Source organism: Oreochromis niloticus, linkage group LG17, assembly GCF_001858045.2.
Source record: "Oreochromis niloticus isolate F11D_XX linkage group LG17, O_niloticus_UMD_NMBU, whole genome shotgun sequence".
In the NCBI taxonomy this organism is placed as follows: domain Eukaryota; kingdom Metazoa; phylum Chordata; class Actinopteri; order Cichliformes; family Cichlidae; genus Oreochromis; species Oreochromis niloticus.
In genome coordinates, this window is record NC_031981.2 from 37,925,110 (window position 1) to 38,068,967 (window position 143,858).

The window sequence follows — 143,858 nt, forward strand, 5'->3', positions numbered from 1 at the left end:
CTGCCTTTCGTCTTCATAGCTGCGTTCGTCCTTCATCCTTACTAATCCTCTAAACTTTCTTATTCACTAACCTTCCTCGCTCTTTTGTTTTCTTCATTCATCAGATCCTGATGAATGTTAACTGTATGAGACGGGATCAGTCAGGGCCCAGGTTAGCAAGCGTGATTAGAATTGATGGGTTTATGATGGCACACATTAGCAGCGGCTGTGTAACGTCTGAATGGTGAAATGCAGCAAACATCCTCGACCGAGGAGTAAAAACCTACCTGTGATGACCACTAGCTTAAAGTGGCTAAATGTCTTCCTTCTCTCATGATCGGTCAGTAAATGATTCTACTTATAAAATAATGTCACATATAAAGCTAGTGACTCCATGTACTGATGTGCTATTATTCTGTAATCAAATTGTGATGCCACTGTGGGGATTGTACAGCAAAAATGACAAATTAGGCAAACCTAAAACATAATTCCTGCTAGTTTATTCGATTTAATGTTCACTGCAAAGGGCACTCAGACATTTTTATATCGAGTTATCTTACAGTTTTATGGAGAACAGCTATAAAAGTTTTACTATGACACAGCTTGATGACAATGAGTTTTAGTGTCTGTGTTATCAGGATGATGAGGCCCATCTCATCTGATACATGTGGTTGCTTAAAAAGTAACAACCTTAAAGAGTAAGGATGTTTTCGTTTAAAACATATTTGTGAATAATCATAAACTATATTCTGAGACGACACATCACTGAGTTCAGAAGAATGAGAATTACAGAGCGGGTTTCATGACGATCACTTTCATGGCCCTTTGTAAGATCTCTGGAGTTAAAGTCTTTAGGATGTGTGTGTCCAAGTCTCTAATTATTCAGTTATGAACTTTTTGTTTGTTTGTTTTTCATCTGTTGAGTCAAAGTCCCAGATTATCAAATTAAAAAAAAGTGGACTGGCCCTTCACAACCTGGATTTCCCTGGAATGATTCACGGGACACACCTGAGGAGAAAAACCATACAGAAAGAGTGTTTGTATGAAAGGGTGTGAGTGGGTGAATGAGGCATGTTGTAGAAAAGGCTTTGAGTGCTCAAGCAGAGAACATAAGCACTGTATAAGATCCAGTCCATTTAATACCTACTGTAGTAAATGCATGGAATATTTTTCCTGTTTATAGTCGTTCATCCTCGATGTTATGGGTAAAAACACTTAGTTACAACTGAGCAAGCAGCAGTTTAGTGTACATACAATATTTTGCCACATTACCTTTGTGTATGCAGAGCTCAAATTACAGCAGTGACAGACATGAGACTGTGTGTGTGTGTGTGTGTGTGTGTGTGTGTGTGTGTGTGTGTGTGTGTGTGTGTGTGTGTGTGTGTGCTGGATTTAACATTCACTGGAACTGTAACAGTGTCATACTAAAACATCCCTCATTAGAATTCAACTAAAGAGTTCAGCACCTGCTCAGTGAAGCATTTTCATATGCTATGCTTCACCTGAGCTGAGGGGAAGTCAGCTGCTGGAATAGCCCCGTGAAGAGCAATGATGTGCATGAGGCCTTCAAACCACTTCCTGTCTGTTGGTTAGTCTACAGGAAGTCACATGATTGTTGCATGCTGCACAGACCTGCTTTGCGCTCTAATTGTGCTGTGTGTGTGAAGAAGAGCAGAGAATCAGTGATGGGACAGGCATATCGCCGGCTCACTTCTTCTTTATTCCTAGAAATAAAATGTGCACACAAAGAGAGAGATGATGGCTGAATATAGTAAATGAGCAAAGCTGTGATGTGTAATCTTTACTTGCACAGGGCTATCTTATATATGCTGAAAGAAAAACAACTACTAAGTTACGATGCACAAATCTGGCTTGACTTATATGATTTAATTTAATTCATGCAAATCCAGATTCTTCATTTTTACACACAAATGTATTAAGATGTTGCATTAAATGTCAAATTAATAGAATGCAATGATATTCAAGTCACTTGAGGCCTGAATTCAATTGATAAAGGCGCCAAAACCGCATGAAAATGATGAAAGGGAGATACCCATCACTGCATGGCAGCTCCTGTTCTGGTTTTGTTAGCATCTGGTAACCAAGGAGACCAAAGGAAAAACCTGCCCATGTTGGGCTCTTTCATATGTTTCTGATTCACAGTGCAACAACAAAATAAGGATTTGGTTTTATATGTTTCAGCATTACTGATCTTTTCACTGATGTTCAAGTTAACGGTGCCACGAGTACCAATGCAACTCCATTCAGCTCAGTAACAGATTGATTATCTTTATTTACTTTTGCTAATCTAACCTGCTGTTTATAGCTTCAGCATCTTGATAACGAAAGAGGAACAACAGCATTTCCAGCTAAGAGCACTTAGACACTCGGCATGTTAAAGTCAAAGGCCATAGTACTAGTAACTAATAATTTGGAGATTTGCAGAGTTCATGCTTGTTTCAGTAATGTGCATTGCTTAATCTGAAGGGTTAGAGCAATGGAGCTGCTCTTGTCCTCCCATCTTTGTAAGCACTGCGCCGCTGTCATTTCTCTGGCAACCTACCAAGCATGCTTCAAAGTTAAAACAAAATTAATATCAGCAGCAAGAATTAGTACCAGAGCAGTGACCTTAGTTACATGTTATCTTCTCCTAACATAGGTTTGGTTGTCAAAAGCCACTCTTATCAAAGAGGAGGCCTATTGTCATTGTGCCCAGCCCCGGGTCACAGATAACTCTGTGAGAAAGGAGAAGAGCCAAGTTTTTACCGAGTTTCGGGAAAACAATGCTCTTAACAAAAAAACACGACATCCCATGAACACGATAGCTTGCGACCAGAGAGTGATAGGAGCTTTAGGTCAAAGGTGAAAGTACAGGAAGTGCCGGGAGTCTCTCAAGGCTGTTACGGTGCTGACAGCAAGGACAGGCCATATGGATGTGGGCTATTAGGCCTTCCTTACATACTACTGCATCATTGAAACTGACACTGCAGTCTGGAGCCACCCTCCTTTGTAGCCTCAATCAGCGTGGTGGATCCGAGCCGTGATGAGAGACGGTGGGGTTGGGGGAATGTTTTGGCTACACAAACTTGGAATAATGCGCCACAAACATTTTGGCAAATCTGACAACATCTTTGTATGGTTTGGCACTGAGGCTGAGGGTGTGGACCTCTGCTCACACGGAGCAGCTAATTAATGACTGAATGGTAATTTGGGCCTAATTTGTGCCGCTAAATTGTTCCCATAACATTCCTTTGAAATATGAATTCTCAGCCTACTGAAAGTGGAGCTATGTGCTAAATACATTATTGTAACACAACATTGAATGTTTTCATGTCAAACATTGGCTTTGTACAGGCAGAAGCAGGGTACTCATATAAAACAAAGAAACCCCCAGAAGATTATTTCAGATCAAATTAAAAGAAAAAATGTAAAAGTCAGTAAAAGTAGTGCGCCAAATAGCAATGACTGTAAAACCGGCTGTCTAGTATTATTTAGATCCCTTCTGAGCCATCGGGGCCTGAACATGGGACCTCCGAGGATGTGCAGGGTCGTCTGGGATTGCAGGCGCCACCGGCTTGTTCCAGTGCACAGCGTGGACTGGAATCTGAGGAATTTGGAGCCAGTGTGACCGATGATTTCTGTCATGATAACTGGGCTGTTCCTGAGCAGTTTTTGCAGTTTGGGAATATCATCCTGCCAGGTGAGGCTGTGCTCCCATATGATTTTTTTTCCCATCATAAAATGTTATTTGGAGGAAAAGTGACAGACTGACGTGTGATACGTAGCCTGATTACAAACCAGAAAGTGCTTTAAAAGTGAGTACTGTGAAACAAACACTGCACAAATGGAGAGAGGCCCAGGCTGTGGTGATGTCATGCTATGTGCCTAAACCACTAAGAAGCTTCACTGCTGCATTCTGCACTTGGTGGAGGTGATAGTGAGCCAGAAAAGAGGAAGTCGCAGCTGTTAAGACTGATGTGGGGAAAAAATAACCCAAATATTATTTGCTGTTGCATTCATAACACAGAAGAACAAAGTGTGTGTGTGTGTGTGTGTGGGGGGGGGGTCCTTTGGAATGATCCACAGAAATCGATTTTGAGACGAGCTCCAACCTCTTGTCATTACTTTAAGGGTTAATTTTCAGCATGATGAAACATGAGTAAAACAGACAAAGTTGTTGTCTTTTTAAGGTGAAATTTCCTCTTTTTTTCTCCTTGACTGACGACAATTCAGACGAAACACAAACAGGAAATGTTGATGGGTCTGGAAGACAATCATTTTGACAGTACGCTCACACATTCAGGCCGATCATTTTCAAAACGAGGGTGCCTGCTTTTCATTTCAAACGTGTGTGTTCATCACACGTGTCATTATGTTTGCGCTAACCTAATCTTTGCATACGACATCTCTGTAATGTCTGCATGGTCAAGCTAAGGAACAGTTTGAGGTGCTCCAGTAGCCTGCACCTGTAATGTTAGGATCTGAAGATGGAGGATGAAAAACTATCTGCCACAGTATTAATGTATTTATTCACTTTGTCGCAGGAGAAGTGAACCTCACTCATGTGAACCAACAATTGTTTTCATTACTGACTAATCAATAAAAATGGCATTTTTGTATAATATCGCACCTGCTCTTATCTCAGAGTGTGCCCCTCTAATCACTTTTTCAAAAATCCACTGAACATAAAAAACTCAGTTAAAAATAAATAAATAAATAATTTTTAAAAAGTAGCAGAACCTCTCTTCCTAGCTTCTGTGGTGAATGTGCGTCTTGGTTGAAATGTTTGGGCTTCCCTTAAGGAGGACTGCGTTTGGCTGTTCGCTTCAGGAAAGGCAGCTCCACTACATTTTTGTGGGTCCTCTTTATTTCAGGGCACTGAAAATCCGTCGCCACCTTTCACCCCTTTAGCGCCGGCATTGTCGAAACTTCTTTGAGTTTATTATAGGTTTTGGTCAGACTTTTGGCCCCTGAGCTGGTTTGGCTCCCCACATGGGACATTCCTGTCGAGCAGCCCCTCCCTGGAAGTCTCTCAGTGCGCAGACTCGCGGCTCTCCGCTGTCAGGGCAAGGCAGACTGACAGTATGGCGGCGGGGTGCAGCTGGAAGGATGCTACTGTCGCCCGTGATGTGTCTGCTGCCGCCAGGATGTAAATGGACTATTGACGGCACAAAGAGCAGAGGATTTAGCGCGAAAGGCCTGTCACCGTGAGCCTCCAAGATGGCCAGGCTCGCCGACTACTTTGTTGTGGTCGGTTACGACCTCGAGAAGCGAGGTGGGTGTTTGAGTTAGCCAGCCCTGCTAGCTTTAACGGCGTATTATTAGCTGTGGGCAAACAAGAGGAGGGGAGGGAGGCGGGGACGGGCCAGGCCGCCGTTCACAACTAACCGACTTGGGCGCTGTCAGTTGGCTGCTAGCCCTCAACTTTAGACCGGGGTGCGCAGGCCTCACGGGATTAGTGTAGTTGAATGCGAGGCTGTCAGCCGGTGTGTCACATTTGTGACTGTAGAAGAAGCTGCTTACAACCGCCAACTTCCAATGGCGTTTTAGCTTCGGGAAAACAAACTGCCTCACTCCGTTGACAGAAAACTTGGGCTAACTTCATTTGCTAAAAGCTAACGTTAGAAGGACTAGAGTTGAGGGGGCTTTCAGTTTGCTCGGCTGAGACCTAAGACGGATTTATTCACCCGCATTTTGCCCGCTCTCTCTCATTTGCAAGCCTTAGAAGTGGCGTTTTGGGAAAAATGAATTTTTTTCAGGGGTAGCTTACCACAGGATGTGACAGCGACAGTCAGTGTTGTTGTGGCTGCAGGGTCCTGAATAGCCACGCTGCGTTGATGTCCACCTGGACTTGATCTAATCACTTTAATAGTACAAATCGATGCTTCTCCTTGCCGCAATTGCTTATTGTTTTCTTTGTGTGTGTTTTGTCTGGATTAACCTAGATGGCTTTGCCCCTCCCTTGAGCCCCCTCGGACCGGAGCTGTGTTCCCTTGCGTTGCTGGGACGGGGTTAGGACCGTTATCTGAGCCCCCCCCTTCAGCCTGAGCCTTGGCCTAGATCTGTGCAGTATAATGGCCCGTTTAATCATGAAATATTCAGCTCGCCTATCCAACGGAAGCATGCAACTTGTAACGTGGTTGTCTTTTATTTAGAGTGATTTTTTTTCTTTTGCTTATGATTTATTCAGAAGAGGCAAATTGTAACATGACGAGGCCCGTGTGGCTAAAAGCAGGCTCTGGACTGGCTTTTATCGTGATGCTGGGGTGGCCTACATCCCCTTTTCTGACACATGAATACATTTATTGCATCTTGTATTTTTCTTCCAGAAGGGGGGGAATACAGGATGTTATAACGTGGACGCTGCAAGCGCTGCAGAAACTCCCCTTCCTGTGCTACAGTGCCTGAATGCATTGCAGAGCAGAACATGCCAGTAAAAAGCATCTGGGAAGCAGACATTAAAGCCACGGTGGCTTAATGGATCAAACGCTCCGTGCCTCATAAAAACCAAACACTTTGAGGGTGATGATGATTTTTGGTGTGGCTACACTAATGTTGCCTTTCTAGAGCACCTTCAGTCCCTGCTAGGTTTCAGGCTGAAGGCGTTGTTGTTGTGGTAAACGTCCCCGTTTGCAACAAGGACGGTTTTCGCCTTCATCCACGTGCTCGGTGGGCCCATCTTCTTCTAGTTTCACCTGGTTCCAAATGCAAAGCTTCCACTGTTGTTTATTTGGAGATTTCTGACTTTACATGTATTTATGCAGTATTACTTTGCTTTCTACCAATGCTCCAACTACAGTGTGCTGGCACTAACTGATTGTAATGAAAAGACTTGGCTTCGCATCAACATTGAAAGGTCCTCGAGTATAAGAATACCAGGAATTCTGCAGTACAGTGGCGTTTCCTCCCGTGGCTAAATATTTCATGCATCCTGTCTACGTGTGTGCGTGTGTGTGTGCTTGTGTTAGTTGGGTGGTTGCTGCTTGTCACTCAGTTAGTGGAATGTTTTGCAAGCGTGGGCACTGACAGGTTGTGGGGCTGACATCATCACTGCTCATCTGCCTCTTAGAGGAACCATGTGGGTGTTTACAAACACGACGTCCATCTGTCAGATTTTTTTGTGTCCCTTTGCTGACTTTTAAACGGATGCGAACCCAGAGGGAAAAACCTGAACCTTCATCCCTCTGTTTATCTGGGAACTGTTCTGCTCAGCTAAGATGCCGCCTTAGACAATCCGTCGAGCCTTACTTAGAGCCAAGATGGCTGCCTGCGGCTTGGGAAGAGTTTGCAGTTGTCGCAGGTGTGGTTGTCCTAGAGAGGGTCTCTTGAAAAACTCAGCATGTCACAGTGTTTTGACAGCGGTGTGCCGAGTTGGTGACCAATTGGATTCACAGTCTGAGGACCAAACAGGAAGTTCAGGCGAAGAAGTCCCGAGAGAGACTTATGTTTAGAGTGAGAATCCATATTGTCCCCCAGTGCGTGTCTGAAAACCAGGAAAGAGGCGTGTTTGGTTTGAGCCTCTGTGAGTTGGTCTCATTCAAGACTCACAAACACACAGGCTCTATTGTAGTTTGTCTGTGCGCCTTTGGCACTCAGTTTGAGGGTGTTGGTCATTGTGGCGGCCCTAAACAGAATGTAGGATGGCTGTTTGGAGGCTGGAGTGACAGCTCTGGCAGCCAGCCTCCTTTTACGCACAAAAACATCTCCACAGCTTGCAGTCAAGAAAGGAGGACACGGAGAGGGGCACAGAGGGGATAACCGAGCATGAATCCGGGCTTGTGTGTGTCATGGTGTCTCTGTCACTGTCATACAGTCTGACCGTCATTGTAGAGTTGTGACACTGCTAACAGGACGTCAGTGGCATCAATCAGTGCACCGTGACTCTTGACTGGACAGGTTTGTAGCAGTGATTGTGGTGGAGATTGGGTTTAAAGTTTCATATTTCACCTCTGGCACCACTTTTGTTGCCACGACTCAGACTTGAACAAATGACTGAGACTGATGCATTATTTAGCTGTAGCAACGCTGAACTTCACATCAGTGATTTAGAGTGTAATTTTGAAACTATTTCCAGTATGTGATTACGCGTAGAAAACAATTTCTGTAAAGAAAGAACAAAACTGTGTTTTGGTTTCAGCGCTAAAGCTTGTGAATCTTATTGGTAGCAGAGCTGTGACAGAGCTTGTATCACTTCCTCTTCACACACCACGTGTATACAGCGTCTCTCCGAGACTTCATGGCCGTGTGATGATACTCGATGTGAAGTGTTGTTGCAGATTTTTGATAGAGCATTTAAACTGTTCACACACAATCCGGATGTATTTTAGAAATCACTCGGCAGCACTGCTTTATAGTCATATCTGATTTTTATATGAATGTCTGCAAAGCATTTAAAGGTGCAGTCAGTTGTTTTTTGAGGTTATTTGACAGAAAAAGGAATATTGTACTCATAAATATACATTTATTACATCTTGGAACACCTGATGTATTCTTATAAACTTGGAGTTGGTACATTAAAAATAAATAGAAGTGAGCAGCGGTTTGTGGAAGGCGCCATATTGTCCCAGCATCGTGAATACAGTGGCCGAGATAGATGTCACCGTTCCACCTCCTCGTGTGGTGGCTGGAGCTAAAGGCAGAAGGGAACAGAACATGTTCTTGTGCTGTGGAGGCAAATTTTGCATTCAGATTCAACATGTGAATAATCAGACCTGGTGTTTTGTCATCTGAGAAGGCGTCTTCACCAAAGAAGCAAAAACCAACAAAATGTCATAATCGTCTTCCTCCCCATCTCAAGCATCATCATCAGATGATGTAAAATAATAAAATAAATATTCTTCTGTAGCAATAACAAAGTATAACAAATTATTCTGTAGCAATTACACAAGAATATCCAGTAATGTCCCTGCCTACAATTAAACACATTCACTTACCGAAAATCGGGGGCATCTGCTGTGGCAAATGGGTGCAAGCCTTTGACCACAAACTTAGTCACTGCTCGGTGACATTCGTCTATCCTGGCCTGAAAGGAGACGCTACCGGTAGACTGCAGCGAGAACTGCCAGCCAGACTCTGTCTCTCTCATCATGGTCGCCTAAATGCACAGTAATGGCAGGTTTTGTAATAAGGCAGATCGCGCTAACATAATATGCACTGTTAGCTGATTATTTACCTGCTGTATTAACGGGAGAGGACGTGCAAACGTTACCGCTGCTGCTGGGTTGAGATTCACGAGTCCAGAGCGGAATTAAAAACATGACATTCATTTAAGGTCATCGCGTGTTTTGTGAGCAAATGCTTTTGCATATTCGTAGTGTTTCCTCCCTGAAATGAAATATCTACTTTGCAAGTATTGCAAGTTGCCCTGTTGTCATCTGTTCTCGTAAAGTATAACCAAACTTTTGAGCGTTTGAGCCGCTTAGGCGCCCTGCCAGGTAAATGATGCTCCGCAACGTGGTGACGTCATTCGGGGCGACTGGAATCGATAAGGGAATCGTTTGCAAAAATGGCAAATTGAAACAGTGGGAACTGGTTCTCAACAAGAACCGGGTTTCGATACCCATCCCCACATGTGACCTTCCCGTCTTCTGACAGCTAACGAGCCGGCTTAACAACAGCAACATTTGGTTACAAGTTAACAATATGCCAGCCAGTGTTAGTCTCGTGTTTTCTCAAATTCACACTTTCTCTCTGATTGCATTCTCACATTGTATGAGTTTATTCTTCAAAGAAAGTTTCACAGATCCCAAGAAATGGCTAACGGTGGCAAAACCAGCAGCGCTTAAAGACAAAGTGGAGAATATGCTCAACAGTTAACCTCAGTATGGCTGCCAGCAGTCAGAAGGGACTCTCACTGATTTATCGACTCGTCTCGCACTCCTGTCACAGTTTTACAGCCTTCAGAGCAAAAAGACGTTGACAGCTGTGGACAACAGGCTCTGCTCACTACAGGTGAACAGCAGCCAGAGTTATTTGTCCTACAGCAGCCACCGTATCTAGGATAATGAAATTTAGTAGGTTTTACCTGTGATACCCTCTCTTAATCTGCATAATGCTGTTATCTGTCCACCTGCTTGCCTTTACGTTGTCTTGGGAAATTTCTTCAAATTTGGACCCCACCACAAACCGGTTTGACCATTACTCAAAACTCACTCTAATAATGATGAAATCCAACACAAGTGTCTAATAGTATTACTTGTGAGATTTTATATCCTAAAGGTGGTGTGTTATAAAGTTATACAGAAACGTTTTGGTATTGGTACCAATAACTTTTCAGAAGACTTGGTACCATATTCCATATGCATCAATCTTTGTCATATTTTTATTTAAAATATTTTAAAAATATTTTATATAACAATCAAATAAGCACACACAACTTCTTGACACATCCTCTATACGCACGTTCTTGTAGAAATATAGGAATATCTATGTTTTGGCATCAACTGGTACGAACATATTGCCTCTTGTGACCTTCACAGTTTGAATGGTTGGAGTATCGAAGCTGTATCTCTGTGGTGCTTACAGGTGCGTTCAGAGCAAGGAGAGATTTACTTGATGCTACATGAAGCTCAGGGGGCAAATAAAAGCATTTCATATTGCAAGTGAGATGAAGCGAGGGGGTTTTGGGAGGATAGAGGAGTGTGTGTGATGCTGCCAGCAGTGCCTGCCTGTGGGCAACCACTTCCTCCATCGCTCCAGAGCAGCAGGCTTTCAGGCCCTCCAGAAATAGCCCACACAATCTGCCTTTCATAGGGGGGACAGAGTGACACTGGGTCACAGCCGTGGTTGTGGTGAACTGCAGCTTTGTGTGTGTGTGTGTGTGTGTGTGTGCGTGCATGCAACTTTTGATGGCCTGCCTGTTTGTGGCTGTCTCTCAGTGTTTGCTTTATTACCACGGCAACGTTTACCCCCATGTGGTCTGCTGGTTGTGAAGAACAGTTTTGGCGTATCGACTAGTAAAAATTTGGATATTTGAAAACCTCCTGTCCTATTCTGTCCTAGCTCCTGCAGGGGGAGAGGTGGGGCAGTACCTGGTGAGGCTGCCAGCACACAGGGAAAGAGCACCTTTGAAACAATAATGGTGACCCACAGTCTTAGTTGGTAGTGGCAACATTTGGGCTCAGTTGAAAGTTTTCCCAGTTTTGGTCGAGTTCACTGATTATGAATATACATTTAACTAAAGGGGATTTTTATTGCTTGCTGTTTTCATTGATGGCTGTCATGATGCTGAGTGTTGTGAGAGTCATACATACTCAGCTTCAGGTGTGTCCTCACTAGGACTCGAATCGAGTCAACTAACTTGCCATTTTTTTCTTTGATTAGTCTACGATTATTTCAATAACTGTTAAGACATGGTATTAGTATACGACACGTCGACATCATCAATTATGGCGACGAATCATTACAGCCGTAGTTTAGGTGAGGATGGTGCTGGGATAGAGCATGCAGGATGCAGCACACTTGACACATGGCTTAAGTTAGCTAAGTTAGTACTCTTGCTATTCTCATGTTGGCTCAGTAGAAGAACTTGCAATAACCTAACTGTAATCAGTGACTGTGATTGGCCGTAGGTGTGGATGTGAGAGTGTGTGGTGCTCCGTCTCGCTGTGTTGCCTTGTGCTGCATACAGCAGTCTGTCTGCTTTTCTGAATGCTTGTTAGTCATGAGGGAGACGATGGCCCCAGGGCCCCCAGTCTGCCCCCATTCCTAATACAGAAGAGTGTGCGTGTATGTGTGTGTGTGTGTGTGTGCTGGGTGTTGGGGTACAGATACATGCTTCTACATAAAGGCTCATATCGGGCATATGGACCGCTTCTGTCAGCAGACAGCTCTTCTTCTGTCAGACATGGCATACTCAGATTGTACTTTGAGGCTGTGCAGGACAATTTTGTGTGTTTTTGATGCTGATTTTATATGAAGGGACACATGGTTGTGGTAGTCAGTGTGCTTGTTTTAAGACTCACTGCAGTTAAAATCTGTGATCTAAAGATTAGTCATCAGGCACCCATTTTACACACTTTGTGGTTTAAAACACTTTTTGTTTAAAGGCGTAGACAACAGAATATATTAAACTGACTCTGCTGTGTGTGTGTGTGTGTGTGTGTGTGTGTGTGAGAAGGGGCTATGGATACCTCCCTCCTCATGCTTTGATGGTTTCCCTGGAATTCTGAGAATTTCGCTGTCCCCTCACGGGACAAAGGCTGAGTCAGTGGCACTCACAGTTAGCCTGTCAGAGCTCAAGGGAGCAATCGTTGAAAACCCTGCGGGGTGATTCCAGCGTGTCCGGAGCACTTCTGATTTAAAGATGAGATGGGGGTTGTTAGGATTAGTAGTGCTGGCTGCGTGCAGCTGGCTGCCTGTTGTGGTAACCACATCACTATGTATGTAAGAGGATGATGCTCATTTTAATTTTCTAATTTTTTAAAAGAAACTAATACCATTAGTGATGTGTGCATAATATAAAATTGGTGAAAGAAACAACATTAAACTGGCACTGTGCAGACTTCCTGCTATTAGTACTTTGTGCAGTCATTTGTTGACTTATTCTTTCTGCAGTAAGAAATACTGAAACTTGACCAGTGGTAGAAGATTAAGTCTCATCTCTATTAACATGGACTCCAGATCAAATCTGCCCCTAAGTTACCCACTGTGTTTGTGCTAATCCAGGGGTGGGCAATCTCAGTCCACGAGGGCCGGTGTCCCTGCAGGTTTTAGATCTCACCCTGGGTCAACACACCTGAATCACATGATTAGTTCGTTACCAGGCCTCTGGAGAACTTCAGGACATGTTGAGGAGCTAATTTAGCCATTTAAATCAGCTGTGTTGGTTCGAGGACACATCTAAAACCTGCAGGGACACCGGCCCTCGTGGACTGAGATTGCCCACCCCTGTGCTAATCTCATATGAAGCCTGTGATTGGTTTGAATATTCAGATTAGAGGTCGTGTGCCCTACCCTGTCTGTGCCTGGCTTTTCTCTCCTCCCCCAGAGCGACATCGCTGAAACTTACTGACATTAATGCTTTAGGTACATTCCTGGTTAGCAGTTACCAGGCTTAGAAGTATGATAAAAATGTCACATCATGTCGTGTAGCTTTGAATCAACATTTACTGTATGCCTTTCTGTAAAACAGACCTGGTCTTCTTTTAATTAAAATGTTATATAATGTAGTCGACGGACATGTGAAAAAGCTGGGAAAATCAATGAAAAATTAACCCATGAAAACTTGAGACAAATTTCTAAGAACAGAAATTAAAAAATGAGCTTTTGCAAATATCTGTATAATAGAGTCTGAGTAGCTTAATTAAACTACATATTGGACAAATAATTAGGTTAATCAATTGAATTCACATCATGTATTTGTGTGGATTAAAGTTAGAGCTTGCAGCTGCGATATGAACGCGTTCTTCAGTCAGACATGATGTACTCAGATGTGCAGGACAGTTTTGGGTCTGTGAGTGTGATGCTCAGCTGTGACGTGCACCTGTGCAATTCCAGGAAAATATCCGTTTGTTTCATTATCTTTTTGTGAGAAGCGAGGAGCTGGGACGTGTTTGTAGTGAAAGGCTGGCTGTGTCAGGGTGGTGCTGTGCGCAGGTTAGCTGTTATTTTTTGCCCCAACTTGTCACAGTAAACTGGCTGAAACACAGCTCTGAAGCATGACAGAGCCTCCGCCGTGTTTTACACATGGCTGTAGAAACTCAGCCCTGTGACCTCTTCATACACACTGACAACACTTTGAACCAGAACACTCTGATGGATCTGATTTTCAGTCCAGTTCTTGTGCAGTTTGGTCAGCCTGTTTCTCTGCCTCGCGAATGGCTTCTTGACAGGCGCCTTTCTACTGAACCCGTTGCTGATGAGTCTTCAGTGATCACTGTATGGATCAGCTGAAATCTCTCAGCTCCTGTGTCAGCTTTCTTGTCCCTCTCATTTCTTAAGGCCGTCACTTTCAGATACGGTTTGTCTGCTGTAGGCCTGAAAGTCTTCATTTGTTCTCTCATGTCCAGTTTCTTTAGGTTCATGCCTGTGATGGACCGAGCAGTGAAAGAGAGTTAGGCACAGGTTAAAGTCCAAAGAAATGATTTTTTATTTAACCCAAAAAACATAATTGGTTAAATCATGCAAAAAGAATCAAACTCTTGGGCCCATAAAAGAGGTCAAAATAACAGAACTCTACTCAAAGTTGACAACACTACTGATAACTCAAACAAACTGACCTAACTTAACGAGACAAAGGGGAAACTTAAATAGTGGCTGATCAGCCCACAAAAATACAGAGGGGTAAAACACACAAAACCTAACTGAAACTAACATAATGAACTCCAATTCCCCCCCATGGTCCCGAGTTAAGGAATGAACCAATTAGCAGTCTTCCATCAAAGCTCGCTCCGCCCCTTTTCCACCTCTTGGCTCCTCAATCAAGGGACTGGAGCAGCTGCAACTAAGGTAACTCAGAAAACAAAAGATTAATCATACATAACATCCATCCATCCATCTTCATCCGCTTTATGCGAGGCCGGGTCGCGGGGCAGCAGCCTAAGCAGGGAAGCCCAGACCTCCCTCTCCCCAGCCACCTCCTCCAGCTTATCCGGGGGAACACCAAGGCGTTCCCAGGCCAGCCGAGAGATATAATCTCTCCAGCGTGTCCTGGGTCTGCCCCGGGGCCTCCTCCCGGTGGGACGTGCCCGGAACACCTCACCCAGGAGGCGCCCAGGAGGCATCCTTGTCAGATGCCCGAACCACCTCAACTGGTTCCTTTCGATGTGGAGGAGCAGCGGCTCTACTCTGAGCCCCTCCCGGATGGCCGAACTTCTCACCCTATCTCTAAGGGAGAGGCCAGCCACCCTTCAGAGGAAGCTCATTTCTGCTGCTTGTATCCGCGATCTCGTTCTTTCGGTCACTACCCACAGCTCGTGGCCATAGGTGAGGGTAGGGACGTAGATCGACCGGTAAATTGAGAGCTTCGCTTTTACACTCAGCTCCCTCTTCACCACGACGGACCGGTGCAGCGTCCGCATCACTGCAGCCGCAGCACCAATCCGTCTGTCGATCTCCGGCTCCCTTCTCCCATCACTCGTGAACAAGACCCCGAGATACTTGAACTCCTCCACTTGGGGCAGGAACTCATCCCTGACCCGGAGTGGGCACTCCACCCTTTTCCGGCTGAGAACCATGGCCTCAGATTTGGAGGTGCTGATCCTCATTCCCGCTGCTTCACACTCCAGTGCGAGCTGGAGGCCTTCACCCGATGAAGCCAACAGAACCACATCATCCGCAAAAAGCAGAGATGAGATTCTGAGGCCACCGTACATAACAGTGTAAACTAAAATGTGCGCACTTATTTTAGAATGCAGTGTTATGTAGATATGTGAATTAATTCTAAACCAAAACCAGTTATTTATTGTCCTGTAAATTAATTCCTATATTTAAAGAAAGACAAATGTGAATGCAATGTTACTTATAAGCCTCTACACTAACATGGTGAATATTACCACTGTGTGACTGTAAGTGCAGCCATCACAATGCCTTCAGTTAAAGGTCTTTTTAACGGTTGAATGATTCATGCGTTATTGTTATCTGTCGTAACAAACAAGCAAAAATCCTCTGAAAATGTTATAAAAATAGTCCAAGGACTAAAACCTAAAATATAAAGCCTGATAACCTCTGCACAGTATTCTGGGGATGTCCCGACAGAGTTGTCTGCCTTCATTGTCTCGTAGTCTGGTTCCTGTTTGGTTATGAGACACGTAGTTGTTTCTTGGCTGTTGGTTGCCCAAGTAACCAGATGTCATTTCCGTTACGTGTGCGTAGGTGATTAATGCCATGGTAGTTAGTGTGACATAGGAGACTGTAGAGGGAGAAAAGAACACTTTGCAAATGACATGATTAAAGGGATTTAATGCATTTCTGAGTAAAGACCAAGGTGTGGGTGCCAGGAGATAAGGTGCAATAGCACACATCTATTGAGTCAAGTTTCCTGTTGCTGTGTTCTGGGGGAGAATACGGAAGTTGAATCTACATCGTGTTCTCCGGGACCATATTTCCTGTATGTAATGATGTGATGAAGAATCTGCTTTTATTGATTAACGCATCTTTACTCTGTGCTGTGGTTTGTTGCCACTCGGTTTCCCAAAGGTTATTGAAATCCTGATGAAGCTGTTACACCCTCATTGCCCACCGTGCTCCACGTCCTCCTTATAGATGTTTCACACAAACTGAGGAACAAATGTCAATACATGATACATATCAGTATTTGAAGCAACATGCAAGATGCCACAAACATTTTTATTAAAACCAACTGATCCATGTGCAAAAGGTTTACAAAAATCCAACTTCATTTGTTGGATTTAAAGCACCTGTGTGTGTGTGTGTGTGTGTGTGTGTGTGTGTGTGTGTGTGTGTGTGTGTTTGTTTGTTTTTTCCTTTTTTTCTTAAATGGGGAGTTGACACAATTTTCAGAAAACTTGCTACAATTTTTTTTTTTTTATGTTTCTTCATTGTGTTTAAAAGAACCACAACAGGGGAAGTTCAGTTTCTTTATAGGGTGGTTGGTTGATGGCATTGGAGAGCATACAGTACCAACTACTCCTCATTACAGCTGTGTACTGCTGCTCAATGGTTTTCAGCTAGAGCCCCACAAATATAGAGTTTAAGGACCAGTAAAGATATTTGATATTTCATGTGAAATACAAATCAACTGTGTCTGATCACTGTTTGCATGTAGCACCAACACAAGCACAAGCTGTGGTTGTTAATAATAAAGTGGTTTTCTGAGGTTACACAGAGCTCCACTAGATGCAGCGTTTTGTTTAGATTGGTGCAGCTGTTTAGGAGGACAAAGGCTAAGTCTTTTAGTCTTTTGTGATTTCAAAAGTATTTTAGAGCTATATTTTAATATCTGCTTAGCTAAGTAGATATTATTCGATATTGCAGTCACTAAAAGACCTTTTCGACTCGGGCCTACTCAGCTACTCAGCTTAACCCTATTTGGTGGTTAGGGTTTTCCATTAGGTGGTAATAACTGGTACCTGCTGCTTTTTTAAATATTATATATATGGTGTCCCTATCACATTACACAAAACGAAAGTCACGGGACTTTTGGCCACGTTGCTATAACGACCCCACAAACGTTAGGTGGTACTCTATTGTAATGGAAAACATCTAAAACTGACTCGAGCAGAGTAGATACTTATAATGAAAAGCACTGATCTAAGCATTAAAGCCCAGGATATCAAAGGTCATAGTTCAGAACTGAGAGTTCAGTGATGTTGGCAGGCGTGCTGTACAGCAGCGGTCCCCAAAGTTTTTTGTGCCACGGACCGGTTTATATCCGACAATACTTTCACAGACCGACCTTTAAGGTGTCGCAGATAAATACAACAAAATAAAACCAGTACCGGTACCAAAAGAGGATGATTTATTCATAACACACGGGAAAAGACCCAGGGAAACCGAGTTAACGATAAAAACCCTGAAAACCATAAATTTCACACCCAAGCCTCAAGTCTCGCGGCCCGGGACCAAACGACTCACAGACCGGTACCGGTCCGTGGCCCGGGGGTTGGGGACCGCTGACTTACATCACAGAAAAAATGTCTTCCAGGGTTACAGGCAGAGTCAGGATGTCGGTTTACGTGTCAAACCCCCAGAAATTCTGGCAACACTGACAGTTTAAAACAGTTGTCTAAGGAGTTTGGAAAGAAAAGCGTCTGGACTTCTTTGAGTTGCTTGAAGACGTTTCACCTCTCATCTGAGAAGCTTCTTCAGTTCTTTAAAACAGTTGTGTTTTTGTTTGTTCTGCTGCTGTAGCAGAGGAGAGTGCACAAAGGTAGAAGATGCACTGCTCTCTCCTCTATCCTGGGCTAATCAGTTTGCTATCAAAACCACAGTTAGGTTACCAACGTGCTGCTCTGTGAGGTTTATTTGAGGGATTTCCTTGATCAGGATTGGAATCCACAGATTCTCGTCTTATGTGAACTGATCTTTTCATTTGTGGTGAGATTTAAGCCATAAAAAGTCTATTTTGAGCTGCACATATATATCTAAATGAAAACACTTATTCTGTGTTATCTTATGCTGTTTCTGAACATGATGTGAATGAGTAACAGGCTGAGGGTGTTTGTCTGAAGGGGTCGAGTGGAAGTTGAATAGACCTTTTTCAGAGAGACTGGGAAGTAGATGACCTGTGTTGTGTGAGCCTTGGCTTTTTTCCCATGCTCTTCAATGTGTTTGGCAGCAGAGGACAGCTGGAAACAGCCACATGTAGCTCCAAATGTGAAAGTGAGAAGTGAGAAGAAATTAAGCTCATGTTATTAATCATCAGCCGTGTGACATGTGTTAGATCCGAAGCAAGTGGCATCCTACAACTGAAAGTTTGGTCACTCTGCTGGGCCTCTCTGTGAGGCCGTTTCCTCTCCTGGAAAGCCATTTCTTTTTGTTTGGAGCTTTGGAGGGGGGGGAGCTTTTTGCAGGAAGGATGTGAGTTTGCTGAAGAGCTTTTGCACAAAGAAAATGTCCCGTATTGTCTCCAGGGCGACGGCGTTTGCCAGATGGACCCTTTTTTTCTGCGTTTGATTCTTAAAAGGCGTCTTTGCTCATCCAGTCAGGTTTGGACATGGATTGTCTAATTTATTTGAGGGTGTCGTGTTATCCAACACAAAACTGAGAGACACTGCTGAATGTCAAGTGTTTCTTATTAATGTGCTGAGCAGCTGTATGGATTTCAGGCACATTGAACCATACTGTGTCAGCTCTGACCCAAGGGGAGGTGTGCTTTAGATCACACACAGGAACACTGTCCTGGATGAGTACATTTGACAAATGGCATGAGTGAGCGATGGTGTGTATTTGTGTGTAAGCTGGGTGGACAGCAGAAAGAGCAGGACCAGAGGGTGTGGTGATGATGAAGTCATAGCTTTTTACCACGAAGGCCTCAGTTCTGCTTTGGAGATGTTATCTGAACAAAGATTCAGTCCATGCAAGCTGACCATGTGTTTCCAATTTGGAGAGTATGTTAATGATGTGTGCATTTGCAACTGTATCATCTTGGCATTATCGATGTTTTCCACACAAAGGTTCTGTGAAGAAGAGAAGATTGTGTCTGTAATGGGTTGAGTGTATGCACACCCATTTGCACAAGTAGATGGAAGCAAGCTCATGTTTTATGAAATGAATTATTGAACAATCCCTTTTAAAATGCCCAACACAACTACCTCGTGTAGTTGTTAAGTGCTTTGTGACTATAGAAATTCTTATCTTGTGGACGTGCTCCAATTCCATCCTTTCAGATTGAGCTTGGCCCACAGCACATTAACCAGCTCTCTGTCTGCAGGAGGTTGTGCTTAGTGGCAAAGGCTCTCCATCAAAACAAAGACTCTTTGGCCATCTGCCGTCAAAGATGGTGAAGAAAGACTTGAAATGTAGCTGAATGATATCCAGGACCACAAATGTTAATCCTGCTGGGGCAAAGAAGCTCGTAAGGGCTCGGGCTAGATCATTTGTAGCACTGCAACTTCCAAAATAGGAAAGTGAGGGGATTGTTCACTAGTAACTTGATCATTTATTGCTAAATATATAACAGCTGCTGTTAAATGGGTGGGAAACATTGGACATATTGTAGCAGTTTAAAATGTGAGATAGCAGAAAAACAGTTGCAGTGCAAGTAAACGTCCTCTCCCCGGGTCTTGTTCAGTAGTGACGTTGCTTTGGACCAGCCTACATAGTTACAAATCTGCACACACACCAGCAGGAAAAGACACCAGACTCTTTGGTCCTGACTGCTGTCACCGTAGAAACGGCCTGATGTCGCGTCACTGTGGTTTGGAAGCTTGCGACTGAGAAGCTGCGGTCTGCTTCAGCAGCAAGAGCGTGACACACAGACAGCGAGCTACACACTCAGTTCAACCCCGAATGCCATCATTCAGGGATCACATGATCATTCAGGCTCCTTCCATCCTGTGTCACTGCCAGCAGTCATACATGTGAGGAGTCATCGCTTAGCTGTGGCGCAGACACTGACCCACATGTCCTCCCCTCTCCTGCCCTTTCACCTTGTTATGTTTCTACCATTTTTTGGTAACCTTTGCATGACCTGGTTCTCTTCATGTGTTCTTGATTACGGTGGATTGTGGCTCCCATTGTAACTGTAGGTTAAAGTAGTATAGCTCAAAAACTGAATGAGAAACCTGTTTGATTACATGGGGAAGAGTTAGTTGGCTGTTCTTGGCTGTTCCTTTGAGAGAAGTGTGACAGTGTGCACGTCTCTCACTGTAAAAGCATAACTGTTGTCACACTCTTATTCATGAGGTGGACGACTAAACTGAAACACAGTGCAGTGCTTTAATCCTGCAGCCGTTAGCACTGCGGTCGGCTGGTTTTAAACCAGTTCGTTTTGAGGGGTTCTTTTTGTTGTTTGAGGTGAAGTCAGTGTGGCTTGTGACCACTCATTCTCTTCGACATTTTTAGAACTTTCCAGGTCTTTGCGTGTATGAGCTTGACCATCTTATGTTGTGGGTGATACAAGATTGATTTAGCATATGATCGGAGCAGCTGTACAGGGCCGTGACCGACTGTGTTCGAGATGTTATCACTGTGATATAATTAGAACAACACAACCTGAACACATCTTGGAGGTGTGACTACTTCTGTCAGCAGAAGATGGCTCTGCTGCGAGTGGACTGACATGAAAAGTAGCATTAAAGATACGAGGTGCTTCACTTCAGGTCAGAAGTGCTAGAATCACAGTACAACCAGGATGCTGACTGCGCGATATTAGGAAAACCTGCGATGTGCGATAACTGTGATCAATATTGCGATAACGATATGACTTGCGATAAAATAAATAGCAAAAAAACCCCAAAACGAATACATAATTTCCGTTTTACTGCAACAGTTTTATTTAAAGAAAGCTGCTGTATTAGCAGTGTAACAACAAAGTGCACTTTAACATTGAAACATTGCCCCCATAAAAAAAAATTTCTGAGGCTTGAATTCTAAAAGACATCCTTCCCGGTCTCTGTAATTAGTTTTAAATAAACATAACTTAAATTATACTGCAAATGATCTCAATGCAGTTGTTCATCATTTTACCACTCACCAAGTAGTTATGATGTAAGTCAAAACTGGAGAGGAAACTTTACTGTAGTGCTTGTGCAGTTTTCAGCTTGGCTCAGTTCAAACATGACGGTCTTGCGGCATGTTTCGTACATTTGTGGAATGGCGACATGGGAAAAGTAGTTTCGTGAGGGGATGCGGTATCTCCGGTCCACTTTATGTATCAGACTGGTGAAGCCCTCTCTGCTAACTGTATTTATAGGCATCATGTCTTTAGCCAAGAAATGTGTAATGGCCTCTGTTATTTCTTTGTAGCGCTTCGACGTTTTCTCATAAGGAGTTCCACTTGAAAAACTCGGATACAGAGACGGCTGTTGGACTGCTGTTTTTTAGCCACGAGTTCATAGTCAGTAGCGTTCTCGTCATGCGTCTCGCTCTCAGCCATTACAACTCTGACTCGTTGCTGCAGCGTTGTTCGCTCCGCCTCTAATCCATTTGATTGGTTAATGCCGTGAAGGGCTCTATTCGACTGGTCAAATGTGTAAAGGGGTTTCTTTGATTGGTAAATCCTTTAAAGCACGTGTGTAAACATTTTAAGGTACCCAATTATCGCAGTTTACGCCATCTTTTGCGATGGGCCCATCGCACAGGCTGATATCGCGATGACAATAAATATTCGATTTATTGTGCAGGCCTACTGCTGACGTTTGGTTAGGTCTTTAGCTCTGACTTAAAGTGAGTTGTATCCATAATGCCACGTGTAACTTATCAGTTCCTCAGCTACTTTTGAGATTTTTGAGATTCAGGAACTGCACCGTGATGCTACCCCTAGAAGATTTTGGCCATGTTGTCGTCTCCTAAGATGAAATGTACGTTATTATGCTTGACAGGAAAATTTGAGTTGGTCAGCAGTGAAATGTATATCAGAATGCTTACGGTTAAATAGCACTGTTTATAGTAAGCTGAATTTGTCATTTGCAAAGTATAAGCGAGAGTCTGATGTTGCTTATAAACGTAACTAGCACCATCTTGGACTGCAGCTGGCAACAGCACATCTTCTTTTGCTCTGCTGCCTAAGTGAGCTTAACGTAGCATGAACCACTTTTCCAGTTGGCACAGGTTCTGGTTATAGTGGCCCTCAACCTCAAGTACATCTTTACAGCAGAACAAGGACTAGTGTTGTAGTTGATGGACGAAATTGTGGAGTACCCTGACTAACTCTGGGGCCACATCCATTTTTCTAGGTAGTCTTTTTAGCTCAGTCAGTCGGCCTGCCGGAGCCTGTGTGTGTGAAGGACTCTGATCCCAGAAACATTCTGTGTTAAAACACGGACCACGACATGCCTGGTTATAATAATAAACTTGAGAATAACCAAGGATGAAGGTGCAAATAATACATATCCATTCACTAACCTGTTGTTGTGTAACAACATGTCAGGGTGATAGCTGGATGTCATTTCCCTGCAAAGCCACTCTACACTCCACTCTACTCGATCCACATTCCTGTCACACTGCTCAGACTGAAACTGAGCTCTTTGAAACATTTGTCTTGCATCATCAGCAGCGCTGTATGCACTCATGCCTGCTGACTGCTGTCTACTGCTGCTGCTTGAACCACTGCACCTTTGCTGAGCTCTGGCTTCTTTTTAAATTGTGTGTGGATGCTTGCATGTCTGCTTTGTGGGATGTATGACGGGGGCTAATGACCCATTAGTGATTCGTTTTAATTGCAAAGTGATTATTGAAAGCAAAGTCATGTTATCACATTTTTTTCATGCCACTTGTTTTAGATCACCTGCATTCTTTGAATGATTGAAGAAGATGACAATGGAAAATGAGCCACTTGCTAATGCTATGCTAACAGAATATAATTGTGAATCTCATTTGTTATTAGGGCTGTTCGATATAACGATATATATCGGATGACGATAGAAAAACGTCTATCGTTTCATTTTACGCTATCGTTTGTTTCGTGGTGTCGCAAAATAAACTGTTTACGGCAATATTTTTTCATCATTTTGATGGTCACTGTAGTGGCTATATTAATTTCCTAAAGTTCTCTCTTTCTCTTATATTTAATATAACCACACTATGGAAGGACAAGCGCTTGTTTTTTATGCGTTTTCGTTAGCAACAACGACGGTAAAACCACGGCGTGTCCGCTTGTTTATTTTCCACATAAACCTTTCACAATAAAGCTCAAGATCCTGTTGAGGCTTTTCAAAATAAAACGAGTCACGTGAAAGATGCAGAGTATTAACGGATGAGAAGCAAAAAAGAGCCGCCAGGTGCTAAAAAATAAACCTTAGACTCAAACGTTAGAACAGGCTTTTCCCCGCAGCACGCCGTGTAATAAATACTCACAAAGAAAACGGCAGCCGTTACAACTTACGTCTAAAAATATATCGTTTCATGCATCAGTTAAAACACTCGACTCCAGGTACACGACGCCCAGCTGGAAACACTTCACGCAAGTCGAGATGCCCGACATTCACAGAATTTACAGGAACTGTTACATTTTTGTAATTTATATCGTTATATCGACGATAGATGTTTTAATATCGGGATATGAGATTTTGGTCATATCGCACAGCCCTATTTGTTATTATCAGGTTATATCTGCTATATCTAATCAAACTAACTGTGCAGTTCCAGATGGGTTTCAGGTTGCACCTGAGTGACATGCAGCTTATCGTTTCAGTGCAGATTCACCTCCAGCATGAGTGTGTGTTTAAAATAAAGAATTTAGTCAGAGCTTTCTTCACGATGTTTCACTTAGTGCTGGCTTTGAACTGCTACATTTGCTAGTGTGGGTGTGTCACTCATGTTAACACAATGTACCAGGTGAAGGACTGCCACATGTATATTTAATATCATAGTCTGTGAATCCCCTGGGTTTGTCATCATTGAACATCAGATCGTCTCTTTCTTTTTCAACAAAAGAAAATAAATAAATAGCATGATGTGAATCCCTAAATGTTATTAAAATTGACCAGTTGGTGCTCGTGGCTTTTTCTAAATCACCTCACACCTGTTTGGTTTTTGTCCTGCAGTTTCTTATTGATTGGTTTCTGAAACCAGTAGATCTGCAGTACTTTAATGTCAGACAGTATACTGGCCCAGATTTGTCAGTTTAACTATGCTAGCTTGGATGTAGAAACGAGACACATGCTGTTACAGCGCGTCCTGTTAGGACAAAACCGAGGAGTTTTAATGTTTTGGAGATGAGGTGACAGCCCCGGGCTGTGGCCTACCTGCAGACCTTCATACAGGCTACGTACAGTTTTTTATTTGACCAGAACAAAGCAGTAGGGACTCGCCTGCTTGCGCAGTACTTGTATTCCTTTTCTGTTCCAAAAGACAAGGCAAAGCTTGTTTCTTATGCAGCTGTTGTCATGGAGTTCATGGAGGAGCAAAGTGTCTGCAACAAACCGAACTTCACTCCAGTGATACAGAACAGAATTCCTGCAGGAGCTGGAAAAAACAGACTTAATGATGGGAAGTTTGATCGAAGCAATCAGCACAGCTAAAGGCATGTTCCACCTACAGTTACAGGATTATTTCAACCTTCTTTATCTGTGTTTACAACTGTACTTCTCCAGTATATCAATGTAGGTATAACATGTGTATATGTAGACATTAGAACAGGCACTATGATGACTTTTACAGACGTGACTTGGGTCCGTTCGCTGCCAGGTACAAAACCGGTTTCACTTTCAGGTTTGCTTTCCTTTTGATGCATCATTTACTTATAAATATCAGCATTTTAACATGATTAGATCCTCTCTCCTATTGTGAGAACAATGAAAAGAGTTTTTTAAATGTTGAATATGATCCATGTAGAGCCAGCCAACAGCTGAATTCACTCATTCGCCACATTGTAATAATGACCTTGTGAACTTGCTCTGGTGTGTACGTTAGGCTACAACAGGAAAGTTTGTTTGAGCTGCACTCAACGTGCCGTCCCTGTAAGAGTTGAAGAGTTTATTTTTAGATGCATTTAGTTTCACTTCATCATCAAACCGTTGGATCTGCACTTTGAACTTTGAGCTTTTATTCCACCCAGACAACTTGTAGTTGTCTTCTTGAGATGGTCTATTGTTTTTAAATGAGTTTTTTCCTTTCTGACCCCTGATCTGTGTGCACGCAGCACGTCTGTCACCCTAACCTACCTGTCATAACTTTCTGATTGAATGAAGTCATACATTTCAAAATAACCTAGCCCCTCCCACCCCCCAAATCCCTATGAACAGGTTTAGTCAAATGTTCGTGGACTAACTCTTCACATTTACATTTGCACCCGTCTCCTGTCTCTTAGTTGGGTGTGCCTCTATCAGCTCTGTTGTAATTTTACGTAGGAGTTGTGTCAGTTGTGATCCAGGCAGATAGTACAGAGGTATTACTGCAGCTCCCTGCCAGCACTGAGCTCAGGGCTTGTTGTGGCCTTTTACCCTCATGCCTGCTGCAGCTGTCTGTTGACAGACGTTACACCTGTACTTTCACTTTTGGGGGCCCGTGGATTAGGCTTTAGACCGACTGCATCTGTGTGCAGTCATGTTCTCTGACTTCTTTCATATATTGTACTCATGGAAAACACTGCAACTTCAAGTGGGGCGTTTTAGGTATAACACTAAATGAAAGCAAACACTATTAAAGTCCTTTATAACAAGAAGTGAATAGATCAGTGAAACAGAACTATTCACTTTGAAACATTATCACTGAGAATGATGGATGCAGGCAAACATTACAGCCCAGTCAGTACTTGGAGCCAGTTTTTAGAGTCAGATGCTGTGACATTCTTTATATTATTCTTTCTAGCTTCCATCGCACAAACCTCTTGATTCTGCACCGCGGTGTGTTTATGCTTGCTTGTTCTTCAACCACATACACAGAGGAACTGATTTGCTCATTGCAGGTCACTTTGAAGCCGACAGCTGGTCACTCATGAGCGTTCCACACTCTGGTTGTATTCTTCACTCTCGTTGGTCGTGGCTTCAGTTATTTTGCCCCTAATCACTTGAAGTCTGATTTGTTATGATTGTCAATAACACAGTCAGAGTGTTAACGGCCGACTCTGCTGGGCAGCCTGTGTAAATGACCACAGGACTCTATTTCTGCATTCACTATTTTCTTTATGTTTAATGTTAAACTTGATATAATGTATCTCTAACCACATGTTATTAGAATCATCTGTGAGAAACTGAACAGCTCTGCAGACAAACGGACAGCTTTAGTTTCTTACTTATAGCATGAAGAGAAAGGGACACTGGCTCTAACCTGGTCAGTGGAGCAGTGGCAGTTTTAGCCTGTTGTCAGATAGAGGGCATAGGTGTATTGCTGCTTAAGCCTGATGGTGGCTCAGTTTATCAGTTTTGGCTCTGCAGATTTTCAAATATGACGTGGAGTCAAAGTATTGTAACACAGAGCCTGAAATGATCATAACAACCTCGTAACTCCATCTCATTTATCACATTTCTGCTGGGTTTTTGTTTTTGTGGGACTCTTCGCTTATTGTTTGCATTCCACAGATGCCCTTTGTTTCCATGCCCATATGCTTTATATCAGCTGATCAAAAAGAAGTTTCTGGTGACAAAGTAGGTGATAGTTGTTGTGTCTAGCTTACCTCTCCAGCAGTGGGGTCAGCATCAGTTCTCTAAGGACATGGCTGCTTGTTATTTTTGGCACAGCTTGGGAAGGAGGGGCACTCGTCTTAAAGTGAAAGGAAATGAAGCCGTCATCTTTGACAGCCTCACCCCACAGCACCTCGTCCACGTAACGCTCGTGTACAAGCGAGACAGAATGAATTCCCCTGTGTGTTTTGGGAGCTGGCCTACTTTCTGTTTTTGTATTGTCTGTACTTCTGGTTTAGTTTCTCAGTAAAGGCCCACAGGCTCTGTTGTTTTCTCTGAGACACAGTTTGGTACATAATGTTTTAGGTTTGTCTAAATGCTGGTGAGCACCTCTTCTTTATTTAGCATTATATTTTGATTTGCTGAGTTGTGTTCTGTATATAAATGCTTTGTACTGGGTGGATTGAGTGTATTCTCTCTGCGGATGAATGCCGCCATTAAGCAGCCTTCTGGGCTTCAGCTGGACCTAGGCTGAAAGACGGGCTTGTGGTGGTTACATAAGTCCGCCATTGTTGTGTCATTGTGCCGCTGTGATGAGCCAGGCCCTGACCAACAAAGGAAATGGCCTCATTAACCAGCAGCAAACAAGCATTTTAACACATCTCACTAATGTTTAGCAGGCACACATGAACCCATTTAATAGACAGGCCTGACAATAAGCATGTGAATACAGCTGTAATCATTAGAATTGTTCATTTGCACTCTTATTGCACACATGGTTTTTACACATGAGCTTGTTGATCACATGTGTCACTTCAACTTTGGCTTCATCAGGTAACTTCCAGGTTTGCATTAAGGGAAAAACCTACATGAATATTTCATTCATTCATGCTTTAGGTCTAAGAGGACTGTTGGTAGAAACAAACAGACAACAACTAGCTCTAAGGAAAGTACTCAGGCCTCTGGATTTGTCTCTCTCTGTCTCCGCACAGTGGAAGGTGAAGGTCAAGGTCGCATTCTCCAGCGGTTTCCTGAGAAAGACTGGGAGGACAGCCCATTCCCACAAGGCGTAGAGCTGGTAAGTCATGTATCTGTGATCCTCGGGGCCAGAACAAGACAGTTACATCTGTCAAAGTTAGCAGCTATAGGCCCTATCGGGCCACAGCAGCTGCCACGACCTATTTATGTGATTTAAACAAATACTGTTTATTTCGTTTTCATGCATAGGTGAGCATGTGCAGAAACTGTAAAGGACTGACCTTCACTGCAGTGCTGTTGATGTTTGAACCTATCCATGCCAGCCTTATCCACTTTAAATACTCATTTCTGTCCTGTTCAGTTCATTTAAAGTAGTTAGCTACCTTCCGAGGGCCCAACATGAAGCCCTAAGTGCTTAGTGACTTTCACTCCTGTGCATGTTTTCTAGCTTATGATTATATTTTCTGCATAACGGTTGGAAGTTAGGTTGAAATTATGTACGGAATCTATAACAAACTGCAGAGCCATTGTGAAATATTCACATCCTGTCATCGGCTCTGTCCCTGCTATTGATAGTGTCTGAATCAAATGAATCTAGGTCGGCTGTCTGGCCTGAGCAGTCAGTGTGGTTAAAGGGGTCGGCGAGTTAAAAGCGCATCTGCGCTGTGATTCAGAAACAGACAACAACAAAATAAATAAAAACGCTTCATGAACAGGTTGGCTTTGATTTGACTGGACGTCCATGTTTACATCAGGCTTACGTCAGGTAACTGACAGCAACTGACATACAAATGACAAACAAAGGTCTCAAGAAAAACCCTGTAAATATTGATTCTGTGGGCTTTATGTCAACACTCTGACAGGATCGATGGCTCCAGTTACATTTCTTGTTTTACAAGTCAATATTTAAATGTTACACACTATAACCAATTGTATTGAAATCGGAAATTGATTTACTGTCATATTTGGAGCCGTCGCTCATGGCGAGCTGTAGTGGAGTTGGAAAGTTTTCACCACCTGTTTTGTTAGGATGCTGAAAGCCCAGCCCTGGAAGAACTGGCCTGAGGTGTTGTCCCACCATGGTAAATGGACTGGTTCTTATATAGCGCTTTTCTACTCTCCTGGAGTACTCAAAGCGCTCTATACAACACGCCGCATTCACCCCATACACACCCATTCACACAAGCACTATTATCTATACGGTGAGTGCTTTCTAACTATCATTCATACATTCATACTCCGATGGATGCATCGGAGAGCCAGTCGGGGTTAGTATCTTGCCCAAGGATATTTGGCATGCAAACTGGGGGAGCGAACCACCAACCTTCCGATCAGCAGCTGACCTGCTCTACCTCCTGAGCTACAGCCACCCCATGTGATCTACTGTTGTCTGACATGTTTACTAATGTTTATCTTTCTCTTCTTCACTGTGTCTTCATCTCTTGCCACCACCTTCCCACCACTCCTCCCGTCCTCCTTGCTCTTCAGTTCTGCCAACCCAGCGGTTGGCAGCTGGTTCCCGATCAGCTGCCTCCCTCCTTCTTTGTAGCGGTTTTGACTGACATCAACTCGGACCGTCACTATTGTGCCTGCTTCACCTTCTGGGAGGGCCTGGACAACCCACAGGTGAGAAAGCCATCAGATGTTCAGTGTCAAATGATCAGTCCACGCTGGCTAATGCAGTGTTTTGGTACACGAGGCACAGAACAACCTGGGCTCCATAAATAATTTTTCCCTTTCTGTTACTGTTTGTGAAAACTGAAGGAGACATTCTGATCCTCACGTATATTTTAAAAAATAGCTCAAATAATTCCACAGCATGTCTTTATCCTGTCTTCCTTCTCTCACCCCAACCAATCACAGCAGATGGCCCCGCCCCTCCCTGAGCCTGGTTCTGCCGGAGGTTTCTTCCTGTTAAAAGGGAGTTTTTCCTTCCCACTGTCGCCAAAGTGTTTGCTCATAGGGGGTCATATGATTGTTGGGTTTTTCTCTGTATGTATTATTGTAGGGTCGACCTTACAATATAAAGCACCTTGAGGCAACTGTTGTTGTGATTTTAAATAAAACTGAAATTGAATAATTTGTTGGAACACGTCCAAAAGGCACGTGAACATGTGTTCATTGTAAATAGGGTTTGCAGTTTGAATTGTTCACCTTAGCCTGATGTGGCAGTAATGTGTGACCCTGTGTTCAGCTGCAGAAGGCTGAGGCCAGCGAGGCGGACGAAGCAGATGAGGTGCTCTCCGTCGTCCAACCAGCTAAGATCTTTGCCCCCAAGAGCTTGGTGCTGGTGTCCCAGTTGGATTACACCGAGGTGTTCAGGGTACGGCTCACACAGCTTCTCCACATGTGACATTTATGTATGTAGATATGACACAACACAAGATGAACAACATTCAGTTGATATAAATTTTATTTAAAAAATGAGTGAATGTTGAAATAAAAAGGAACTAGTAAGTTGATTGGCTGGAGTTGGATTATGTGTGCAGTATGTGTTGGTTGATTCTGTTTGTGGCAAAGGTGGCGGCGTATGCACATGGATGTATCTACACATGCATGGACGTCCAACATGAATGAAACTGCACACAGGTTCCTAAACAAATTATTAAATCATTCTCAAATCATCCGTTTCAGAGCATTTTCTGTTTGACCGTCCGTAGTTTACTAAGACTTTACAGTGCAAAGTTTGGACATAGAAAATTACTTTTTTTGTAGTATTTCTTTTTAAAAGGCCCTGACCTCCACCTTCAGTTCTGAAATCTGGACATTAGAGTCTGTCAAAGACTAGAGGCTGACATTCTCACTGGTCTCTCTTACCATGAAACTGTAGTTTGGGACAGAGACATAAAAAATGTCTGAAAAACAGGTAAAGGGCCCATATTTGAGCACACAATAACAAAACTGCACATTACCAAAGAGAACTTGTCATCCTTTCTGAGTGGTATTATAGTCGTCTTTCACAGGGATGCAAAATAAAACTGAATTTCTTGACTCTGATCATTCAAAGTTTCAAGCATTATTAGAGATTAGTCGCGACTTTAAGACCGAGCATGCTGACTCCAGACAAACAGACACCTGACTGGACTGGAACCTGCGACCTTGCTGTGTGAATGAGTCTCCAGCCGTCTATGTGAAACCCTGCTGTGGCCTCGTGGTGCGGGTTTGTCTTTGACCCTTGACCTCTGTGTTTCTTGGTTGAACAGAACTGCCTGGGGCTGATCTACACCATCCACGTAGATGGTCTGTCTGCGCCCTTGGAAACAGTTATCGGGAATCTCCTCACTTGTGTCATCCCCATCGCTGGAGGCTCCCAGGTATAGCTTCCTGTCTTTCTCACGTTGACGATGCTGCATGACCTGCCAGAGGTGATGATTTGAGTTCAGGGGTCATTTAAACCAGTGCTGTTTCTCCCTGACCGATCAGGCTCTGTAAAATGTGTTAATGCCAGACTTTTAAATGGCAGCTGATGCTTTGCTCAGCCAGCTGTGTGTATAGAAGCAAAGCTTTGCACAGCCTGCTAGTGTAGCTGCGTTTTCAGCATGAACATCCAGCGCTCTGTTTGTGTTTAAAGGGTTGAGTATTGTATAACCTGGTTGTGCATTTCTGTGGGTTTCTATCATCTGTGTGGCTGAGCGCTGGTGTCACAGACAGGCAGCTCTGCAGTGACACTTTGAAACCTTCACTTTCAGTGAGACGGGCTTGGCAGAAACACTAAAGACCTGCGCTGTTGTGTTGAACAGCAATAACAAAGTGTGTGTGTTCTCTAACCTCACGTTGTCATATCGTGGACACATATGTGCACACAGCTGTTTAACCAATCACAGATGAGCTGGAAATCTGCAGAAAACTTCAGCAGGTTAATAAACCCTGTATTTCACACATAAAAATGTTGTAATAACTTGTTTCTCATGACATTTACTTTATTTCTCCTTCATTCATTTTTTTTCATATTTTATTTTAAGGTCATGTTTATTTTAATTCCACCACCTGGAAACTGTGCCTTGGTTTTATCTAATAGTCTTTTTTTTTAACACAGATGACTCATGTCACGGTGCACGTACAGTAGGAAGTGTGTATTTTCTCTGAACGCACACTAGCTGACACATCCTGCTCCAGATGTTGTAACCCGTGTGTGTCATTTGTGTGCACCCTACTGTACACTGGTTCCTCTGTGTTACAGACAGATGAGGCCCCAGTTTGTAGTTTAGACAGAGTTCCTCAGGTCCTGGCCTGTGACTGGCTGCTGGCCTGTCTCCAGGTAACTTTCCTGTTCTCCAAGCTTCACCAATCAGCAAGCAGCTCGATGTGATTGATTCTGTTCATCAAACAGGCCGCCATTGTTTCTCTTTTCTTTAAAGGAATGTGTTCTTTCTTGCAGTCGTTTCAAATCATTTGTGATTGATGGTGCTTCAGCTGTCTCTGACCTGGTTTTCTGTTTGTTTACATCATGTTCTTCATTTCAAGCATCTTTTGTGTTTGCCATGAGCTTGATTTGCTGCAGCAGTGTTTAAAAACACAGATTATTTTCTTGTTCTTTCCACGCTCTGCCTCGGTGACACATGCACACAAACACCTTTACACACATTCAAGTTGCTGTGCAGTTCGTACTTTGTTGCCTGGCAACCATATGGGATGGCAGATGGCTTCCTGTCGGGTAGCGCGGCGTCTGAATGAGAGAATCAGATTTAATCAGTATTAACACACATAAGACCCAAACAGTGCAGCTAGCCCACATCTCCACTCACACTCATCAGTGCACACTCGCTCCTTCATCATACAGAACTCAGGAGAGTTTGCTGCTCTCAGCAAGCACAAGCAGTGCTGAGTATCAGGAGGAGTGCGGGGCTCCTGGACAAAGTAACTCTAAATGCTCGCCATTACCACAGACGTCAAACCAACTGCAGCAATATGACACTGATGTACATTAGAAGTATTCAGTCAGACACGCTGTAGCTTAGGGTCAGTTCACCTTCAGAAGACCTTTTCATGTAGCACTTTATCAAATCGCTCTCCTGAAGAGCTACGTAGCTGGAGCTCTAGAAACATAATGGTGTATTTATCTACCGTAATCTAAGCAGCATGCAGCAGCATGTCCAGCTGACTCTTTCTTTAGTGTTGTTGCTGGATTGGATCAACCGGAGCACCTCGTAGCTGCGCTCGATTATGTGTGATTATAAAGTCACCTGGAGGCCGAGAACTTTCAAAACTGGATCACAGGTCTTACTATAAAACATGTCTGACTGTAAACTTGTCATGCAAGCAACACAAAAGGACAGCAGTGCAGTGTACAGGGACACACCCACCTCCTCAGGAGTGGTCTTCACTCGGTCTTCCTTCACCAATGAAAGAACTGCTTCGCTTCGTAGTCTTCCCGACCTCGTGATGTTGCTCAGCTGGCCTGTGCATTTGGTCTGGTACAAGAATGTAGGTTGTTTTTTTGGCCACTCCTATGTTAGGACTTTTGTTGTCGTTGTGTTTTTCTGCCTAAAGAGCCTCCTTCACCCAAACTCTTTTATCTGCTTAATTTGTTATGAAATAATGAGGCCCCAACTGTCCCAATACTTCTGATCCCTTTGAGCCATAAAAATGGCTGCAATTCCTAAAGAGTTAATGCCGTGCTTACTTGGTTAAATCCTTGATTTAAAGCTGAAACCCCGCTGTAGTCCAAACCACGCGTCCTTTTACAGATACTAACAGGCCTAATGCTATATCAGGGCTGGGCGATGCATCCTCAAAATTAGATCAGAATATTTCAAAGAATTTGCAGTAGTGATATTTATGGATAAATGAATGGCATTTTTCACCCCCCACCGAACACACACACACACACACACACACACACACACACACACACACACACACACACACACACACACACACACCACTTTTTAAGCAAGTGTATGACTCAGACAGGATCTTACAACAGCATAGACATTCATCTTTAGCAACAGTTTACGCAGCTCTAATACTTTGAGCTCAGTATGACAAATGGTGCCTTGCAGAAGTGGAGCGTCACCTTTTGATTAGCAAGACTGCCCTTAGACAAGAATGGACTTCATGCAGCTGTTCTGACCCAAGACCAGACTACAAGAACTAAGGCTACGTTCACACTGCAGGTCTTAATGCTCAATTCTGATTTTTTTTGATCAAATCCGATTTTTTTGTCTGCTTGTTCACACTACAAAGAAAATGCGACAGCAAACACGCTCTAGTGTGAACGCTCAAAGCGGCCCGCATGCGCAAAAGAAGACGTCACACACAACGCGCTCTGTTTAGACCCAGACCAAACAGTATTGTTTGACTGATGGCCCTTAATATAAAGACTTCGGACTTTACGTTTCACAGTTTTTGCTTTAAGTTATTTTGTTATTTACATAATAATGTAAATAACCTAATAATGATCCTTATTGCTGTTTTAGAGGAGCGGTGCTTCAAAGGATAGCTGCAGATTTCTGTCAGAATCTGCAGATTATAAAGTACAAATAAAATGTTCACGTTGTCTTCCCAACAGTTTCACTGACATCTACACGGGATGGCCAGGAAGCGTTCACGATGTCTTCTCCGGCGCTGATAATTGGCGTCTGTCAGTGACGTAAAAGACGGATTTAATGCGACCTGACCGTTCAAACAGCAGTCGCTTTCTAAAACATCGGATATGTATCGGATTCAGTACCACATACCAAAGTGACCCAGATCGGATTGGTGCTGTTCACACAGTCATACCATGATCAGATATGGGTCGCATAGGGTCAAAAAAATCGGATTTAATGCGCTTTCGCCTGCAGTGTGAACGTAGCCTTAGAGAGTCCCAGCAAGTCCGTCCCACCTCCCAATGTGTGTGCATGTGTGTGGCAGCGTGTTTACTCTGACTTTACTGGAACAAAGTCAGACGGTTTTTCATTAGAGATTACAGGAACAGATCTGTCTCTGAAATTGCTTCATATGATTCCAGAAACAGGGAATTTTATTCTTGACACCGTCCGTCACGCTGCCAAGTGTGATGCTGAAAGTAGACCTGCTGAAAGTCGTTCTGCTGGAGGTCATTGGCACTTTGTCTTGGCTGATCACATGAAGGTGCCGGCGTCTGTTGTTAGTTTTTTTCTTTTGGCTTTAACTTTGTGTTGTGTCGGGATCCTGCTGGAAGATGATTTCTGTGCTGCAGTTTCCAGTTTTGGAATTATGTAAAATTCCCCGACAGAGAGCTGGCCCAGCTGTTTACCAGTTAGTTTAATTTCTAGTCTCATAAGCCAAATGTGTACAGGCCTACTGCCGTGTGTGTGTGTGTGTGTGTGTGTGTGTGTGTGTGTGTGTGTGTGTTCTGCCTTAGTAAAAATAATGTAATCTGCAGCCCCCCCTCCCCCTGTTACTATGGTTACTGTTAGCTATGAAACAAATGAACATGCCTTGTTATGTCACTGCTGTGTATATTTTGCTGTTCCTGCTCAGTATTACACTTTCTTTGCACACGTGTGTCATCCTTCGGTTCGTTGTTTGTGCCACTTTGTTGTTTTGCTGTGCTGATACATGACTGTCAGAATGTTAAGTTTGGGCACTTTGTGCCTTCGCTGCAGTTGTTGCTAACCTGTCTTATCCTGTTGGTGTGTGTTTGTGTGTCTCTGCTGGGTGCTTGTGTAGCCGGGCCAGGAGCAGAGAGAGGAGAGTTTGGTACGCCTGACTTTGTTCTCCTCTCGCTACCAATCAGCTTTCCATTTACTCTGCTTCCTTTTCTCCACCCATTTCCTTCAGGCAGTCCATGCACACTTCCTGTGACAGAAGAACCAATCAAAAGCTTTGATATAGACTCAATATGTGACCAACAACTGATTATTTTACATACAATAATTAGTTTCTCGTCATTTTATTTCCATGTAACCAAAATGACCAGACCATTGACTGGTTGGTTTTTTCCCAGTTGACAGCAGTGGCTCTGAGGAGGACTGTGGTGGCCTCAGCTGTGACACCATGGCATCCAGTTTGGAGTATGTTTTTAAGGCCCTGCTGAAACCAGTTGCCTCCTCAAACCTCACACGTCTTTAGACCACAGCTGAGGACCGAGGCGAACGCAGCTGATGATCAGATGTTGGATCACAGTATTGAACTACTAACAGCTCACCTGTGGCTGCTGATGCTATTGCTGTTGCTGTAGAGAGCATGAGATAATGCTGCACTTTTTCCCCAGCTGGTGCTCCACGGCCGCACCGATCAGCCAAAGGTGGAAGTGGATTTGTAATGAGCCACGAAGCCTTTGTGATGTTCTCTTGTGCTGCAGTCATTAGTTAGTGTTGTCTGTCTGTAGCACTGATTTGTTTAGTTGGAGTCTAAATCATCTGTTTTCACTCTGCTTGTTATTTCAACAAACACAGATCAATATTTATTGGCTCCTGTCTACAGCACAGTACAGCTTCAGTTCTACAAAAGTTAATTTTGTGGTCTGTAACAAAGACAATTATTAGAGAATTGGGCATCATTAATGATTTCTCTGTTTAAACCTTTGGACAGAGTTCAGTTCAGATAAGATCTTCTGTGAATTCAGTTGCTTTCCACACGTTAGGCTGCAGTGGAAAAGTCACGCATGACCCCTGCCGTGTTTCTGGGATCTCGTTGATATGGTGGTGCTGCTGGTGTTTTCAGTAAGGTTGTTGGCTTGGAGTCCCGCCCGGCCCCATTCACATCCCGATCAGCTGGAATGGCTTGTGTTTAATTTGTCACGTAGCTGCTAAGCTTCTGGGATTCTCCATCTGTCTCTGAATCACTCTGCTCTGTGGACATGCACAGTTGTGATTAAACCTCGCCGCCAAACCCCGACTCTCTGACAACCACCATTTATTCTGTCATTTTCACACCTGCTTTCAAATCCTTTTTTTCTCCTCTCTTCGTCTTTAGCGGACTATAACATTAGGTGCTGGCGACCGGCAAGTCATCCAGACTCCAATCAACGACTCTCTTCCTGTCAGTGGCAGCAGTGTGGCTCAGCTCTTCAGACAGCTCGGTACGAGCAGATATGAAAAATACTTTCTTATATAGATCTGCAAAGTTGCTGTAGCACTGCTGTCAGAGTCCACAGCATCTGCAAACAACTCTGTTACTTAATGAGAAATGTCACCTCATAAGAGATGCATCTACATAATTAATTTTGTGTGTGATCTTTGTGATAAAACAGAAAATGTGCTTGCTACAGGCCAGCGAAGACCCATGTGGTTTCATTTTCTGTCAGTGTTAAACATAAAAACTCTCCATGTTAGACCTTTTTTTATCCTCTTTGCTCTTTATGAATAAAATGGATATCTTCGTATGCATCTCAGACATATGGCTACGGCCTGCTGCTCAGACCTTCTGTTTCTGAGAGCCAGCCAATCAGAGGACAGTTTTACACTTTTAGTGTTCAAAGAACAAATGCAGGTATCAGTTTAAAAGACATGAGAACCTTCAACTATATCAAATATGATGAAACTTGTTTCTCTAGTAATGATGCTTTAAAATCACCAATATTTCTCTGCATGCTCGCCTGCAGTGCATACAGCAGGTGAGGTAGGTGACACGTCCTGTCTGCTCTGTCCTCCCTCAGGTATAGCCAATGTTCTCTGTCTGTTCTGCGCCGCCCTGACGGAACATAAAATCCTGTTCCTGTCCAGCAGCTACCAGAGACTAACGGATGCCTGCCGGGCGTTGCTGGCCATCATGTTTCCTCTGAAATACAGGTGTGTCCCACTACTCTTTCTCTGTGCTCTGTCTTTAGATCAGTGTTAATCAAGCCAAACTGTAGACACTGCTGAAAGCAGGAAGTGTGTAAAGTCTCTTATTGTTTGTGTTTTCTCAGCTTCACTTACATTCCCATCCTACCTGGAAAACTACTCGAGGTCCTGAGCACCCCCACGCCCTTCATCATTGGTGTCAATTCCTTCTTCCGCTCTGAGACTCAAGAGCTGGTGGGTCCTCACTGTTTGCACCTTAGTAAATATGAGGCAATGCTTCATTACTACATGAGGTAGACTAGTTTTCATCAGTGCAACAGCAAAGAGCAGTGTCAGCAATGGTAAGGCTGAACTTGTGTCTTAAAGGTTTGCTGAGGAAAGATCCCAGACAGGAGTGTTATTGTCTGTCATCGACCTGACGTTGTGGAGCTTTTCTTTTCTTTAACAACCCACCGGCTGTACAAAAGGAGGCTGGTCTTATCTTTAGCATTGGAATAGTTGAGCATTTTATTTACCTCTGTCTTTAAAAAATAGACTTGGATATCGTTTAACGTATGTTTTGTGACCTTATATATGATTAAAGTGATATGAACAGTATTTAGAAGTGTGTCGGCAGGGGAGCGCTGTCCTGGGACAGGAAGGGTTCGTTCGGCACTAAAAAGACGAAGCTGTCTTTGATGGGAATAAATCAGCTGGATAAACTAACTCTTGCTTAGGTTAGTCTAAAGCTCCTGTCCTTGTAATTTGGGGCTTTTAATGATTTCTGTAAGCGGTGAAAACAGTTTTTTTATACCTTGAAAAAACAATAGCAGAAATGTGTGAATCCACACAGGGTCAAAGGTTCACATACAGGTTCAGATATGTGTCTGTATCCACACTAATGTTTGATTTAATGTCTCAGTGAGTTTCACCTTAACCAGATGCTTTTGATGGCCAGTGCAGGCTTTCACACAAGGCACCCACAGACACTAGTGAGAAGTTATCACATTATAGAAGCTTCAGCACCACAGCTTAAAGTGAGAGGAGTAATCCTGTGGAGTCAAGAGGGACCAAAGTGAACTTGGATCCTGGAACACGAACTCATTAAAAGCCATGACGTTCATGCGCACGATGAGTGTAAACGTCTCATCACAACTGTGGAGCTTCAGCACTGACACAAGAAAGCTTTTGCTTTTAAGGTGGACGGGCACCTCTCTCTTAAATCTGTATATAACTGTGTAAGTGATGACTGCTTGCCACGACACGTGACGCATGTCTGAATGAGGTTTTTGAGCTGCGTTCGCCGCTGTAAAGGTTTGTGTACCACAATTATCAAACAGCTGTGGAAGAGAAATGAACACGAGAGCAGGTTAGCGACTCACAACCAGCTGTGCCAACTCTACGCTGTATCAGCACTGAAACAATCACACTGCACAGTGCACTATATAAACAGCTGCTGCAGGCTGGGGTAGATGTGTGATATCGTAGTGTTTAAAGGACAAACGGCTTGTTTCCTAGTTTCACACCGAGTCACACAGGGACAGCTCTGTATATCAGTAAGAAAAGCCCTGACATGGCTCGTAGCTGTGATTCCATGTGAACTCGTACTGACCCGCTGATCTGTCTTTTATTAAACTGCCCTGCTGCCATCCGGCTGTTTGCTACCTGCTAACCTTTGTAGATGCGTCACTTTGTCATGCGGTGGTCTTTGTAAACTCGGCCAAGACGCATCATACCAGAGACCAGGACAGTAATTGGCGATTCAGCGTCATGATCAAAGAAAAACAGGTCTGTTGATTGTGTAATGGATCCTCGTCAACGTGACTAATCACGTGTGGCTGCGTGCTGCCTCATCAGAGCCTTTAGCTGGTCTCACAACAAGGTGCTGTGTTTTGTACCTTTATTGCTGTAAGAGCAGTGGTTGTGTGTCACTGATATGTGACTGTGCGTTCTTTGGTTTGATTACTGCATCATGTAATGAGCAGCTGCTGAGAGGCCACTTTGTTGCTGTGTTTGTCTTCCACTTGATCTAATCAGCTCCTGTTTCACTTTTTATCAGCAGTCCCAGAAGCACAGATGAAAAGCATGTTTACGTGTGTGTGTGTGTGTGTGTGTGTGTGTGTGTGTGTGTGTGTGTGTGTGTGTGTGTGTTTTCAGCTGGATGTGATCATTGCCGACCTGGATGGAGGCACAGTTACCATCCCCGAGTGCGTCCACATCTCCCTGCTGCCTGAACCTCTGCTACAGCAGACCCAGACTGCACTCTCCACGGTAAGAGCTGCAACACACCCAAAGCCATAATGCACACAATTACTGGGAAATCTCAGTAGCATGACGTGGCTGGTTTCTACCACCAGATTTCCCAGTGCTCTTTATGGGATTAGGTGCCAGTAACATCTTCAGGAAGTGCTTCTCTTTCCTAGTATTGATTTTTCCAATGCTCCAGTCCCTGAGTAAAAAAGTCCTGATAACACACTAGATTAGATTCCAAGCGGTCGTCTCTGACTGAAATGTTACTGAAGTAAAAACATGTAAATACAAGCATGGATGTATCAAAAGCATTTAAGGTGGGATTTTATCATTAATCACGCCTGAAATATTTAAGAAGTGCAGAGTGTGTCGTCACCTTAACTGTGGAAATGCAGCGGGTGTGTGTCTGGTTTGAAGCAGCCTTTGTAGAACTTTATTGTGTTTGGTTATCTGATAAATGCACAACCACAAAGAGATTAAGTCCAAGAAACTTTAGTTTGTGCTGAGGCACAGCGCTGCAGTTATTACTACATTTTAATGGTTATTTCATTGATTTGATAGGATTTCCCTTTTTTAAACCCCGCTGCTTCGATGCAGCGCGCTCACCAACCAAGCACCGTTTACTGTTTTTGTATTCTTATCAAGCTGTTCTTCACATCCTTCCAGTACTGCAGCACCAGCCCTTTCTGAGAAACACTTTTTATAAACATCTCCAGCTTCCTCCTTCTCTTATTGATATCGGCTCGATACATCGATTTTTGTTCCTGCTTCCTTTGTCAGCTCTGTTTGCTTTGTGCAAAGCTCATAACAATGGAGATGATGGGGCAAAGCAGCAGCAGGATTTGTTCCTACTCGTGACCATATCAGCTCTGACTGAATTGGTTGAGCTTCAGGAAGTGATATCCAGTTTATGAGCAATTTACTGGATATGCAGTCATTTTACAGTCTCAGCCATGTGTAAAATGTAATGAGAAATAATGGGTAAACACAAAGTGTGATACATGATGACACTCAAAGTGTTTTTACAGAATTATACAGCGGTCATAAAATATTCGCAGCACTTTGCTTTTCATGCTTTATTCTTTTCCTACATATAAAACATGGAGGAACTGTGTAACTCATTAACAGTGAAGATGAGAGTGAAACACAGATGTGCAGATAACATCGAAGCCTCAGCTGCTGCTGCTGCGCAACACTTTAAACACCTCAGGCTCGTCCACATACATGTCAGATTAACATAACTGGAACTTCATTTGTTTACTAGGATAAAACACTGCAGACAGACAGAAGTGCATGCTTGAATACCAAGTCAAGGGTAAAAAGGCTCTTCAGTGGTGGTCTTGCTCTGTTTTATGATCCTGGTGTTTGAATATGTTCCATTTTTGGATAAACGATCATGTTTTTTCTTTTTCCCCAGTTAGTTTCGTCCTCTCGTTACAGCGCCGTCACAGAAACATTTAGATCAAGAGTAGCTACGTTTTCTTTTATCGAGTGATGACAAGTCAAACAAAATACTCACATTTCTGTCAGATAAGGTCGAACTCTGTGTTTTGCCTTCTTTTTTTTAGATATTGTCTGTAGGAGTAAAGGACTGAGAAGCTTGTCACACACCACAGGAGAGCTTTTCTGTGGCACTGAGACAAAGGGTAGAGTGTGTTTATTTGGAGCAGGGTGACTTTGCATTTTCAGCGCAGACATACAGTGTGTGTTTGGAGCCTGGTATTTGAACTTGTCAGGCTCTTCCCACGGAGCCTCACAGTACTGTTTCTTTTGTATATTTTGGCTTGACATGTTTTTGAATGACACTCATCAACAGTAACGTCAGAGAGGAGTGCCGAATGATTTCAGTCGATATCTGTTTTAGTGCTGAGAGCTTGCACTGTAGTAAGGATGCTAATACTAAGATGCACAAGTGCAGTGCTGGTAGGTGTGTTGCACATCATGGAGTAATCTGTTAGACCGCGTGCTGCTTTAGAAAACGTGACCTAAGATGAAGATGAATGACTACAGAATGCTTGTGTGTCCTGAAGAGTATTTTTAGCATGCATTGTACCATGATCCAAACTCTTTGTTGTTCAGAGAGGCTGTGGTTGCATATTGCAGTTCCCCATGGATTCATTGTAAATTCACTTGATTGTGGAACATACCTCAGACTTTTCGGCCTGGATAAACAGGAATGCCTCGTACATAAACTACCAGTTATCTTTATCTGATGCTCAAGTCAAAACCTCATCTGATCCCGTCTGTCTTCCTCTCTATCAGGTTGTGGAGGTTTCTTCCTGTTAAAAGGGAGTTTTTCTTTCCCACTGTTGCCAAGTGCTTGCTCAGAGGGCGTCGTCTGATTGGTGGGTTTTCTCTGTATAATTGTGGAGTCTTTACGTAAACAGTATAAAGTCCATTGAGGTGAATGTTGCTGTGATTTGGTGCTGTATAAATAGAGTTGAATTGAACTGAACCCTACCTTGCCTGAGCAGACTGTGTTCTGAGAGGCCTTTGAGCATTATTCTTATTCTGATTGGATCACAGGACGTTCCCCGTATGTTCCCTCCTCACCAGTGACTCTTATCGCAAGAACATCGCGCGGCCTCTGCTGCACACCGTGTGGCGCATGTGTTATCTCTGTGTTTAATTAGTAATTGTGTTGTTATCCATTGTTTTAGAGACCCTGTTGTATCTGACTGAGAGTGAATATCATGTTGGGTTTAGTTTGGTTTTATGTGATAACTGTCTCAGTCTACATTGATGAGCCACAGACGTTATTGCAGTAGCATCATATGACAGCTCTGTGTGTCAAAGTGTCCTCCAGGAAGACACTGAACTTGGCCCTGCTGAGTTAGGCCACATACCAAAGATGTCAGGGCTCAAAGAAATGGATCGATTTAATAGAAAAAGAATTTATTGTGAAAGTTTTGTTTTTGTTTTTGTCACTGGGCTCTGTGTGCTTAATGACTCCTAACCCTGAGACTGCTGTGGTCCTAACACTGCACTGATAGTTCACTGTGTTATAGGCCTGGGTCCTCAGCTGGCAGAGCTGTGCATAAAAACAGATCCAACTCTGACACACAGATTGTTACTAATGGATCCAAACATCCAGGCAGACCAGATATCTGCCACACTGACAGCCCTGCTAACTGTGAAGCTGATCTGGGGCTGATCTGTGAAATTGTCCCTCAGTGTGCTGCTGCTTTGGATCAGAGTTCCAGGAACCACGCTGATGCTGGAGATGGTTGGATAGCAACCCTAAACCAGGGCTTAGCTGCTCAGCTGTCCTTACACTTAGCCTGATGAATTTTCATGTTCTGAGCCTAAAAGCTGTAACCAAGGATGATGTGTGTCTGTCTGCACACTGCGCCACTGTGTGTGCGCCACTGACAAAAAAGTGACAATGTCTTAAAACAGATATCAAAGTAAAGCGAAGCTTCCTCTTCTTCTAAGTTTTCCCAGATGTTGTTCACATCTGACAGGAAACTTTGCACCTGTGCAGTAAATGTGCTTTAACCACGTAGTCTAGTGAATATGAGCTCAGAGCTCCATCACTCTGAAAACTGTGAACTCTGGAGTTTCTGCTGTTGTTCGTATCAGCAGGAATCAGCAGCAGAGAGGTGTGGTCAGCAGTGATGGACGGTGACTTTGTTTTTTGTTCCTGCAGGTTTTGGATCCGGAGCTGGAAGTTGCCGATCATGCATTCCCCCCGCAGTCCACGCAACCCTCTGCTCTCAAAATCCAGGCAAGGAATAAACTCGTGTGGTGACATAAATGTTTGGTTTATATGCTTAAATTATACAACAGCAGCAATAGAGTGTTTTTGTTTTCTATCGCTGGCATAAAAGAGGTGGTGGAGGTCATAAACACTGGAACCTGGTGGAACAGCAGATTCAGACTTCTCGTCTAGACTCTTTCAGTTTCTCTGTCTGTGAAAGTCGTCTTTACTGTGTGCATTTCAGGACAAGGAGATCCGAGCGGTCTTTCTGTGGCTGTTCGCTCGGCTCTTCCAGGGCTATCGCTGGTGTTTACATATCATTCGCATTCACCCAGAGCCTGTGATTCGCTTCCATAAGGTACAGGAATGTCCTGGCATGGCACACCGCTGTTAATGTGCATCGAAGAAAACAAATAGTCTTGATGCGATTGGTGCTAACGTTTTTCCACAGGCTGCCTTCCTGGGCCAGAGGGCGTTGTCAGAGGACGACTTCCTCACCAAGGTGTTAGACGGCATGGCGTTCGCCGGCTTTGTGTCGGAGAGAGGTCCCCCCTACAGAGCCACAGACCTGTTTGATGACGTAAGTCTTTCAGCACAAAATCTACCCGTTCGCTGCTGTTTGTGCGATCATGGAGCACAGTAGTTAATGACAGCTACGATCAGAGTGGAAAAACGTGTTAAGCTGACATGTCAGCACATGTTTGACTCTCATCTGAGAAAAAGAAATCAGCCAGGAGGCTGTGCAGCATGTGGTTACCAGGATTTACCTGTGTGGAGGCAGCTGATAGGTAGATTTGAAAGGATCTCCCCCCAATAACAACGTGGGTTGTTAAACACGATAATTAATGAAACATGTTTAGATTACTGACGGGTGGTCAGACAAAATCTTGGTTGATTTTTACAGGAAGGAAATTCTAACAAGTATTTTCAGTATTGACAGTGAGGCGACGTTAAGACGAGTGATCTGTGTTTGCTGTGATCATGTATTTAGCGTGTTTTCACCACAAAATACCCATGATTCCATAGCGATGTTCAGTAGTCAGCAGTAAACATGGCTGCCTTTCTCCAACTGCAGCCCACAAATATTTTGTGTGTCCATCAGAGAACACAGACGTCCCACATGATGTCAGATCACACATTAAACAGATTTCAGCATCGCGTAAAGTCTTAAATGTCACAGTAAGTGAGCGAATGGGTCCGGTCTGCTGCGCCCTGCATGAAAGCATCACCCCCACCGAGGGCTGCCACAAATGATTATTTTGATAGTCGACTGATCAGATCATTGGACGCATGCACCAGCATGCATCTTATATAACTATCATTAGCTTACAGCTTGAAGTGTTTCAGGTGCTAACTACAAATAAAGACAAGATGATAGTTTTTTAAACCTTTAATGAAATTTGCAGATTGTCTGGGTGGAGAATATAACAGGACACTGGACTAAACTCTCCACCGTCTCACACTTTTGTTTAATCAGTTTTCTGTTTGACGTTATTCAGCTGTGTGAAAACTAGAACTTTAATCTCAGCCAAACCGATTTACTCAGGAACAAATAAAACCCTGAAAAAAGCCAAACAAGAACATTTGTAAGTTATCTAAGTGACTTATATATCATGTTTAACCTGAGTAGCCAAAGACCGCGGGGGGCTGAAAATGATGTGCCGGGAGTTTGCCGTTCTCGCCGGCTCTAGTGAGCCTTGAACCCCCAGTCAGCTATGGAGCTGGTGGGTAACAGACGTCTCTGAAAACATCGGAGCAGTTTTACAAATATGCGATGTCTTGATAAACCGAGCAGATATTTGAAGTTTACACAGCTACATCCTCGCCTGAAAATATGTTAAAAGTTTATTTTGTGACCCAGAAAGATTAATAAGAGAAATATTAAAACAAGTAGCGGCCGCCATTGTTGGAAACTGGAACTGGCTGAGCCACGCTTTGAATTCTGGGATATGGTGGGCCACGAAGGATGCACCCGACCCATCCTTCAAGTCTGGGGAAATGAAGGATGCATTTGTCGGCCGCATTTGGAGGAGTCTACCAATTTGGACAGTCTTCGATGCGTTGCTGTGACACATTTGGTCTACAAATGCGGCCCCTGAATTTGGACACAGCTACAATACCACAGACTGCTTCTTCTTCTTCTTCGGCGTTTAACGGCAGCTGACATCCTTGTAGATTCAGTGCTGCCATCTTGTGTTTCAGTCCATTATTACACTCTTAAATCCTACTACTTATTCCTGCGTCTTTCAGGATCTTAAAGCTTCTAATGACGCGTCGACTATTAAATTAGTCGTTGATGATTTTGATAGTTGACTAATCGTACATCCACCCAAAACCAGAGATGGGTGGGGGTGTCTGATGTCTGAAGCTGGCTCTCTGTTGTGTATTGAGAGCCCAAAATGATTCTTCTCACTGCAGCTCAGATGTGAGAAACGGCTCTCTGTCTGAGATTGTAGCTGGCAGAGTCATCGGATGTCAGACCAGACAAACAGTTGTCACACAAACCTTTATTGACGTAACAGAAAACACGTTCCAACCTGGTTTAATGCACCAATGACCTGACCTTTGGTTACTGAGCACAGAGTGGCTCAGATATGGAAGAAACTTACTAACATCACTGCTGTCCTCTTTCTACAGCTGGTAGCAAACCAGGTGGAGCGGATACGGCAAGAGGAGGCCTGTCCGCACAAAGTCATGAACCATGTCAAGGAGGTTGCAGAGCAGCTCTTCAAAAATGTGCGTTTCTTCAATTTAACTTTCTTACGGTTTCTGTTTGTCACCATTGTTTCCTCGGTTCTTCCTTCAACGATCACCGTCTGTCTTTTTTCTCAGGAGAATCCCTACCCTGCTGTGGCCATGCACAAAATCCAGCGGCCATCAGAAAACAGTCAGAACAACGCGCAGAATCGGGCGTCTTTCCCCATGCTGGACGATGTAGCGGTGCAGCTGTTCATCGATCACGCTGCCGCCAAGCTCAAGACCGCACCTCCCGCCGTCAAGCCAGAGCTCAAGAGCATGGTGCCATCTGGGCCGCCGCTGGGTGAGCTGTTCTTAGCATGCACATGACCCGAGTGCAAACTCATATCGGCTAAAGCCAGTCGGCGTACGTCAGTGTGGTGAAACTGTAACGTGAGATTAACTGAAATGGTAAATGGCCCCTTGTATAGCGCTTTACTCAGTCCCTATGGACCCCAAAGCGCTTTACACTACATCCAGTCACCCACCCATTCACATGCACATTCACACACTGGTGATGGCAAGCTACACTGTAGCCACAGCTGCCCTGGGGCGCACTGACAGAGGCGAGTGTGCCCCAGGTGAAGGTGGCAAACACCCGCTTTGTGCATCTTAAGCTTCCTGTGTTAACGTCATACAGTCTGACAGTGTCTGCGTAGTAGGGCTTAGCTTCTGTGCTGTGGTGAGTCTGACGCTCTTTGCTTCACAGGAGATATCGTGGACAGGAACGGCAACGTGATGGCTAACAGCGCTCGCAGGCTGGAGGTGGTCAGGAACTGCATCACCTACATTTTTGAGAACAAAATGCTGGAGGCCAAGAAGGTAAAGACACGTGTGTCTCTGTGACACGGCGTTCACATTCACAAACCTTTGTTCAGTCTGCAGGCTGTGTTTGTGTGTTGATTGTGGTCGTTTGTCACGTTGTCTGTCCAGCTGATGCCAGCTGTGCTGCGGGCGTTGAAGGGTCGGGCAGCTCGCGTCTGTTTGACTCAGGAGCTCAATCAACACGTCCTACAGAACCGAGCTGTACTGGATGACCAGCAGTTCGACTACATTGTGCGCATGATGAACTGCACCTTACAGGTGAGCCGGCTCACTGAGGTACCCAATAGTCTTAAAGTCCACCAAGAGGAATGGTGCCTGTAAGTGTTTTATGTTTCTGCAGCTGTTTGAATCACCTGTTGTGGCACAAAACAAGCCGCTGAATTGCATTATGGGAAGTGTAGAGTTCAGTGTTTTGGGAGCGTGACCCATACTGACACCAGGTCGCAGCTTTGACTTTCTCTAGAATGAGTTTCAGTCTTGTCAAAGTGACAGTAATAGCTGTGTTACTGTTGTTCACTCGTCAGTTTTCCCCAGATGCTCGCAGCTGGAGCACGTCGACCTGGCTGTTGCCCAAAGCTAGAAACAGCTGTGTGAGTTCCAGTTTGGACTATAAGCCTAAACTGAGAAAGGCAGAGTGTGTCTTCATTGACTCCTCAGAAAAAAAGGCTTTTGTAGTGTCAAATTTGCACCGTTCCTCTGGTTGTTTCACCATTCTGACCCAATCCTCCTCCTGTGTTAAAAATCAGCCTTTTTTGTCAGTAGCTGTTGCACTTAGTTTCAAACAGGAGATATATACAGGCTAATCAGACGTCATAGAAGTCTTATGCAGCCTCACACACGTCTCTGTGCTTTGGTTTTGATGTTTTGGAGCTCAGTCCTTTCCTGCTCTTTCTGTTCAGGACTGTTCACACATGGATGAACACGGGATCGCGGCGGCGCTTCTTCCCCTGGTCACAGCCTTCTGCAGAGTGAGTGCAGCCTTCCTAAAATGAGACTTAGCCCAGACTGTACAGTTTGAGGTGTTACTGAGTTCATTGGACGTCTCTGTGTTCTGTCTGACAGAAACTGGGAGCAGGCGTCACTCAGTTTGCTTACAGCTGTGTGCAGGAGCACATGGTGTGGACCAACATGCAGTTCTGGGAGGCCATGTTCTACAGCGACGTCCAGAACCACATCCGACACCTGTACCTGGAGACGGAGGACGGAGGGCAGCACAACAACTCGGTGAGCAGAGCGCCCGCATGTTCCATGCTGTGTATATGTGATTAAAAGTTCACCGTCTAACTAACGGAGACTCATTGAGCTGCTGAGCTTTGTTCATCCTGATGTGTTCTCAGGAACAGCACGCCGGCTCGGGCAACAGAAGGGAAATCGGCGCCCTGGAGCTGGCGTCAGAGCAGAGCCGGCTGTGGCCGACGCTCAGCAAAGAAATGCAGATGGAGCGCGTGCAGAAGGAGGAGAGCACGGTATTCAGCCAGGCGATCCACTACGCCAACAGGATGAGCTACCTGCTGCTCCCGCTGGACACCAGCAAGAACCGGCTGCTGCGGAGCTCCGGCCTCGGAGACGTGGAGAGCGTCAGCAACAGCTACGTCACAAACAGGTAGGAGTACCCGTCTGCCCACAGAGGGCGCAGCTACACCGATGGATGTGGTGCCACCACAGCACAAACAACTCTTTAGAAATATGTTTTTATCTTCACACAATCCAACTAAACATGTCTTAGTCTCATTAAATACTTTCACACTCAAAACAGCTGATTGGCTGAGACATAAAATGTCTGTTTTTGTTTTGCTGTGAAATTGTTTCATTCGTCACATTCACTTTGTGTTTAGTAAGACAGGCTTTTATTGTGAAATCCCAACATCTGTCTTTAAAACAGAGACTTTAAAACTGAGTGTGCAGTTCAGAGAGAAGCTTATTGTTTAGTGTTGTGAGTAAAGCTTCGATCAGCTGGTGCTTCGTACATGTTCAGAGTGCATGTGTTTGTGTTGCAGTATTGCAGGCAGCATGGCGGAAAGCTACGACACGGAGAGCGGCTTTGAAGACGCAGAGAGCTCAGACGTGGCCAACTCTGTGGTGCGCTTCATTAACCGCTTTGTCGATAAAGTGTGCAATGAGAGCGGCGTGACCAACGAGCACCTTAAAGCTCTCCACGCCATGATACCAGGTATGGACGAATCACGATGTCTGCCTCGTGTCAGCGACACACATGAAACGTGCGCCTGCTCGAGCCTCACGCTGTCTCTGCACTCTCACATTTGCAGATATCGTTCAAATGCACATCGAGACGTTAGAAGCAGTCCACAGGGAGAGTAAGAGACTGCCTCCGATCCAAAAGGTAACCAATTCATATTTTTACATCCCACTGGACAAAGGCCATGCAGAACCCCAACCAGCCCCGCCCACTCCCCTCTTCACCAATCCCTTCAGCTCAGGCTCAAAGTGTCACGGCAGGTACGTCTGTCAGCTGGAGACAGAAGCGTGTGACTCACAGCACGCCTGAGCCGTGCATGTGGGGTGTGCAGTTTGCTGTCTGAGGCTGGAGGCTGCTGCAGCTCTCCCAGGTCAGAGCTGCGTGCCTTCCATCTGAAGGGTGCTGTTAATGATGGGTGGCTTTATGTGAGCTTGATCTAAGAAGGGCGCTCTCCATCTTTATCCTGCTCTCACAGCATGCAGGGTCAGTTGACTAACAACTGGACTTTTATTGCAATGCGGTCGCGTGGCTCAGGGTGTTATTGCAACACACTACCAAAGCTGTAATTGATTTCCGCTCTTTAGAAATCTCCTGGGCCTCACTGGTTTACAGGAAGTGATGTAAGGGTCTAGAGGAAAAAGCCAGCTTCTTATTTCTTCTTGTTCATTTTCAGCAGGCCACCCACTGAGACCATCGCTGCACATTATGATATGTTTCACTTTGTGTCTGTCGGCTCATGCATTGGTGCAGGTCGCCCTCAGCACGGGTGTGAAAGCATGCAACAGTTGCAGTGGTTCTTTAACAAAGTGTTGTCCTGATGGCTGGTGACTGAGATAACCGCATGTAGTTTTAGATGTTTGGAGGCACAACGTTTGATGGCCTCTGTTGCAGGACAGTAAACCTCATTGCAGTCAGAGCAGTTGTCTGTCGGCCATGTTTGGCTGTGATGAGGAGCGATGTCGTAAGGAAAAAGCACCGGATCATCTCTGTCGCTCTCTGCTGTGTCTTTCAGCCCAAGCTGCTGAGGCCGACTCTGTTGCCTGGCGAGGAGCTGGTGATGGAAGGCATGCGTGTCCACCTAATCCCCGATGGGCGCGAGGAGGCCACGGGGCTAATGGGAGGTCCGCCTCTACTGCCAGCTGAGGGCGCCATCTTCCTTACCACATACCGCCTCATCTTCAAGGGCACGCCCACCGATCCACTGGGTAAGAGGAATTTTGTCTGCAACTCTGTCGATTGTTCTGTTTGTCACTGACCGCGTTGTCCTCCTGCAGTTGGAGAGCAGACAGTCACTCGCTCCTTCCCCGTCGCCTCCCTGACAAAGGAGAAGAGGATATCGGTCACGTTAACGATGGACCAGTTTGTCCAGGAGGGACTCCAGCTGCGGTCCTGCACCTTCCAGGTACCTTCCTCGAAATCACGCTGTTCAGCTCTCAGCCAAACTAGAATGTGGCGCTCTGACCTCGTGTTGTGTCTCTGTCTATGTGTAGCTTATGAAGATTGCATTTGATGAGGAGGTGGCGTCTGATCTGGCTGAAGTTTTCAGAAAGCACTTGCACAAACTGCGTTACCCTCAGCATGTGCAGGGCACCTTCGCCTTCACTGTGGGTCAGAGTGGCAAAATGGTGGTGGAGCACAAGACGAAGGACAAGAACCAGTCGCTCAAGTAAGTGTGGAAGGACTGAACCTGATGCTATGAATAAAAGAAAAGAGCCATCAGTCAGCACAGCGAGCGTCATGTCAGGATGTTAGATCACTGACCCCGTCACTTCCTGTGGGTGGGCCAGCAGGTGACACAGCTGTAACATCAGGAACATCAGTGCTGCTGCACTCTGCTGAGGCGTTCAGGTTTACCCTGAGCTCCACAATTTTCACCAGGAACACCCACTCAGCCCCGCCCACCCTATCTTCACAGTCCACACTGCTGACAGTTCTTTCAAAAGACGAAAGACAGACCAGGTTTAGAAACCTTTCTCAGCACTGTCTCTGCTGGTCTGTGGGTCCATGCTCCGTGTCCTCCCCGACCTTTCATTGGTCTCTTCCTTATTTACAGTCTCAGTAAGCTTTCAGTGACACACACACACGCACACACACACGCACACACACACACACACACACACACGCACACACAGAGGAAAGAGAAGGAGTGTAGGAAAAAAGGCTTTTGAATAATTAGTCGGTGGAAACCGTGGCAGCTCCTTCCATCTCTGCACTGTGTGCTAAAAACCCTCCATTCACTCGTATTAATTCTGACTTGTCTCTGTGACACACAACATGACACACAAGTGTGAGTCGATTAATCAGGAGGCCAACACTGCAGACTGCACTGTGGCTTATTTCAACGTCCTGTCACTTTGTTTGTTTCAGGACTCTTTCCAAAAACCTGGTGAAGAGTGCCAAGAGAACCATTGGCCGCCAGTATGTGACCAGGAAGAAGTACTCTCCTCCCACCTGGGAGAACAGGAGCAGCTTCCAGTCAGAGCTGGATGAAGATGAAATCTCAGGTAGCTTACACGATCGATTACAGCACGCCCACTGCACTTTCACCACGTCAGCCTTTATTTTTTGAGATTTCCTGGATTGGACTCACAGACTTCCCCAAACTTGAACTTTTTGTTTGTTTAGTGCAGATGATTCTGTGAGCTCTGCTGTTTATCTCCACAGTCTCAGAGGAAGTGGACCAGAGCTCCCTGACCCTGTCCTCCACCATCCGCTCATCAGACAGACAGACCATGAGCAACGTTGTAGAGCGAGCCTGTTGTCGTGACTACCAGCGTCTGGGTCTGGGGACGCTTAGTAACAGCCTGACGCGGTCTAAGAACGAGCCCTTCAGGATTTCCACCGCTAACCGCATGTACACTGTGTGCAGGAGGTAGGGGAGCAGTGGGTGCACTCGTACAGCAGGAGACTGGTCCATGTATAGTTACAGTCTGTTTTACTCACCGCGCGTCGTGTGTGCCGCAGCTACCCCGGCCTGCTGATCGTCCCTCAGAGCATCCCAGACTCAACTATCAACAGAATCTGTCGCTGCTACCGACAGAACCGCTTCCCAGTGGTGTGCTGGAGGAATTCACGGACCAAGGCCGTCCTGCTGCGCTCTGCGGGGCTTCACGCCAAGGGGGTGGTGGGCTTCTTCAAGTCTCCCAATGCTCCCACTGCAGGTAACCTGATTCATGTGTTGTTCAAAGTTTATGCAGCTCCTGAATGACCTCCTTTCTTAGCAGTTTTGTACTTTGAGTTTGTCAAACCTGAGACCAGCCTGGCTCATTCTGTGCAGACGTACAGAGATGCTTTTTTCTCAACCACTGCCACTGTGCACCCCTGTAACCACACTAAAATGTGCTTTGGTGTAAAAGGAATGGCATTTTGAAGCATTTGAGCGTCTCCTCTCTGTGCAGTGCCCTCTCAGGCCGACTCCACTAGTCTGGAGCAGGAGAAGTATCTCCACGCCATCATCAGCTCCATGCCTTCTTACAGTGAGAATAGTGGCAGAAACACGCTGAGTGGCTTCACATCCACACACATGAACACCTCTGGTAGGTAGAGTGACTCACAGACTGACCATTTACTGTCACATGACTGCGGGGTCACAGAGCTGATGGCGTTTCCTTTGTTCACAGACTCATCAGATAAGCTGAGGCAGCCCAAGATCGGAGCTCTGATGAAGCAGGTGATGGGCGCCAAGGAGGACGCTCCTGGAACCTTCAGCAGAGGAGGTGAGAGGGTCTCCTCCTGCACTGCCTCACTGACTCTGTTCAGCTGTAGGTTTGGCTCTAGGTGGGCTGCTGCAGTTTTCAGTCCAGTGAACTGGACCAGGAGGAAGCTAAAGCAAATCCATCCTAATGTGTGTGTGTGTGTGTGTGTGTGTGTGTGTGTGTGTGTGTGTGTGTGTGTGTGTGTGTGTGTGAGACACCATCCTCCACTGTTGGTTAATTGGCCATCTTTGTTGTTTGACCTCAGCTCTGGGTCAAAGGGCCAAAGTCATCTCCCTCTCTCAGCCCAAAGTGTCTGGCAAGGCCAGGAACCCTCCCAGAGGTACAGTAGGCCACGCCCCTGACTCCCCTCTACCACTCCTTTCTAACCAATCAGATGTCTAACAGTAGCGTCTGTGTGTCTGGCATCGTCCCTGGTAGCGCGCTGTCTCTGAGGACTAATGAGCTGTTGTTGCTTGTGTTCTTCAGTGTGCATGCTGCTGCAGCAGCTTTGCTGTCTGACGTCCTGTTTGTTGTTTACTGTTTGATTCTTCTCGCTGCTGAATGTCAGCAACAGTTAGACCTTCATCACCAGCATGGCTGTCTGTAGCCGTGGACACTATAGAGACACACATTAAAGGATGCTTCCACTTTTGTACAGCTCAGGTTGTTATAGAGTGGAGCGATGCTTTAATGGCATCTAACGTCTACAGGTCTCAGGCTTTAAAGACTCTGGTGTGTGTTTGTGTTGAAACTGCAGGTAAATGGGGCAGTATCCGAGGCAGCGGACGTCTAAGTGCCTACAACCCAGATGTGGGGACACGTCTGGCTGGGAAAGAGTCTCCACAGCCCAACGGGGGCCCGAGCGAGGCTATGTTCCTCCGGCAGCAGAAGGCGTACCTCTACATCATCGGGGACAAGGCTCAGCTCAAGGTAACTGAAAACTCCCTAAACTAAAAGCTAAAACTAACTGACACGACTCTGAAAACTCAAATAAATACAAATAAAAAACACTGGATTACAACTTTCCTTTAGTTGAGACTCTGTGTGTCAACAATACTCTGACACGTGAATCGTGGCTGTTGCTGTTTGGCTGCTGTTGCTCGTAGCTCGAAGGAGAAGAGGGCAGAAAACGAATGTGCTTTGGTGTTGTCCTCAGGGAGGGAAGCAGGACTCGTTCCAGCAGTGGGAGGTGGTCCCCATCGAGGTGTGCGATGTGCGCCAGGTGAAGAACAGCTTCAAGAAGCTGATGAAAGCCTGCGTGCCGAGCTCGTCGACCTCCGACCCCAACATGAGCTTCCTGCGCTGCCTGGAGGAGTCCGAGTGGATGGCGCTGGTACGTTGCACTTTGTGTTTCTCAGCCGATTCTCGTCCACGCAGCTCTTATTTGTGCTGACTGCGTGTGTGCGTTCAGCTCCACAGGGTGCTGCAGGTGTCTGTCCTGGTGGTGGAGCTCCTGGACACGGGCTCGTCAGTCATGGTCAGCCTGGAGGACGGCTGGGATGTCACCACGCAGGTCTGACAGATGCTGGCTGCTTGGTTTTGTTAGAGTGAGCTGTGAGGGTGCAGAGTGTGTGATGCTGCGTCTCTCTGCAGGTGGTGTCCCTGGTGCAGCTGCTCTCTGATCCCTACTACAGGACGTTCGATGGTTTCCGGCTCCTGGTGGAGAAGGAGTGGCTGTCGTTTGGCCACCGCTTCAGCCACAGAGGAGCTCAGACACTGGGCAGCCAGAGCAGCGGCTTCACCCCCATCTTCCTGCAGTTCCTCGACTGCGTGCACCAGGTAGAACAGCTGATTGTAAATCCACCATCAAAGACCGGCGCTTTGTCTCTGGATGCTTTCACCGCCGCTGCGCTGCGACATGTTTGGACTTTGAGGCTGCGTGTAGAGGAGCAGCAGTGGTGCTGTCAGATTTACTGTCCAAAAATCATCCTGATTATGTGATGTAATGTGGTGATGTAACACTCACGTTTGCCATAAGGTCAGAGGTCATTTTGCTGTGTGGCAGCTGTTCCTGTTTGCACTGGTGGCTGCTGCATGTACGGAGCAGCTGCAGCACTGAGACACGATTTAGAGCAGACCTTTGATTAACACACAGCACCTTAAACTACATGTGTTTGTGTGCCTCCACCCTCAGATCCACCTCCAGTTCCCCATGGAGTTTGAGTTCAGTCAGTACTACCTGAAGTTCCTGGCCTACCACTACGTCTCCAACCGCTTCCGCACCTTCCTGCTCGACTCGGACTACGAGCGCATCGAGCTGGGTGAGTACAAACAGAGGCAGAGTTGATTCCACGCACGAAGGTGGTGGTTAGTGTAACCGATGAGGCGTGTGTGTGTAGGAGTGCTGTACGAGGAGAAAGGCGAGAGGAAAAACCCTCAGGTGTGCAAGTCTGTGTGGGACTACATCGACAGACTGAACAAGAAAACGCCCATCTTCTACAACTACATGTTCTCTCCTGAAGACGAGGAGGTGAGAACACGAGCACAGCCTGCTGCGGCCGAAAGACAAACTCTGTGTTTAATGCAACGCGCTCTGTGTTCCAGGTGCTGAGGCCGTACACCTTCATCTCCAACCTGAAGGTGTGGGACTTCTACACGGAGGAGACACTCTCCGAGGGGCCGTCATACGACTGGGAGCTGAGGGGCCGGCAGGAGCGCGCTGCCGAAGAGACGGCGGAGAAGCCCGACACCGGCGGGCCTAAATCTCAGCGGCACATTGTGTGGCCGTGTTATGACAACCTGACCAAGGCGGTGCCCGACGCCATCACCAAGCTGCTGCAGGACCTGCAGAGTCTGGAGGCCGAGCTCGGCCAGGCGACAGATAAGTGGAAGGACACGTGGGATAAAATCAAGACCACGCAGAGGACAGAGACCAAGCTGGAGAGCAAGGTGGGCCCATGGTTTCATTTCTAAACAAGTGCACACGTAGGAGCGGGCCGGGGTCTCTGACAGCGGCTAACACTCACTGTTCTCACACACCTGCAGCTTTAACCCTGGGAACAGTCTGTACTGCTGTGTGTGGTTGTTGTCTTTGAGCCACGGTTACACACACACACACACACACACACACACACACACAGTGGTAGCTCAGTATGTGTGGACAGTTGCTGATCATCTGCTTCCTCTGCAGCCGTCCTTCTCCAGCTCCCTGCTGATGTCATCCAACCTGAGCCATCAGCGGCGTTCTCAGGGCGTTTACCTGCAGGAGAGCGGTGTGGGATCCTCCATCAACCTGGCTCTGGACTGTGAAGCCAGCGCCACTTCTACGCCCGTCCCCGGTCGGCCGAGCACCAGCACCCTCTACAGCCAGTTCCAGAGCAGCGAGAGCGAGAACAGGTCTGTACCTGCCAGCATGGGCGTCGTACTTACCCTCGTGCTGACGTGACTCCTCCCAGCTCTGCTGCCGTGTGACAGGCCCTCTGCTTTCTAGACATCGCTATAGATAAACTGTGCAGCGTAGAAGCAGTGGTGTCAGAGAACAACTCAGACATGTCTTTACTTGTGTTTTGGCCTCCAGGAGTTTTGAAGGAATTCTCTTCAAGAGAGGGGCGTTGTTGAAACCATGGAAACCGCGGTGGTTTGTGCTGGATAAGACCAAACACCAGGTAAGACGGCGCAGAGGAGGGTTCCCGCTTTGTCTCAAGGAGGCCTGTTGCTGGTTTAATGGGGCCTCTCTCCCTCCCTCTGCAGCTCAGATACTACGAGAGCAGGCAGGACAAGGAGTGCAAAGGAGTGATCGAGCTGGCTGAGGTGGAGTCTGTCACCGCGGGAACGCCCGCCATGGGAGCGCCAAAAAACATTGACGAGAAAGCCTTCTTTGATGTGAGTTTGCTCCCTCGCCGCATTGTTCCAGGCTCGTTTCTGACAGGAAGTGAGCCTGGGTTGGCTGAAGCTCCCCTGTAGCGTTGATGGGGAGGCAGAGACCACCCCCACTAAGCTCTGATGCGCACACAGTTGGCCTTTGTTTCAGCATTACATGAAACTCTGTAGGTTATAGCATTGAGCTGAGCCCAGCTTGTTTTCAGAGGCAGGAGAAATGTGCAGCGCCCGCTGCCACGAGGCAACAGGCCGACTGCAGAGAGCCCCAGACTTACGGTGGAGCCCCTCCCCCTGCAGTCTGCACTGCTCCGGCAGGGCTGTTAATGCGTCGTTTGTGTCACCGGGCTTGAGTCAGTGCAGGTTGCCATGGAGAAACCAGTGAACGTCCGGGAGAGCCTGCTGTTATCAATCTGTGTGTATTTAACGATTGGTCTCTCTCTGCTTCTTTCAGCTCAAGACGACCAAACGAGTGTACAACTTCTGTGCCCAGGACAGCCTGAATGCACAGCTGTGGATGGACAGTGTTCAGAGCTGCCTGTCAGACGCATAGAGACGAGGAGCCTGTGACCACCGTGCTCTGTTCTGTGTTGAATTAATGACTTTGCATCACAAATGTTTCAGTGTTTTTGTTATAAAAAGAAAAAAACCACAAAGAACCACTCGCTGTCGTAGCTGCAGCATGAAGATCCTTCCAGACCCTCCACCTGTAAACCGCCCCCGCCCTCTTCCCCTCCTACTAACCTCACTGCCCTGTCGCACACTTTGGGGAGGAATGACGGAGGAGCTGCAGTCGGCCCGGCCTCGTACAGACCTCGAGGATCCGGCTGCTGGCTCGTCGGACAGCAGACGTTCTTCCTCTTTGCCTTCCACGCAGCGCAGCGCGATCGAAGGAAGTTCAAGAGGAAGCGGCTGGAACGAGGGTTTGTCAACGGTTCATGAAGGATTTCCTTTCAGTTTTTTTTTTTTTTTTTGCTTTTTTAAGAAAATCTCAACTTACCAGGAGGAGGTCAGCGCTCACCGGCTGTCCTCCACGTGTGGCAACGACATACTGTGAACGCCATGAACCGCTGGCAGAGATCAAACCAGGAGAGCCCAGCAGGTGTTGAGAGTGTCGGTGGACTCTTCACCGACAGTGTTTACAGAGGTCCCCTCACTACGCTGTGCTCTATTAACATTCACACTCTGAAGGGATGCTGAAGGAGAAAAGGAGGGACTGCTTTATGAAACAGGTAGAAGGAGACCCAGAAGGTGAGACGTTTTAGAGGAGGGATATTATGGGATGGTCTAGAGAGACACACCGAGTGTGGGGGAGGAAAACTCCCGTATTTCTTTAACTGCTTAAATAGTCTTGTGTCTGTTTCAACTCTGAGCTCTGGCTGGAATCGCTTTGTTCACTCTGATTTCCTTCGTAGTTTACGTAACCAGCTTCCTCCTCTAAGATTGAGCGAAGCGGGTAAATGCAGACGTGGTGACAGAGAGTTCTCCCCTCGTGCTCACGCTGCAGGCAGGTGCAGGCGAGCCTTTAAAATGACTCGTGTGACGTATGCGAGGACTGATTCAACTGAACATTTCGAATATTATTAAAAGACCAGAACATTTTCTTTTCTCGATGTTGTTGTTGGCAGAAGTTCCAAATTTAAAATGAGCCTCAGCCATCAGTCAGAACAGACACGAGACCGTAAGAGCTGTTAGTGAAATACTGTCGTTTCCTTTAGTGACAGCGGGGTGGGGAAGGTCACACAGGCGTGTGTGAGCCCTGCTCACGAGTTTCCAGGTTGTTGTGTTCAGACGTGAACGTTCAGGCTTCAGCGATGCAGCACGAGCGCCGTGGCCCTGGGAGCACGTGGTTGCTGTGGAGGTTTCAAACATCTGGTTTAATGTCAGCAGCTGTGTCTGTCCCTCCACGAGCATCGAGCACTCTGACCCAAACCCTGCTCTGTAAAATATGTCCTACTGCTGTCTTTGAACACAGGTTTTTGTGCTAATAACTCTTTTGTATATACTACTCCAGATTTGTATGTAATGTTTATGGTAGTAATTTATTTAACTTGTCTCCTCAGTAAAGTTCCTCAAGCACCACTTTATTTTGAAATTAGGAATTCAATGTGCCATTTGTTTATTTCTGTATTAATGTGACTAATGCTTTTTGGAAATGTAAACCCTTAGTGTCTTTTTTCTTTGTGTAAACACAGTTGTCCTTAAACATGAACCATTAACATTAGAGTGGAAAGGGCGTGTTAGTGGCAGAGGAAGCCTCTTTACCGCGCTGCTCGCCCACAGCGATGGGACGATGTGGACTAACAAAGGTCAGAGGTCAGATGTTCCTGGTGCCGGGGTCAGCAGACTGGCTTGGTGCATCGTTGTGAGATTGAAGATAACAAACACATAGAAATATTCAGTGGGTTTAGTAACTCTCTAAGAATACTGATTGACGCTGATCCTGTGAATAAATTATTTGTTCTAATAAAATCCTTTTTTTTTTTTTTTTTTTTTTTTTTTTGAGCATCTCCAGTCTGTTCTGGTTGCCATCTTCTTGGTTAATATTCTGATGCTCCTCAGTGTATTTCAGTAGGATTTCCTGGTATTAGCGGTCCAAGCATGATGAAATGTTATCAGCTACCTATGAGTGTCTGTGCAGGTCCCTGCGTCTCAGACAGTGAAAGGTCAAACAATCACTTCGATGGTTTGGGTGAGGAACAGATACGTGTGGGAGAAAGCTCGCTGCGTCCTCGTGTCGGCCCCAGCTCACCTTTTTCACTCTCGTTTACTCATCTCTGAAACGGCTACATCGCCCCAAGAATACGACATAATCAGTTTTATTTATTTGTTTTTTTTTAAATTAGAAATGACCTTCTGAGCCGGGTTATGTTGTCAATCATGTCGATAAAGTTTTTAGAATCCAAATAAAAAACTGTGGGTTTAAACGTTCACGTGTCCGTGTCTGTCTGCAAACAGCCGCACAGGTACTGCACCAGTACTGCACCACGGTCAACAGCTGTTTGTGCAGGAAGCCGCTGCTCTGCATCATTCACCTGCAGATCACGTGTTTTCCACTTTCCACTTCCCATTACTGGAAAGAAGAGCAAACTAAATACCTGCTGATAAACATCATGTGACGTGCAAGCTCCCGAGTGTCGAGATGATCTGCTCAGCTGCACTTTGGGATATTCTGGCAGGTGCTCGTTTCTGTTAGCGAAACATCAGCGTGTGTTCAGGGAAGCTTTACAGTTCAAGGATGGGTGCGACAGTTTGATCCAACTCCACCAGTTAAACCAAAAGCTTGGTACCTAAACCGGATGGTCAACAAGTCCACTTTAGTAAGGAGAGTCGCAGCAGAGGCCTGAAGCATCAACAAAACCCAAACAGGCTGTAAACTATTAGTGTGCAAACACAGGGCCGTGATCTGAGGTGAACGCATCGTGGATTTACTAAATCACAATCCATTTTCATGACAACCTGTGATGGTTGATTGTTGGTTAACCGAACATAGCGAACATTTTAGTTCCTGACATTTTAAAAGCACAGCCGGGCTTTCCAAGCATTAGCTGGATGGACTAAACCTGCGGCCCTCAGAGAGACGCCCTCTCTGCACACCAACACGAAACTGCCCCGAACAACACAGATGATGATGACGACGACATGTTGCTACAAATCTAAACACAAAAACGGTAAAATGCAATGTTTGGATTTAGCGCAAAATCATATTAATGCAGAGCTTCTGTGCGGCTGTTTATTTCTAACTTCACAGCTGCACATTAGCACCCTCAGAGTGGATCTGTCCCAGTGGGGCTGAAAATAAAAGAGCAAATGAAAATCTTAAACCAACACACAAAACCCTCTGACCCGGTTACCACGGTGATTTAGGCAGGAAAGAACAACAAAACCCAGCAGAGGGGGAGGAGCAAAGTGTGCACGCCAGATGTGCAGCAGTGGTGTTTGCACAGACATGTCGGAGGGAAGAAACTGAAACCGAACGTGTTCAGGCCCTGAGTGGCTGCTCTACAGTTCTCGTGACGCCGAAGCAATTTTGGCCACATTGATGAGCTGATCACATGATTTCTGAACAGCTTCTCATTGGAGGGTGGTTTTTTTTTTTGTTCCAGTGACGAAAGCACTAGAAAAAATAAACACCCCCCCATAAAGTCACACTGGTGTTTATACACCACTCTGCATTAGTTATTGCTCTCTGGCTCTGTCTCCCACAGCGTCTCTTGTCCCATGTCCTTCAAACCCAACCGGTCGCAGCAGATGGCCCCGCCCCTCCCTGAGCCCGCTTCTACTGGAGGTTTCTTCCTGTTAAAAGTTTTTCCTTCCCCCTGTCGCCAAAGTGCTTGCTCATAGAGGTTGGTCTTTTTGTGGGTCTTTACCCTGCACTATAAAACATGAGGTGTTGAATCTCTGAAAGTCTCTGAAAACTGAAAACACACTGCACAAGTGCAAAGATGACACCAGACCAGCAAAGCAGAGCCTTTGGTATTAATGTGGTCAGCCAGACACTTTTAATTTGAATTTTTTTAACAATAATCATAGAACCTGATCGCTGTCAAATGATTTAAGTACACCAAAGAGGTCCGTAGCTCTGCAGAACTCAGACCTGCACTCCTTCCAATTCTGCTGCTCAGAAACAAAATAAAATTAACCTTAAAAAAAAAAAATAATAATAATAATAATAAGGGGGGGGGGGGGGGCATACAGCGTCACTCTTACCAAATGTCACTCTCCCCCTGTGAGTAAGTGCTTGGTGGAAAGAGAGAGAAAAGGAACAGACAAAAATAGTAATCTCAAGATTGCTTGTAAAATTACTTATAAATGTAGATAATATTTGTATATAGGTAGATAAAGTTTGGTTGATTTAAGGGGGATAGCAAGAACTTAAAGGTCAATACAATCAGAAGGTCTTAGCTCACTAGCTAGGTCAACAGAGAGCCGGTTAAACATGCACTAAAGTAAAAGAAGAGAAAATTGAGATCATATCCAAATCTGAAACTACCCAATGAGTCTCTGATGCCAGATTGATTTTTCTTTTTAAATAAAATGGCTAATTGACATTATTGCACATGAGCAAAAGACAGTAATACTATTAGAGCTCTGTTCATTGACCCGCTTCTCCTCCTCTTCAACAGAGCGTCCTGAAGCACTTCAAAACATTCAGAAACCTGGTGACGTACGATGGTAAGGGATGTTTCATCAACAGCGACCAAAACGAGAAAAAAACAAACACTGGATAAAAACCTTGATGTGAGGACAGAACCAGCAGAGATGAAGGTAGAACACTTACATCATTGTGCTATAATGTACAGTAAATGGCTGCATAAGTGCTTTTTCTAAAGCTTGAAGGAAAAAACAAACAACGTATTTATTGTTGAGGCATCATTTAAAGTTGGCCTGTGCTATCCGTTCGGGGTGCCCATGTAAAATCCCAAAGGGTGGGAGGCGGGAGAGTAATGTTTGAGGACATAAAAAAAATAACGGTGACGATGTTACCCCTCGGACTCTGTCGTTTCAAAGATCGCTGCTACATTAAAACTGCACGGAATCATGTGCAACATCAGGAAAAGGCTTTGAAGAAGATTCCTCTGCACTCTGCTCCGGCTCGCTTTTTAGTTTTTTCCTTTTTGCTTTTGTGGGGGGGTTTTTTTTTGGGGGGGGGGGGGGTTGTTTTTTATACATGTTCTGCTGCCTCGTTATTGGTGTCGATTGGCAGTGTCCAGGTCCAATAACACGGCAGAGTGATTCAGTAAAAACACCGTAGTTGCAGTGAGGTTATTTAGGGGAGTCACTCTGGAGGAGGCTGACAGTCTGCGGCTCCGTCTCTCAGGGGCTTCTGCGCCTACTCGCGCTCACACGGGCCCGTTGACTGACACTTCCTGGGGCGGTGGCGTTTCCTCTCTGTTGGGACGACAAAGGAAACAGTCAGCTGCGTGCAGGAGACACACGATGCACATCCAGCACTACATGCTGTTAGACTGCAGTCTGTCTGCTATGGTGGCGGTTTGCTGCCTCCGTATGGAACAGCCTGGTGCTGTCAAGCTCCAAATACAAAGGTTTGCCTCATTGTGTGAGTGGGTAACATTTCCTTTGTTTCCCATTTAAAGCAGAAAGCTGAGCCAGCAATAACCCTGAGCTCCACTTCTGATTGAGAGTGGCGTCTCCGATATCATTTCCCCAAATGCACAAACTTTGACACTTGCAGATTCACCTCCACTAACATGAATGCAGTGCAAAGGTGCTGCTTCACATTTAGTGTGAATGCAGCAACTAAATATACTCCCAGGTAGTGCTGGGCGATATGACGATATATATCGTGTGGACGATAGAAAAGTTTCTATCGTGCCATTTGTCTTCTATCGTTTCTATCGTTTCTAACCCGAATTTTACAAATTATTACATAAAATATATCATTAACCCTTTAAAACCGGTCGGAGCAGGCAAACTCCGTTTTCCCTAACTATTTTTAAATCCCTGTAGAACTGTAACCACGTAAGGTAGCGCAATAATGGGTTTTTTTGCATATGAAACGGTAGGAGTTGTACTTACATCTTATTCCATTAGCTTGCCCTAGGTCACGGTTTCCTTCCACACATAGCTTTGCAAAAATTGCATAAAAAGCACTTCCAGCAACAAAAACATAATATTCCAGACTTGCAGCAACAAAAACATAATATTCCAGAAACAGGTTTTGCCGATCCGATCAGCTGTTCATAACACTTCCTACGCTGGAATATAACTCAGCGCGAACTATCGCATGTCCGCCATTACATGTCCGAAACCGGAAGTGATGTCATTTTCGCGGAAAATGTAGTTTTTTAAGCTTCAAAGCCTATGTTGGTGTTTTTAAAAGTCATGTTTGACTTTATGTTCTTCTGTATCGTTTCTGGGATGCTTAGAAGTCAAATTACACTGCTGTAAATCGTTTATTTTGATGCACATGCTGTGTTTTTGCAAATTTGCATTTATTTATTTTCATTTTTCCTGTAGTATATAAAAATTTGTGTATCTCAAAAATAAAACTATGAAGACACTCAAAATAAATCAATTTTAAGATAAGCTCTGGCGGACTTGGTTCTATGGTAGGTCTTAAAGGGTTAAATAGCCTGTGCAAATATATTAATGTTGTCTTCTCACTTTACATACTCTTAACTTTATGCAAGAGAAAATAAAGTATAAAAAAATGACATTTTTCACAAAGAAACTCTGTCTTGTTGTTTTGCAACATGGTGCTGCTTTACATGCACCCGGATTTGCGACATGCTTTACAGTAACTCAAAACAAAGACTGCACCCTCTCCACTCGCTGTTTAAAGACTGCATACTTTCCAGATGACCACAGGTCAGGTGGTATATCGTGATATATATCGTTATCGTGATATAAAATAATTCATATCGTGATAAATATTTTTTCCATATCGCCCAGCACTACTCCCAGGCTTTAACAACTAAATGTACTTAATAACAAAGATGTGTTTCTAACCAGAGGGGCTTTCTTCCTATTTGGAAAGTGTAATCCAAGTTAACTGATTTCATGATTCTTTGAAGGCCATGTGTCTGTTTTACACAACAACATGTTAAAAGTACTCCAGAGGTCACATCTGCAGGCGCTCAGCTCTTTAGCAGGCTTCTCCACCCCTGCTGGAGTCTACATGTGATCCAAACTGTGCAACACTGCTGAACAGCGTCAGCTCGTCTGCGAGCGTCTTTTGACTTTCACAGATGCGTCTCGATGCATACTCAATCATGCTGTGTGCTAAAGCATTATTTACTATTACATGTAGCACTATATTTACTGACTATTGTCATGATATTTCATGACTACTATTGTGCAGCATCACATTTTCTTAGCAAACCCATGATGTATTGCACTGCAGATGCAGGATTATTGTGCAGTTTTACGTGTAAAGAAATGCACTAGGAGCAGTTTCATCTTTCAACCAAACTACATCCGCTAACAGTGTGATGAGAGGCTGATGCTCGAGGCAGCAGGGAAGGATAGAAACACTCCCCAGCTGAGCTCGCGCACTGACATGCTTATTAATCTCTGTCTCTCTTCCACAGCATGTCTTTATCCTGTCTTCCTTCTCTCACCCTAACCAATCACAGCAGATGGCCCCGCCCCTCCCTGAGCCTGGTTCTGCCGGAGGTTTCTTCCTGTTACAGTTTTTTCTGAATGCTTAAACCCTAACTGTGATTCTTATAGCACAATTTCTAAAACTATTATTACTTATAGCAAAACCACTCACTGAGTTTGCAAAACTAAAAGCACAAACACTGCTTTGCACTCAGTTTGCCATTTTGTAACACACACTTTGCAAACCTGTAGCTACAATCCACTGCACAGCACTCTTTTTGCAGAACTGTAAACACAACTCACTGCTTTACACTCAATTTCCAAATTATCAACACACTCCTAGCAAAACTATACACATTTATGGCCATTATTTACACTATTTTATCAACTGTCTGGCACACTGTCACATGTGACAACTTTTTTAGATAATTAGTTCCCTTTGCAATCAGCCTAAGCACTATAATACAGGTAAGCTGTGTGTGTGGAGTACAATGGAGGGAGCAGGAAGAGTGAGAAGTAGAGGAGGCCGAGGAAGAGGACGTGGAGGTGAAGAAGTAGGATGAAGAGGACGACAAGGACAAGGAGGAGCAAGAGGAGGGAGAGGAGGACGAGGAGGGGGGAGAGGAAGGGTAAGAAGAGTAAGAAATAGAATTGCTGATGACATCAGAGCTACAATAGTGGACCATGTAATCAACCATGGAGTGACCCTGAGGGAAGCTGGCCAACGGGTTCAGCCTAACTCGAGCCGCTACACTGTAGCAAGCATCATAAGGACATTTTGAAATGAGAGTCGGTTAGTACAGTCACTTTGCACTAAGACTTGTAGCACTGCCATGCTAATGAGAAACACAACAATACCATAGATGTAAAATTACTGAAATTGTTACTTTACAGAATTGCTAGACGACCAGATGCTGGGAGCAGAGGAAGCATGTTCACTGCAGACCAAGAAACCCATATAGTCAATATGGTGATTGCAAATAATCCTATACTTGGAAATAAACACTTGTGTTTGTTTTGATGTGTGTGAATAAACACCAGTACTTGAAGTTTGGATCCCTCTATGCTTACGGATCTATGACAAAAGTATGAGCTCAAACTGACATGGCCTACCTTGTGCACAGAGAAAGCAAAAGCCAGATGTGTTTTTCATTCATACCATCAGTGTGTAGTTGGTGCATTGTGTGCTTATTAATATGATGGCTTGTGTTAACTGTTGGATACAAAAATACCATTTTTACAAAGGTGTGGTGAGTTAAGCAAAGGTTATTCGCTTTTACAAGAAAACTACAATGTTTTGCTGATTGGGTGAAGAGTTTTCTTATTTGTGTGTAGAGTTTTGCAAAAATAGCCAATAGTTACAAAAAATGTGCTTAAGCAATCAGAAAAAACTGTAAAAGGGAGTTTTTCCTTCCCACTGTCGCCAAAGTGCTTGCTCATAGGGGGTCATGTGATTGTTGGGTTTTTCTCTGTATGTATTATTGTAGGGTCTACTTTACAATATAAAGCACCTTGAGGCGACTGTTGTTGTGATTTGGTGCTGTATAAATAAAACTGAATTGAACTGATAGAAACACAACTGCTCTGATTCCAATCTATCCACAAAAGGTCGATATTTCTGCACAGCAGCCCGAAGGAAAAATATGTTTTACAGCTGAGTGATAAAACGATCACACGCCAATTTAAACCTGAGTTTAGCTCGAGCTGTTTCAAAGATGTTTGTGACAAAGACAGCTGAAGTATAATGATACTGAGAGTACAGATGGGAGCTCCTTCAAAGATGCTACACTGAATATCAACCAAAACTGAAATCCTGACAGTGTGCAGCAGTGGCTACTTACTTCCTGTCAGTCTGCATGTTTACAGGTGAATCCTCGGCAGGCTGCTGCTCTGAAGCTGTAGGAGGATCTGACAGGGAGAGCTTCTCCAGAGACGGGCACTCCTCGCTGCAGAACACACACACACACACATATATATGTATAATTTATTGATTTATTATGGTTGCAGTACAGGAAAAGTGCTTTTAGCTGTAAAATCAACCTGGGAGACCGGCAGATGGAAACAAACACAGAACAGCTACACTCATGGACACCCGTGCAGTCTGTGAATGCATCATTTTTACTGTGAAGACAGCCAACTGTCCATTTAGATTTGAGCATGTGAAAATGAACCCACTACTGTCATACAAAGGCACAGAAATGCTCATGTCTGTGTGGAGCTCAGCTCCATGTTAACATGACAAACTTGTAGTTGACCACAAGTCTTTACACTTCTCCAGAGGAGCTCCCAGGGCGATGCTCAACTGAATGCATGCAGCAATTTCAAATTCCAGCGCAGTCTATAATTACATCAATGTGGTAATTATGTTTCAAATATAGATGTTTACACACACACACACACACACACACACACACACACACACACACAGAGGTTTTGTGTGTGTGTGCAGCGTGGACAGTCTCAGGACTTTATCCCAAAGTGACGTTTCTCTTTCTTTGTTCAGGTTTTGTTTGTAGACGCTCGGGGCTCATGCTTTACTCGCCGTATACTTCCATAGGTTCGCCTATTTAACCTTCTGTTTCACGGAGCTTTAAACGGCTAACTGTTTTTACTGATACGATACATCCTGAAAGACGTGACGATGCACACCTTTTGAGGTCAGCCGTCTTGTTGCCCGGGGCACTGGCTGTTTCTGAGGTGGGAGGAGCACCAGCATTTTTGTCATCCTCCTCGCTGTCAGAGCCTCCGGAGGAGCTGCTGTCTGAGGCCACGAGTGGAGCCTTTCTCCCTTCTCCTGCTGGACCAGGGGAGGTACTAACATCTGCTGACAGACACATGCAGAAAAATACTGTTATTACACTTTTCTTCATTTATTGCCAACTCCAATTAAGAACAGGTGTTTGTGAGTTGGACAGGATCTGCCGACCAGAGCGGTGACGTGAGACTCACCGCTCTTCTCGTGGTTTTGTTTGGCTTGTTTATCGACATCACTGCTGCCCGTTTCCACAGGAGAGCTGCACCTGGGATCTGTCTCTGTACTGTGGGAAACCAGGAAGAGAGCACTGAGCATCGCGTTCCTATGAAGACCGTCACCAGTGCGGTCTGTAAGAAGCTCTCGTGTCTGTGCAAATGGAATCTGACTGCTCACCCAGAGAAAGGCTGGAACTCAGTGAAGTTAGCCCAGCCAGTCTGTGTCTCTGCCGCGCTCCCTGCTGAGCTCTCCCACCCGGGGGAGGTTTGGGATGCTGCGGTCTCTCCAGAATCCCTGAAATTTGCTGTCCAGCCAGGACCTGGAGATGACACAAAACACTTTTAAGACCTGAGGGGCTGTTTACAGGTTAGTGTGACATTTGGCTGCATTCCCATCTACCCGAATCTGACGTGTTCTGCTCAGAGTCTTCGTCCTCATCCGATTCAGATCCACGGTCCCGCTCCCGACCTCCGTTTTCCATGCTGCTCCTGGAGCTTCCCTCTGAGGTTTGAGAAACCCCGAACCTGGAAGAAAGAGAGAAGCTCATTAAGTTAAAGGGTTAATGAAAGAAATCCACGGCATGCAACAAAGTGCAGCGATGATGAAACACGGCATCAGCTTTACCTTGTTCTGGATTTAGCTTGTGTTGCATAGTTGATCTCCTTGTCGTCCCAGATATCCTCCTCCTCTTCAGCATCGTCAAACTGGCGTATCCTCTCTTTACAGCAGGCTTCAAATGCAGCTGCGTTGGCCTGTAAACAATGAAAGGAGAGCTTTCAGTGGGACTGCGCTGCATGGGTTAAACATTGTAACACATATTTATGGATGCATATTTAAGAAGGAGCATGTTGTGACTAATTAGCATTGATCTGGTCCTTTCACTGCACAGCAGCGCATCAGTGACGGTGGCAGCAGAAACACGGAGCTCACTCCTATCATTGGACGAGTTTTAAAAGAATCACACACACTTACACTGTTATCATCAGCATCTAGATTGAAGTTTATTTCGGCGATTCTGTCAAACGTAGCACTGAGGAGGGAGAACACACACAGAAGCAACAACACACACGTTACATAAAGCTTAGAAACTCAACTCCGTGTCTTTGTTGGGAGATTTCGATAAACTCTGCGGCAGCTCGAGCAGCCTCCTCCTGTGATACCTGGAGGGCTAAACTATCTGAACTACACAAAGACACCAAAGTTATCCTATGTCGCTGCAAGCCAGCAGTCAGAAACATGCTGGCCGCTGTTGCATTACAGAAATGTGAAGGCGTTTCCCAAAGAATCCCTGGAAACTACAGATCAGGATGAAAACTCTCTGAACTCCTGTCTGAGATGAATCGTGCTGTTTTAGAAGACTTACTTGATATTTTCATCATGTTCGCTAAACTCCTCGTCATTGAAGCCAAACTGATCCACAAAGCTGGCAGTCATCTGTTGGATCTGATAGTCTGAGAAAGCCTGTGAAGATCAAGCACAACTGGTGAGCTCGTACTTTTGTTCCTGGTTTTATGGTGAGTGGTGCGACAGCGTGTTAAGATTTGCTTCTCAGCGAGGCTGCGATACCTGTTGGAGCGACAGGTCGTTGGGGAAGGGGCTCTCCATGTCATCGTCCTCACTGGACGAGTGCATATTGTGAGTGCTTACCTGCAGGACAGAGTGCAGAACAAGCTCAGTGCAACAGCATATGTCACCGCAGCGTTAGAGTATGCGGAGGAAAACGACCAATGTGTCAGTCTATTGGAATGTACATAGGTCATGTAGAAGACCAGTGCTACCAGTGCTACCAGTGCAGCATTTACAACCAAACCCGTCTGAGTGACAAGTGTAATACTGCCTATTCATTAACGACACTTTGGAGTTTTGTTGCTGATATTTTTCATTTATTCGGTAAATCATCTCAAACGCCCAAATTTGCTGAAAAGGTTGGCTGCTCTGACACTGCTGTGGGCTGCATGCTCCTGTCCTGACTCACTGCTGCGGCTGCAGGACGCAGACCTGGACTTAACGTGGGGGAAGAAGAAGAAGAGGAAATGAGACTTCCAGCACTGTGCAAAGACACACAGCCAAAGTCATGAAGAACTATCTTAAGCATAAAGAAGAACAAGTACTGAAGTGATGGTCTGGCCCCCACAGAGGCCTGATCTCAACATCATGGAGTGTGTCTGGGATTACATGAAGAGACAGAAGGATGTGAGGAAGATCTGCGCTTAGTTCTCCACAATGTTTGGAACGACCTACCAGCCGAGCTCCTTCAACAGCTGTGTGCACGTGTACGTAGAAGAAGGCAAAGGGTGCTCACACCAAACGTTGATGTGACTTAGATTTCTCTTTTGTTAGTTTACTGCATTTTGTTGACTGATGAGAATAAATGATTAACACTCCCAGTTTTGAAAGCATTCTTTGTTCACAGCATTGTCTCACCTGCCTCAGACTTCTGCAGTGCTGTACCTGCCAGGTATTTGGTGGGAGGGACTCACCAGTTCTACTGTATTCCTCCTGTTAGTTTCTCTCAGGGTCTCATCCACGAAGCTCTCCCAGCGACCTCTGCAGTCTTCTGGCAGCTCTGGAAAAACAAACACTTGTCAATGATTTTCAGTTAAAATGGAAGATTTGATAGTCACACTGGACAATTCTATAAATACCTCTGATGAGGTCAGAGATCTGGGTCTGTACTGGTCCTTTCTCCAGGTTCTGGACCACCATGTTGGCTATTCTAGTCAGGTGACCCATGTTGCCTCTCCTGGTACCACCATCAGCCCTGACATTCACAGACACCCTTATTACCTTCAACTCAAAGCACTGATTTTAAGAAAAATAACACAGGAACCTACAGAAGGAAGACTCTTACTGTATTCTATCGTTCTCCTCCCAGGCATCAAGGATCCTTTGAAGCAATCGACACTTCTGGAAGAGCTAAGAGTTCAAAACAGCAACATGTGAGCGCTGTGATTTTGTGGAGATGTCTCAGTGTCGCGTGACGAGGGCAGGACATGTGTAACCACTTACATGTGCCACGAGCGCACCGTGGATGGAGGTCTGTGGGTCGCTCGTCCCGTCTGTTGTCGCGTCCTCCTCTTGCGCCTGAGGGCTGGACGCTGTGGCGCTCTCTTCGTGGTTCTGCAGGCCTAGGCCTGGCCGCTCCTCTGAGGAAGGATGGTTCAGGATAGAGGCCACACACAGCTCCACTTGGAAGTGCAAAAAGTTATTCCAGGAGTATTTGAAGAACAGATCCTACGGGAAGCAGACACAGGAATTCCAGTACACACATTTCATTTTAAACATTTTAGCAAGTTACTGAGAAAAAACATGAACAACTGTTTCTGTGCCCCTTTAAGACGTGCTGGTAATATTGGAGACTTATCAGTGTCCATGAACCAGTACAGCAGGGCAGGGTTATTTGAACCTGCTTTCACAGATGGGTAAAGAGTGCTTCCCAACTAACGTCGAACAAATCCCATGCAATTTCCCAAAACCGTGTTCAATATACAAACGGCATCTTATAAAGCATCTTCCAGAAAAGGTAGCCTTACCAGTAGCAGGTCCATGGTGGCAAGGTTACAGAGCTCCTGGCAGATATTGGGTGCATTGGTCTGGAGCAGGGCAGCCACCAGCCGGGCCACATGAAGGCGAGCATTCCCCAGTGGCTGATCTAGAAGGCCAAAGGTCGTCAATATTGCACTTTTCTGAGGAAAGAGTGAAAGGAGCATATGGACATTGTTTTGTCATCAAGTGAAAACTATAACATGAAATTTAAAAAACAACAGGGTCAGCTGTTCAATACTGGAAAATAAGACCAATGCAGTACCATTTCAAGACATGCAACTAGTGACTACAGTGTTCAAAGGCTCCACCTACCAGGCTGCATTACACCATGTCTATGCTTCATGCTTGGACTCTGCACTACACTGCAATCTTTACCTTGGGGGGATCCTGAAGAAGCTGCTGGAAGTCCTTTAAATGGGGCTCAATGGCATTTAAAATACTGCTGTTGACAGTGTAAGACCTTTCATAACCCTGAGAATACAGATCCATCAGCCCTTCCAACCTGACAGACACAAGCAGAGGCAATCAGCATATCAGCTCAGTGACTGTGACGGGTTTTTTATACTGTCTCAACAAAGAGGCGAGTAAAATACAAATTTACTACATGATGTCACTTAAGAGTCAGGAAGACACCAAAATTAACACAATTTACATCTTTAATGATTAAGAACTGGAGGGACTCACCCAGACCTCCTGGTCTCCAGTAAGGTAAGTAGCACTTGAGTTCCATTAACGATGGAGGCCTCGCTCCTCTCCCCCTCAAACATGTTCTTGAGAAGCCCTGCCACGCTCTCCTGCCTGGAACACATTTATGCACCATTAACAGGCCAGCTAGCAACAATGTGTTAGCTCCTGATGCAAAAGGAAGCATTTTCAAAAGGCACAAAGTCAAACTTACACACACACCCACACACGCGCGCGCACACACACACACACACAAAATCAAAGCTGTAGTCAAACAGGCTCTGCCAGCAGGTCTGTGTGTACACATGCTACAACCTGAGGTTTTCTTAATGCCTCTCCATTTCAGATCGAGAACTAAGCAAACAACAGTCAACAAAAACACTGGTGTGTTTCCGTGTGTGGTGTGGACAGAGCAGGAAGAGCAGGCATGGAGTGATGTGGGAAAGCTATCCCCACAGTTCCTAGAGAGAGTTGTACGTTACTACAAACATACAAGCGCTCTGCAAACTTACGATTCTAGCACAGCCAATAGTGGGTCAGCTTCTACATTCTCCTGCATCTGACTGGCCTGATCTCGGCTAAGGCGGATGATGTCACACAGCGTTTGGGACGCATTTGATTGTCTCTGAAAGATAAATAATCCAATCAAATTATTGGAACCCATCAATAGAAATGATTAGGACAGCATCGTGATGACACTCGGCCAGCACAGCAAGCTTTCCACTCACTCACCTCCTCATCTTTGCCAGCATGGATGAGCTCTGTGAGTCTCTGAACCAACCTTTCCTCATTTAACCACTAGGATTCAAAAGAAACGCATCATTTAAAATCATTCGACAGGTTCGAGCGTACTCAGAGGACATATAAGCCATTTCAGTAGCTTACATGCAGAACATCCTGTCTCAAAGGGGCAGGCTCCACACAACTGATGAGGCGAAGCAGCAGGTCCATCATGGCAGAGGCGTCAATGTGTTTCAGCACCAGACCAATAAAGCCTTCTTTTTTCTTTAAAAAGGTAATAACCTGGAAAATGACACAAGGTGAAATACTGTGGATTTTAACAGACAGCTAATGTCAATCTTTGATTTTCACATTTGTGGGTTTTTATGCTCTGTCGGCATGTTTTCACTGGAATCTTTCCACACATACCAGTGGATGGCCGGATCAATGCTAATCTGGAACCTTTGGAGGAACAGGCGGACTTCCCAAAGTGGGGACGAGCTAGGGCTGGGCGATATGGCCTAAAATCCATATCACGGTATAATTTGAAGCATGTGGGGTAACGATATATATCGCGATATATTCTTTTCTTCTGTATAATGTAATTACACAGTATAAGGCGCGCTTAAAATCCTTTCATTTTCTCAAAAATTGACAATGTGCCTCATGTATGAATTCTGGTTGTGCTTACTGACCTCAAACAGATTTTATGTGGTACACGGCGCTCAGGAATCTGTCAAAAATGTTTTAGTACGACTTTGGCTACTAAGCTGCACCGCTTGATGGATTGTCGGAGCATTACGGCTGCCGTAGTCAGGAGCCTCGCGGAGGAATCTGGGTCCTAAACTCCGACCGCTGCAGGTCCCAAAGTCAAACGAACACTGTGGCATCACTGAGAGTTAAAAACTGTCTAAATTCTTTCATCTTTAATAAAATGATCAGTGTTGCTGCTTTACCAGGTGTAACTATTAAGTTTAACATCCAGGCATCCATGAAAACAGGATTTATTACATTTAACAGAGTTAGAAGTTAGCAGGAAGTTAGCTCGCTAGCTTCCACCTAAACATGATATAGCATGTTCTGACTGAGAGATTTCTGAAACATTCAAACGTACAGCTCTGCTATCACTTCCAACATAAATGAAGACAGAAAACTAAACAGCAGTGACGTTTGTAGGGTTACTGAAGTTGGGCTAGCTGCTATATAATGATGTGCTACGTGATCGCTAGCGACACAGCTATGTTAGCATAACATAAACATAGTGAAGCTGGAGGATGAACGCTAACTTTTTTCCACTCGATAAAAGTTAACGTGAGGGTTCCTGATGGTTAGGGACAAATGCGATCGCATGGCAGGATGCTGTAAACGGACCAAACTTCAGTCAGGAGAACAACTGAGATAATCCATCCACAATACGAGGTTAGTCATTAACATACTGCAACAACATGGGAATAGAGCAGCTGGAGAGAATTCAACATTATTGAATCAATGGTACGGAAGTGGAGGAAGCGCAGTTTCTGGCTTTTCTCATTTTCCAAAAGTGCTTGGTCTCTTTGCGATTACTGTCGCCCGGCATAATTTGCAAATGATGTTGTTTGCAGCCGTTGCGATAATTTTGACAAAAACAGGCGCAGCTTGATGACACCATCAACATGCGCTATCGCGGTAGAGCGGTATAGTCAAAATCTCTACCGTTAGCCAAATTTATATCATTTCTACTGTATACCGTTTATACCGCCCACCCCCGGGACGAGCGTTTCTATTGACTCCCAGGAAACTCAGCAGACCCCACAAAACACCCCTGCTCCAGTTGCTAGTACTCTCTGAAACTTTGGTGTGTGGAAATGTTCCTAAACGATTCACTTAATCTGAGAGGAATTCATATCTTTTTTACCAGTTACCTGTTCAGTTTTCCTGGCAATGAGATTGCCGATGGTTTTGCTGAAGAAGCTGGCTAGTAGAGGATTGAGAGGTGGGTCCTGTTCCAGGAAGTGGTAGAGCATCTCGAGGAGAGACTCATCCCCACCCAGCTTATCGTTTATAATGGAAACATCTGAGGTCAGAAGCTCACAAGCAACATTGGGAAACCTTGCAGAGGGGGAAAAAACAGCAGACTGATATTAAGATCAGATCTCTGTGTCAAACTAAAGATTTCAAAGTATCACTGCAAGTCTGAATGAAGGAAAAATGAATGTGATGGGGTTACAGTTTCAAAATGTGTGGGGATTTAATCACAGCAGCAAAAAGTGGATAAACACAAAAAGCTGTAACAATTTCTTTTTGCTGCGTTCTTTTCAAACAACAGTGCATATAAACTTAAGCATTTAATCTAAAAATACCAACACGTGTATATCAAACAACAACAGCATTCTGCTGATAAAAAGTTCATAAATCCTAAATCCTGTGTATGTGCATGAGAGTTAGATTTCTTTACTATGTGACCCATGACCTGAATTATTAACTGAACAAGTGAGTTAACCGTGGTGCTTGTGTCTAATTAAAATCAAGGCAAATCAATTGTCCAACTCATAGGATCAACATCTGTCTTTGGAAATAGGTGATTGGTCCACTTTGTGTTCGTCTTGCTCCCAGTCTTCTATTATAACCAGTAAGTAATGTCCTCATTCTCCCAGCAGTCTCTGAGTGTCAGTGTGGGTTCTCACTTAAAGCGGCTTCGCTCCTCCAGATCAGCAGGTGGCTCTGTGGTGATGAGGCTGACCAGCTCCTGCATGCAGTGGTCCTGGGACAGGAAGAGGAGCAGCCGACGGTTTTGGGCCTTGCACTCCTGCAGGACGTCATCCTCCTCCATCAGCTCTCTCAGCGTCACGTCCTCCCTGTCCAGCAGCTGGTCAATGTGGGAGGAGGTGTGCAGGTCAAACTTCCAAAACATGGTGGCCGCTGGGAGGGGGGACACAGCCCTGGGCCGACAGAGCGAGGAGAGACGTGAGAGGAGTAGGAAAGTTAAGAGTGAAAGGTTGGGATGAGGAAGCAGGGGCTACGAGCTGGTGTAAACAAACAAGAGGAATAGTACAGCACTAGTACTTTTATCCGTTTTATACCAAAGACAATGTTCACAGGAACGGTAATATTCTGGGATTATCTTTAATCTGTCCTGTAAACAGTATTCTCTCACAGCCTAATGTGACTCGTGTAAGATCTAGCCAACTGTAGTTGTTGCATTAATGTAGAGCACATCATACAGCCTGCACTGAATTTTTCATAGGTTTATGAGACAGAAACATATGGCCTTGTCAGTTAGGGCTGTGCGATATGACCAAAATCTCATATCCCGATATTAAGACATCTATCGTCCGATAACGATATAAATCACAAAAATGTAACATTTTCTGTAAATTCTGTGAATGTCGGGCAGCTCGACTTGCGTGAAGCGTTTCCAGCTGGGCGTCGCGTACCTGGAGTCGAGTGTTTTAACTGATGCATGAAACGATACATTTTTAGACATAGGTTGTAATGGCCGCCGTTTTCTTTGTGAGTATTTATTACACAGCGTGCTGCGGGGAAAAGCCTGTTCTAACGTTTGAGTCTAAGGTTTATTTTTTAGCACCTGACGGCTCTTTTTTGCTTCTCATCCGTAAACACTCTGCATCTTTCACGTGATTCAGTTTATTTTGAAAAGTCTCAACAGGATCTTGAGCTTTATTGTGAAAGGTTTATGTGGAAAATAAACAAGCGGACACGAGGTGGTTTTACCGTCGTTGTTGCTAACGACAACGCATAAAAATAAGCGCTTGTCCGTCTGTAGTGTGGTTATATTAAATATAAGAGAAAGAGAGAACTTTAGGAAATTAATATAGCCACTACAGTGACCATCAAAATAATGAAAAAATATTGCCGTAAACAGTTTATTTTGCGACACCACGAAACAAACGATAGTGTAAAATGAAACGATAGACGTTTTTATATCGTAATCCGATATATATCGTTATATCGAACAGCCCTATTGTCAGTGTTCGTGTTAAGCTGTGAGACATCAGGCAGCGTCGATGGCTGTAGAAATTCAAAACTGGACCGTAACTGACGATCTAACGTAGCATGGAGGCGATATCAGTTAAGACAGAAAACGTTGTCATGATTTAAACGCACATTTCTGCAACAGCTAGGGTATTGGTCCAAGTAAACAGTCATAGTGTAACTAGAAAAAGACACAAATGCCTGACAGTAAAGTGTTCACACATACCAGTGGATGAAATGTGGATATCTTTAATCAGACCTCCCCCACGGGCAGGCAGGCATTTGTGTTTGTGCAGACGACAGAGAGTGTGGCGAGGCCTGGCATTTATCAGCATGGGTCTCCTCTTAAAACGCGGGCCTCTTTAGGAGATGGGACGCTGAGAGGCTCACCATACCCTGCACAACAGGAAGGTTGATTATTAACTGACAAAAGGTACCAAGAGTCAATTATTTTAGTAATCAAGTAACCTATTGCTTATTCTATCAATAAATCGGATAAGAAATACTTCTGTCTTATTAATGAGAAATAATACATAATAATAATTTACATCATGTGTTGTGTTCAAAAGACAAAGAAAAAAAACAAACCCCCACAGGTCTTTCACTGCAGTTTTTTATAATGGAAACCAATGTTTTTAATACTCTGAGTGCACACAACGTCTGCCAAACAGGTAAGCGCTCGCATTGCACGCACCTGCCATAAAAAAAAAAACAATCACACTTTTTAAAGAAAAAAAATGTCTTAGAATAAATATTCAAAAGTACAGTAAATAAGTCATACATACTACCGAAACCTAAGCACAAAGTAAAACTGCCTTTACTCTTCTTGGAGGGCATTTTGTGTAAGTGGGCTAGTGAATGAGTGTGCATGTGTGAGTCTTTAAAGAAACAATACAATGAAGAAAAGCAAGAACATCAGCATTCTCCGAGGTTTGCCCCCACTTTGGATGCAACATTTCCTGCTCCAAAAAACAGACATTCTGATGGCGTTTTCACACCTTGAGCAACTGTTGTTGGCACTATATAAATAAAATACAACTGAACTGAACAGTGAACATGTTACTGACTGACGTTGACACGCCATAGACCATATTAATAATAATTCAGTGTCCTGCCTAACAGACCCAAGTCAGTCACCCATGTGTACTTTTACTGTCTTACAAAAAAAAGAAATATATGTATATATGTAATACAATATGTTTCACTGAAGACTGACATAAATATGGTCTAGTATACATTTTCCCCCCTTTATCCTTCTTGTTACAAGTATCACTTCCTATAAAGCAGGGCGGTTGGTAAGAAGCTGCCTAAATTGAACATCATATCAGACTAATTTAACGGTTCATCTGCATATTTTATTTTGACTTTGGCAACTTTACTGCAGGTTTTTCTGTGTAACACAAAAGGTGGTGTATGGCAGCAGCTACAAAGCTTTTCTTCACGTTGGAGTTTCCTGAATGTGTTTTTTCATTAAAACAACTTTTTCCACGTAAAAAAGTGTCCCCAAGTTCCTCAATATAAATACGAGGCATTATTTATTTGACCTGAAGAAGTGAGTTCTCTCTTTTGCTTTTGACCAGTGAGAATTATTTAGTTTATTAGATACTTATGTTAACTAAAATATCGTTGCATAAAGATGTTATTACGTTCAATTTCTGAGAGAAAATTACTAATATTTAATAATAATACTACTACTACTAATAATAATAATAATAATAATAATAATAATAATGGATTGCATTTATATAGCGCTTTTCGAGACCCTCAAAGTGCTTTACAATTCCACTATTCATTCAGCTTAAGTTGAGCATAAACAGTGATTTATATCATGACACGTATCAATACCAACTGACAGGGAACAACGTGAGATACTGTTATAAGATTATTTTCCATGTCGCCCAGCTCTACTTGTACCAAAGTTGACCTCGTTATTTGAAGACTTCTCCATGGCTATCTGACAATACACCTCTTTGACTTTCTATATATGACAGAGTAACACTTTGTACAAATGCTTTGTGCATGCTCATTACTCTACACATTGACTGCTTAGGTCAACTTCCCCCTCTTCTCTGGTTTAAAAGCTCAATGTAACATAATGTTAGAATCCATTAAAATAAGAGAAAAGTAATAATAAAGTACGAAATGCTTTTGTGACCAGGCTGTTTGGATTGTTTCCCCCCCCCCCATGCAGTTACTGTGGCAGCTAATCTAGACAACCTAACACACAAGCAAAGACACAAAACAGCTACATCTGCTGACTCTGTCAAAGCCAAAGTGTCTCAGCGGGCAGTGCAACAGATCTAACTGTTGACCGTGGAAGTAAAACTACAGGAGGAAATCAAAGTGCTTCCCCATTTTTCTTTTCCTATTTTCCCGAGGAGGATCTTTCCTTGCACATGCAGCAGCAGCAGCAGCAGCAGCAGCGTCCATCTGGCATGCATTTACAGAGTACACAAGTGCAATAATAACCCACTGAATGCTCCCTGTGGACACCGAGCAGGAAAGCAAATGCTTGACTTTACATCCAAAATAGAACCGACCAGAGTCAACCTCAACAAAAACAGACTTCTGGCACATGTAAGAGATGATGGAAAAAAGGGAACAATGGCACACAAAGGGCACACATGTGGATGATGTGAGCCAATGACAGCCTCTAATTAGTCGAGTTAAAAAAAGCTGTACAATCAAGCGAAAGGGAATCCCACCTGACTGTTGCCATGAACTCTCCTTTTACTCACTGTGAATGTAAATAAAGGTCCAGCTGATAGCGAATCAGTGTTCACTGGGTTGTACTAGAAACCTTGTGACATGAGCTACCAAATGATTAACCAATCCGCACACTTCAGAGGGCAAACAGAAGCTGCAGTTTTTGCAGTTTAGTGCTTAATTGCATTTTAAAGCACAGAAGCTGTAAAAAAAAAAAAAGATTAAGTGCACAAGACATATCTAATACAGGTGATGGTCCCAAAATAGTTGAAGTTAACAGTTAACATTATGGAGTACCTTTGTCAGCCGTCAACCATGACATGGCTTCAGACTTTGATCACATGATGGGAATTTGGTAACGTGCCACATTTTATAAACTGTTGTAACTAAAGTGATTTCTTAAAATTGTTTGACAATAAGAGACACACTGGTGTGTAACTAAAGACATGTAAGCTGAGCTTCCACAGTACTGGCATGAAATGCACATCAACTGACTGACGGTGTGGGCTCAGATTTCTGTTTACTTCAACTCCAGAGGAGGGCACAAATGTCCAAATGATACCAGACTAATATGGGATCGATGCTACAGTCACCAGTAACTCCAACATGAAAGATTAAACTACAGCTTCACCTACAGAGTGTGTAGTTACTTCCAACTCAGTAAGTCTGCGTTGCTGCTGGCCTCAGCCGACTCCGAACACCCCTAAAGTAACGTTGGCTCTTTAGTCTCCGAGCTATAAAAAACAGATGCAGCATTTAAAGAGACGTATTGGTGAGAAAATGAGTTATGTTAACGTCGACGGGACTAAACATTAACACTTAACGACTACGTTACATTAACATCGGTTAAGTAATCCAACAGCCATTACTGAGTCCTTGTGCGAAGTTAGCCGATAGACCAGCACTGGTATCTCGATCAGTGTTAATTCACGATATTTAGACACCAACTTCTAAAGTTGGGGAACAACTCAGCTAAGGTTAGTTCCTCCTTTTCTCTGATTAGCACATAAGCTAATTAGCTACCAACGGTTAACGTGTACTGAGCGACCAACTTAAATAGCTCTCTAACTTGGGTTTAACTTTGTCGCTGCTGCAGCAGCAGAGTTAAGATTAGCTCTCCGCTCAAACTCACGATAAGAATTCCCGATTAAAACGTACCTTTGGTTGAATGTCCGCTGCGAGTAATTCCGTGTGATCCGAGTTGTTGCTGGAGTTTTTCGTTAAGCAGCCAGCTACTAAATCACTAGCTGTCCAGCTACTGTTAGCTAGCCGTATGAGCTAACATACGCTAGCCTGTGAGCGAATAGTGATTTGTTTTGAAGAAGGGGTCAGTCTGCGACAGCACAGACCGCCGTTAGCTAGCTCAACTTAGCTAACGATAGTCAAATGTGGCTAAGAAGACTACAAAATAAACTGTTGCCCCGCGTGAATGACTACGTGGTGTTAATAACAATCCGTGTTATTTCAAATGCAGAGTGTATGATACGTACTCGCACACAAAGTAATTCAAACGCGGGGCTAAGTTTAGCACGCAAAGCAGGAAAAACTCAGTCATATTTTTCGAATCAAAATGGCGACATGGTTGCGGGCGCGCGCATCGGGAACGTGCCTCGACTTGAGACAGTGCATCGAGCTCTGCAAAACATCTTAAAGCGCTGAGTGATGCGACACTATTATCACGCATCAAACTCCTCATTTTCACATGAGATACACATTATTTCAGAACGTGCTGCTATAAGGACCTGTCTGAAGAGTGCTATTTATATTTAATTGCATTTTAACTAGTATACATTTACAAAAAATCTCATTCTTTAGAGATATAAGCCGCACTTCATTTGTTTATGTTTTGCTTCCTGTTTACTAAAAGCATACCTGGATAGAGACATGCACAATGGCACTATCAGATTTACCTCCCGAAAAATCAACATGATCCAAGCAGTGTGAGCGCATCTTGTTAGAGAATGGAACAAAAAGTGGGCAACATTCAAAGAAGAGTGCTTTTCTTTTCTTGTAATGATATGGACTAATTATGTCTGAAATAAGATTAATGATCTTCCCTGGAGACTGGAGTACAATTCCTGAAGACTACAGAAAGAAATGACAAGAAAACTGCTTAAGAGAGCTCAGTCTGTGTTGAAGAGTAGAGGTGCTCATACCTAATATTGACTTGCAGGTTGTCAGAATTGTACAGTCTCTATTTTTGCCTTATATTTGGACATATTTCCCATTTTACTAGCAAAATAAAACCCATAAGGGCAGACACATGGTTTTTGCCTGAGTGTGCAGCAGTTTACATTAATAGTCAAAATGCAACTTTCTTTCTGTGTTTGATGACAATCATTTTAGACAAATATTCTCTTCAGTCAAAATATTTATTAGAGACTCTATGAAAACAATATGAAGCAGTTTCATCTGAAACAAGCTTAATTATAACTAAATATGCATGGATAGCACATGTAGGATGATCTAACAAGTGTTTAAACTATGGCAGCAGATATTCTTTATTAAGGATAAAATGAACTTTTTTCTGCTAAAACAATGTAAAACGTGGATAAGTAATTCGGGCCGCTAGAACCTGAACTTTATGAGCAACATGAAATATAATAGAAAGTCCAAGCATTCAGATTTTCCAGTCACTCTCACGACTGACAGGATGACCTGTGACAGGTCTTAGCGAATCTCCCTAAAACATAAAGGAGGAACTGCGTCGATACAGAAAAGAAAATACTTTTCTGTCTGATTAAATATCCCAACGACGTCCTGTCGTTACTACCAGTTTTATTACCCAGCCATTTAGGCCAACGGTCACTGAACATAAGAAACGCGCGGTTGTTTTTCTTTGTTGGTTTTAACATGAACTAACTACAGTTTATTTTTAGCTCTTAGCTCTTTTTAGCCCTGTTTGCTTCGTCCTTCTTTCGCTTCCTTCTTCCCTATCCTCATTCCTTCCCTTTCACTTCGCCTCCTCTCCTCGTCAGTTTCTCGCATCCCACAATGCATTGCGATCACTCGTTGGATCATGGACCAAAGCGGTAAGCAAAATGCAAAGTAGGGCCGAGACGTTAGCAAAACTTGTTCTTCGTGCTATATTTTTTACCTGCGTAGCCGTCTTCATATCAGCTCTAAGAGCTAACGTGACTACAAAGCGTCCTCGTGGAAAGTGGTTTTGCTAAGCTAACCCGTAATCTCCCAGGGTAACGTTAAAGCTTGAATGGTGCGGGCTAGCCAAAAGTGGCAACGCTTGAGTACTTCTCGCCAAAAGTGAACGTTACGTGCTAAGTTGGTCTGAAGGGTTACACGAAATGTTCCACCAGAGTTTATGCAATTATTAAACCCAACTGCAAACGATATATTCTCACATGTTAGTGGGCTTACAGCTAGCTGCGATTTAGTTGGGGCGCGAATGCGGCTTGATGGTTAGCATATGCTAACCACTTAGCTGTATAAAGAAATTCTATATCTTATAACGAGTCTCGTGACACTGCTAACCCACATTCACGAGTCCTTTTTAGCTTTTTTTCTAATAGTGTTAAAGGCGAAACGCTAACGTTGTTAGTCTAATTTCTAATTGTTTATATTACTCTGCAGTTTTACTAAAGTTATAAACCGTTGCCAACTATAAATATCTGCGGCTCTGAGCTCCTTTTTTGTTGTGGCTGTGCTGATGGACAGGTAGGAGTTTGTGTCGTAGACGACATTGTGAGAGTGGAAGCAGGTGGAAGGTATCAAGCCTGGAAAGGTGGAGGTATTCGCTGGACAGAAGAGGAATGACAGTCAGTAGAATCAAGACAGAATAGTTGTGTGTGAATGAGAAGGAAGCGGGTGGAAAGGTGAAGATGCAGTGAGTATATGTAATGAAGGTGGTGAGTTGTATATTTGGGGTCAGCCATCCAAAGCGACGGGCAATACACAAGAATGGCAAAGTCGAGAGTGCATGCAGGGTAGAGATGAGTGTCAAAGATGATTTGTTAGTGAATAATAATGGCGAGAGTGAAAGGGAGGAGTTACAAGATGGTAATTCGTTAAAGATGTTAACATTTTCATTGGGAGTGACGAAGATGTACAGGATTAGATGTCTCATATTGAGCAGTTTGGAGACAAAGTTAGAGAGGCAAGGCTGAGATGGTTGGGACAGAGGACGTTGAAGGTGGAGCTGTCAGGTAGGACTGGGCGATATGACCCAAAATTCATATCTCTATATTCTTGAGCTGGATGGCGATATACGATATACATCTCAATATTTTTTAAAGCCATAAAGTAAGAACAAAAAGAGTTCTTAGTCAAAGCTGTGTCCCAAATCTCACATAGGCACTTTTATTAACATACAGCGTAGATGTACAAGAAAAAATTGCTCAGAAATAAATTATCAGCATTTATTAAATAATAATGGTCCATAAATAAAATAAAACTATGTTGTTTTGTGCATAACAAAAAGCTCACAATTGTGCAGTCAAAATGTAAACTAAAAGATGCTGAGCATAATAACAAAGACAGACAGATTTTGCAGCTGCTCTGTTCCCAACTTCTACTGCGTGACTGACAGCCTGGAGTTTGAAATCCGCTTCGTAACCATGTCTCTTAACAGGTGCCATTTGTGCTCCTTATACACACGCAGCAGGCTCCTTGGTAGCCGTAACGATCCAACAATCCATCAAGCGGTGCGGCTCCGTAGCTTAGCAAAGTCGTACTAAAACATTTTTTGAAAGGTTTCTGAGCACCGTGTACCACATAAAATCGGCTCGCGGTCAGTAAGCACAACCAGAATTCATACATAGGGTGCACTGTAGATTTTTAGCTCGTTAACGCCGTCCAGCCCCACACACGGGGCGATCCGCGGTAACTCGTTAACAGAGATTTGTCCCGTTAATGCGGTTATGGCGTTAACGTCACGCTGACAGCACTAAAATATTAGTATCCAAATGTTTTCTTTTTACCGACCAGCTCCTCTTTGATAGCTGCCGTGTCCATCTTGTCATTGCTGCAGGTGAAGCGATGGGGGAGGGGGAGTTGTGTTCAGTGACGGAGAGGCGAGGCGGAGTAACGTTGTGTAGAGACAAAAGTGGACGAAAGAGAGGCAAACTTGCGGCTCCACAAGTATAGTTATAACGTAACATAGACTATATCGATATAAACGATATTGTCATATCTCGTATAAAAACATATATATATATATATATACACACATATATATGTATATATACACACATATTAAAAACTCGATATATATCGCCCAGTCCTACTGCCAGGCAGAGGTTGGTGTTATAGAAGAAGATGGGGATTGGGTGAGACGGAGGCAGATGATCTACTGTGGCAACCCAAAAAGAAGCATCCTGTTTAACCTTTGAGCCACTGAGTTTCACTATAAAGTCTCTTTCCAGAATAAAATTATTTGTAATCTTGATGTCACCAATGTGTACAGGCAAAGGACTCTGTTACAAACACTGTCACAATCCAGTGACATCCTAAAGGCTTTAAAACCAACTCGTGGTAGATGGATATGTGTAACTGTTAAATTTTGGTGTCTCTTGAGTCCACCACATGAGGTATCCCTCACTAAGTGTGTAACTCTCCAAAGTACAGTGCACAACATATAGGACACCGTTTCAGTTGATATACTCTTTTTGTTCAACAGACAATGATCTTCAAGGAAGCGATGGCTCTGGGAGTTTGGGAGGCCCGGATGTTCGCAGACGAATCCCCATCAAACTTCTGTCCAAGCAGCCAATAAGGAGCAAACCTCAACAGCGCCCCCAGAGACCTGTCAGTAGAGCTTGTAAAAGTGAGACTGGAGAAGATGGTAGGCACACTATGTAGTACAGAATGCCCATTAGCACTAATGTTTTTATAATGTCACACTGTATAGGCAAAAGTATTGGGCCACACCTCTTAATCAAGACTTTTTCAATCCTATTGCCACTGTAAATACATTTGAATAGCTGGCTGCCTTTACAAACATGGGTCATTCACTGAATTCAAGAGTGGAGCTGTAAAAATATTGTGGTAGTTGAAATAAGTCAATTCCTGAAATGTGTCTTACATTTGATGTTCCACAATCAAATGTAAGTGGTACTACTGCACAGCAGCAGCCCACATAAAGGTACAAAGCAGTGCCAAGGTGCATGGTTTGTAAAAATTGCCAATGTCGGTGTAATTAAATGAATGCAGAGTTCCATTAACACCAGCACAAAAACCGTCACATTTCACTGGGATATATATACAGCATATGAAGTAGAACTTTTCTTTCATCCCCACCCCAGTGGGTCAGGCTGCACACTTGATTTGGCTGCCCCCAGTGTGCTTTGTCTCTCCTCCTGGCCCTGAACCAGGAATGTTTCACAAGTTAGGCAAATGTATAAAATATTACACAACAGAGCCAGCATACAGTATATTAAGTATCTATGTGGAGGGAGGAAAAAAAAGCTTCTTTTTCTTCTGGTGGTAGGAGTCATTGTAGACTTGATGACACGTGTTACCCAGTTATTAGTGACGTACTCGTGGGCTGAACAGAGATGATGTGCCAGTGGTAGCAACAGACTTACAGTCTGACATGTGGGCATCTTTCTTTAACAGTAGTTGTGCAGTGACACTTGTAGTGGTAGTTGGATTTGAACTTTTCTTCAGGCAAATAGAGCTCACAAGTTTATCCACATTTGCTGGTTCATCTTTGTCATTTGGACTTGAAAAAGGATACTCAGAAAAAGGATCTCAAGCATTTTTGTATGTTGTTGTACTTTTGTAACGCTGTCTCTGCCGCTCACAACCGTCATTTCTCTTGGCCTGACCTGTCGTGGCATATCAATTACAATACATCATAACAGTATCAGTTTAACAGAAAGTGTAACACTTGTATTATTGATGCTTTTACAGTCATCCAGTCTGGATATCATAATACGCTGGCACACAGTAGCACTGTGACAGCCTACTGCCATATGTCATTGTGCTGCTTAGGGATTAACTGCAGCACTTGCACACAGTAAAGAAGATGGATGTCATTTTTATTATTTTCATCATAAATTCAGTTCTTATAAAATGTAGTACTCTTCAAATGTCATTATCTTAATGTTGATACTATTTGCTACTCGTTTAAAAAGAAAATAGGCTGTGCCAATGTGAAGTTTGATGTTGCCATACCGATGCTGATTCTTTTTTTTCTTTTCTTTTTTTTAACAAAGTAATCATGAAATCGATGATGAGGACAGCATCAAGTAAGCTTTTTAGATTTTATTTGTGCCTTTCATTTTAGTTTCCATGTACATACAATTGTTTTATGCACACAGAATATTTTAAGCCACTTTGGATTAGTGACACTATAACTATGCTACATTCTTGCCCTCCTCTTTGGGAAAAGCTGAAGTGTAGTGTAGGGCTGCTCGATTATGGCAAAAATGATAATCACGATTATTTTCACTGAAATTGAGATCTCGACTATTTGACGATATTTATTTAACAATAACAATGTATTGAATAATGGCTTTAAAGATTGTCAAAAAATAATCTAAAATAGTGTGCAAATACTGATTACAGTGCAAATGTTTGCAATATAAAAAATAAATGAAAAATGTTAACATCTATGTTTAGTGAACTTCAAAATACTGCACAATATTTGATCCACGTCTGACTCTGTGAACCCATAATGTTTCCACCAATGTTCCCTCTAATTTTTCACATGTCTGAGCGAACACACAAACTCCCTGAGCGTCCCTTGGACCACTGTGAGCGACATCAGACGTGTGCACTGTGGTCACACCAGCATCTAATCCATCCAAGTTACATGGTTTATTAAAATAATCAAATCACAGCATTTACATTTATGTTAGACTACTTTTAATTAACTGCTTTAGCCCACTTACAATGAAAATGTAAAAAATCCTGTTCATGACCTGTGTAGTATGTTAACACTATTGGAAGTAAAAATAACTTGAACTCCAATTTTGAAAACACAACTTTCTTTCTTTCTTTTTTTTTTTTCATAAAGCTCTGACTTGTATTATGAGTCTGTGGTCTGGGAGAGAGTCTGTAACTCTGTCTGCAAAATATAGTATATAATGACCAATGCTGGGCAATTCATTATATAGTTACTACTTCAAAAAAGTAACTCAGTTTGGCAAACAAAGTTTTTTGCAGCTTTTTTTTAAAATGCAGCCAAGGCGTTTTTTTAAATAAACATTTCAAACTATTTACAGAACAATCAGCTGTTCTGCATCAAATCTGATGCCACACAAATTATTTGTGCCACTCCAAAAATAATTTCTGTCCACTATGAGATAAAGGAGAACAACAGCCTGATACCTGCAGGCCTGACAACAGGAGATGTATCACTGCTGTAACACCTGTAACATTCAGCAGCCGCCTCATTGTTCTGACACACACAACAACACTATTGACTACACTACACACTAACTACACACTAACTACACAAGATTTGCGCTAAACGTCTCAAATCTCTCACATCTCAGAGCACCGCCGTCACTCCTAAAACTTCCCCCCGTTTCTTAACAACTAGATGCTACGTTGCCATATCACTTTTTGATTGGTCAACACGGTACTTTTTTCGACCAATAGGAAAGGGTGGGGGTTTTGGTTTTGTTTTTGCTCACAGGCTTTCGAGCGTTTTCCTTATAAAACGCCGTTTTTACCGTTTCTTCCCGCAGTAAATATAAACAACGACAGTATTCAGGAAGAAAACCAAACATTGCAGATATTTTTATCATAACTCTGGTTTTACGTGGCCGATCAACACAATTTAAAAACTGGTATAAAGTCCACACTTTTCCCGTCAGTTGTTCCGTCTGTCCTGCTCACATCTCCAATGGTTGGACACGTTGTCATTAACGTGGCTTCACTGCACATCAGCCACGCCGCTTTGCTAGCTAAAACACCGGTGTCGGCACATAAGGACGCTGTCATAGCCTGTCAACGACACTGATTGGCTGCGTATATACGAATGTAAATCGCATCATTGGCTGGACTATGGGATAAGGTGGCATCGTTCTAATCACATACAGGAGCAGCCAGTCACTCACTGACTAACACTGCAAAACAGAATTGTTAAAGTTTTAATTTTAATTTCAATTCAGGTTAGATTTTTTTGTGCGCAACGCAGATTTTCTGTGTGCAGAGACCGTGCCAGCAGTGCGCAATTGCGCACGTGCGCAGCTTAGAGGGAACATTGGTTTCCACACCACGGAAGTCGTTTTACCTCTTTTCAACCAACGGCATTCTTTCTTCAGCAGCCATTATCCTCTCCTCTCCAAATAACTTCTGCTTAGCTTTCCGAGCTTCCCTCGGGTCCTCTTGTGACGCGTGTTCGAAATGCAGAGAGGTGCGCTCGATTTGCCACACGGAGCAGCGCGAGAGTAAAGCACGAGGGAGGTGCTAATAATCGGCTCAGTCATTTTTAATGATGGTTGAAAACCCAGATCGTAATCGAGATTAAAATTCGATTAATTGAGCAGCCCTAGTGTAGTGTTTGTGTCAGGCTTTTTTAAAACACTGTTTTATTAATGCTGCTCTTGTTTTTTCTTTCTACTACAGATAACTTTGGCTTTAAGCAAGAGGACAGGTTTGACTGTGGAACTAAAGCTGGTGATGTGTTTGCAAGTCAGAGGAGATTTCCACAACCGTTGTTCTGGGACTATAAGGTACGTCTGCTGTGTGAGGGAAACAATATTAATGATTAAGTTGCATCATTACCAACATCAGGAACGTGGTAAAGGATTTCTCAGCCAGTAAGACGAGTAGGATTGGAGTTAAAGAAAAAGTATACAATTCTCTGGTTTTAGTTGTCATTACATGCATGTCATGTTTTTGTGTCCTCTTATTTCAACAGTTAAATTTGATTGGAGAAAAGGATGATGTTCCGATTCACTTCTGTGACAAATGCGGTCTCCCTATTCAGCTGTATGGACGGATGGTACGTGTCTTATTGCTGTTTCTCTGCACAACATCTCAGAGTCATGTTACTGTCTAACTCTTGCCATCTGACTCCTCAGATTCCCTGCAAACATGTTTTCTGTTATGACTGTGCTCTACTTCATGAGAAGAAAGGAGAGAAGATGTGCCCAGGGTGAGACCATTTAACTTTGGTACATGGCAATGAGGGTAAAATAAGGATGGCATAAAATCACTACAGTATAAATCCACTAAGATGTCCCTGATTTAGTGACGTGAGGAATGGGACTTCAAGAAAATCTGAAGTCAACATCCTGAAGTCTTTTGTCTTGTAAAAGTGAAACAGGAACCCGAATAATCTGTTAAAACCTGCAGTTGTGTAGTTTGACATCCACACTGCCAGGTGCACGAAGCACTCTGAATCATTCTCTCTGACAGTTAGAGTGGAAAAGTCTTTCCACCTACCTCCTCAACCAGACTGAAGACAGTTCTTTGTGTTAGGCCAATATTTTACTTGCTGAGCTCGTAGAAATGCTGCCTACTGAGCATTCTTTTTTAATCCTGGGAAAACTGATAGCAAGGAAACTAAAGGCACCATTTACAGCATCCACTTCAGGATTGTAGGGAGGCTGGAGCCCATGCCAGCTGTGATAGGTTGAACAGAGTACACCTTGGACAGGGCTAATAGAGATGGTATCTACTGAGCTCAACTCAGCTCTACTGTGGTTTGGTCTTTTTCTATTACAATCGAGTAGCACCCCAGTGTACATAGGGTTGTTGTAGCAATGTGTCCGAAAGTCTGTGACATCATTTGTATGAGACACATACACAACTCAATGGCAATGGTATACCTGCTGCTCAGCCTGTGGCTTCTTGTCAGGTTTAAGGACCATGAAGTCGGTTTTCGCTCAGCCTTCACAATGTTGCAAGGTTTCAAAAATGGTGGTTTTGATTTTTGTGATGGAGTCGCTCTCATAACTCAGCGAGTGACCCCATAGACTGGACAATCGGTGGCATGCAATCTGTTGAGGTCACAGAGGTTTTTGCATTGACCCGGCTCACTTGGAACCGCAGCCAAGCGGGGACTGAAAAAGCACCTGGTACAACCACCTGATAGAAAACCCTGAAAACCAAGTCGAGCCGAGTAGGCAAAGGGGCACATTGACCAGTTGGGGCGGTATGGTGATTGGAATTGTGGCCTCATGGAAAAAAGGTCCTGTGGTTTAAGCCACAGACAGGCTGTGTGGAGTTTGCATATTCTCTGTGGGTACTGTGAATTCCCCCAGTCCAAAAATAGGTTGATTAGGTCAAAAGCGATCTTGTCAAACTAAATAACTGAGCTGTTTGACTTTGTCCCTGTTTCTTCAGCCTGACCCTCTATAACTGTACAGACCCGGTTCAGCGCATTGAACAGTGCCAACGTGGTTCCCTCTACATGTGCAGCATTGTACCAGGATGCAAGCGCACCTACCTGTCTCAGCGTGACCTCCAGGCCCACGTCAACCACCGCCACATGAGGGCTGCCAAGTCTTCTGCAGGCCGCCAGGAGCCCGTGCACCTGCCCCCTGCTTCTGATGTGTCTGAACGTTTCCGCCTGCCTCCACCTCACTTACCCAAGAACCATGTCCATCTCACCAACCCGCTCCAGCACGGGAGCCACGATCCTTACAGTCAGCCGCCACCTCCCTCCGCTCACGAAGGCCCGCCCCCAACCCCTTCTCTGGGTCCTGAGACATTCCGCATTGCCACGGTAACAACTCGTAAACACAGTAATCTCATCACTGTTCCCATTCAAGATGACTCCTCTTCCTCTCGCGAGCCCCTCTCTGCTGGGCCAGGCCCTGGCCAGCCTCCCCACCACCACCCCGGGGACTATCCTGGCCAGCCTCCTGTAGTGTCGCACTCTCACCATATGATGGCACCACCTCAACAGCATTTTGGTCCCCCGCCTCCCCGCCGCCTCCCATTACACACCCAATGCAGCATCCTCCCCAGGCCTCTGGGACACCACACATGGTGTACAACCAGGCCCCTCCTCCCCCAATGTCCACAGCACCCCCACCTATTACTCCTCCACCAACGCACATGATACCCCCTTACATGAATCACCCACCCCCAGGACCTCCACCACAGCATAGCGGCCCTCCTGTTAATGCCCCACCACCTCATCATTATAACCCGAACTCCATGCAGCAGTTCCCTGAAGACCAGGGTACCCTCAGTCCCCCCTTCACCCAGCCAGGAGGGCTCAGTCCTGGGATGTGGCCCGCCCCAAGAGGACCCCCACCTCCACGAATGCAGGGACCCCCTCCCCAGGGCCAAATGCCTGGTCCGCACCATCCGGATCAGGGCCGGTATCGGCCCTATTACCAGTAAACTACCAACGAAATCAATCTGTGTCATTGTGTTCCATACTGCTTGTCTGAGTAATGTGATAGTAAACCTCAGGGTTCAAGGTTGTAGACATTGATTTCGATAAAACTGCCCAAAGCAAATGTGTATGTGGTGCACACTCAAGTTAACCGTGCTAAACCTTCCATTGAACATACTTTTGACTTGGAAGAGAGCAGGAGTGTCCTCCTTTTGAAACAACCTATGGTAAATATGTCTGTATATATGTCAGCTGATGCCACACATGTACATTTAAAGATGTTGAGACAATAAATTTTTAACAGCACATTTCTATCCTTTTGTTTGGCATGACGTGATGTAGTAAAATGTCATCTGGTTTCTTTAACAAGTTACTGAAAACTACATTTATCACTTGGTCTGACTGACAAGGTCTTCAGTATTTCTCATTAAAAAATATCTTGTGGAAAAATAAAGCTTTGCTTTGTCTGGTGATCTGTTTGGGTTTGGTTCCCATTTAGGAAAAACGATGTATCTGCAGTGTCATGTCATGAAAAGACCATACAGCAAGCTCCTTTAAGCAAAGAGCTATCATTTCTTCATGCTGGTGAAGGTGAAGAATTGGCTGTCGGCTCTTTTCCAGTCATCGTGATTTATTGCAGTTTTTATAGAAACAATTTGAAAAGGGAAACTGCAGCAGTGTAACAAGGCCTGTAACAACAAACATGATAAACAGGGTTTCATGTAAATTGAGCGGATAATCCAGGAGACGGTCTTCTAGAGCTGAGTTTAGTGTATCTGCTAAACAAATAACCATACAACCTCTGCTTGTATTGTCTTTGTGCTTTTCAAGTACATGTAGTGTGGCGTCATGGAGGGTTGGGCCTCTGCACCTGCCCCCTGCAAACACACAGCTGTGCAGTTTTTCCAACATGTAAACTGTAAACAGCATGATGTATATTTGTATTTGTGCTTCTCAATAACTTATATACAACTTCTGGCCTTTAGTTTCAAGCTCAAATTTATAATTTACTTAAAGAAATAGACACAGTTGTCCACATCCATGATGTGCCTTTTAAAATAAAAAGCAGTATATTTGCTATTCGTCAGTATGAATAAACTTGGAGTGCTTGTGGACACAAGCAGCAGTAAACAATATTAATGAGTACATGGGTATTATATTCTCAGCCATAATCTTCAGCTTTTGGTTATTTAGTGACTCCTGCCACTGGTCGACATGATCAATATCACAGTATAGAAAGAAGTAAAAGTACTTCATGTAAAAGGTTAGCTGAATTAAAGCAAGAAATGCTGAAATAACCAAAAGGACTAGTTAGAAGAATTTCCTGTTTAAGAATTGTGAATGTTACATTATTAATTGAGTTTTTTTAAGCATGACTTTGAAAGGTCATTGGCTTGTCTGTGGACAGCATATTTTCATGTGTAGGTTTCTGTTTAAATAAATGATTTATTCAGTAGTGTGTGGGTTACTTTAATGGTATTTATGTACCGAACTATGTTCTATGTGCTATTGGGTAACTTTTGAATATTATTTAGTAAATTACAGTTTGCATTATTAATCCGACTCGTAACTAAATCTTTAAAATAAACTTTAGAAAAGTGTGGTGACGTTGTTAAATGAGGGCTGGACCGAACGACTGAGTAAGTACAGTACCACCATGTTGTACCACAAGATGGCGTAGCAAGTCAATGTAGCCACCAGCAGTCTGTCCAACATAAGAGGAGCAGAAATAATGAAACTGCATTAGGTGGTGCTCTAATAAACTTGTTAAGCACTGTACATGAATCTCTCTTTTCCTGGTTCCTGGCAGCTCCACATTCAACACTCTTTGCCCAGAACATCCCCTTTCCCCCCTCTGAACCTGTACAGACCAGCTCAGCTTTCCTTCTTTAACTTTGTCTCCGAACTGCTCGGCCTGAGCTGCCCCGTCCATGTATTCAGTTATTTCCCTGCATTTTTTTCCCCTTTATTTGCTTTCACACATTTTAGAGATTAATGTGATGCATCACTTTGAACACATTACTTGATAGCTCTTCAATTTGCTGATCTGCAGTGCATGAGTTGTGAACTGAGAAGCTATAAGCAATAGAAATATGTTATTTTTACTGTTTTGAGTCAAAGCAGAGAAGTCTTGGATCAGGCTGTAAAGCTCCACTCTAGGAACCGTTATGTTGTCAGGAAGCTCCGGATTCCAGTTCAGCTGGAAAAGGGAGGTACTTGGCATCTTTTTGCAGGTCAAGCTCCTCTTCATTCACATGAGACAAGTCAAGTATTTGTATGTTTCCAAGCCCCAGAGAAGTTTCTGCTCTTCTGTTGCAAAAACTGGTTACCCCACACTGGACTATGACAAAGAGTCTGGTTCCATCTTGCCAAATTTAAAATTTATACTTGATAACTGGATTACTGGCCTGTCATTGCTTATTTTCACTGAGTGGTCCAGAGGTTTTCACTATTATTTTCAATTCAGTTCAGTTTAATATATGGCGCCAAATCACAATTGCCAGTTCACAACATTTGACTCAAGATGCTTTATATTGTAAGACCCTACAATAATACATACAGAGAAAAACCCAACAATCATATGACCCCCCTATGAGCAAGCCCTTTGGCGACAGTGGGAAGGAAAAACTCCATTTTAACAGGAAGAGTATTTTTAAAAGTAGAATGGGAGGCAGAGCCTTCAGTTTTCAGGCCCCTCTTCTGTGGAACCAGCTTCCAGTTTGGATTCAGGAGACAGACACTATCTCTACTTTCAAGATTAGGCTTCAAACTTTCCTTTTTGCTAAAGCGTATAGTTAGGGCTGGACCAGGTGACCCTGAATCCTCCCTTAGTTATGCTGCAATAGGTGTAGGCTGCCGGGGGATTCCCATGATGCATTGGGTTTTTCCTTTCCAGTCACTTTTCTCACTCACTATGTGCTAATAGACCTCTCTGCATCGAATCATATCTGTTATTAATCTCTGTCTCTCTTCCACAGCATGTCTTTATCCTGTTTCCTTCTCTCACCCCAACCAATCACAGCAGATGGCCCCGCCCCTCCCTGAGCCTGGTTCTGCTGGAGGTTTCTTCCTGTTAAAAGGGAGTTTTTCCTTCCCACTGTCGCCAAAGTGCTTGCTCATAGGGGGTCATATGATTGTTGGGTTTTTCTCTGTATGTATTATTGTAGGGTCGACCTTACAATGTAAAGCGCCTTGAGGCGACTGTTGTTGTGATTTGGCGCTGTATAAATAAAACTGAATTGAACTGAAGAAACTTCCAGCAGAACCAGGCTCAGGGAGGATCGGTCAGACCACTATGCAAACTGATAGACCCAAAGCTAAATAACTTGCTATGTCAACACCTCCATAAACCTGCAAAATTACTTACATAGCTCACCATCTATTAAAAAAAATCCCCATGAGTAATGTCACAGAGGAGGCCACCGGGACTCTTTTGTAGTCATCACTAAGACCCTCAAAGTCTGTGATATTTGTTCCTGGTCTGTCCTTTGGGAGCAGGCGTATTGCCACAGACTCAACCGTCAGGCTCAAGACGGGGAAGAAACCTGGTGGGTGTGGATGGAAAGAAATTGTTAAGCTATATAACATTCAATCTTATCTCTGCTTGTGAAAATGATAAGATCCACATACCTACACAGATGTGTCTTGATGCCAAGGAAGAGGTAAGTTAGCATGGGGAGAAAAAAAACTGTGTAGAGGCCATAGGTTGGAGGAAGCTCTGCGAGCGGAGCAAAGGCAAGTCCTAAATAAAGACATAGGTTTCAGAATGAGATTATGAAAAACACACTGCACTAGTGAAGTGCTAAGTTTAATTCAGATACGAATGGGTAAGTTAGCCAGACCTCGCTAATGTGACCCAAACTTTAAGATTACCATGCTAGCCTATTAGCAATCTAGCATGCTACAGCTCAGAAGCATGTGTATCTCCTTAAGACAGGCTATTTGTACCTTTCGTCAACTAGACAACAGAACAGGGAAGTACTTTTTAATTCACTTCTTTTCACTTGTTTCTAGAGTTTGCAGGATTTCTGTAGCATTTTCCTAAATTTGTCTCATTGTCCATGAATTACTGTTTGTTTAGCAGATGCTTATAATGTCATCCTCTATCAAAGTAAGTTCTATCTACATTTTCTTGTTGCTCGTTATTATGACTCTTATGTATGATCAATAACTTTTTTAAAATCTTATCTAGTGCCAGATTTCAACAGGACAATTAGAGATTTTATTTGATGTGGCAAGAAGCCATTCCAGGGTTTTTCTGTCTCGGGTTAAACTGTGAAAAGACCAGAGATGTGAAGGTCAGTGAGTCAGTCTGTATTATCTTTTATGAGTCATCATTATTATCATTATCATTTTTTATGATTAACAACACTTTCCATTATGTTGAGTAAAAACAAAATTCATACCTTTTTACCTTATGCAATACCTCAGTGCGTTTATGTAGCAGAGACTCCCAGGTTCTCCCATGTCAACAGTCTATTTCAGTCCTGCATTCTCACACAACTTAACACTGATATACTAAACTACTTTAACGTCGTCTGATATTAGCTGTGCTGATTTGTCTGAATATGGTAAGGTATTTTAATTCTCTTTTATTTGTTGAACATTTTTCTCATCGGTTAGTCCATCTCATATCAGCCAGTTTGTAAAACATTTACAACTTAACTTTAATAATTTGCATAAAGGTTTTATGGTGCAAAATTTCAACATTTATAACTGCCATGAAATCTTAGCTTTATACACAAACCGCGATATTTTTTATTAGTCTTTTTTGCCATCAGAATCTTTAATTTGGGAAAAATACCATCAAAAAATTCAAACAACTGAATAATTAAAATATTTTGAGCATATGCAAATTAAAATCTTCAGATTACAAATGACACCTACCAAAAATAATGTGAAAAAGCTTTTAACATGAGATTCAAAGTCACAAAATAAAAAAATGCCGAGGTGTTTACGAGTTCAGGAGATTCACAAAGCAGATTCCTAAAAGAACCTTTGTCTGCTTATCTAATCTGAAATCTGAGGTTAATCTCATCACTATGTTGGTTTTATCTTTGTTCAGCTCGATCATTAACACACACAGATTTTTATTCACTTTGTCATCTCCTTTTGTTTTGTTTCTCTTTATTGACCTGCAGTTAGGTCACGAGGACACGAGGATTTCTTACCTGTTGACATGTTTGCTCATTCGGTGAAACACTCACACAAACCTTAGCTGCATGTGCTGAAATTCACTTTTCACAGTTATTCTAGAAACGACAACGAGAGAAATATTTCTTACATTTCCTATTTTAAAACTCAATTTAGCATCAACAACATGAAACAGGTAAAAAGACCATCATGAACCTTTGATAGTCCATCTCTCTCTTAGAGAATAAAATATAGAAATAATGGGAGACTATTTTCAGCGATGTGCTTTGTTACAATGTGAAGGATTTACAGCTAAATTATGGAGTTTGTTTATTGAGGCAAAATATGCAGTAGTCATGGTAACAAAAGTAGCATGTTGTCCAGAGCAATACTGTGGCTTTAATCATTTCTGGATAACAGTAAAGCTGATAGTAATAGTTAAGATAATTACAACAATGCACACTGCACTTTTTAATGCATATTATCTTTTGATAATAACATGTAGCAAAGTTATGGATTAAAAAAGGCAATCAAAAGGCAATATTTAGAGAGTAAAAAATTTATTCCAGTATTTCAGAGTAAAGTAATATTACTTTGAGAACACCATTGCAAAAAATTCATCCTCACGATCATGAAAATGAAAATAAACAACATGTAAAATAAATTATACAGTAATTGTCTACAAATCTATACAAATGTATAGTATAAAAAAGCAATAGAATCAATGCAGTTTCATGCATTGCAGTAAAAGCCACACACACACACACACACACACACACCATTCATACTCACACAAACGTCCTATTAACCCTGAACTGCTGTTGATTGTCAACAATCTGCGGAGGACAATTTTCTTCTACCTTAATTCTGAGCAGACACTCATGCACACACAGATATATGCGTGTGTGTGTGATTGTGTGGTTAATAGGTTCATCTTTTTCGTCTTTGGCCTTCTTAGTCATCATCGTCTCGCTCTGAAGTTATAACTTTGTTTGTGCAGGTGAAGCCTGTGGGAGAAGAGCTCGCGTTCAGTCATGTTTCAGTCAGTCTCATCTTACATTAAAGCGACTTCTATCACTGTTTCATCACTTTCTTCCTGTCTCGTTTCTTGGCACCACCCCAGGGCTGCTGTTTCTCGTTCGGACTGACAGATCACATGACTGTTGTCCTCCATGATTTTTCTTCTTTATCTTGCAGCATGAAATTCAGGAACCCCATTATTATGGGCTGTGTACTAGTTTTGAGATGTACTCAGTTTTTCACAGTAGTCATATAGTCCTGTGAAAACTCTCTTTTTCATGGGACTGCATGTGTTAGAAAGCTTATCAGTTATTAAATTAAAGACTTCTCTTGGACATCAGGCTGTTGTTGTTAAAATGAGTATTTACACTTTAAAACAATGATCTAGATTAAAGAAATAATAAAATTATGTGTGGTTTTTTTTACTTTTAAAACCTCAGGATCAGCAATTAAGACTTGAAAATAAATCATCCGATTTTATTTTTTCTGCTTTTGGCTTCTGTATTGTAACCAGTAAAACAGATGAAAGTTATTTCTCAAAGACCATAAACAATGAAAAGCACAGTTTGAGGCTGATACCTACATTTCTGTCTCTGCTCCTCAAACTGCCAGGTGGGTGATGAACTGTGACTCCTGTCATTATCTGTAAAACATCATAAAGAACGTCAGATTCAATCAAGTTTCTTTTTTTTAAATGTATTTATAGTCACAGCACAGTCGCCTCAAGGTGCTTTATATTATAAAAACCCTGAAATATACTAGTGTGTAATACTATTCTGTACATATTTACAACAGTAATATGTAAAATACTCCCTAAATATTGTGTTTATTGCTCTTCTTTACCTTTTCATAATCAGATTTTTTTTGAGTAGGCTCCGGATGTTTCTCCAGGATGTGCAGCATGGCATCATGCAGTGTCAGATAGAACATTGAAGACTGAACTTCATCATCAAAGAAGCTACAATCATGGAGTTTCTCCAGGATGTAAGCTGCAACAGAAAGTCCAAATATGGCAGACAAACATACAGCTGATTACGTGACAGGTGTTTAGGTTAGTATTCAAGCAAGAATGTCCACCGTGTGCTGTGGCTAACATGATTACTAAACTAATACAGGTACTGATACAAATCGTGTACGTTAATACTTACGGTCACACGCCACAATGTAGACCTCAACCTCAACTCGGATCAGCTCTTTCAGCAACTGCAAAGAAAAATGAATTAAACAGAGCCAGAGTGAAACAGCTGCTGCTGCTGTTGCTGCATGAATACAAACGCACTGCTTTGAGTCCCTTCAGTCCAGAGATGTCTAAGAAGGAGACAGCGGCAAAGTCCAGGACCAGGCTATGAATCTCAACTCTGGGAACCACAATGTTGGCCGGAAGCTCGGCATTCCAGTCGATCCGGGCAGGAAAGTCTTTGAAGTCAGTCGGTTGGTCCAGCTCTTCCATGTTGCTCTCGTCCTCTGATTCATTTATGGGTCCACACGAGGTATTCAGGAAGCCGATCTATAACAGCAAAATATGTTTTCTATTCCAGAGATTTCACCACACGGAAACACATTCCAGCAGGAACTGCAGGAATATCTATGCTTACAATCAAGTTATGGCTACTGACAATTTAAATAAATAAGTAAACGATAAATGGTATTTATACGATGGTTTTTGTCCATCGAGCATCAAGGTTCATACCAAAGGAACAAATGTGTCAGTTATTGTTTAATAACACTCTCTAAGACTTTTTACTCAGAAACACTTCTGTTTTTGTTGTGACTGAATCTGTACATATTTGTAAACCACACACAAAGTCACAGCTGCTGCACACATGACAAGGCCCTGTCCTTATCTTCAACGCCATGCTGCTCTGTTGTATGTTAATTGGCCCTTGGGGATAAATAAAGTCTTTCTGATTCTGATTCTGATTACAAGCCTCATACCACATCCACGTTATCAGTCTTGCCTCAGATAAGTGAAGCTGGACTTTGTACCATCTGCTGTTTTTCTCCAGGAATTTTATAACATACAATACAGTGCTGCTTTTCTCACATCACTGTTTGGTTTTTTGAATTTTCTAAAAATGTAAATCTGCCATGCTGACAAAAATCAAGTTAAATGACCAAAATAACTTCTTACTCTGGTCAGTTTACTCACTGTCATTGTAAAAATGAAATGAGGCTTCTTTGCCTTGTTAATGTGTTGACACAGGGAACCGTTACTATCAAAACCAAGCTCAGCCTTGATACTCACAGATGTCCACTGCAACTTGCCCTTCTTCAGAAGTTTCCGTATCATCCTCAGTGCTTTATTTCTCTTTCTCAACACCCGTAATGGGTTAAACCCGACCTGGGAAGACATACAGTAAGTGTGTCATTTATTACAAGTAATCATAGGCGATAGTATCAGATCAGAGATGAGATCGTACTCCATCTATTTTATTGTGCTGCGAGGAATAAGATGCTTTTTTAAAACTAAATGATCCAAACGGAAGCTTTTTATTCTTTAACAGTTCCACTGAAGCCAGATGTGACTTACAGCTTCCACCAGCTTGTTCCTGAAGAACTCAATGTTGGCAAAGAAGATTGGAGATGGGATCCTGAAGATCTTTACTCCTTCTGGCTCATATATCTGCAAAGAGTTTTAAAGTATTGCAAAATCAATGACTAGTGTCTTTAAATAAGGGTACAAATATTGAATGGTGAAGGAGATGATCGTTGGTGCTAGACTGTGTCAGCCAATGGGATGATGTTTTTTTGATGTCAGCTGTTTTGCAGTGTATTTAAACCAAAAGCCCAGAGCTCTAAAAGAAGGGAAGCTGTGAAATCAAGCAGCATAAAGGTTTCTTTTTTATCAATATTATATATGTTCTACAAGTTACAAGTAGTTACAGGTAGCACACAAAAGCTCACTGATCTTTACACATGTTGCATGTAAAAATCTCAATTTGAAAATCAGCTGGTAAACTGTCAGGTACATTTATTATCAAAGCATCCAAAAGGCTTTCCTTCTGGATTATTGTAGAATATAAATACCAAGAACAGATAAAGTGGGACGCCAATGGACTTTGGATTGGGGCGCTCTGCACTCTGTCAGGGGCTGGGACCCAATGTTTCAAGTTATTTTGCATTGTTGATTTCTTATGTTAAAATCATGTTAAATTCATGTTATTCTTAAATTAAGGGTATAGTTGAGTTATTTTGTATTTGGGATTACTTATGACCTATGTTAAGTTCTAGTATTATTATTAGTTTGTCTTGGTTGAGTGTTTAGTCTGGTTTATGTTTCTTCTATGCGTCTTTGTCTGTGTAGGTTCTCCTGGTTTTCCGTGTCTCCCCAGTATGTCATGTGTTTCATGGCAGTGTGCTCCGTGTTGTCATGTGTACGGTCTTTTCTTGTTCCTGTTTTATTTTGAAGAGTCTTGTGTTCCATGTTCAGTGTGTTCAGTTTTGCTTCCCTGTGGCGTTCAGCTGTGTTTCCCCAGGTGTTTCTACTTCACTCATTACCCTTCTGTGTTTCCTCTGTCTCTCTCTGTTCAGCGTCAGGTCTTCTTTTTATCTTGTGTCATGTCACTGCAAGTCTCAGGATTGTTTTCATGCTTCTGTTCAGGTCCATGTTCATGTTTCTGGTCATAGTTTTCATGGTGAGTTTAGGCTTTAGTTTCGTTTTTTCTCCCAACTTGACTTGATTTCTGTTATCAGCCTCAATAAAAGGCTCGCCTTTTGTTTTACTTCATTTCCTCTCCCGTGTCTGATTTTGGATCCACACTAGGGCTGGGTTTTGATTATAGATTTTCCGATTAAAATCGATTCTAGCTTGAATAACGCGATATCGATTCATTAAAATCCTAAATCAATTTTTAAATATAAATTTATTTTGCCTTAAAACACCAGAATCTCAGGTTAAACCTCACAAAATTTCAACAACCACCAAACAACTAAAAACGTAAACGAGAGCAGGAACAAGGATTCTGCAGAAAGACCTAAACACAAAGCGCCAACCCGCCGACGCATCAGAATCAGTGAGCTGTCGGCTTCTCACCCCACGTACACGGACACGCCGTCGGGGCTGAAAGCCAACAGCTTACAGATTCTGATGCGTCGGTGGGTCCTCGCTTTGTGTTTAGGTCTGTTTGTGCGCTAGATCCTGAAGCTGCAGTTTTGTCTCTCTCCAACCAAATTTGAGAAGATCCAAACTAAGCTTCACATTTCGCTTCACATAAACATCGTCATGAATTCCCTCTGACTTTTGCTGTTTTGCTTCCACCACGGTAAAATGACACTTCATGCACAGCTCTCTCTCTGTCTCAGTGTACTTTAAGAACAGTTTCCCATCTAAAAATCTCTGTTTTCTGCATTATTCGCTGCTTATTACGCACCGGTCTACCGCTGTTTACAGCGCTGTCAGCCGCTGTTTTTTTTTTCTTTTACATTTAACTGACTTCCAATAAGAAAGTCTCATTTCTGCTGTTCAGTACTGAAGAGATTTAAACTTTTTAAAATGATGCCAAATTGCAAAACTCTCAGCTGTGTCTGTAATCAAACCTCTGTAACTTTGCTGTGCTTCACTTCAGCAGCATCAGGTAAAGTTCATATGTTGATTCCCTTAGGCAGCATCATTAGAAGACATAGCATAAATTTTCACTGCTATGCAGATGACACGCAGCTCTATCTATCCATGAAGCCAGGTAACACACACCAATTAGTTAAACTGCAGGAATGTCTTAAAGACATAAAGACCTGGATGGCCGCTAACTTTCTGCTTCTTAATTCAGATCAAACTGAGGTTATTGTACTCGGCCCTGAAAATCTTAGAAATATGGTATCTAAGCAGATTCTTACTCTGGATGGCATTACCTTGGCCTCCAGTAACACTGTGAGGAACCTTGGAGTCATTTTTGACCAGGACATGTCCTTCAATGCACATATTAAACAAATATGTAAGACTGCTTTCTTCCATTTGTGCAACATCTCTAAAGTTAGAAATATCCTGTCTCAGAGTGATGCTGAAAAACTAGTTCATGCATTTATTACTTCCAGGCTGGACTACTGTAATTCACTATTATCAGGATGTCCTAAAAACTCGCTGAAAAGTCTTCAGCTGATCCAAAATGCTGCAGCAAGAGTCCTGACAGGGACTAGAAAGAGAGAGCAGATTTCTCCTGTTTTGGCTTCCCTTCATTGGCTTCCTGTTAAATCCAGAATTCAAAATCCTGCTCCTCACATACAAGGTCTTAAATAATCAGGCCCCATCTTATCTTAATGACCTTGTAGTACCATATCACCCTATTAGAGCACTTCGCTCTCACACTGCAGGCCTACTTGTTGTTCTTAGAGTGTTTAAAAGTAGAATGGGAGGCAGAGCCTTCAGTTTTCAGGCCCCTCTTCTGTGGAACCAGCTTCCAGTTTGGATTCAGGAGACAGACACTATCTCTACTTTCAAGATTAGGCTTCAAACTTTCCTTTTTGCTAAAGCATATAGTTAGGGCTGGACCAGGTGACCCTGAATCCTCCCTTAGTTATGCTGCAATAGACGTAGGCTGCCGGGGATTCCCATGATGCATTGAGTTTTTCCTTTCCAGTCACCTTTCTCACTCACTGTGTGTTAACAGACCTCTCTGCATCGAATCATATCTGTTATTAATCTCTGTCTCTCTTCCACAGCATGTCTTTATCCTGTCTTCCTTCTCTCACCCCAACCAATCACAGCAGATGGCCCCGCCCCTCCCTGAGCCTGGTTCTGCCGGAGGTTTCTTCCTGTTAAAAGGGAGTTTTTCCTTCCCACTGTCGCCAAAGTGCTTGCTCATAGGGGGTCATATGATTGTTGGGTTTTTCTCTGTATGTATTATTGTGCGATCTACTGTACAATATAAAGCGCCTTGAGGTGACTTTTGTTGTGATTTGGCGCTATATAAATAAAAGTGAATTGAATTGAATTGAATTGAATTGATTCATGGTTTTCTTCTGTTTTTGATCTACTGCAGAATATTTTTAAGGTTATCTGCTATAAAAAGCCAGGCCAGGAAAATCTCCTTCGTGTTTTTCTGTGTTTTATGCTCAGTTACTTTGACACATAGGCATCTGCTGTGATGTTCACACCTCTGATAAAGTCTCATAAGTGTCAGCTTTCTTTTTATAGATATAAAAATATGGATATGTACTGATAAATGATCAGAATTATAATATTTCTGACTATCTGAGGAAAAATTTCCCCGATTCAAATCGAATCGAATCGAATCTAGAAATCAGTGATGATACCCAGCCCTAGTCCACACTGCAAACACACCGGCCCGCCTGGCTGTGACACACCCTGACGGAATTTAGTTAGAAATATAACTGCACTCTCTACTAACGGGCTGACTACCAGATGATAAGGCAAGAGCACACTTTCCATGGAAAGTTCATTGATTTTTAGTTGTAATTAGTAATACTGCTGCTTTTGTATTGGCCATTTTGAAGACAGTCAAGTGCTTAGTTGTTATTTATCCTTTATGTTATCATTTAACCACAACACTTATTCACAGATACAGTGTAAATGAGGCATAGTACATCTCTTAGCACCTTTAATCTCCACTGTTTTCTCTGGTTCTTATAGATCTTAACATTACATCAAACCTTTATATAACAGTTTCATTGCTGAGTATGTACATTTTGTAACTGAGCTGAGTGCTCTGCATGTATCCTAGCCTCTAATAAAAGTTTTTGCACATTACAAATGTGCATTTTTCCTTTACATAAACATACATTCAGACCGAGGCAGGACTTTCTGTGTTCGCCACAAAATCATGCCTGATTTATATTATTTTATTCTTTAATAGCCTACTAAAGAGACTTTCTCATAGCCTTTGGTTTAATCATTATTTTAATTTTCTGATGCTGTCATTGTATAATTACAATACAATACATTTTGTTGTGGCCTGTACAACTAATCCAAACGCACGACCTAAGATAATATCCCAACAACTGTGTAAATATTTTAAAGGTAAATTGAAGCCCCCTGAAGGGCCACACGCTAACTTACGTTGATGTAGTCCTTTCGGTCTTTGTAGATATCAGTGCCCCTTATGTTGGCCAGCAGACTGCAGCGAGGACTGAAGCAAACAAACAAGCAAACATGACATGCTCACAATAATGATGATACAATGATGAAAGGTCTAATGCAAACTACTGTATCATTTAAAAGAATCAGTTACGTGTTTGTACTCACTGTCGTGGTATTTTATCTAACTGCTGACAGAATATATCTAAAAGCCATAATTGTCAACCTCGTGACAATAGTTATTAAATAACAACAGTAATCAGTTACATGTTCACATTGTACGACTCACAACTGAGTCCTGAGGATGACACTGATCAGCTCCACACCGAGGCCGACAGCCAGTCCCAGATCCAGCCCCAGCAAGAAGGCACCAATGCAGCTAGACAGCCACACCACCTTGTTGTGGTAAGAAACATGTTGTTTACTAAAAAGGAGGCCATGTGTCCTTTTTTACCAAATATGGTCTTTATAAGTACTGAAAGTTTGTGAGGTCTTACACAGTCTGCTTTGTCCCTCCTCCACAGATATGGGATCTCTCTGAACTGCATCAGACTGCCCTTCAGGTTGATGATGATCACGGCGCCCAGCACGGACTGTTAAAGCAGAGGACCAAAGATCGGCTTTCCCAAAGTATACAGCGTGTCAGAGGTACAGGGAGCTCATACTGGTGTAAATACCTTTGGTAGGGGCTCCAGTAGGAATCCAATAGCCAATGTGACAATCATCACTATGACAGCTGACAGTAAACCAGCTACCTGAAAAGGACAGAAGAGGCAGAGAATTGAAAACAAACAGCACACATGTGATGAAAATCTAAATTCTGTGAGTTTGGGCAAATTTTTACCTGATTTAAAAAGGACTGACTTTATGAGATTAGTTGATTTATACACTTTTCTCCTCTAAACACTAGAGGTCACTGTTGGCTGGCCTTTCTATTGGTCACTCACTCTGAATTTAATGAATTTCTTGTACACTTTTTAATATGTTATGCTGTAAAAATATGTTCATAAAAAGGTAAAAATCATATTGTTTATTTGTTCCATTCTTTCATATAATGCTTGTTTCAGAATACAGCTGGCCTACCAAACATCACAAATCACAAAACATCAGAAACTATCAGTACCTTGGAAATTATGTAAAAAAGTATTTTCGCACTACCGAATTGCCTAAATTAATTTGCTTTGTGATTGTAAGCCGAAAGTTTTTATATTTTAGGCTGATTTGATTGATTCTATATATTACTTATATATTTTTAGTTTAAAGTGACCTTACACTGCTGTCCAAGAGCTGACGTGCAGTAAAAAGCACAATATTTCTCCTTAAATTGTAATGCCTCTGTTGGATCGTGATAAAACCTGCACTCACCCTGAAACCTACTAGTTTTACAGTTATACTTGATTTTTATAATTGTTAGAGGATAGCTGTCTCAAGTCTTTGTCTGAAGCTAAATTTATGAAAGTACCATACAGATTTAGATGTCTCAGTGAGTAAGTCTAACTCTTGGACAGAAACAGAATACTTTCCATTCTTCTCCCCCAAAAGAAAAACGTTTATTTAAGTGTACAAAAATGTGAGTTGTTACTGAGAAAGAATTTTGATGTTTAAGTGCTTTCTATCTAACATTCACATGAGCAACTTGGGGTTGGTATCTTACCCAAGGATGTTTTGTGGCATGCACACTGGAGCAGCCAGAGATCGACCTGAGCTGCAGCAGCACCCATGTTACTGTAGTAAGATGTATTATTAGAGCTTACAATCGTCTGCCCCCCATATGTAATGAAAGTGGTGTAGCTTGCTGTAACTGTTGCTTTTGGTCATTCTGGTCATTAATCATCTCTTCCTAATACTTTTTAAATGTATTTTAAAGCGATGTGTGAAAAATCCACATTTATCTCTCCATGTGATGCGTTCAAAGTATATCCTAACCTGCAGCGTGTTACCTTTGTTTCCCCGTTCTGACAGTAAGAATAATTACACAAACACTAAAGCTACAGCCTCCGTCTGTGGCAACACAACCAGTGATGCCTCATGTGTGACTGGTGCACTAGTGTGGGAATGTTATTGTGATGAGTTTGGAGCGAGAGTGACAAACACACAGGCTTTTCCACTGATATTATCGGGTTTTCTCCTCTCATCCTTCAGTAACGACTCACATGTATTTGTTAAGTGTTGCCTGACATGGATGGATCCGGCATCAGCTACATTAGTTTACCTGAGTTTTGCCTCCTGTGCTCTCCTGAACTGCACTCCTAGAAAGAGCTGTACTCGCTGCAAAAGACCTGAAGGAAGCTCCAAAGATGTTGCTGACTCCAAAGGCTATCAGCTCCTGTAGCCGGGTCACAGAGATAAAAACACTCCTCAGCATAAAATCACACTGAAGTCCTGACACGACTTTAACCTACATGTCGCTGAGTTGTTACCCACCTGGTTTCCATCTATGGTGTAATCATGTTTTATAGAATAAACTTTGGCCACAGAGAAGGCCACAGCAAAACCCACGATGGCTATAGGAAATGCTTCTACTGCTGTTTCTTGGAAGATCTGCGGGTTTGGGGCGACTGGCGCCTCGTACCTGAAACGGTACAAGTCTGTCAGATTACTGTGTCTCTAAACATGGACACGGTCAGGTGGATCAGCCACGAATGATAAAAGAAACAATTCAGACCCAGAACTCAGACCCTTACCTTAGCATGTTGGACCCTTAGCTAAAGTGTAGTATTATGTTGGGGTGGCTGTAGCTCAGGCAGTAGCGCAGGTCGTCTACTAATCGGAAGGTTGGTGGTTCGATTCCTAGCTGTGTGTGTGAATGCTAGTTAGAAAGCACTTAGAAAAAATGTGCTTGTGTGAATGCACAAGTTGTGTAAAGCGCTTTGAGTGCTCAGATGAGTAGAAAAGCGCTATATAAGAACCAGTCCATTTACCATGTTAATTACTGTTTCAAAATACAGGTCTCATGGTTCTGGGTCATTTTGACTTTCTTGTATTCTATTCATCAAAAAAGAAATGCAGTTTACCAAAGCTACTACATACATATAAATGGCCAGACAAGAGCGGGTAACCAGTTTGTCATCAATAAATTCTCTGGTTCACTGCTAGGACCAATTCTATTTACATTATACATGCTTCCCTTAGGCAGCATCATTAGAAGACATAGCATAAATTTTCACTGCTATGCAGATGACACGCAGCTCTATCTGTCCATGAAGCCAGGTAACACACACCAATTAGTTAAACTGCAGGAATGTCTTAAAGACATAAAGACCTGGATGGCCGCTAACTTTCTGCTTCTTAATTCAGATCAAACTGAGGTTATTGTACTCGGCCCTGAAAATCTTAGAAATATGGTATCTAAGCAGATTCTTACTCTGGATGGCATTACCTTGGCCTCCAGTAACACTGTGAGGAACCTTGGAGTCATTTTTGACCAGGACATGTCCTTCAACGCACATATTAAACAAATATGTAAGACTGCTTTCTTCCATTTGTGCAACATCTCTAAAGTTAGAAATATCCTGTCTCGGAGTGATGCTGAAAAACTAGTTCATGCATTTATTACTTCCAGGCTGGACTACTGTAATTCACTATTATCAGGATGTCCTAAAAACTTGCTGAAAAGTCTTCAGCTAATCCAAAATGCTGCAGCAAGAGTCCTGACAGGGACTAGAAAGAGAGAGCAGATTTCTCCTTTTTTGGCTTCCCTTCATTGGCTTCCTGTTAAATCCAGAATTGAATTCAAAATCCTGCTCCTCACATACAAGGTCTTAAATAATCAGGCCCCATCTTATCTTAATGACCTTGTAGTACCATATCACCCTATTAGAGCACTTCGCTCTCACACTGCAGGCCTACTTGTTGTTCCTAGAGTATTTAAAAGTAGAATGGGAGGCAGAGCCTTCAGTTTTCAGGCCCCTCTTCTGTGGAACCAGCTTCCAGTTTGGATCCAGGAGACAGACACTATCTCTACTTTCAAGATTAGGCTTCAAACTTTCCTTTTTGCTAAAGCATATAGTTAGGGCTGGACCAGGTGACCCTGAATCCTCCCTTAGTTATGCTGCAATAGACGTAGGCTGCCGGGGATTCCCATGATGCATTGAGTTTTTCCTTTCCAGCCACTCACTATGTGTTAATAGACCTCTCTGCATCGAATCATATCTGTTATTAATCTCTGTCTCTCTTCCACAGCATGTCTTTATCCTGTTTTCCTTCTTCACCCCAACCAATCACAGCAGATGGCCCCGCCCCTCCCTGAGCCTGGTTCTGCCGGAGGTTTCTTCCTGTTAAAAGGGAGTTTTTCCTTCCCACTGTCGCCAAAGTGCTTGCTCATAGGGGGTCATATGATTGTTGGGTTTTTCTCTGTATGTATTATTGTGCGATCTATTGTACAATATAAAGCGCCTTGAGGCGACTTTTGTTGTGATTTGGCGCTATATAAATAAAATTGAATTGAATTGAATTGAATAGTAATATTTTGTATTATGGTTTATGTTCAGGTTCATTCACAGTCGTAGTTATTCTGAGTATTCTTATAGTCCCTGTTTAGTTCTTGGACTATTCGGTTCCCCCTTGTGTCTTTGCCCTCTGTGTCTCTCTCTCATCTTCCCTCTCATCATGTCTAATTTGTCTCAGCTGTGTTCCCCATGTGTTTTCTGCTCTCTCGATATTGTGCTGTGTATTTAAGCCTCTGTCTCCCTCATTCCCCACCGTGTGTTCTGCCTACCAGCCTGTTTAGTTTCATGTACATTACAAGTTTAGTTAGTTTTGTATTTCTTGTTCTCTATCATCAGACTACCTCTCCACTCTGTTGCATATTCAATATGTACGGGGTATAACCCTCCCCCTTGGTCGTGGCATGTAGATACTTCTTTAAGATACTCCGGCTAGCCCGGCTACGCCCCACAGTTTACATACACAACTAGTGTATGTGCGTGTGTGATTGACTGTGTGGTACCTATGTGTGTTACTGTGTGAGGGTGTGTGTTTGTGGCAGTGTCGGAGCCTGTCTCAGCAGCCTCCCTGGACCCTACCTAGCCCCTATCTCACTTATAAGGCAATAAGAAGCTGCTGTGTTCCTCTGGCGTATTGCCTCCAAGCTTGGGCCTGTGGAGGATGACTATCAGGAGGAGGACATTGATGACGAGTCCGTCCTCTCCTCTGGTGACTCTCGAGGCTGTCAGTTGACCCTACAGCCATGTTCGGCCCAGCTCCTGCAGCAAGTTGCAGACAATAGCTGTGCTGCTCAGGAGATGGCACGGGGCCTGCGCAGGCATTCAGCAAGAGTGGGGAGGCCCAGAGCTTCTGTGCCACAACCTGCCCCGAGGCTCCAACTTGGGGCCCTGGAGATCTCCAGCCCCAGCTGGAGACCTTTTGTAGACGCTGTGGCTACACACAGTGGAGGCAACCCCCCCTCAAAGTGAGGAGGATGGGCCCCTGGTTTGCAGGCTCCTCACCCAGGAAGATGGCAGGCTCCACCCACAAGTGTTCAAACAACTCCGGGGCCATTTCGGGAGAGCAGAGGTCGACCTCTTTGCCTCCAGGGAATCAACACAGTGCCCTCTAGTCTTCTCCCTGAAGGCTGACAATCCCCTCTAGGGTGGGACGCCCTGGCGCATTCCTGGCGCCGGGCCCTCCTATATGCCTTCCTTCCTTTGTCCCTCCTCCACTTGGTCCCTCCACCGAGTCCAGACCGAGGACGTAAGGCTGGTCCTGGTGGCCCCACATGCCCTGGTTCCCAGCAAGCCCACCCCTCCTGGACAGAACACCCTGGGAGCTCCCAGTTTGTAGGGACCTCCTTTCCCAGGCTGTTCCACCCTTTCCCCGCAGGGCTGACGGCCTGGCCTCTGAGAGGGAGAGGCTCCGCGCCTTAGGGCTGCCTGACTCAGTCGTGAACACTATGCAGGAGTCTCGTGCACCATTTACCAGGGCTGCCTACGACTATCGCTGGGGACTGTTCCCTTCCTGGTGTGCGGTCCACAGGCTGGACCCCCATGGTGCGACAGTGGATGCCATCCAGCAGTTCCTGAAGTCCCAGCTGAAGGCAAGCAGAACAGTTGTGACCCTGCGTGGTATGGTGGCTGTGATTACTTTGCCTTGGTCACTCAGCACTCAGCTACACCGATAGCACTTTGATATTGTGGTTCCTGAGGGGCGCCCAGCATCTAACAGCTCGCAGGCCAGGGTCCCTGCTTCCCCCTTGGGACCTGGACCTGGTCCTTGGTGGCCTTCAGTGCCCTCCCTTTGAGCCTCTGGAGAAAGCTGAGGTAAAGTGGCTATCACTTAAAACCGCCTTCCTTCTGGCAATAACATCCACCAGAAGAGTTAGTGAACTCCAGGCACTGTCGGTCCACAGTGAATGTTGCAGGTGGCTACCAGATGGGAAGGGGGTGGTCCTCTGGCCCAACCCTGCCAAAAGCCCTCAAGGACTCCCACCTCTCCCAGTCGGTTGAGCTGCAGTCAGCTCCCATGGAAGGCGTGGACCGACAGGCAGCTCAGAAACTGCTTTGTGCCCCGTCCGAGCTCTGGTGCTGTACGTACGTGCTGTTTGGACAACGGACCAACTGGTTGTTTCTTTCAATCCCGGGATCCTGGACAGGCCTCTGTCCAAGTCCCGCTTGTCCCTCTGGGTGGTAAAGGCAATCCAGCAGGCTTATGCCTCGGTAGGAGCTCCTCTCCCCTCGGGTGTGTGGGCCCACTCGCCCCGTGGGGTGGCCACTACTGGGCCTTGTGAAGGGGCGCCTTCCTCTCTGCAATTTGTGCGGTGGTGCTCAGCTACCACCTTTACATGGTTTTACCGCTTGAACGTGGCAGCCAGCCCCTCTTTTGGGGAGTGGGTGCTGGGTGCCCATCAACGGTAGCCATTGTTCCCCGGTCAGCCTAGCGACTTGCAGGCTGACCATGAGGGGCCGCTCAGTTGCGGTCCTTTCGTCTTGTGGGACTCGTTCGGGCTAGTAATGCATCTGGCAGACTGATGCCTCCGCCCCCGGCTCGGCCTTTGCATCTGGCTCGGCCTTGACCGGGATGGCATGTATATAAGTACATTTGTAAATAGTTCGTTCGTACACTGTGAGGACATAGTGCAACCGAAATCCATTGGGTCTGCGTTTGGGTCCTCTCCTGTCTGCTTCACACAGCCAGCACGTGACAGTAGGTCGCAGACCAAACAAATCAAAAAACATTTAATTTTGGCCAAAGCAGAAAGAGACATAAAATGTGTAAAGTTTGCATGTTGCATTTTAGAACTATAATTTTGTTGTGGAAGTGGTTTGACCTCTCTTTGAGTGCCTTTCTGATTCTACACTTTTGCAATCTCAAAAACAAAATGTTAGCTTTTAGCTATTATCACCTGATAAAGTTGGATAACTTCTTATGTACTTATGAGTTATGTACAGTTTCAGGATATTAAAACAACAGTATAATCTTACAGGGGAAGTACAGTTTGTCATTGATAACTCCTGCTGCCAATGTTCTGCACTGACTCTTTTACAGCAAAGATAAAACAATCGACACGTTTTATTGTAAGCTTGATGTATTCTTACCCTTTTGGAATATAACCAACAACATCAATGCCATATCTTGTCTTAAAGTCGAACGCATATGAAACTCCACATGCAATAACAGTCTGTGAAAGAAATGACAAATTATTAATCACAGCTAATTACTCTTTTAAATACAAAAGTCAGAGAGCATTTATTAACTGCAGGTGTGAACCTGTGACCGGTATCTCTCGGTGAAATCTTTTTCTGGCCCATAAATGAACATTAATCACTTTAATGAGTGTTATTCACCTGCTGAGCACAGTCGTTAAAGTGAAGAGCCAAAATCAGTGTAATAAATATCAGTGTTATTGTTTATGGAACCAACAAGCCTTCAAATCCTCGAGATATGCAAAAATGTCAGGAGTCTTGCAGTGTTGCTCACCATGATGACCTCTATGGGAATCGGCACAGGCAGCTTGGATTTAAATCGGTCATTGATCTCCTTTACAATGAACACCACCACCATGATCACTATGGAGATCACCACATCACAGACATTGGTGGAGGTGATCTTGTTAAAGATGATCTCCAAGGTCTGAAGAATGAAACCAGAGTCCAGCAGATAAACAACTTGTTGTGATGAACAGAGAGCAAGCTTCAAGCTGTCCTTTACTTACATATATGAGTGACAGCGGCCCACTGATACCTGGAACTTCCAGCCCCAACACAAACTTGAGCTGCGACACCAGAATGTGGATTGCAGCAGCTGTGGTGAAACCTGACACAAGTGTGTCGGAAAGGTACATGACAACGAATCCCACCTGGAGAACGCCCATCGCAAGCTGCCAGAGACAGAAGTCACAAACAGATTAAATCCTTTAGATAAAAATATGACAAAAACCCAACATGATAAATATATCAAAGTCGTGTATTATTAAACTGCTTGTTGCCGGAAAAAGAAAAAAGGTCATTTTTAAATTTCTTTTAGGAATGAAAACCCTGTAACGTCCCTCTGTGTACTACCACATCACAGGTCGACAACAGCTGTTCATCTCAATGTGCTGCTTGTTTGATTGGCAGAAAGCAGCATATATGTCATAATCTGGTATGGTATTCACATCCTTAAGATAAACAACTAACACACAGTAAAAGTACCACTCTGACAAATAAAAGCAGGCTGTGTGATTAGTATTACAAAAATACCCTGAAAGTACTGGTAAGAGTCCAGTTGGGACTAATGAATGCTTACATTTTTCAGTTCTCTCAACAGATATAAAAATAACTGCCAGTTTTCTGCAAATCACATAATTGATTAAGTGAACCATCTAAGACTAAACATCATACTGTACATATAATTAACAGGAAGCACCCAGGGAGTGTGAGCCTCCGCCAACACAGCTCACTCTCTGGGCAGTGTTTCCTTTCAAGAGAATAATGCTGTATTTTTGTATGTATTCATTTATAACCGTAGTTGAAGTTTGCAGTGCAGTGAAAAATCTGATTTTGTGTAGCATGACAGATCCTGTCTTTGGTTACACAATCGTTACATAGGAGTAACATGAATAACTTGAGTTTATTACAAAACATTAAACTACAGTATATTTCTAACTACTGTAATGAGGCCACTCATTCTCCCTGCCAATACTTTCTTTAAAGATTGAACACAGCTTGAATGAAATGCGGATGTGAAATGTAAGAGTGAGATTCTAGGTCAAATATGACATGATCATATCATATATCCTTATTACTCTGTGACTCTCTCTGCAGGTAATAACGTTTCTTGTATGGAGTATGCTTATCTTATCCTGCCTCAGTCCAAGGCCATGTCCACACCAATATGTTTTTGTTTGAAAACGCATCGTTTTCTCTCTGTTTTGGCCTCCCGTCCACACTGAGACGGCGTTTTCGGTCAAGGAAAACGGAGCGCTTTGAAAACGCTCTCCAAAGCGGATACATTTGAAAATGCCATTTTCGCATCGCAGTGTGGACAGCGAACTTTTTCAAAAACGATGACACATTTTAGTCATGCGATGCAGTCATGTGACCAATTAAACTAAGATAGCGAAGAGCATTATACAGCAGTTGTTTTGTTTGCTCTCAGTGTTGACATCCTATTAAAGATTAATATCAGTCTGTACATGCTCCAGATAGCTTTTCTTCACATTCTTTAATTCTCACTCGCTTTTGCAACTTTGTACTTTTGTGTTACTCGCACCAACAACTCCACCTCATTGTTAGTCCATTTAAAAAACTCGGTGCTTTTCCTCGACATTTTGCCGCGACGTTTCAACGAGCCGGAAAGTGAATAAGCGGCAGACAGAAATGAGGCAGGTCGAATCTTCTTGTGTTTCACACATGCGCAGGACTGGAACGTAAGCGTTTCAGTCGTTTCAGTGTGGATGAACAGCTCTTCAGAAACGACTGAAAACGATAGAGTGGACGCGGAGCGTTTTAAACCCCCCCCACAGTTTTCAAATTTATCCGGGTGAGTGTGGACGTAGTCCAAAGCTAACAAACTTAAAGATAGTAATAAGTCCATCTATGAGTGCCTGTTATGCTCACTGACTGGGATTTTGGTTTTGTTTCTCCTATTCCAAAAAATGTATTTCAAAAAATAATCATCAACAAAAAAAGTTGTTAAACAGACAAACATGCAGGGAGCACAGACTTCTTGGTGTGTCCAGCTTTCAAGCTATGCTAGCTAACCATTGCCTTAAATGGATAAATGTGAGAGTGCAATCAATATAAAGTTTTGAAATATCAAACTATTCTTTTCAGTAGCTGTCAGTGTTTGCATGCTTCACACTATTATCCTACATTTGCCGCTAAGTAGTACTTTTTGATGGAAAGATGGAGCTAGGCATGCTCCTTTGAAAGCTAGAGCTCACAAATGAAGTTGTGATGAACGGCTCTCAAGGAGCCTTATTAAAAATGTGCAAGGACGAAATACAACTTCTGTTTTCTGTCAAGGGCACAAAGCTTTTTGTTGTTTCCAAACCACAAACATATGTTTGAGATTCTATAGGCTTGTGTTTGATCCTGAGAAAGCATGCTTGTTGACAAGGTGACTCAGTTGTTGACTAGAGCTACTTATTGGCTGTGGTGAGCTGATTCACCTGCATGATACCGGCAAGGAAGGTCACAGAAGAGGCCACCAGCACTCTCTGCTCGTCTCTGGTCAGGCCTTCAAACCCTGTGATGTTGAACGCTGGCCCCTCGTCTGGGACCAGCCTGGTGACCGCCGAGCCAATCATCAGACACAGCACTGGAAATGGACCTTCATGGAGACAGGAGGATGGCAGATATATTTACATTCTAACATTTAGAGAGCAGCTATATAGAAATGGACGATGGCCTTACCCACTGAGATGTGTCTGGAGGTGCCGAGGAAAAAGTAGATGATAACAGGGAAGAAGGCGGAGAAGAGTCCATACCAGGGTGGCAGAGAGGCCAACAAACAGTAGGCCAGACCTGCAAGACAGAAACACCAGTACAGTAAATCCTTGGGCACTCAATAAGTAAATAAAGTACACAAAGGTTAAAGAACCCTTCCTCCTAATTTCTTTTTACATCTGTACTGACAAACATGTATTTGCAGGTCAGCAAACCTATGAATTCAGCAAGCGATCAAATGGTTATTTCCTCATTTCAAAGCTGCTGTTAAGCACACTCACTATTGTTTAAACAGCTCAGATAAGAGTGCAGAGGTTCTCACAGTTGTCTGTTATCACAGGTTATCACACTTAGTCAGATAGGGCCCAAGTTGCACAATTATTATTATTATTTCAAAAGACTTCAGAGGCTGTAACTTTCTTGTTGATACTCACCTTGCAGGACAGCCACCAGTCCAGTGCTGACACCAGACACGATGTCACCCAGCAGCCATTCTTTGAATCGGTACGCTTTCATCCAGCCGATGACTGGGAGAAGAGACAGAGCTGTGTTCTTGGCTCGTTTAGCGTCACATCTAAAACGATAAGATAAGATAAGAGATAAGATAAGATAAGACTTTATTGATCCCACGACGGGGAAGTTTTTGCGTCACCTCAGCTCAGGTACAGATATCAGAAGGAAATACAAAAAAAATACAAATAAGTACAATCAATGAAAAAAGTAAGATAATACACTATATACAATGGTAGCATACACAGTATGTGATTATGGATATGGTTGGAAATATGGAAGACATAAACTATATCGCTTGATATAGCTATTGTACCACTACTATTCCTATTTATAGACATGTACACACTAAATATACATATGTATACATATACATACATATATACCTGCACATGTCCATACACATGGAAGGTCCATTATGCATGAAGTGGTGACCATGGATGTTCACAGTGTCCAGTGACTTATGACATCGTGATTGAGGAGTTGTAGAGTCTAACTGCTGTTGGGATGAATGATCTGCGAAAGCACTCCTTCCTGCACCGAGGGTGTTTCAGTCTCTGACTAAAGGAGCTGCTCAGCCCACTCACATACTCATGCAGTGGGTGATGTGGGTTGTTCATGATGGATGTCAGCTTTGAACAAAACTAGAGTAACCACTTTTTACATTTTATGCTTCACAAAATTGTTTAAACTGATTAAAAAGTACAAATATTGAGGAGCTTAAGTACAGCCCTATTATCATTATCATCATTACTTAATATCACATAAATACTAATCACAATATAAAGTGAATATCTTATTTTAATTTAGATGACTGTCTTAAGATAAATCCATCCACATATTTAGTTACACCCACATTATCCTGTAGAAGGCACAGGCCTGCCAGTCTTTCACCATTTAAAGGTTATGGACATCAGTGATGTCAGATCAGTTGTGATCTGCCTCAGGGCTGGACTGGGACAAAAAAATCGGTCCATCGTGATCACTCAATAAATAAGTAGAATAAAATTATATCTATCTATGTGTGTGTGTGTGTGTTTGGGGGGGGGGGGGAATTTGTGTGTCTATATATACATACATATACACATATATATGTATATATATGTGTGTATAGATAGAGAGAGAGAGACTGCCATGCATGCATACATTATGTATATATGTAATTCTGACTGATATTGAAAGCTTTTAATCAGGCTGGGACAGTTGTTATTTCTTAGTTGCACTGTAGCATGTGACAATTAAAAGCTACACTTTAGCGAATAGGAGCGGCTCATGGTCAAAGGAGCCGCACTCCTCCCGTGCTTCTCCACGGCTCGTGCTAGCAACCTCCTGAGACTGCGAGGGCTTCTTGTTGCTGGTGCAGCAGCACCGACAGCTAACATATCTGTTAATCTGACACATTCTGCTGCATCTATTTTTGTTGAGTTTTATTCAGTTTTCCTCTCTTTGCTTTTCTGCTCCACTTTCTTGCCTCTCGTGTGTGCGCACAGAGGGGAGGCCCCGGCTGCATTAAGAGGCTTGATTGGCCAATCCAGTGTCGGCGATGAAAATGGACTAACACTGCCAGTACGTGTAGGGTCAAAATAATAATAATCTGGATTTCCTTTTTCAAAAATGTTCAGTCTTGAAACTACAGTAAAACTGATATTGTGTACATGTGTAGTCTAATGTCGCACTGAGGATCACAGCATTAAAGCATCATTAATATAAAGATAGACAAACACTGCTTCAAACAGCCTTTACACACATATAATAAACACAAGTATGAAGGAGTATTAGAGCCACATTAAGAAAAAAGATTACTGATCATTTCGAGCTTAAAGTCAAAAATCTATTTTGAGTAAAATGGCGAAATGTGGAGATTATGGTTGTTTCAAGACAAACTGCCCTCTACTCTCTGCAAAATGTTTTGTATAGATGAGTGAGTGAAATCGCACTTCTCTTTCAGCAGATGAACACAGTGTGGTGATAAGTATGAGGAAAAGATGGTGCAGGAAGCTGCTCGGAAGGAAAAAAACACACAAACTTGGAAGAAAATGAAATAGGTGACAGTGGACGAATGATAGCGATGGTTACACCCTCGCACAATAAAGATGTATGTTGTAACACAAGACACGATAAGAAAGCTGATCAAGTTCTTTCACAAGGCATTTTGTAGAGGTTAGAGGAGCTCTGAATCTCCACATTCCACCTTTTTCCCCTCAAAATACTATTTCATATTTAATCTTTTGACTTTAATCTCAAAATGAACCCTAACATTTGTCTTACATAGCACATAATGTTTTTATATCAGATAAAGTGGCTCGTCAGACCTTAATCACTATAAACTTAACCTGTGTAAACTGAGCCAAATAAGGCTGAACCTTTTAAGTGTTGGTGGAAATACGAGCAGGCTGTTGCTGAATTCACCACAGTTCATTTCATCAAGCCTATGCAGAGTCATCATTTAGAACTTAGGTTTATATTCAGTCATCACAGAAACTACACAGAAAACACAACAAGCATTCTGACATGTTCCTTACGTGAAATACTGTTTGACGTGGTCCAGCATAGTTTTGCGGTGCCTGTAGATCTTTTCATGGTCCTGAGCGAAGGACTCCTCCGAGTACAGCGGCCTGGTCACCACGTACTGCTGAGCTGCCGGGCGCATCATCTCGCCTTTGCTGCTTCTGCTCTGTGTGGCTCTGAGGTCCATTAATCACATCAGGTTAGGAAAAGGATCCTGTCTTTCCTTTGAACATCACTTATCAAAGCACATTAACAGAAAACAGCAAAGGTCCAGACCCCCAAATACAAGACAGAGCACATAAGGCAGGTCAGAACGTGCGTTGTCCCAGAGGGTGAGATTTGTCAGGTTGAAGAAACACCAGAGAAGTTTGGTTTGAGTTTTAGCAGTCCTCACTTCCCCAGCAGTTCCCTCTTTACTTTCCAACACATACGTATATGTAGAGCAGCTCGTCCTACATACCTGAGAGCGTCCCTGTCTGCGTCGAAGCTTCCACCGTCTCTTCCTCCTGCTCCAGATCCTGGAAATCAACTGGGGTCTCAGGCGGTTGTGCCACCAATAAATGCCATCTCTCCCACTTATCACAACTGTAATTATTAACAGCAATTACGATGAAGTCATTCTTTCAAGTATGAACACATCTGCCGATGCCTGCTGCACCCTTGACCTTTGTTCTCACTGATAACCCGCAACTTTTAGTAGAGGGAGGATGTGGACAGTAAGGGTTAGAGCAGACGACTGTTATGAACTGGAAATCAAGAAGCATTTCTGATGGGGAGACAGCTCTAAACGTAGCTGTGCCATGCCTTTGTGCACCTTAGGAAGTGTCGGGGACTGGCTCTGTGAACCAGCGTTTTGAGTTTATTTTGCATTTTTGATTCCTCATGTTATCTTGGAAACATGTTTAGTTCTTGTTTCGTTGTAATTAGTTAGGTTTTAGTTGAGTTTTATTCTAGTTTTCGTCTCATCCATGTCTCCCGAGTTATGAGTCTTCTCCTGTCCTCTGTAGTCTGTTTTGTCCTCAGTGTTCTCAGTAATGCCTGTGCTGGGGTGACCATATTTTAACTTCTGAAAAAGAGACAGTTGGCCAGGCATGAAGAGCTTTAATAATACTGTTTGTTTAAAGACAATTTTAACATATTTAAACGACGCCTTTATTTCGTCGAATGGTGAAATAAAAAATGTCATATAGGCTTTTACACGTCAACAAGTGCAAAAATGGAGGATAGTTGGTGACCCTAGCCTGTGTGTTAGTCCCTCCCTGTGTTCCATGTTCTTGTCAAGCTTGTGTTGTCATGTGTACGTCTCTCCATGTTTCCTGTTTTATTTTGAAGAGTCTCGTGTTTCCATGTTAGTTTTGCTTCCCTGTGGCGTTCAACTTCATTAGTGTCAGCTGTGTCTCCCCAGGTGTTTCCCTCATTACCCTCCTGTGTATTTAAGTCCTCTGTCTTCCTCTGTTATTTGTTGGGTCGTCTGTGTTCCTCCTTTCATGCTGTGTCAGACCTTCAGGTATCCCATGATTCTGTTCAGGTCATGCTCACGTTTCATGTTTGTGTTTATACTCACACTTCTTCGCATGCTCCTGCTCTGAATCATGTTCATGTCTTTTTGTTGTCATCACAGTCTAGTTTTCCCAGTTCGGGTTTTAGTTTAGTTTTCACCCTTGTTCATTTTTGCCTTGTTTTGTATTCATGTTTTTTCAGCTCGTTTTTTGTTAAAGTTCAGCTCCATCTCTTCCGCATCACAAACACACCGGCTTTGCAGGTGTTACAGGAAGTAGATTTTTAAGGTGGGAAATGCAGAATCTTAGAATATACTAAAACAATTGATACCCACTCGTCCCGCTCCTCATATTCTAATGTCAGAGATCTAATTGTCAAAGTTAAACATATTACAAATTCAAATTTTAGGCACTTTAAAATGTAACTGAGCCTGCATTTCATTCACAGTGCTCAGAAGAGACAGCTGGCAGAAAAACATCTTGAAATTTAGACCGAGTAAACTGATAACACAGAGCAGACTCTGTAGGAGTCGCAGGAGTGATCCCTGCTTTTAGTGTGTTCGGCTGGAATGCAAACATTTACAGGAAAGTGTGTGAATGTCTGAAGGGCAGTTCAGACAATTAATGGGAAATCCATGTTTTTGTGTGAGTATGAATGATCCGTGTGTGTCTTTGTGTGAAGAGATGCACCGATACAGCCCACTGTGAAAATAAAAAGCCTGAGTTTGAGTTCTTACCCAGTGGTGATGGAGGCTATTTTTAAATACGAAAGCTGGGTTCACACTGTACAAATGACTTTAAATGAATAAATGTTTTTAATAATTAACGCAGCAGTGTTATCTGTCTGTATAACTGTGAACAATGGCTACACCCAACCTTTTGTTATGTCACACCATGCTGAGCAATAAGTGATAGTGGAGTGATTAATATCCTGTAAATGGCACCAAGGTCAATCACTTTACACTCGTTAGGCAATACCTCAATTAATACAAACGGAAAAAAAAACGTGGTCACTCGATGTTCAGGTTTAGTTGTATTCATATAATTTGTGAAAAGTGAAACAATGTTTTAGAAACACTACAGACAAACATAAGTAAAACCAAGATGCAAGCGAGATACAAGCCAACAAACATGAGGTGTCATTTTTCACAGAATGATAAGATAATGTGATAGTAAAATACTGTGTCACGCAGCCACTCTGTGGATGCAGATGACACCGCCGTAACCTCTCTGCAAAACAACAGAGTAATAATTAGCTGCACTATAATGAGATTTGTGCTTGTGCGTGTATGTGTGCGAGCGTGAGGCTTGGAGCTCCAGACCAGACCTGGAAGCTTTGCTCCTTCAAGCAACGATATTGTCTAATTTCTCCATCACTGCTACTTTTTTAACTGAACATTGTTTGTGAATCTAAATCATATCTGGTCAGGGGTTGCATCCTTCTGAGGGACAATCTACTCATGTCAAATTAAGAGCATATCATTTATTTGGCTGGTGCAGGTGTCCATCGGCTCTCACACAATTACATTTCTTGTGCAATCATTCGACAATCCGCACATGGAGAGCTTAGCTGCCACGAAGACAGAGACGCCATCACACATCTGCTGTGAGGACGGCAGCAGAATTCCTCTTGCAGGTAACTCTGATCCCTTAATCTGAGTGTGGAGGGCGGAGCTCAAATGGACAGGAGTCCTAATGTAATTGGTCACTTTCAAATCAATGATGACACAGCCTCTGCCACGGACAGCTTCAGTTTGCTGCACTGAACCATGTTTAAAAATGTATTTCCTTACACCTTGGAAAATGAAGTGTGCAGATTTAGCTGTCAGTAGTTACTGTTTGCTGTGTACCGGTGGAAGGACTGACAACGTTCACTGATTTACTTAAATACTGAAGAAGCCTCTGCTTCAGGTTGGGAACTCTGTCCTTAAGTTTTCTTCCAAAGGTATCTTTAGTTCTATTGAGCCCTGCTTTGGAAAAAAGAAATCCCATATGGTGCTTATCAAGTAGTCAGCAATAAGGTTTTAGCAAAAACTGACAAGTTGATTATAAATTAAAAAACCCCAACAACAACTAAGCAATTAAAAGCACGACTGTAAATAGTGTTTCAATAATGTTACTGAGAGCATTGATGTTAAAATAATAAATCTTTATACTGTTTGGCCTTTATTTGATAGTGGAGCAATAAAAATTGACCGGAAGGAGAGTGAATGGGACGACTGAGCAAATGGCCATGGGTCAGACTGGAAGACAGGCACTATAGACATTTACTTAGTTTCAGTAATTACTCATAAATGTTGCAATTCATAATGAGAATTTACTGAAAAAACAGCCCCCGTTTCGCTGCCTGCTGTGTGACATCCATAGAGTTCGGTTTGGTCTTCTATACACAGCTTGGCTGTGCGTCACCAACAGAGGGCCACAACATTAATAAACTGATGTCCAAATAGAGGTGGGAGCTTGAAACATCATTAGGATGCAGTGTTTGTATGTAATTCAGAAATCCTGGTGAGTTATAAACAATACACACACACACACACGTTTCCCGTGTCCTCCTCACCTCCTGGACAAGTGTTGTTGGTTGTCCACAGCACTGTGGGGTCATATACACATACATATTTTACATCCATGGTCCATTTCTCTTTGAGTTCAAGGTCATCGATGCTAAATAACAAACATGATTAACTGTGTCAAATGCTTTCTTCAAATCCCCCCAAACCCTGCACCAACCAGCCTTCCCTTATCTACCTGAAATGTTATCTGCTCTCTCAAATGTAATGTAGCAGTTTTGGTTTCAGTTTAACTCTCAGCAAACTGCGTTGGATGTAATTACTGGACTGGAACCCTCTCAGCAACGTTGGAAAATACAAGCAATATACTTTATCACTGGGTTCCTGGCAGTCCGCAGACTTGATAACTGCCTATTTCCAGCTTTCATTCACTACTTTTTGGAATAGTGAAAAATAATTGTTCTAACAACCAAAGATCTAAGTAACTATTAGAAACAGCTCTTTATGAAGACTTAAGATTTGTTAGTAAAAGATTTAAAGAAAATTGTACCAAAATATATTTGTTGTGACAACAGATATGTGGTGTTTCCCTGTGACTTTCAGGTCCAGGACAGGAGACCCGAGTGATCGATCTACAACAGACATAACTAAAAGTTTAGCTGCACAAAGATAACTGCAATCTATAAAAATACCAAGCATACAGCTGCTACAAAGATGGTATGCAATATAAGATTTACACAAAATCACTTCAGAGCTCCAAACCTCGCGTGGGCTTCAGGTTAGCTCAAGAACAGTGTGTACAGTGCTTCATGGAATTGGTTTCCTTGGCCAAGCAGCTGCATCTAAATCCTACATCACCAAGCACAATGGAAGCGTTGCATTGAGTGATGTAAAGCACACTGCCACTGGACTCTAGAGCAGTGGAGACTTTCTAAAGTGATGTCTGGTAGTCCAGTGGACAAGTCTTAGTTTGTCTGACTGCACAGCGCCAAATAGGGCTGGGTTTTGATTATAGATTTTCCGATTAAAATCGATTCTAGCTTGAATAACGCGATACCCAGATAGCAAGACGACATTGAATTGATGTTGATTTTTCATCCGATCCGTCGTTATGGTCGGGGTTGAAATGCCAATGTTGTAACAACATTGAAATACTGTGGTAAACCGGTCTTACTATAGGGACGTTGTAATGATGTTGATTTACCGTTGTTTTTTTGTCATTGATATTTGATCTATTTGTAGTCAACCAGGTGACAACAACAACGTCGAGAAAACGTCTATTTATAGTTGACCATCATTCAGCGCCGGTCACCATCAAAAAGCCATCGATTTGTAGTTGAGCGTTAAATTGCATCGCAACTGAGCGGGTATAAAGTACCGGAGAAAGTAGATTTATTGTTCTTTTGTTATCAATGACTTTTGGTCTAGTTCACCAGCTTTAAAAAATCGTGTCGATGTGCAATTTATGTGTAGTTGACTGGGAAATTAAAGCAGCGATCACTTGGACTATTCCGCGGCACCCCTCTCACAGTGGTACATCCCTCCTTGTAACGAGCGGGACATTAAGTTTACTCTCAGCGGAATTGACCGGAGAAGGCACTGCACTGACCTGCACCACGATTAGTGTAAGGTAAGAATGAATGAATTTTTTTCTATTCGTTATTTCCATGGTCGCATTTGAATAACAGTAAAAAAACCCCATCGATTCATTAAAATCCTAAATCAAGTTTTAAATATAAATTTATTTTGCCTTAAAACACCAGAATCTCAGGTTAAACCTCACAAAATTTCAACAACCACCAAACAGCTAAAAACGTAAACGAGAGCAGGAACACGGATTCTGCAGAAAGACCTAAACACAAAGCGCCAACCCGCCGACGCATCAGAATCAGTGAGCTGTCGGCTTCTCACCCCACGGCATGTACACGGACACGCCGTCGGGGCTGAAAGCCAACAGCTTACAGATTCTGATCAATGACTGTATAAAAGATGGACGACACGACAGCTCCCCAAAAATGAAGCCAAAACGTCTCTATCGCCCCCTGGTGTCTGGCTGCAGTATAGGTCATAAACCCCGCCTCCTCCATGTTAGCGGATGGGACTGGGGTCAGACTAAAATAAATTTATTCTCCTCAGATAATTTTTTTCCAAAGATTCTTTCTTTTGTTATCAATAGTTCTCATCATGCTGATTGATGTCCAAGGGGTCTCCTTTCCCATAAGTTTGATTCTAATTCCTACAGCGGCGATGATAAATTGGGGTGAAACGTCATCATAGCAGCTTTGACTGGCAGCTGCAGACACGGAGAAACTTGCGTATCTCTGTTCGGGAATAGCAGATTGAGCGTAGGCTCTGAGAGGAGGGCCAGCGTTTACGCTACGACAACACGACCGCCTGTTTTAACCTGACAGCCTGAGGTGTTCTTCAGTAAACTGGACTACCCGACAGAAGGACCCGAGGCCCCGCTGCACTTATTCGGTAAGTTAATCGTGTTTGTAAGCTAATCCGTAACTACTGTCCTTAGCTATGTCCCGAGACCTAGCTAGCTAAAATGAGCACCCGGCTGTCAGGGTTCGTTTAGCTAATCTGTGCAGGTGAATGAATTTACTAAAGAAATCAAGAGAAACGCCCCGGGCTGCTCAGTCACTAATTACTGTTACTGTACTTTTATTACAAGTATTATACTGTAAAAGCAACAGGCTGCACCCTGCTGCAGCTCCTGTGCAGAGCTGAATATTAAACATATGCAGTGTTGGGACTAACGCGTTATTAAGTAACGCGTTACAGTAACTACGTTATTATTGTGGTAACGAGCACGGTAACTAGTTATTATGCCAAAACCAGGAACGCGTTACTCGTTACTGGGATTTAGATAGGCTCGTTACTCGTTACTTCGTGTGGTGGATATCGCGGAGCTTCCACAGATTCAATAACATTAGCAAGTGGTGGAAGCCAGCAGGTGGATGAAGGAAAAGGGAGGCAAGAGGAGAGACCCGAAGCGGCCGCCGGTCCGCGTGTCAGGTGAACTGAACTTCAGGTAAGAAGTTATGACCTGCAGTCTATCGAAGTCAGATATAAACCAAGTTTAGGTGGAGTTTATTTTCGGTATGCTGACATTTTCGTACTGCGTGCTAGCTAGCATGACGGAGTTTCTATACAGCTGTGTGGGTGCTATGTTACTGATGTTGAACTTTATTTTGTTCATACGGTTAATTATTAGAGTTGCCAACCGTCCCGTAAAAAACAGAATCGTCTGGTATTCAGAGAAAATATTACGCGTTTCGTACTGAGGTGAAAAGGAACACAGTTTGTCCCGGACTTCAGCTACAATGAAAAAGACACGAAGCTGAAGCTGCACAGCTGCCTCTTCTTCTCTCATTCTCTTCTCTCCTGTTTCTACTTCAATCATGAAACTGATCAATGATCAGCTGATCGGCTTTTCTCTCTTGTTTATTTATCGCCCACTTTGCGCCAGAAAGAGGAAACCAGCGGATGTCGCGTTAAACAACAGCAGCACGTTTAAGCTTGATCAGCTGTTGTTAGAATTTATTTAATATTAATTTCTAGTATCAGCTGATGTTTGCTGGAGCCACAGCTGTAAAGCTGCTGGTCATGATATCGGTTTGGTTATCTGGTGAGAGGGAAACATGCAGATGAAACCAGGAGATGTCCTTACTGAATCATCAGAGCTGAACAGGTGATGTAGAAACAGGTTTACCCTTTAGGTGACATGAATGAGTTGAAGGGAAGTTATGAGCTGTTTCTGAGAGACAAATAACACCAGGATCCTTTTCTATGTAGCTGACAGCTGGTAACTGTGCAGGGGCGGGTCTAGCAAAGTGTTGCCAGGGGGCCAGGTAGGGCATTAACAGGGAAAGGGGGGCACAAAGAAATATTTTTCTTTATTATTCTCATTTAAAATGTCTCGCTTTAAAAAAAAATAATTATCTGAGTCTTACAACAAACAATTGATAGATTGATACATATATACCATCAGAACAGTGTACATCACTGTCACAACAGTGTTTATTTTCATTCAAAGGCTTTATGATTTTTCCTATAATGGTGGGCCGGTCTCTAGTCAAAATGCCCGGGACGATTTTTTTGTCCCAGTCCAGCTCTGTATGCAGCTCATCTGCAGTCTGGTGTTGCCTACATCTTCCTATTCAGAAGGCAGAATTTCCAAGTTCTGAGTACAATCAAAAGCACCACGACTGCAGTTTTTGTGTTGGATGTAAAAAGCAGGCTAGAATCATGGCGGTGGTCAACGACGGTCCAGGCGTGGGATTTCTCTCATGGAAATGTGCACATTATTTTTTCCTTTCTGTTGGTAGGTGGCACAGTGCACTTGTGGCAAGTAAGCAAGCTAGAAGACTGGCAGTCTGGCTGGGTATCCAGTTACGGAAGCAACAAGAGAATTCTGAGTAAAACCAAAGTTACTTTCCCTAGTAACTAGTTACTTTGAAAGTAATGAGTAACTTGAAGTAACTGAGTTACTTTTTTAGAGAAGTAACTAGTAATGTAACTAAGTTACTAATTTAAAGTAACTTACCCAACACTGAACATATGCAAACAACAGCATGTTTTCAGTCTCTTGCCACATCTGTAAAGACAGTAACATTTTTTTAAAAGCTTGTACTTCAGTAACTCCTCATTAATCAGGAACTATGGATTAAAGTACTGTAGTGTACTGTAATACTGAAAAAATGTAAGAGAAGAACTTCAGATCCTGAGTGTGTGAGGACAGAAGAATCAGCTTTATTTCAATTTTGAGGGATAAAATTTATATCTGAGTTTGATGGTTCTGTTCTCTTTGTGATTACAGGAGCTGCCCTCAGATTCAGACCTCAGCACCACCCAGTGACAGCAGACAGATCATCCAACATGTTAACTGCAAAATGAACTGATGAAAACAGTACAAAGATTAAAGTACTACATGTGCTGTAGTGAAAGCTGCAGCTTTATTGATAAAGTTAAAGACAAAAAACCAAAAGGATTAATCACTCATGTAACTGTGTCACTATATATCAGCATTAACAGGACCTCAGTTTGGGGTTTCACAAAGCTGCTGATCTCAGACCTGCACAGCTTCCGTTTTAAACACTTGATGTACTCAGCTGCATGAAGAGCACATAAGATTTTCTCTAACACAATTAAATAAAACCTGATGAAGGTCAAAGGTCGTCACTTGTATGTTGAACTACAAACTTGTGATCTGGAATTCTTTCACAGTTCTTTGCACATAGTGTGTTATTTACCATAAAGTGATTCAGAGTTATTCATACCAGAGTAACCAGAGAGGATCATATATTTTTTAAATATATAACTTTCTACAGGACTGAATATAATATCTTTATGTAAAAAGTCCGGAGGGGAGTGTCCGAGTATTTATAACATTACACAAACCAAAGGTCTCCATCACAGTGTTCATGAAATGCTGGGTGTATCCATCTCCTGGATCGGGCCTACGGAGGAGTGCTGAAGATTTCCCTGTGAGGGAGCTGCTGGTGAAGATCATGAGTCCTGCTTCATCAGTGCGATGAGCTTCAGTCTTCCTGGTGTTTCTTAAATGATGCCTCTCTCAGTGGGTCAGCAGAACTTCTGGCACAGGACATCTGTGATGAAAGAAAAGGAAGAAGTTTCTCCAAACCTCTGGACCCAGGAAACCCAGCTTGGTCCTGATGGTCTCCCTCACTAGTTTCTCTCCAGGGTGAATGTAGCTGTTGATATAATGTGGACTCTATTATTAAATGAAAAGAACAAATTAGACTACACTACTGAAACGTTCTGCTGATGTTTTTAAAGTCTCCATGTTACCAGGCTGTAGAGGGCTCTGAAGATTTAAACAGTTTTAGATCCATTACACTCACAGTTTTATGTTAAAATCTCAAAGGACAGCATTATATGTTTGATATTAACAGTAACTCTGGGCCTCTGTAGAGTGTGCAGATGATCTCATCCCTGTCTAAAAATGGATAACAAAACATAAGAAGTGCTGAATCCTTCAATAACACAGACTATTAGAGTAGCAGGTGTGTAGCATCGCTAACTAGCTCCAACACAGCGCGTATGCTAGCGGCTAATCTAGCTAACAAATTAACAACAGAGTGATTTTAGAACTATAAGATGATAAGCTGTGTGTCTTTTTTTTATAACAGTGACATGGTTGTATTTACCTTAATTAAACGAGTCGTCAGTCGCGGTAAACAAGCAAAAAACTCGAGCCGCCGGGCTACGTAAAAAGTGTAGGGGGGCGTGTTTGCGGTCACGTCCAGCGGGTGTGTGGGCGGGAGCGTTACACAGTCGCTCCACCTCAAGTCACTACTGCGCAGACTCTAGCTGTGTCCCAAAACGTCGGCTGCATCCTTCGGAGGACACGGCCTTCGCGGTCTACGTGGGCCGGGTCCTTCGAAGACCAAGAAGGCCGGAAGTGCGAGGCTGTGAAATGGGACGGTCTAGCCTTCAGATTTGCGTCATTTGTGTGGGTGGAGTTTAATAAACTCGGCCGTCTGCTCCTTGCTATCTAAAATATAACAGGACGCTGGCGTAAATTCTCGACCGTCTCACACTTCTGTTTAATCAGTTTTCTTTTTGACGTTTATTCAGCTGTGTGAAAATCCCAGAGGAACCCACCTGATAGATTAATAAAGTTTTATTTAATCTAATAATCTAATAACTTTGATCTCAGCCAACCCGATTTACTCACGAACAAATAAAACACCGAAATAAGGCAAACAATTACATTTTTAAGTTATCCGAGTGACTTATATATCATGTTTAACTGGAGTAGCGAAAGAGCGGGGGTCTGAAAACGATGAAGCCGGGAGTCTGCTGCTCTCACCGGCTCGAGCGACCATTGAATCCCCCGGTTTGCTATCGAGCGGGTGGGTAACAGACATCTCTGAAAACGTTGGCACACTTTTGCAAATATGCGATGTCTTGATAAACCAAGCAGATATTTGAAATTTACACCGCCACTTTCTCGCCTGAAAATATGTTAAAAGTTTATTTTGTGACCCAGAAAGATTAATAAGACTAATTTTAAAACTTAGTAGCGGCCGCCATTGTTGGCAGCTGAAATTTGGCTGGACCGCGCTATGAATTCTGGGATATGGTGGGCCACGAAGGACACACCCAACCCATCCTTCAAATTCGGGAAAATGAAGGACGCATTTGTCGGCTGCATTTGAAGGAGTCGACGAATTGGGACAGCCTTCGTCGCCGGGCTGTGACGTAATCGGCCTTCAAATGCGGATGCAGCCGACGTTTTGGGACACAGCTTCTGGCTCCAAATTTGCAAGATGGCAGCCTCCACAAGTGGGGTATTTTGGCTTCATTTTTTGCACAATAGGAGGAGGCGGAGTCGCGTCGTCCATCTTGTCTACAGTCAATGATTCTGATGCGTCGGCGGGTCCTCGCTTTGTGTTTAGGTCTGTTTGTGCGCTAGATCCTGAAGCTGCAGTTTTGTCTCTCTCCAACCAAATTTGAGAAGATCCAAACTAAGCTTCACATTTCGCTTCACATAAACATCGTCATGAATTCCCTCTGACTTTTGCTGTTTTGCTTCCACCACGGTAAAATGACACTTCATGCACAGCTCTCTCTCTGTCTCAGTGTACTTTAAGAACAGTTTCCCATCTAAAAATCTCTGTTTTCTGCATTATTCGCTTGCTTATTACGCACCGGTCTACCGCTGTTTACAGCGCTGTCAGCCGCTGTTTTTTTTTCTTTTAAATTTAACTGACTTCCAATAAGAAAGTCTCATTTCTGCTGTTCAGTACTGAAGAGATTTAAACTTTTTAAAATGATGCCAAATTGCAAAACTCTCAGTTGTGTCTGTAATAAAACCTCTGTAACTTTGCTGTGCTTCACTTCAGCAGCATCAGGTAAAGTTCATATGTTGATTCATGGTTTTCTTCTGTTTTTGATCTACTGCAGAATATTTTTAAGGTTATCTGCTATAAAGAGTCAGGCCAGGAAAATCTCCTTCGTGTTTTTCTGTGTTTTATGCTCAGTTACTTTGACACAAAGGCATCTGCTGTGATGCTCACACCTCTGATAAAGTCTCATAAGTGTCAGCTTTCTTTTTATAGATATAAAAATATGGATATGTACTGATAAATGATCAGAATTATAATATTTCTGACTATCTGAGGAAAAATTTCCCCGATTCAAATGGAATCAATCGAATCGAATTGGGAGCTTGTTAATCGGAATTAAATCGATTCTAGAAATCAGTGACAATACCCAGCCCGAGCACCAAGTGTAACGTTTGGTGAAGTCAGGATTATAGTGAGGGGTTGGTTTTCAACAGTTGGGCTCTTAGTTCTAGTGAAAAAAATCTCTTAATGCTTCAGTATGCCAAGACATTTTGGAGAATTTCATGTGTCCAACTTTGTGGGAACAGTGTGGGAATGACTCCTTCCTGTTCCATCATTACTGTGCACCAGTGCACAAAGCAAGGTCCATAAAGTCCTTTTGTAATGTGTTCTATAAAGACGGGGCATCAAAGGAAACTGCCTCATTTCCGAGCTCTGTACGAACTGATGGAATGGTGAATGATGAAGTCCTGAGCCCACAGACTATGACTAAACTGTTTGCATAACATGTACTCTGATAAATAAGAGGAGAATAAACAACAAAATGATTTATAGATAAAATGATACCAATCAGCCTTCCTACATAAGGTCAGTAACCCAGACAATATAAAGTACAATAGTGTCTTAACAGTTTATAGCTAGTTATAAATCTTATACAGCTAGTAATAAATCTTAATACTCAATACTCAATGGGCGATCATGGCTCAAGAGTTGGGAGCTCGCTTTGTAATCGGAAGATTGCCGGTTCGAGCCCCGGCTTGGACAGTCTCGGTCGTTGTGTCCTTGGGCAAGACACTTCACCCGTTGCCTGCTGGTGGTGGTCAGAGGGCCCGGTGGCGCCAGTGTCCGGCAGCCTCGCCTCTGTCAGTGCGCCCCAGGGTGGCTGTGGCTACAACGTAGCTGCCATCACCAGTGTGTGAATGTGTGTGTGAATGGGTGGATGACTGGATGTGTAAAGCGCTTTGGGGTCCTTAGGGGCTAGTAAAAGCGCTATACAAATGCAGGCCATTTGCCATTTACCAATGCTCTTAATACTTACCTTGGCAACCAGAAACACTGAGGAATCTTGGAGTTGTTTTTGACCAGGATATATAGTTCGGTACTCATAAATAAATGTAGGTCTGTGAAGAGCAACCTCCCCTGCTCACTGGATCCACTGGAGTTTGCATACTGGCCGAACAGGTCGACAGAGGATGCCGTTTGCACTGCACTTCACCTCTCCCTTTCCTACATGGACAAGAAAGACACCTATGTCAGAATGCTGTTCATAGACTTTAGCTCAGTATTCAACACCATTATCCCACAAAAACTGTTTGACAAACTCAGCCAGTTGGGACTGAGCAACTCTCTTTGCAACTGGACACTAGACTTCCTGTCAGAGAGGCCTCAGTCCGTCCGAATCGGCGACAACATCTCCAGCACCATCAGGCTGAGCACGGGAGCTCGTCAGGGCTGTGTTCTCAGTCCACTGTTGTTCACTCTCCTGACACATGACTGCACCGCCCTACACAGCTCTAACCACATCATCAACTTCGCTGATGACACAATCGTGGTTGGACTCATCAGCAACAACGACGAGTCAGCGTACAGGAATGAGGTTCAGCAGCTGGCGTTCTGGCGCAGCGAGAACAACCTGTCACTGAATGTGGACAAAACCAGGACTCGCTCCACCCACACACCACTCCGCATCCGTGGTTCCACAGTAGAGACTGTTAACAGCATCAAGTTCCTGGGAGTTCATATTTCAGATGACCTCACCTGGACCACCAACACCACCTCCATCACCAAAAAGGCCCAGCAGCGCCTCCACTTCCTGAGACGCCTGAAACAGGCCAACCTCCCTCCTCCCACACTCACCATGTTCTACAGGGGCAGCCTGGTGTAACTGCCCTGTTGTTCCAGGTGAGAGATGGTGGTGCGGAGCGTTGTAACAATGGCGTCTTCAGTTGATCTGTTAGCTCTGTATGTGAACTGGAGCAGGTCGAGTGTGGGTGGCAGGCAGGACATGATGTGACGTCAGACCAGTTACTCGAAGCACTTCATTATGACAGGTGTTAGAGCAACTGGTGGGTAGCCTTTGAGGCTGCTAATGTTGGTCTGTGTAGGCAGTGGGACGATTGTGGCCGACTTTAGGCACGGCAGGATGCAGGACTGGGAAAGTGAAGCGTGAAGATCTTAGTGAAGACCCCCCCCCCCGGTCACCCCATCTGGACCGGCTTACTGGGGTTCGCTGCCCTCAGTGTGCGCCTCACCTCATATTCCTGCACCATGAGGCTTGGGCTGCTGCTGTCTGATGTTTGAGCTGCTGCTGCTGCCTCTGGTCCCTTCACCTCAAAGCGTGCAAAGAAGTGGTTCAGCTTCTCCACAAGCGCCGCGTTGCCCTCACTCATCGTGGTATTGCCTTGTAGCTGGTTAGGTGCTGGACTAAGTTCCTCTTGTGCGCTGCCTTGGCCTCTCTGATACTGTTTTAGATATCAGATCTGGCTGCACTCTACTGCATGCTGTCACCGGATCTGAAGGCAGAGTCACGTTGCCTCAGCAGGACCTGGACCTCTTTAGTCATCCAGGGTTTCTGGTTGGAATACACCCGGAGACATTTGTCCACAGTGACACTGTTGACACAGAAGTTTATATATGAGAGCACTGATGTTGTGTGCTCCTCGAGGTCCAGGTGTTCAAACACAGTCCAGTCTGTGTTTTCAAAACAGTCCTGCAGCTGATGTGATGCACCTTCTGGACAGGTTTTCACAGTCTTTGTGGCTGGGGGGGCTCTGCTCCTGACGGGAGTGTATGCAGGGATCAGCAGCATGGACATGTGGTCTGACAAACTTAGGTGTGGTAGAGTGGTAAGTGTAGCATTTTTGAATGTTGCTGTAGGTTTTATCCATTGTGTTTTCCCCCTTGTTGCACATTTATTATGCTGTTCAAATTTGGGGAATACTGTCCTTAAGTCAGCATGGTTGAAGTCCCCAGCTATGATGTGCACCACATTGAGATAGGAGTTCTACCTTGTGCAGCTCATCCATGGCTGAGTTAGCATTAGCATCGGGTGGTACATACACGGCTTTTACCATGACGGCAGTAAACTCACAATGTATGTAGATGGGTCTGCATTTCACAGTCAAATATTCCAAATCCGGGGAAAAGTGGCTGTCTACAGTCTTTGCCTTTTTGCACCAGCTGTCATTGATGTAGATGCATAAACCCCCTCCTTTGTTCTCACCGGGGTGGCTGTTCCTGTCGTGACGGTGGATGGTGCAGCATGCTAACTCAATAGCTGAGTCCGGAATTGATGGCTGTAGCCGAGTCTCTCTGATTAGTATAATGCTTCTGTCCCGTACACACTTGTTGACTGCAGTCTATAATCTCAGTTCGTTGATTTTGTTGGTTATGGACCTAAGGTTGGAGAGGAAAATACTTGAAGCGGTGGCTTAAATGGTTGTTTCTTTAGCCGTGCTAGGTGGCCTCCCCTGCAGCCATGCTTTTGCCTCCTGGCAAATACTGAATAAACTCAGGCGCATAAGGAAAAATAAATGCACTGTCTTCATTCAAAGAGTCCTGCGTTTGGGTCCTGTATCCGCATACCTGACAGAATGATCCAGCCAAGCATGGATCCAGCGGACTCGGATCCAGTGCAGAAGGCTTCATTGTTGCAAGGGAATCATTTGGATCAGCATGAAGAAGCAGAGCGCTCTTCTCCAGAGCATAATGGAAATAAAAGGTATGCTGCTGGCTCACCCACCCATTCCTCCTCCACCGTCACTGCCGCCGCTCCATGTCACGACAGCTTGCCCGCTTCCTCCATCCCCACCCCGCGCATCACGGGAGCACCATCTTCCCATCCCGGAGAAATTCTCTGGTGACTTAGATAGTTTTAACTCAATGTGCACTGATCTTTCGCCAACAGGATCAAGCGTACACCGCTCACAGCACGAAGATTGCTTGGTGGAGCTGTTAACGGGACCCCCACAACAGTAACAAAGGCGGGACAAAACCATGACCCCCACCCCCACTAGGTGATGGAGCCAATCAAAGGAGCCCAGAAAGATTGATCTAATGTGGTGGCAGAGGCTTTATCAAGACTAATATGATCTATATATCTATCTAGACGGTCTCTATATTGGTTAGAATTAAGATTATTTATTTTTCCAATTTATAAGGACAGTCTTCTTGGCAGTGCATAGGGTGGTTCGTTTCTGTAGTGACATCATCCAAGCTGCCTAACAAGCACACTAGAAGGGAGGTTGGAATTTTACATTTCAGACACTTTGATAAGTCTTCAAATATCCAGCACCAAAACCTCTAAACAGGTGGACAGAACCAAAGAGCGTGGATGTAGGTGTCTGGTGTAGTGCCTTGACAGTATGATCAATTGTTGGAAGACGTAAAGCCCATCTGGAACATCCGATGACCTGTATAGTGCACTGTATGCAGTATTTTGTATTGTATTAATTGTATACTGGGATTTCTAATCAATAAAGGTATTAAAGCATACCTGAGACCAGAAGTTTTGGTCTAAGCTGACTGATAAATCCGCTTCCCATTTTGTAATGGGAAGTGATATTGATTGATCTCTTTTAGAGACTGTCCTGTATATTTTAGACAGTAATTTGGGGGTTCTAAGATTAAGAAATTGTACCACACTTGGTGGTGTTTGTAACTCAGCTTGACTGGGTTTGAATTTCTTTTTTATTATGGATTTAATTTTTTAATATTCAAAAATTCTTTTCTTGTTGATCCCATATAGTATAACTAGTCCATCAAACGGAATAAAGTATGTTCCTTCTAATATATGTTCCAAGTATTTAATTCCTCTACAACTCCAATCTGTGAAGTTAATCTTATCATTGTTTTGTAATATGTCAGGGTTGTTCCAGATAGGTGTACGTTTGCATGAGATTAATGAAGACTCCGTCAATTTTAGAAACTCCCACCATGCTGTCAGAGAAGAGCTGATGTTGATGGTTTTAAAGCATTCATGTCATTTGATGTTTGAGCTGATAAATGGTAGGTCTGAAATCTCTAGATTATTGCATAGTGCCTGTTCTACATCTAGCCAGGGCTCATCTAAGTGGGTGTGTTTAAACCATCCTGAGATGAACTGAAGCCTGTTGGCTAAGAAGTAGTGTTGAAGGGTAGGCAGATGTCCTTTGTCCTTGGTCCTTTGTAGCGTTTTTAAGCTGATACGCGGTGGTTTATCTTTCCAAAGGGATTTGGAAATATACGAATCAGAGATGTAAACCAGGCTGGTGATGGTTTACTCTGTATCATTGAAAATAAATAATTCAATCTTGGCAAGACCATCATTTTTATTGAGGGGACCCTTCCCGTGAGTGATATGGGTAGAGATTTCCATCCAGCCAGATCGTCTTCTACTTTCTTTAAAAGTGGGACGTGGTTTAATATAGTTAAATCTGCAAGCTTAGGAGAGACATTAATACCCAAATATTTAATATTTCCAGATTGCAGTGGTGTAGAAGAAGAATTATGGAAGGAGCAATTAATCAGAAGAACCAGTTTATTGAATAATCTGAAACTCTTGAAAAAGAGTTTATTAATGCAATTACCCCAGAGAGATTGGTTTGTGAGTTTTGAAGAAAAAGCAATACATCATCTGCATAAAAACTGATTTCATGTTCTACATTTTTGCAACTTATGCCCTTAATTACTATAGCCTGTGTAATTACTGCTGCTAGTGGTTCAATAAAAATTGCAAACTGTCACGGTCCTGGGTCAGTGACCCAGTGTTTTGAGTTTTGCATTATTATTGAACTTTGATTTTGTCAGTATTTATCATTTCTAGTCTTTTGGTTTCAATGTTAGCGTTCTTAGTCAGGGCTCTAGACTAACGTTTTGCCACGGTTGCACCAGTGCGCCTAACTTTAAAAAGTTAGGTGCACCGGCACAAAAGTTAGGCGTACTCAAATTTTTCTACCGCATCACTTAACACCGCAGTTTTACATGTGCACTTTTTTGGGGGGGAAGTTGCAGTCCATACAGACAATATTCATTTCTAAATTATTAACTAACAATCTTGTGCTTAAAGTGCTTTGGCACTCTTTGGCAATATTGTAGATAATGTTAAACTTAATCATCACATTGGCTCCTCTGACGACCTGTTTGCTGCTGCCTGCTGCTGAAGGCAGTGGGGAGAGGGGACACTTGGGCAGTGCATTTATTGCAGCATATAATGTGTTTTCTGGATACACTGCTGCTTTTTCAGCATTCAAAGATTGATGGCACCGTGTCAGAGCTGGCTATGAATTTCAGACGGATCAGGCCTTAACTTAACAAAAAAGTTATCAATAGTTCTTTTCATCTTTTCTTATTACCCACAGCTACATCCACTTCTGTCGGGCCTAGGCTGCTGTTAAGGTCCATTTTTGAGGACGAGAGAGGTGGTGGAGATCGGAATAACACACTGACCCAGTCAGTTGGAGTCTACGAATGATTTTTAATGAAGCACACGCAGCGTGTGGAGACCTGTACCCAGACAGCATCCAGATCTCATCTCCAAAACGTCAGAACACAGTTTTTATGCATCGGGGTATTAGAACGCCCCCTCTTGCGTCAGATAAACACAATACATGCATACGTCAACTCAAAACCACAATAACTTTTAACACAGTTTAAAAAGAACATTGTCGGCAGGTGCATCCGGTCACCATCCTGCCCGGGCTTATCTGTCTAGAACATCAGGCACACGTTCTGCACAAACTGTCACTCATGCAGACACAATTTTGCAGTCGCAAGCAAAACATGATTAAACTCTTACCTATATAAATGAGTCTATCTAATATGTGTGTGTGTATGTGGGTGTATGTGTGTGTCAGCTTCTGCTGCCCTTTGTTTCACCTCTCAGCTCCCCAGCTAGACCTTGTAACCTTTCCATTAGACAGAAGGCCAGCATGTACACAACTGAAACTATGTGTGTGTTTCAGGCTCATCCTTACATGTAATAACCTAATTGGAACTATATATGTAATATGTTGAGTAAATGTTTTAATCAAGAACCTCTACTAAAAGCTTAATCCAAAGATATAGATACATAAAAGATACTGAAGATTCATAACCTACTCAAAATACTTGCACTCAGACTCTGCTTTCGGTTTCACTTCCTGCCCTGCACACTCTGCAAACCTGCAGTTTCCTGTGAAGACTTTTAGGCCCAGATTATATTCAGAGGTGAGCCTTTCAAATAATGCAATGTAATCTGCCTATAAACATTTTAAGATTATAGATTCAACTCAACAGTTTAAAGTGGTTCTTACTGGACCTGTAATAAAGACTAATATGATACCAATATGTTTGAACATCTGAATGCAATATCCATAGTGTTATTGATAGAATGGTAATGATGATTATAAAAAATAGCAGCAAATAATAGCAGCAAAATATCCTCCTACTCCTCACACTGCTCACTAGGGCTGTGTATCATCACTGATTTCTATAATCCATTCGATTCCGGTTCTCAAAGTCCTGATTCGATTCAATTTAGCCTCAGACAGTCAGAAATATTATAATTCTGATCATTTATCAGTATTGATTAGAGATGGCACGATACCACTTTTTTATGTCCGATACCGATACCGATATCATAAATTTGGATATCTGCCGATACCGATATGAATCCGATATAGTGTGTTTTTTAATCAATAAAACTGTTTTTTTAATATCTTGCTGCATTTTGTATAAGTTCATACTCCAGTTTAAATAAACAACAACACTAAAGCTATTCTGTTATACCTGTATGTAAAAAATACACTGGACCCAAAATATTTCATAGTTCAGCAACACTGATCAATCTAATAAACTTAAACCTGCTCCATCCTCCCTATTCTGGTATTTTAAAGAGTACTTAGCAGAAGTAACCTAACCCTATCCCTCGGAAAGAAAATAAAGTATGATCAATCAATCAATCAATCAATCAATCAAATATTAAGCAACCTAACTAATAGGGTTTCAAACTCCCAGCAAAAAAAAATAGGGAACCACCCCCCACCCTCCACCTCATGATGCTTAATCGATGTAATCAACTTTAATTTGATGCAGGGTGAAAAAAAACATGCACAGAAATAAATTATTTTTCAAGAATAATTAAATAGATTCAACATCTTTCTTCAACAGAATTGCAGAATTCACAGATGGTTCCTTCCCAAAGGAAAAAGTACTATAGCTTACTAGGGTATATTAGACTTAACAGTTACTATATACAGTAATGGACTTCTATACATTTTACATCAGATTAATACTTTGGGTGTAAGATTCAGATAATTATTTATTAAAAGCGAGACATTTTAAATGAGAATAAGAAAGAAAAGTATGTCTTTGTGCCCCCTTTTCCCTGTTCATGCCCTATCGGCCCCCCTGGCTAAACTTTGCTAGATCCGCCCCTGCACAGTTACCAGCCGTCAGCTGCGTAGAAAAGGATCCTGGTGTAGAAAGTAATATTAAATACATTCTAACAACAGCTTATCAAGCTTAAACGTGCTGCTGTTGTTCAGCCGCTGGTTTCCTCTTTCTGGTGCAAAGTGGGCCAAAAACAAAGAAGAGAGACGGACTCACGACAGAAAAGCAGATCAGCTGATCATTGATCAGTTTCACGATTGAAGTAGCAGCAGGAGAGGGAGAGAGAGAGAGAGGCAGTCGCTCCATATATCGGTTGTTAAGCTTAACATGGGAACGCTTTACAAACATTCAGAGATGAACTTACACACTTGCTTTACTTCTCTCTGGGATAACTTCCTCGGAGATGAAATGCTGGTTTGCTAGCGAGGCTACAAATACACACAGCCGCTCTATCACGTGAGCACACTGCTCCGACGTGCTACGATTATGAGCCGAGTTACACCGTGTCACAAGTTTTGTGAGGTGCTTTTTTGATATATAATGGATCGGATTATATTTTTTATTTTTCTCCGATATCCGATCCAGTAATTCAGGTCAGTATCGGACCGATACCGATACGTAATATCGGATCGGTCCATCTCTAGTATTGATACACATGAGACTTCATCAGAACTGTGAACATCATGCCTTACCTCGCATTTGCGACCAAATTGGTCGCACTCTAGAGCCCTGTTAGTATTCTGGTTTTTGTCTCTGTGTTCCATGGTTGCTCTGTCTCCCCTGTCCACTGTATCCCTATGTCAAGTCCGCGTCTCTGTGTTATGTTTCCTGTTTTACTTTGTAAGTCTGTGTCTGATGTCAGTGTGTCTAGTTTGGCTTCCCCTCGTCTTGTTGTGTTTGATTACTCCCAGCTGTGCTCTCTTCCTGTGTCCCATCCCCTCGTTATCCCTCCGTGTATTTTAGCCCTGTGTTTCTCTGAGTCAGTGTCACGTGGTCCCCTCATGCTGTTTGTGTTTCTCCTGTTGTGTTTCCAGAGATCGCCATCCTTAGTTTCCCAGTGTTTTGTTTTTAGTTCCCAGTTTCTAGGTTTTGGTTTGGTTTTTTGTGTAAGTTTTGCCACTGCAATAAAGCAGCCTCCTTCAGTGAATCGCCGTGTTTTGAGTTCTGCATTGGGTCCTTTCTCCTGCATGCCACAGCCGTTTCATGAATGGGGGAGTGGGCAGCAAGTATTTCCACCTGCTGCTGGCTGAATTCCAAGGATTCCCTCAGGGATTTAAATTCCCGGTGTAAAATCTCCACCAGGGACAACCTCGCATCGAAGCTGGACAATCGAGCGACAAAGCTTTTGCTTCATTTACCACGTTCTCATCCTGAGACTTCATCATTTTTTTATGTAGTAGTACAGCCTCTACTGCAATGTCTGCCTCCTCATACTGCTCCTCAATTTCTACATATGCCCATTTAACAACACATTCAATGTCAATGTTGATTCCTTGGAAATCCGTTCCCATGTTTTTCAGTGCATTGCTGTCTTCACCATACAGGATAGTGAGCACAACTCAATATGCTCATCTCTGATTCCAGATATCATAAGGATTCATAGAGTTCTTTCTTGCTGGAGTCAGGAGATGGAGCTGGAGATGATGTTATGGCAGGCAAAGGATTCCTTTTCCGAAAGTAGGAAACTGAACAGATTCAACCCATTACATATCCTTGAAAGAGTAGTTGTCAAACAGCTAACAGATCATCTGCAGAGGAATGGCTTATTTGAAGAGTTTCAGTCAGGTTTCAGAGCTCATCACAGCACAGAAACAGCTTTAGTGAAGGTTACAAATGATCTTCTTATGGCCTCTGACAGTGGACTCATCTCTGTGCTTGTCCTGCTAGACCTCAGTGCTGCGTTCGATACTGTTGACCATAATATCCTATTAGAGCGATTAGAACATGCTGTAGGTATTACAGGTACTGCACTGCAGTGGTTTGTATCATATCTATCTAATAGACTCCAATTTGTTCAAGTAAATGGAGAGTCCTCTTCACCCACTAAGGTCAATTATGGTGTTCCACAGGGTTCAGTGCTAGGACCAATTCTGTTTACATTATACATGCTTCCCTTAGGCAGCATCATTAGAAGACATAGCATACATTTTCACTGCTATGCAGATGACACGCAGCTCTATCTGTCCATGAAGCCAGGTAACACACACCAATGAGTTAAACTGCAGGAATGTCTTAAAGACATAAAGAGCTGGATGGCCGCTAACTTTCTGCTTCTTAATTCAGATCAAACTGAGGTTATTGTACTCGGCCCTGAAAATCTTAGAAATATGGTATCTAAGCAGATTCTTACTCTGGATGGCATTACCTTGGCCTCCAGTAACACTGTGAGGAACCTTGGAGTCATTTTTGACCAGGACATGTCCTTCAATGCACATATTAAACAAATATGTAAGACTGCTTTCTTCCATTTGTGCAACATCTCTAAAATTAGAAATATCCTGTCTCAGAGTGATGCTGAAAAACTAGTTCATGCATTTATTACTTCCAGGCTGGACTACTGTAATTCATTATTATCAGGATGTCCTAAAAACTCCCTGAAAAGCCTTCAGTTAATCCAAAATGCTGCAGCAAGAGTCCTGACAGGGACTAGAAAGAGAGAGCAGATTTCTCCTGTATTGGCTTCCCTTCATTGGCTTCCTGTTAAATCCAGAATTCAAAATCCTGCTCCTCACATACAAGGTCTTAAATAATCAGGCCCCATCTTATCTTAATGACCTTGTGGTACCATATCACCCTATTAGAGCACTTCACTCTCACACTGCAGGCCTACTTGTTGTTCCTAGCGTATTTAAAAGTAGAATGGGAGGCAGAGCCTTCAGTTTTCAGGCCCCTCTTCTGTGGAACCAGCTTCCAGTTTGGATTCGGGAGACAGACACTATCTCTACTTTCAAGATTAGGCTTCAAACTTTCCTTTTTGCTAAAGCATATAGTTAGGGCTGGACCAGGTGACCCTGAATCCTCCCTTAGTTATGCTGCAATAGACATAGGCTGCCGGGGATTCCCATGATGCACTGAGTTTTTCCTTTCCAGTCACCTTTCTCACTCACTATGTGTTAATAGACCTCTCTGCATCGAATCATATCTGTTATTAATCTCTGTCTCTCTTCCACAGCATGTCTTTATCCTGTCTTCCTTCTTTCACCCCAACCAATCACAGCAGATGGCCCCGCCCCTCCCTGAGCCTGGTTCTGCCGGAGGTTTCTTCCTGTTAAAAGGGAGTTTTTCCTTCCCACTGTCGCCAATGTGCTTGCTCATAGGGGGTCATATGATTGTTGGGTTTTTCTCTGTATCTATTATTGTACAATCTACTGTACAATATAAAGCACCTTGAGGCAACAATTGTTGTGATTTGGCGTTTGTGGAATAAGGAATATTTTACTGCTACTTATACTTATTATCAGCATTATCATTGCATTAATTAACTTTGCATTAAGTCATGATCATTGCATTAAACCATATAATAATCACTTCATTGAAGCAGTTATTGAAGCTGCTGACATTACATTAAAGTCTGTATTACAGGTGTTATCATAATCACATAATAATCTCTCATTGCAGGCGCAACTGTAATCATGTTATACACATTGCAATTTGGTGCTTATTAAAGAGTTGTGGCTCAGTCAATTGATTAAAAGGATATAAGCTCCACTGGGCGTGAATGTCCCGGCGAAACATGGAGTAAGTGACTTGGAGCTATGGAAGGTTCAATGCATGCACGCCTACAAAACACATATAATACATTTAATCAAGAAACAGGCTGGAGTGAAGGCCTGAATGTATTCAGCTTCTTGTTGCATTTGAGTTTGCCTAGTAACAGGTGACAGAGGATGGGCCAAAGAGGAGGACAAGTCCCTGGAGATCTTCAGGGCCTGAGATCATCACCATATTTGGAAAAGGATACCAGAACGGGGAACTTCAGTGTTTGCATTTATCTCTTAAAATTGCTCATTGTCTGTAAAATATGCAAATTACGTTCTTGTAAAACGCGAGAAGGGGCGTTAACCAACCCTGACGTTATAAAAGCAATCTGAAGTGTATTTTTGGGCGGAGTTCTACAACTGATGTTTGGCAGTTCGTACCTCCCCGCATGTGTATTCAATAAACTCTTCCGTTTGATTGCATCCTTCTGGGCCTTTGGTATTTTGTTTTGGATCTCAGTATTTCGAATCGGGACAGTTTTGGTGCCGTGACCCGGATATCTGAGTCCATTGACCTGGTTCTGAGGTTCTGGTGGAGAAAAACAGAGGCCAGAGGTGGTCAAACAGGCAGACAGGACCCAATGGTTCGGCTGAGTGTTCAGGGCCCTGACAAAAAAGGTAGGCACAGCCTGTTAAATCAAAATGTGCTGATTGAAATATTATATTCTAAATTTACTCAGCTAAATTACTGATGGATGTCTGTTTGAGTAATTGTTGAGAAATTGAAGCTTCATAAGATGTTGAAAAGGTCAAGCTTGATATTCTTATGATAAAAGTGAGAAAGACAATAAGGTGTCTTTAGAATATTGAAGGTGAAATAAGTTAATATATTGAAGGTGAAATAACTTAACATATTGAAGGTGATTGAAGGTGAAATAACTTTAAAGTTCAGGGGTGGAGACCCCCCCTCTATAGGAGACGTCCTTTAGAGCCCGCTAAGGTTGCGGTCACTCCAGATTGACCATCTGCTGATGACTTGGGACCATCAGTATTAAAATTGGTTATGATCAGAGGATCATGTTGGTACAAAGTTATTGTTTCATAGAGAAAGTAATCTTGGACGTAGAGGTCCGACAAACAAACCTTGGGTTGTGCAAGGTTTTCTCATGTGAGGCAGAATTTCAGGAAGCCAAGTGTTTGATAGGTTTTCTGAGAAAGTAATGTTGAGAAGAATAAAT

At 43.3% G+C, this 143,858-nt stretch overlaps 4 protein-coding genes and 1 long non-coding RNA gene across 13 annotated transcripts; 3 read left to right on the plus strand and 2 right to left on the minus strand.

The window, feature by feature from the left end:
• The first annotated feature begins 4,981 nt into the window (after positions 1 to 4,981).
• Positions 4,982 to 59,398, plus strand: sbf1 (SET binding factor 1). 5 transcript variants are annotated; one of them, XM_005475599.4, is made up of 43 exons: positions 4,982 to 5,254; positions 27,596 to 27,681; positions 29,070 to 29,207; positions 29,776 to 29,904; positions 30,785 to 30,895; positions 31,762 to 31,839; positions 35,217 to 35,246; positions 36,465 to 36,570; positions 37,147 to 37,279; positions 37,399 to 37,507; positions 39,410 to 39,523; positions 43,152 to 43,229; positions 43,447 to 43,560; positions 43,654 to 43,782; positions 45,840 to 45,938; positions 46,035 to 46,242; positions 46,648 to 46,760; positions 46,872 to 47,021; positions 47,663 to 47,731; positions 47,826 to 47,987; positions 48,101 to 48,366; positions 48,761 to 48,933; positions 49,031 to 49,104; positions 49,973 to 50,165; positions 50,235 to 50,362; positions 50,451 to 50,626; positions 51,328 to 51,464; positions 51,625 to 51,832; positions 51,925 to 52,121; positions 52,359 to 52,496; positions 52,581 to 52,676; positions 52,921 to 52,995; positions 53,413 to 53,585; positions 53,812 to 53,988; positions 54,067 to 54,168; positions 54,249 to 54,434; positions 54,790 to 54,916; positions 54,995 to 55,125; positions 55,200 to 55,544; positions 55,786 to 55,991; positions 56,173 to 56,260; positions 56,346 to 56,477; positions 56,926 to 59,398. In XM_005475599.4, exons 1-43 carry the CDS (start codon positions 5,200 to 5,202, stop codon positions 57,022 to 57,024), a joined length of 5,838 nt encoding a protein of 1,945 aa, XP_005475656.1. In that variant the 5' UTR covers positions 4,982 to 5,199; the 3' UTR covers positions 57,025 to 59,398. The 5 variants fall into 5 exon arrangements, with proteins under 5 accessions (XP_005475656.1, XP_019202211.1, XP_019202212.1 ...); XM_019346666.2 differs by lacking the exon at positions 35,217 to 35,246 and having other exon boundaries at positions 4,983 to 5,254; XM_019346667.2 differs by lacking the exon at positions 31,762 to 31,839 and having other exon boundaries at positions 4,984 to 5,254.
• Positions 59,399 to 60,943: 1,545 nt separating this feature from the next.
• Positions 60,944 to 80,736, minus strand: ppp6r2a (protein phosphatase 6, regulatory subunit 2a). Of its 5 annotated transcripts, XM_025899691.1 has the most exons (26): positions 80,296 to 80,736; positions 79,773 to 79,871; positions 77,020 to 77,125; positions 76,658 to 76,827; positions 75,123 to 75,377; positions 74,361 to 74,547; positions 72,625 to 72,762; positions 72,472 to 72,537; positions 72,252 to 72,364; positions 71,740 to 71,853; positions 71,431 to 71,557; positions 71,043 to 71,195; positions 70,519 to 70,743; positions 70,361 to 70,425; positions 70,155 to 70,270; positions 69,990 to 70,075; positions 69,076 to 69,156; positions 68,873 to 68,970; positions 68,482 to 68,539; positions 68,134 to 68,261; positions 67,909 to 68,033; positions 67,687 to 67,828; positions 67,488 to 67,576; positions 67,188 to 67,362; positions 66,380 to 66,484; positions 60,944 to 62,363 (listed from the first exon to the last, which is right to left on the minus strand). In XM_025899691.1, exons 5-26 carry the CDS (start codon positions 75,347 to 75,349, stop codon positions 62,315 to 62,317), a joined length of 2,667 nt encoding a protein of 888 aa, XP_025755476.1. In that variant the 5' UTR covers positions 75,350 to 75,377; positions 76,658 to 76,827; positions 77,020 to 77,125; positions 79,773 to 79,871; positions 80,296 to 80,736; the 3' UTR covers positions 60,944 to 62,314. The 5 variants fall into 5 exon arrangements, with proteins under 5 accessions (XP_025755476.1, XP_019202215.1, XP_019202214.1 ...); XM_019346670.2 differs by lacking the exon at positions 79,773 to 79,871; XM_019346669.2 differs by lacking the exon at positions 77,020 to 77,125.
• A 2,254-nt stretch (positions 80,737 to 82,990) lies between these two features.
• Positions 82,991 to 91,853, plus strand: cbll1 (Cbl proto-oncogene-like 1, E3 ubiquitin protein ligase). The gene is given in 8 exon segments (XM_005475601.4): positions 82,991 to 83,297; positions 84,770 to 84,934; positions 86,310 to 86,342; positions 88,672 to 88,778; positions 88,967 to 89,050; positions 89,130 to 89,203; positions 90,397 to 90,976; positions 90,979 to 91,853. Coding segments are annotated over 8 exon segments (1,557 nt in total). The 5' UTR covers positions 82,991 to 83,209; the 3' UTR covers positions 91,405 to 91,853.
• A 5,222-nt stretch (positions 91,854 to 97,075) lies between these two features.
• Positions 97,076 to 119,027, minus strand: LOC100707097 (chloride anion exchanger). The gene is made up of 21 exons (XM_019346365.2): positions 118,926 to 119,027; positions 118,480 to 118,641; positions 115,882 to 116,021; positions 115,415 to 115,525; positions 115,171 to 115,331; positions 112,732 to 112,896; positions 112,497 to 112,649; positions 112,115 to 112,197; positions 107,007 to 107,154; positions 106,795 to 106,908; positions 105,260 to 105,337; positions 105,080 to 105,175; positions 104,872 to 104,978; positions 104,565 to 104,634; positions 100,083 to 100,175; positions 99,798 to 99,893; positions 98,832 to 99,059; positions 98,701 to 98,755; positions 98,396 to 98,541; positions 98,136 to 98,195; positions 97,076 to 97,539 (listed from the first exon to the last, which is right to left on the minus strand). The coding sequence occupies exons 2-21, from the start codon at positions 118,608 to 118,610 to the stop codon at positions 97,513 to 97,515; spliced, it is 2,262 nt and encodes a 753-aa protein (XP_019201910.1). The 5' UTR covers positions 118,611 to 118,641; positions 118,926 to 119,027; the 3' UTR covers positions 97,076 to 97,512.
• A 906-nt stretch (positions 119,028 to 119,933) lies between these two features.
• On the plus strand, positions 119,934 to 120,712 carry LOC112842592 (uncharacterized). The gene is made up of 3 exons (XR_003214419.1): positions 119,934 to 119,972; positions 120,167 to 120,252; positions 120,413 to 120,712. It is a non-coding gene; the product is annotated as an uncharacterized LOC112842592 (long non-coding RNA).
• The last annotated feature ends 23,146 nt before the right edge of the window (positions 120,713 to 143,858 follow it).

Bases quoted from the DNA above. Each gene is read 5' to 3' on its own strand.
- LOC100707097 (XM_019346365.2), bottom strand. From the start codon at position 118,610: ATGATGCGCCCGGCAGCTCAGCAGTACGTGGTGACCAGGCCGCTGTAC. The intron at 115,332-115,414 runs GTAAGGCCATCG...GTCTCCATGAAG, and splicing joins CTCCAGACACATCTCAGTGG to GTCCATTTCCAGTGCTGTGT. The intron at 105,176-105,259 runs GTATTTACACCA...CTGCTTTAACAG, and splicing joins TACTGGAGCCCCTACCAAAG to TCCGTGCTGGGCGCCGTGAT.
- sbf1 (XM_005475599.4), top strand. From the start codon at position 5,200: ATGGCCAGGCTCGCCGACTACTTTGTTGTGGTCGGTTACGACCTCGAG. The intron at 48,934-49,030 runs GTATGGACGAAT...TCACATTTGCAG, and splicing joins TCTCCACGCCATGATACCAG to ATATCGTTCAAATGCACATC. The intron at 52,677-52,920 runs GTGAGAGGGTCT...GTTTGACCTCAG, and splicing joins TGGAACCTTCAGCAGAGGAG to CTCTGGGTCAAAGGGCCAAA.
- ppp6r2a (XM_019346668.2), bottom strand. From the start codon at position 75,349: ATGTTTTGGAAGTTTGACCTGCACACCTCCTCCCACATTGACCAGCTG. The intron at 72,763-74,360 runs GTAACTGGTAAA...GTCATTTTCCAG, and splicing joins TTGCCAGGAAAACTGAACAG to GTTATTACCTTTTTAAAGAA. The intron at 71,558-71,739 runs GTGAGTCCCTCC...TGTGTCTGTCAG, and splicing joins CTGGAGACCAGGAGGTCTGG to GTTGGAAGGGCTGATGGATC.